A 119413-nucleotide genomic window follows, 5' to 3' on the forward strand; every position below is an offset into this window, starting at 1 on the left:
CTATCTGTCCTTCACCTTGGCAAATAAAGCTCTGTGACAAAAGGAAGTAATACTTCGTTAATTGTTGGAATATGTCTCATTTTATCAGCCCCTTTTTTTTTAGTAAAGGCACAAGACAGCTATGGTGATAGTATTAGGCTAATTAAGAAGAGACTCCCCATCCTCATAAGCTACTGACAATTTAGGAAAAACCAGAAAAGGAAATTTTAAAAGGAGAAAGGAGAAAGACTTTATTAAGAGAATTCAGTGTTTGCATGTTCTGAACTATTTGGGTTTGGCTCCCTTCTGGATTTATCCATTCATGCTTAGATACCACTAAGCTGTTTTTGAAAGCAGCATGCGTGGATTAATGTTCTTAAAATGTTTGTTCTATATATGTAGTATGTCACTGAATAGAACAAGTTCATTCTTGGCATGTTTCTACAGCAAAGTCAGAACAAGGCTATGAAATGCCTTTTAACATGTGCTACTAAGACATCATGAATAAAGTGGGAATAATATGAGATTTCCAGAAACAGTTTATTTATACAGTGCTATAAAATGCATCACTATGGTAAGTAAAACTCTGGCATGGGATGGCATAAAAATAAAACTTCCATTAAGTTAACAGTCTCAGTGCAGTCTTGGATAGATTTTTCTCTGTTCTTATGTACAAAGAATAATCTATCCTGTATAAAAAAACTGGTCCTAAGAATAGTAGTAAGGGATTTTCTAAGGTTTCAGGGATGTGCAAAAATGGACGTGGTAAAGTTCTCCGAAACTCTATTCCAAATCTGAGTTTTGCACATTCTTAGAAGAAACCTCTTCCCTATTAATATAGGTCTTTCCTACTTTCTGATACATGTTGCATAATACTTTTGCAAATTGTTCCCATCTGTCTCAAGGAATTATTAACCTATGTATATAGAATTCTTATAACTTATTACCTGAAGACCAATTTCAAGCTGTACAAAATATTGAAATAAATTGTTAAAATATGAAAATATTAGTTTTGTGTATTGTGTTTTTTTAGCTGAGTACATGAATAGAGCAAGTCCATGATGTTTGGTATATTATGTATTTATTCAATTTTTATCCTGCCATTTTTACTTTAAAAGTAACTCAAGGCAGTGCGTACCTAACAGCAATAGCTGTTAGACTTATATACCGCTTCACAGTGCTTTACAGCCCTCTTTAAGCGGTTTATAGAGTCAGCATATTACCCCCAACAATCTGGATCCTCATTTTACCGATCTCTGAAGGATGGAAGGCTGAGTTTACATTAGTTAAGTTCATCACTGTCTTGCAAAATTTAGCTTAATATTGACCAATCAAAGCAAAGCTTAGGATTAAATTCAAAACCATAATTATTCTAGTGCTGTCCCCCCCCCTTGCTCCCTGACAGTTGTAAATATGAGGAATGGTGGAGTGCCACTTAACTGAATGGTCACTAAGCAAATGGTTGTAAGTTATGGACTATCTGCATCTGTTTTGCTTCAGAGATTAGCTAGACCAGGGGTGTCAAACTGCCGGCCCATGGGCCGGATGTGTCACGCAGAAGCTGCGCCCACCCCAGCTCTGGCAAGGGGAAAAAAGTCACAAAATGTCATGTGACGCAGTGAGTTTGACACCCCCGAGACGCTTGCTAAAGTTGTATAAGCAGATGCATTCATGAATTTTTAGTTATTACTGACACTGATTTCATATGTTGTCCTGCCCACTTATGCTTTTGATCTGTTTCATTAGACCCACAAAATTGGCTACCCTAAAAATTGTTCATGCATGATTTGATAAAGGTATAGGTAATCTTTTCAGTCTGGAAACTACAACATCCTCCTTTGTGCCAACCCTTAGAGGAATGGGAGTTGACACTGCTATCAATGAAATAGGTGGTATTGAAAATTTCAGACTTTTTATGATGAGGTTGGGTTTGTTTTTTGGGGGGAGGGGTATTTTAAAGAATTTTATGATAGCTTTAAGTCTGCATTGCTTAAGGCACTTATTTTGTCTGAAACTCATGGCCATTTTCTGGAGATACAGCCTGTGCTGGGAGGCATGGATTGCCCAATCTGATATCAAATAATATTGTTTCATTAGTGAAAATAAATGACAGTAAATGTAATTCACTTGGGAACTGTTCTGTTTTCAGAATACCTGCAAATATTCCAAATATAATAAAACGTATTTAATGTTACAAAAGTAACATTCTTCTGTTGATGGTACAAGTTAGAAAAATACTTTAAAAAGTAAGCGCAGAATTCTAGTTGGCAGAGTTAGTGGTGGACATATCAGCTTACTGGAATGCCTGCTTACTCTATGCTAAGCTTGTTGGAAAATAAATTTAGCAATGATCTTTCAAAGAAAACTGAATAGGCTATTTCTGAAGCTTTTGAATCAGAGAAAGTAACAATACAAAGATAGAAACTAGCAATTGAACAAGATTTTGGATGGGGAGAAACAGGCTTCGTCTCAATCCTGCCAAGACTGAGTGGCTGTGCATACCGGCATCTCAGGTTAACCAGGTTGTTCCATCATTAATGATGGGGGGGTGAGATGTTACCCCCTGTCGATAGGGCTCGCAACTTGGGCGTCCTCTTGGATTCGCGGCTCAATTTCAAAGACCATATAGGAGCCATGACCAGGGGGGCTTTTGCCCAGCTTCGTCTGGTGCGCCAGTTGCGGCCCTATCTGGACCTAGATGCCCTATGCACAGTCACCCATGCGCTCGTGACCTCCCGGCTAGACTACTGCAACGCTCTACATGGGGCTGCCCTTGAGGACCACGCGGAGGCTTCAACTGGTGCAGAATGCAGCCGCGCGAGTTGTTATGGAAGTTTCCCGATACTCCCGTGTAACACCTCTTCTCCGTGAGCTGCATTGGCTTCTGGTTGCCCTCCGGGTGAGATTCAAGGTGCTGGTAATGACCTATAAAGCTCTAAATGGCTTGGGTCCGGATTATCTAAGGGAACACCTGCTGCCGGCATCAACTTCCCATTGTCCTGTGTGCTCCCACAGGGAGGGCCTTCTCAGGGTGCTGGTGGTTAAGGAGTGCCGGCGGGTGATCCCCAGGGGGAGGGCATTCTCTGTGGGCGCGCCTGCCCTTTGGAATGATTTACCGGTGGAACTTCGGACCGCCCCCGATCTGCGTTCATTTCGCCGGGACCTGAAAACCTGGTTTTTTTATCTATCAGGCCTGGACTGAAGGGGTTTTAGCTTTTAATATTGTTTTAATTGTTGGGCTTAAGTAATTTACGGTAATCTATTTTAATTTATACTATTTTTATATTGTATTTTATGCTGCCCTGTAAACCGCCCTGAGTCCTTCGGGAATAGGGCAGTATAAAAATTTAATTAATTAAATAAATAAATAAAATTGTGATTGTTTGTATGTTGCTAGGAGAATAATTGTTTTTAACATCTCTTTACACTCAAATTGCTTTTTTTCTGTTCTGAATACTGTGAAGAAGTCCTCTTAAATTTCTAACAGCAGGGGACAGCAGTATATCACACTAAAGCCAGCATAAGTCACAAATATAGAACAATATATTGTAAGTACAGTAAGCAAACGCTTTCAGATATGTGGGAAGTGGCATCTTTTAGCAATTTTTAATGGAGAAATAGTTAAAACTAAGCTTATGCCAAATGTACTTGATTATTATCAATTTTGAAATATAATGGCTAAGGTTCTGCACTCTTCCAAAATGATTCAGAAATGCTTCAGACTTTACAGAAAAAAAGCATGGCACCTTTTCGGTTGTATATATGTAGTTTAGGATTAAACTATGGAATCCTTGATGCTCTCTGAACTTAGTTGCTTGCTTTCAGACATTTCATTATCCAACTAGATAATATCAGTGCTAGAAAGGTGGGATTTGCTCTCTGTATACATGCAGGAGCTTACTGTATGCAGTATATATAGTCTCATATAGTATACAGTATATACATAGCTTACAATAGCAGTCAAGTCACAATGAAAACTTAATCTTACAACTCATGGACAGACTCAACCGTAGTTTCAGCTGGGAAACTGAGCATCCTAGACCAAACTCAATCCCCCAAAGCTATGGAATTCTTGGAAACTTGGCATTCAGATAAATAACCTATCAATATGCAGAGATTAAACCATGCTTATACACCATTCAAAACAGACAATAAAAAAGCTAGGAACAAAACAAAAAGACCACAAAAAATTCTCTCCAGCAGCCAGCAATTGGAGGCCAGTTGGGAAGGTAGCAGAAGGTGATAATGTGACCCCGGGAGATTGCAACCATCAAAAATATATGCCGGTTGCCAAGCACTCACATTTTGATTATGTCACTCTAGGGATGCTACAAGAGTTCTAAGTACGAGAATGTCATAAGTTTTTTTTTACTTTTTTTTAAAAAAAAATACAATATCAGACCAAAATAAATGTCATTAAATAAAATATTCCATTAATACTTTAATTAACAAATATAATCTGCTTCCAGAAGGACTTAACCAGTACCTAAAGGTCCTCTGGAAAAATACAGTCTTCACAATCCTCCAGAAGGCAATCACCACCGGAGCCACCCTAGCTTCTAAAGGGAGAGTGTTCCTAAGTAAAGTAGCCATGATTGAAAAATAAGCCTTTTCTGGCTCCCATCTCCCATCATGGGAAATAACTTGGTTTTTGGGGGGAGGATGAATAACAAACAGCTTCTCCCAAAAGAATGTAGCACATTATTTAATGAGAAAGGTCGTAGCACAGTTGTTTCAGTGAGAAAGGCAAAGGGAAGAGAAAGTGAAGGAAAAATGGGGGAACTTTTTAATAAGTGATCCAGTGTTCAGCTATAGAAGTAGGCAGAAACTTAAAGACTCTTGCCACAACAAAGAAAAACTTGGGGACTTACTGCCACAGGAAAGAGGGAAAATATACTAGGTGGAGAATCTATATCATACACGCCATTCAAACACATTTACACTAAGGAGCATTGCACAATTTCCACCTTATTTGGGAATGAAGGATAACCATTCTGAACTGAAGGGAGAAGGGTGCTGGGAGGGAATCAGCTACTCTCTGCAGCTTATGCATAGAGTTCTTGTCCTCGAAGATCAGTGTTGGATCCTTCACCATTTAGAAGGGACAGAAGATTCCTACCTACAGTATAACTGTTTTTTCAGTGCTGTTTGTACTGAGCATCACTACCAAATAAAAATCAAATTTGTTGTGTATCATATCAACAAATTGCATGCCTCCTTCCTAGAAATACCACACTGAGAAAGGATTGTAGAAGATTGAAAGGTAAAATGTATGTTAGGGATTATATATTTCAGTAGGTATATTTAAGTATTCTCCTTTCAAATTTCTGATTAATCTATGCCCACATCTGCCCAATTTCATTTTTTAAATTTGCTTTGACGGTATTTAGAAAATACAGTAATATGAAAATATTAGTATGTAAATGTGGAGGCCACTGAAACTTCACTATTGTAACATTTGGGAAAGATAGTTATCAGTTCTCAGAGTAATTCATTAACACTTAGATACATATCTAGAAATTTATATGCTCTGACTACTGCCTACATTTTGAAAACCAGAGAATGACAGTTACAAATATTGGGGTTCTGATGGTGTAAGAGATTACCAGGCTGAGCCCGAGGGAAGGGTCAAACATATTATCAGTTTTGAGGCCCTTCGCACCCACAAGAGATTTAAGTTCAGCCCGCCTTAAATTCCATTGATTTTTATCACAGTCAATTTGCTTTGACCATTAGTAATTCAGATTCTTGTAAAGAGCTTAAGCCTGCAATAAACCTTTATACAGGTAGTGTTCGACTTACAACCGTTCATTTAGTGAACGTTCAAAATTACAATGGCACTGAAAAAGTGACCTATGACTGTTTTTCACATTTACGACCATTGCAGCATCCCCATGGTCACATGATCAAAATTCAGATGCTTGACAATCGGTTTATATTTATGATGGTTTGTCCTGGGGTCATGTGATCAGCTTTTGTGACCTTCTGACAAACTAAGTCAATGGGGAATTTAGATTCACTTAACAACCGTGTTACTAATTTAGCAAATGCAATGATTCACTTAACAACTGTGGCAAGAAAAGTTGTAAAACAGGGCAAAACTCACTTAACAAATGTTTCACTTAGCAACATAAATTTGGGGCTCAATTGTAACTTGACGACTACCTGTATTCATTTGAACTGCTTGGACTTCCTGATTTCCTGCCCTTGACAGAAGGATTTTAAGAGAGGAAATCTTTTATCTTTCCCCTTTTTCTGAAGGGAGAAAAGGAGGGAAATCATACTGCAAAATTTAATAGGGTGCAAATGGGATGAATGTAATCCATGGGCTGCCCTTTCGCGTTTTCCTGAACTGTAATTTAATATTGTGATCAGAATTTAAATTTAAACAGCCCTAAATAAGCAGTTCTGGACCTTTTTATGATTAATGTAATACATATAATGGAAAACTCCATATTTCCTCAAGTTTCTCTATTTTTGTTTTAAACTTCCTGTTTTAATTGTTTTTGAAACAATTTTCAACTGCTCTTTTCACTAGAAAATTTAAGAGGAACAAAACTGTTGCAGCAAATGTCAGTAATCGTCTTTACATTAAGGTTAATTTAAAATTGTTGTCTCAGATCAGTGTTTTCTCCAGGATATACTTATTTGATTAGAAATCTCATTAACAATAAAAAGTTAGGTAATTGGTGGAAATTAAACCAAAATTTGTGGTAATTAGGCGAATGTGTTAAGGAGAATGTGGCTGGCTGGAATCTGAAGAACAGTATTCTTTGACCCCTCTTTCAAAGAGGCCATCTATGTCAAAATTGAACAGCCCCCTCTCAACAGAGGGGGAGGGATCCGACATCATTATCATCATCTATTCTCTAGCTCCAGTTTGCAACACAGTCAGTTCAACAGTTCCAGGAAGGCTCCACACCCATTTGCACTACTCAGGTGACCCTTAAGACAAAGATAAGCCTCCAGGTAGCTTTAATGACTTGCTAAAAGAATGCAAATGAATAGCTGTCTGCAGGCATATAAAGCTTTCCCTTTCCCACCATCCAGCCAGAACTGAGGAAGCTTTTTGAATGAGAAGCAAAACATCTTAAAAAAAATAAAATCCAGTTGCTTCGTGAAAAAGCATCTTTGGGATAACTTTGATCTGGATGATTGAGAATCTCCATAGACATACTAGTTCTCTTTAAACGTACCACATGAATTTCAAGACTTGCAGTGCTTAGGTGAGTGACATTCAGGAAATTATGTTGCATAATAATCTTGGGCTTCTAATTGCCAAATTTCCAATAGCATGAACTGGTAGGAGTTTAATGAAGTTGGTAGTCAAACACTTTTGAAGGGTAATATCTGGCTGATGTTGACTGAGAAGTATTAGGGTTCACCCAGTGGTTAACAATTAAAAACTTGTAATTGGAAAAACCAGCAGATGCAGCACTTTAAAATATATTTTTGATGGGAAAATATTTAAAAATCTGTTTGTATCATTCTCAATAGAAATTCTAAACTTCACTTGGTCCAAAATGTAGTGGCATACTCAGTTTTGCACACACTGAGGCTTGCCCAGGTTACACCACTTTTGCATGAGTTGCACTGGTTTCCAATATGCTTATGAGTGCAATCAAGGTGCTGTTATAACTTCTGAAGCCTTGCATGCCATAGGGCCAGCTTACTTGTTGGACCACTATCTCTAAGGTTCTCTGCCAATCTCACCCAATCTGACAGAGCAAATTTGTTTGATAACTATGTAATCTTGTGGGACTGAAGAATCACAATGCTTGTTCTATGGAACAGCATAAACATACACACACACCTCTGCAAAATTCTGAAGCCTCCTGATCTTCTGCAAAGCTGTGAAGACCTTGTTTGTCTCCTCCACTATCAGAGGGTGGGCCCAGGATGATAGTTGAGCTTAATATTGATGTGGTTTGTTATATGGTGCCTTGGTTAATGTATAATGATTTTTAAAATTTTGGCTTTCTGTTTGGTTTATAGAGGTTTTATTATATTGGATCATTGTCAGCTGTCCAGAGTTTGTATGCAAGAGAGCTGTGTGGGGAAGCATATTAATTTTTTAAATAAAATAAAATCAATAAAATCAGTGTGACTCAGGAAATAATATTTTGATAAAATTAGTTTTCATAAAAACAATGATTTTTATAGTTCTGGCATTATAAAAAAATTCAATATCTTAATTCATTTCATTTGGTTTTAATTACTATATTATGCTATCCAGTTATTTTGGTGTCTAAATCACAATTTATGGTTTAATATGATTGTGTAGCTAATTGAGCAAATTGTAGCTTAATTCAGCATGCAAATGTAGCCATTGAAAAATAAGGAATGATTTATGGGCTTAGAGAAAGAGACAAACAGATACATATAGCTATTACATTGCTGTATGGCATTATAATTATAAGCAGTTCATTTTGTGCTAAAGTATCACAATCTCCAGAAAATATCATCTAATAGGTTTCTTGGAACTGTAGCAAAATTTTGCCCTCATATTTTACAGAAATTGATTCCGAACCAAATAGAAATAGCAGTGCCTTACGGTCAATTATAAAATGTACTAGATGTTATTTCCCATCAGTTAATTATCACAGATGTATTATTCATATGAGCCTTCTACTAAGACTAGAGTATTCTGGCCTTCTTGAACTTGACTGCCTTTTTTGCGTTCTCCAGAATTTTGTGCTAATCATTCCCAGCCAGCATAGTTATCTCAGCTGGAAGATGACAAGTACCTTAATCCAATTTATCTGACAAGTAATTGATGCATCTGTAGGCTGATATATCTAATGGGAATTGTAGTTGACATACTTGAAGTACATATTTGTAATCTAACATAGCTTTAGTTTGCAGAAAGTGATAGCAATCCTATAGTGCGAAACTAGAAATAGTCAATAACATTACTTCTTAATATTAATTTATTAATCTTTAGGTCGTACCAGGAATCTTCATTGCTGTTGAGATTTCAAAAACCCTGAGCTCTGATGTGACTAGAATCAGTGAAAATTCAAGTAATAGCTTCAAAGTTACCCCTTACAATTTCCTTCCTTTCATTTCCCTTCATCTTAGTTCCTTCTCATTTTCAAGTGACTTGCATACGCACAAACATTTCATGTGCAACTGCTGAGCTTGGGTGGGGGAGGTTGAGTGAAGCAAATTGCAACTTGCTTTGGGATCCATGTGACTGTAGTTTCCGTTAGTTCCTTCCGCAAAATCTATATTAATCTGATCTTAAGTGACTGCAAACAGCTAATTGTATTATCATTATCTTTTTCAGAAATACTGTGAGGTAACAAGACAAGTGTTGGTACAGAATGAACCTCCCAGAGTTGAATACGTTGCTCCAAACGGTGAGTTAATCCTGCATAATTTATCTTAACTTTTCACTTTACACAGGGCTTTCCAATAACAACTAAAAACAATGTGCTACATTATGATACATTCTAAAGTATTGAGGTGGCTGGATGGAGTCACTGAAGCAGTAGGCGTGAGCTTAAATGGACTCCAGAAGATGGTAGAAGACAGGAAGGCCTGGAGGAATGTTGTCCATAGGGTCACGATGAGTCGGACACGACTTCGCAGCTAACAACAACAACAAATCATTTGCAGTCAGAAAAAAATTCCATGATTGTGATAATTTAACACATTTCCCTAGAGTTCCCTAATTCATTCCTAATATCTACCCTACAAATTTTGTATTCTATTTCATGATAAGTTTGCATTTACTAAGAATAATATATGGATCCCTGAATTGTTCTTGAGAATTGAGAAAGTCAGATTTATTCTAAAGTGGGATCTTCACTGAGTAATTTACAAGAATCAAATGTAGAAGAATTAATTGAGGAAGACAAGACACATGGCAGTTAAAGTCTAAAGTAAAAACCTTGGGCCAGTCACCTACTTTCAGCCCAACCTATCTCATGATGTCATTGGGTGGAAAAACAGAAAGAGGAAGCACAACGACATTACATTGAACCCCTAAATGAAGGATGAGAATATATATAATTCAAACAAACAAATACAATGGCCAAGAATAAAAGCATCAAACAGTCAGGATGGGAGTTTACTTAGCAGGCCATTAACAGAAAGGAAAAACCCACCAGCCTAGAAAAACCACATATGGAGGCTGGTTCAGTTGGTAGCATCTTGTGAAGAGGCAGGTGTCACGCTAATAAATTGATGATCTATAATTGATCATGCACTTCGCAGAAGTTATTTTGTGAATGGAAAGGGCTTTTAAGGAGTCTTTTTATGAAAGAACCACCACATGTTCTCAACATTTCAGTGTTCTGTAGCTGAAAAAGATAGGAGATCCTCAGCTTATTGCAAACCAGGCCATCATGTCACGTCCAACAAATCGTGGTTGTGAAAACCTTAATTTAATATCAAGTATGATTGCAGTGAGTTCTTTCACCCCATTTGAATAGTCCCATAAATAACTTGATTCAAATGTTCAATGTGACCTGATTGTTCTCTTATCATTTTCCCTCTTTATGGCTAAAAAAAGAAATAGGGGACTTTTAAGAAATGACAGAGGAAAAATTGTTAATTTCCCCCCGGGCCTCCTCCAGGAAACAAAGCTCTGTCTCTACAGACATATTTCAGTGAAAGGAACAAATTTAATCTTATTATAAATCTCACCTATATTTCGGCTAAAAATGTCATGCAGAGGTAGATTTTTTCAGTTATTACTCTAAGTGTATTCCCCACATTTACTGTCAGCAAAAAGATTTTACAAATCTGTTTCATCAGAAGTGCCAATAACATAAAATAAGCAAGTCCAGATAGTCCTCATCTTACAACAGCAATTGAGCCCAAAATTTCACAGTTGTTAAGTGAGTTTTGCCCCATTTTACAACCTTTTTTGCCACAATTGTTAAGTGAATCACTGCAGTTGTTAAGTTAGTAACACAGCTGTTAAGTGAATCAGGCTTCCCCATTGACATCTCTTGTCAGAAGATATCAAAAGGTGATCACATGATCCTGGGACACTGCAGCCATCATAAATACATGCCAACTGCCAAGCGTCTCAATTTTAATCATGTGACCATGGGGATGCTACAATGGTTGTAAGTGTGAAAAATGGTCATAAGCCACTTTTTTCAGTGCCATTGTAACTTCTAACAGCCACTAAATGAATGGTTGTAAGTTGAGAACTGCCTGTATGTAGACCAGCCATCCAAATATATATAAACTTCAACACCCAGGAACATGAGCAATGGTGACAGTGGCTACAGAGTTGTGGATATTAAAATCCACCCATAAGGACATTGCCTATATTAGGGGAGGCTTATGTAGATCAGTACTGAAAAGGAGAGTCTTTTTCAAACCTCCCTTAATTCTTAAAACCCATAAGAGAGCTAGTCTGATGTAGTGGTTAAGGTGCTGGATTAGAAACCAGGAGACTGCAAATTCTAAGGCACAGAAATTACTGTGGTTGAGTGATTTGGGGCAGCCACTGTGTCTTAGTCCAGACTACCTCACTGGGTTGCTTTTGTGGGGAAAATAGGAGGAGGGAGCATCATGTATGCCACCTTCAGTTCTACAAAAAAGATGGGTTATAAATCAAATAAATGAATATGTCCTCACATTTTATATTAAATATCTTACATGTGTACCCCAAATGTGAATTCAATCCAAAGCAGAATTTTAGGGGTGTCTATGGGAGCTGGCATGTATTTTGCAAAGAAAAAAATATTCACAATGAAAAACTAGGAAATATTTGTAAGGAAACAGGTATGAACATGAATACTCCTTTTGCTTGAATAACAAAATTTGGAAATGATGCTTTCTAGTGGGCAACCTAATTCTATAAATAAGAAAAGACAATCCAAATCTCCTAATTTTATTTTATTATTTTAATTTTTCTCTCTTTGCAGGAGTCCTGTTGAAATGGCATTAATTGCTGTGATTATCTCCATATGCATAGCTTTTCTGGATACAGGATGGGCAACAAAACCCACAACCTATCATAGTATTTGCAAACTGGTGAGTCTTCTGCAAACGTGAAATAACTTTGGGATTTCTTGAAAAAAAAATGGGAAGAGGAGAAATCATTTATTTAAATGGTAGTGGCTGCAGCAGCATATTAGTTCCAAGAGTTTGATTTAAATGCCAACAAGAATCCAAAAATTACCCTAACATCAACTGTTTTATTTATCTTTTCATTTTGTAGATGTTCTTTAAAAGTACAATTAGTTTCTTTATGAATTTGAATTTTATATTTTAGGGTAGGGCACAGAAAGGGGAAAGATGATTTAAGGTAGGGATAGAGAGTCTGTCACGCTCTGGCTGTTGTTTATTTCAACAAAATCTGAAAGGCATCTGATTCCCTATTTCTTTTAGATACATAGATCCATCATTATCTATGGAGATTCTCAGTCATCCCAGTCATGCTTGTCCCAAAGGTGGTTTTTCAAAAGACAACTGGACTTTGTTTGTTTTTCCTTGAAGACATTTCACTCCTCATCCAAGAAGCTTCTCCAGTTCTGACTGAATGGTAGAGAACGGAAGGATTTTTGTAACTGATTTATACAACTGAAGAGGCTTCTTGGATGAGAGGCGAAATGTCTTTGAGGAAAAACGAAGTCCAGTTGCCTTTTGAAAAAACACCTTTGGGAAAGTATTGTATTTTCCTCCACATCCTAGTCCAATATAGAAGCAGCTGCTCCTCCTGCTTTCTTATAATGGAATGTGTTTCCAAAACTATATTTTAATCTGACATTTCTTTAAAAAATGTAATGTATGTGTTCATATTATAATGCAGGGGTAGGTTAATATAACATACTACTTGGGTCCCTGATCCACCCCAGTTTAGCCAACCCTCATAAGTAGAGACTCATCAGTTAATGTGGATGGGGCCAATCAGTCAATGCCCACATTCTTTTTCCTGTTCCTATAACTTACCTATTACTGGTGGGATGGTTACATGTACTTTAAAGAGTCCCAATATGCTCAACTAAGGTTTGGATGGCAAAGGATGAAAATATAATACCACTGTATGCACAAAAGGCGAATCTACGGCTGAATAGTTTCCAGTCACTTTCCCATGATAATTATGCTACTGGAAAATGGAATTAAACAATGTCTGCAAAGTCATTGATTTCTATCTGAGAAGAGTCCCAGGTGGGAAAAGTTTGAAAAAACACCAAAGTAAAATGAATTCTGGTCACATTTATTAGCAGTTTTCCTTGAGTTACTGTGCTATAGACATTGATATGTGAAAAAAATCACAAATCATGATTACTTGCATAAGCATGCAGTGTCAAGATTTTATAGTTAAGGCATAGAAGATACATGCACAACACATGCATACATACAAACACACAAACACACGCGCACTATCATTCTTATCAAATCAGCCATGCTCTATATTGAACATTATCTCCCCAAATCAACATTTGATTTCATTTGCTATAGTAGTATCACACAGAGCATTTTCATATGGTTATTTGATGATTCCTGGGGCTACTTATGATATGTAATAACAAATACATATTTACAACTATTATATTTATCCTCTAAATAAAACCACCACACTTCCTCTTGGACATGCACACATATACAGAGGCACAACTGAAAGCTCATATATACAAGGATTCAGTTCCAGTTGAATCCAGGCAGAAAACACAAAATGTGTAGCACCTCATTATATACAATTATTTGAAGTTACAGTGTTGCCATGCAGCAAAATTTGTTCCATCTTAGTACTTTTCTTATACTTCCTGTTACTTTTCCTCTTGACCACTATCACCTCATCCAGCTCATATATAAACTATATTTGTCCTGAAAGAATCATAGAATTATGGAACTGGAAAAGATCACAAAATTTATCTAGTCCAACAATAGGCAATGTTCTGGAAAATCAATCAAACCATGCCTTGAAGGTGCATGTGGACACACTTTTCTATAGTGGAATCAGTACAAAAATGTCACATGGAACATAATACTAATAAAAATAAGGTTATTCAGATAGTTCTTGTTTAGCAATCATAACTGGGACCAACAACTCAATTGTTAGGTGAAGCAGTCTCTAAGTGAAACTGACTGTGCTTATAATTTTATTTCAGCTTTCCTTTACTTTTCAGACTTGTAAAGATTGTAAATGAGAGGACTGGTTTCAAAGTGATTTTTTCATCACCACTGTAACCAAGAATGATCATTGTAGAAGGCAGACTGACTATAGTAGCAAAAGGCCAGGAAGGCAAATATATATAATATTTTATGAAAGTAACTCAAGATGGGCAAACATAGTTAATACTCCCTTTTCTTTTCCCAACAATAAGTAACTTGTGAGATAGGTTGGGCTAAGACCCATGGCTAAGTCACCCATTTGGTTTTCATATTTAAGGCTGTACTAGAACTCAGTCTCCTGGTTTCCATTCGAGTGCCTTAACCCTAGACCAAACTGGCTCTCTAATATAATAATAATAATATCAATAATAATAATACAGTAATGGCTCCACATTGTTCAACGTTGCTTGGCTTTTAAAATATAGTTTACAGTTTACAATAAGTTATAATATGGCAGGCTTTTTTCAGCATGATTCCCAGATACCCTGCAACTGCCAGATTTCCCAGCCTTTACCTTCAAAATTCTGAAAGTTGTGTTCTCAACATATGTAGATGATACCATGTTCAATAAGATTTTTCCATGGTACTTTATCATAGATATAAAAATGCTTTATTTTTTTTAGAATCTTAAGCTCAGTTTATGCTTAGTTATGTTTGACATACATGATAATTATAGTGAGGTTGCATTATTAGTATTATATTTAATTAATTGAATAAGTCTAACTATTACTATAAGAATCATAAGTCACATTACATAGGTTCATTACATTGTTACTTATAAATAGTAATAAAGGCAGGATAAAAATATAATAAATAATTAAGGATTATTTGCTCTATGTAGGGACTCAACAGATGAAATCAAATTAAATATATTTTCCTCTAAATTTAATTCTACTTAAATATGTTTATGTCATTGTAGTATGATATAATATAACATATCTTTAGTATCTGACCTCAACATTTCCTATATGTTTCTTGCTACAGAAAAAGAGAAGTGCAGATTGCAATGGGAGGAGGCTGAGTTCTGTCCTAGAAGACTTGCCTGCTGGGATAGAGGAACTCTTCCTGGATGCCAATGTTATACAAACTCTTTCAAATGGATCTTTCACACAGTATCATGTCCTACAGAACCTCAGTCTGCATGCAAATGGCTTGGAACTCATTGAACCTGGGGCATTTCTTGGCATTAGGAATCTTAGTCTGCTAACTGTATCAAACAATTTTCTCTCTCTCAGTTATTCTGTAACAGCATCTGCTTTATGGACTTTGACTTATTTGAAGAAACTGGACCTCTCTGGAAACCAGCTTACTGAGCTTATGATGGGTAGACTGATCCAGCATTTGTCTTCTCTAGAATCCTTGTCTTTAGCAAGGAATGCCATCATGAGGTTAGATGATTCTCACTTCAGAAATCTGCCCAATCTGCAATATCTGGATGTACAGCAGAACTATATCTTTGAAATTGAGACGGAGGCATTTGAAAACATGCCAGCTCTGCAACAGCTTAACCTGGCCTACAACAACATACCTTGCATTGTGCAGTTCGATCTGGTCCAACTTCGGGTGTTAAATGTTAGCAACAATCACATTGAATGGTTCTTGTCTGCAGAGAATAATGCTTCTTTTGAACTGGAAACACTAGATCTTTCCTACAACCAGCTTCTGTTCTTCCCACTGCTGCCCAAGTTAAATAAATTGCAAACTCTGCTGCTGACACACAACCAAATGAATTTCTATGACAAATTTTTCAATAATTCAAACAGCTCAGTTCAGTTACTATTCCTAGATGGCAATATCATTAACATCACCAACCAAGAACTTTGGAAAGAAAACAATCATGGCAATCTCTCTTCCTTAACATTTCTGGATATGAGCTGGAATGAGTTCTCTTATTTTCCAGACCACTTTTTTGAGGGGTTAATTTCTCTTCTTTATCTGAACCTCAGTCACAACTGCTTAAAGACGCTGAACATAGAGGACAGAAAAATGCTAAATACTCTCATTGACTTGGATCTCAGCCACAACCTGCTTTCAAAGCTACAGATGAATTTGGATTCTGAAGGCAGCTTAACCAACCTCAGAGAGTTTAATCTTAGCACCAACAATTTACATGGCTTGCCACATCAATTCTTTATCTATGTAACAAAAATCACTACAATTGACATCAGTAAAAACCCAATCCAAATGTGTTATCCATATAGTGCTACGAGCCCTGATTGTGTAGCTTTTACTTATGCTAATTCCTTAAGGAACCTTGTATTGTCTAGCTGTAACCTAAGCATGTTGCCCTGCCATTTTTTTAAGGGGACTTCCCTCACATCTTTAGATCTTTCTAATAATCCTAGGTTGCTTATTAGTGGCTTGGGAACTCTGAAAGATATCACTCCATCCATTCAGATACTCTGTCTTAGGAATACTGGCCTCTCTGCTGCAGGCACAAAGATGGACTTTTCTGCATTTCAGAAACTGATAAATTTGGATCTGTCTGGAAACAGTTTAGCATATTTTCCAGAATCCTTAATAAACCTTAAACTTTATACTCTAGATCTCAGGATGAATTTCTTCCATACCCTACCTCAATACTTCATGGAAAAGCAACTTGGAAAGAGTTTGCGTGTGATCTACCTCAGTGAGAATCCTTATGATTGCTGCAAAATGGGTTGGTGGAATACTCTGCAAAGCCATGAAACCATATGTATTGGAGACATTACTGATGTCACTTGTAATTACTCATCCAGGTTCATCAGTGCAACAGATATACCTGAATCAATTCATCATGATTGTAGGTGGATAACAGCTAACATGGCTTTGTTGTATTTGGTGCTTATTCTTCCTACCTGTTTGACCCTGCTGTTTACTTTTATCATCGTCTTCTTAATTTTCAGGGAAAAAATTCTTCAGTTACTAAAGAGGAGGCATAAGAAACCCAGCCCATACTGAAATTTGGTGGCAGAAAGAAGCAATCTAATCTGAGAGCACCCAATAATGGGTTTAGAAGGTTACATTTGCAGTCACAGATTTAATTCTAACAAGCCATAACTTATAGTAATGATTTGCATGTCTAAATATGACCAAATTTTATATCCAAACATGTAAGTGGCAGACAGCAAAAACTATATGGGTTAAATTAATAATAGGAAGAAAAGTCTTTATGGTTAAAAGAAATGTTTATAAGAGATTCATATTGCGAATAAGCCATGACATTTGAATAAATCCAACTCTACAGCTTCTTGGGCAAATTTGGAACTTTGTCTATAAAATACTCTAATCTTCTTCAGATGTTGTGATCAAGTTTTATTCTTTGGTTGTTTATAAATTTATAAATAAATTTTTGAAAAATTATCGCTATCTTCAGTGTTTTGATTAGACAATTTTTTTCCCCTGAGAACGAGAAGATACTGTCGTTAAATGATTTTCCATCTCAGATTTAATCCCAATTCAAGAAGTAAGTGTACAATCCTATTGTTGAATGATATATTAAGAAGATGTATCTGATAGCATAGCTCCTGAAGACATGTTGATGATACTCAGTTTTCTATCTCCATCCTAGATTGTCTGAATGATGCATGGAGGTTCTGTCTCAGTGCAAGGCGGATGTGGGGTGCCATAGACTTCTGTTATACCCAAGCAAGACTGTGTGGCTCAGGGGTTTTGCATCTCCTGATTACAGGGACCTTCCATTTGTGGTTCTGTGTTGCTCCAGACAGACCCAGTGCACAATCTGTGAATCCTGAATTCACAGCTCTTTATTGAAGAACAGGTGGCAGCTGTGGATAGCAGGGCCTTTGCCTTTAGGGTGTGAGTCAGATGTGCCTATTTTTGGATTGGAGAGCCCTGCTCATGGTCATTCATGCCCTCATGCCCTCAACCTATAACCATAACTGAGCCCAAAATTTCTGTTGCTAAGCTAAACAGTTGTCAAGTGAGTTCTGCCCTCTTTTATGATCTTTCCCACCACAGTTATTAAGTGAATCACTGCAATTGTTAAGTTAGTAACACGGTTGTTAATTGAATCCAGACTGAATTTGCTTGTTAGAAGGTCGCAAAAGATGTTCATGTGACCTCAGGACACTGCAACTGTCATAAATACATGCCAAAGGCCAAGTGTCCAAATTTTAATTATGTAACCATGGGAATGCTACAATGGTCATAAGAGTGAAAAACAATCACAAGTCACTTATTTCAGTGCCATTGTAACTTCAAACAATCACTAAGCGAATGGTTGTAAGTGAATGACTATCTATATGGCAATGTGCTCTAGCTGGAGTTGCCCTTGAAGATCATTTGGAAGCTTCAGCTGATGCAAAAAGTGGCAGTGTAGATAGTTAATGATGTCATTTATTCAGTGTGTGACATCACTACTCAGTGAGATCCATTGGCTCCTAGTGTGATCCCAGGTGCATTTCAAGATACTATTAATCTTCTTTACATCCTTTCACGATTTAGTACCAGGCAACTTGTGGGACTGTCCCATCCCAATTGCTTCTACCCATTCCACCTGGTATGGCACAAGGAGCATGCTTTGGGTGCCTCAGCTAAGGAGTGTCAGCTGGGAGTGTTCAGAAAGAGAACATTTTCTATCCTGGCAAACATGTTTTGGAAAATACTGTAATTCCCTTTGAGATTAGGTTAGCCCCAACCCTGACTTTTACAAAGCTCTGAAACCTTGGTTTTGGGCCTTGATCTAGGACCCTGGGTTTACAACAGAGGCTGTCTCTTGACTTTGTTGGTCATCATTTTGTGATGCTTTGCTGCTATGTGTTGTGCATTTTATCTGTTTTATTGTCAGCTGCCTAGATTCATGTACGTGATTTAGAGGGCTATATAAATCAAATAAATATGACTGCAGCAACTGAACTGTAAAGTAGACAAGAAAAATATAACAGAACTGCTTATTTAATAAGGTTTGTTACAGCTGAAAAATACAATAATCTATTTAGCCAAATGGATTCAGAATTCAGAACTTGAATTCTGACTGACAAAATAGCAATTTTCAAAGAAGTGTAAAGCCTGCCTTAAGAAGATTATCAAATTAAGAACAGATAGGTTTACAGTATACGTACATGTTTTCCGTGAGATTTTTCCTATTGTGCCATAATGGCAGAGTTGGTACTGTGGCAAAGAATTAAACTGCCATTGTTTGAGGAAAGCAAATAAGCAGTTATTCAGTAAATATGGATCTATGTTTCCTTTTTGAGGCCTTCCTGTGGTAGAGGGTTGTTTGCCGGAAAACCACATGCTGAGTAAACCTCAACTCTTATTCTGATGAATACACATCCTGAAGATGCGTAGATGCATCTTAGTTCATCTTTTATTTCTGAAATAGAGAGTCATGCTTCCCATTACTAAGATATAAGTCCTAGTACAAGGAAAGGAGAAAAATTTATGACGTTTTTTTTCTTGACTTTACCCATTTCTTAGTAACTGTGAAATAATGCAACTGAAAAGTAATGATTTTTCTTCAGAAGAATAACCATACTTTGAACTACTTTTTTTTCTTGTAAAACAGATGTGCAAATTTTTTTTACCACATACAAGATCTAGAAAGATTAACTGGCTGTCTTTAGTTTGAGTAAACTTCAGTTCTGCGTATTGAATCTGGCATTGCCTAACAAAAATCAGAAGGATGTCAGGGAAAAAAAGGGAATGAACTTTATCTTTGATCTAATCAAATATACCACTGAAAACCATATAATCTATAAGGCAAGTGATAAGAAATGATTTGTGAAGGGAGCTGCTGAATCATTTAGATGGAACCACTGCAGATAATTATTTGCTTGCCCCTTGCTCTAACTTTATAGCTTATTGTGCTCTTAGTTATCAAGACTAATCTCCGCCTGAGATCTAATGGTTGCAGCTTCTTGGGATTTGGCATGGAGATTATCTAAATGGTTAAAAACACTTTTGGCCCCTTCAACAAGATTCATTGTAGAGAAATGAAATTGTGCATTTGCTGGTATTTGTGGTACGGTTCTGCTTAGAATTAGCCTTGCATTTAATTTAATTTAATTTAATAATATTTCTATACCGCCCTTCTCCCGAAGGACTCAGGGCGGTGAACAGGGCAAGAATAAAAATACAGGATTACAAAAGTTAAAAAATAATTAAATACATGCCCATATACTAAAAATACATCTTAAAACCCCAATAAAATAACAATAACAACCCTCCCCAGTCCCCCATCAGGCCAGGCCAGCTTGTTCAAAAAAGTATGTTTTTAGCTCGCGGCGAAAGGAGCGAAGATCGGGCGCCGTCCGGAGCTCAACCGGTAGCTGATTCCATAGCTCCGGGGTGCCCACAGAGAAGGATCTCCCCCTGGGGGCCACCAATCGACATTCTCTGACCGGTGGCACCCTGAGGAGGCCCTCTCTGTGGGAACGCACAGGGCGGAGGGAAGTTGATGCCGGCAGCAGGTGTTCCCTAAGGTACTCCGGACCCCTGCCATGTAGGGCTTTAAACACCATTACTAGTACCTTGAATCTCATTTAATTCCTCATCTGAATTTCTCATTTTTTGCTTCCTTTTGCTGTACATTATGCATGTATGTTTGTAAGAGGGGTAAAATTTTGGAAACAAGTTATAGTTCTTTATGCTTGTCCACTGGAATGAGCTTTAACTGAGAGGAATGCACGGTAGGATTCACACCTACAGGCACTTTGGAAGGCCTTCAAGTCCTGGTTCTTCTTTTGACTAGAGTGACTGCAGCCTCTGAGTATGTGTTATGCTTTTTGTACCATCTTGTGCACCTTTGTCCTTATTGTTATATTTTTTCACCTGTATTCACACAATTCCTGTGTGAATTGCCCAGAATAGCTGGGAGATGGGTGGTGTTCAGATATAATAAATGAATGTCAAAAGCCAGCACTATGGAGAAGATTATTACATAGCTAATGGTGTGATATGGCAATTGAGGAGTGGGATATTACAGAAATTATAAAGACATTTACCTAATGAGAATATCATAAAATCAAGAGTGGTGTGCAAAGAAGGACAAGTAGTATTACTATTATAATTAGTATTATACTTTTGCTAACCCAGTTAGCTTTTAAAGTCTTAGATTACTATTAATGGAAATTACTTATAGAAGCATGCTATGGTACAATTAATTCAATTAAATATATTCCATGAAATCTGTATAGCCTATTTTCAGCAGTGAGCAGAGGATATTTTACAAGAAACAATAGCTGTATTTAATGGAAGAGAACACAACTTAGATTTCAAATTCTTCATAATGCTGTACAAAAAACATAACGTTCACCACAATCATAATGACTTTGTGCACATTCACATATTTCGTACCCAGACCATTTGTGGTGAAAATGAGAATGAAGGCTTCTTATTGTACAAATGGGATGGGTTAATTTGCATTATCGCATTCAAATGAGTCTTGTGCATTAATGCCTAACACTACTAACACTTTATGTCCCTTACCTTTTGCCACAGATCTTTAGTTTCAAGAACAGACTGTACTGCTACACAACTGTTCAAGTGTGATAACATTCACAAAATTAAACTTTTCCTTTTTGCATTTGGCTAACCTCAAAGGGCTGCTTCCAGTTTCCAGACCTCAACAGTTTTTTTTTTCTTCAGTGGCTTTTGTCTTCACTATTTAATGCTGTAGCTGCTTTTTACCACACTGTTACTTATGTTTCATGTACTGCATTTCTAGAATATCTGAGAATCCATCCAGTACTAAAGAAGAGAAACAAATAATAAATATTGTGGTTGGGCTTACACTCTGCATTACATCATAAATTGATTTGTTTGGATGCTGGCTTATTTTACCCAATCACTGTAGTTTGCAAGTCATGTGCAGAGCATTCATTTGTGGCTTATTCAATCAAACATAATTAAACAAAGTATAACTTTACATGATTGCATATAGACATTTTGAATGTTTCAAAGATAGTCGTGTTATAACATTAAACTTTTAAACACTTAAAAACACAACCAAATTGGCATAATTCCCATTAGGTTTAGCCTGAATAAAGTTGTAGTTTTCTTCAAACAACTTAAACAAATATTTCCAGTAATTTATGTCTTTTAATTACTGCTGTATTCCAAGACTGTTTACAATAAACCATCAGAATCAATGATACATGTACCCAGCACAAATATGATTGATAAAATCATAAATTGAAATACCCATGGTCCAGCAACAGCCTTTACAATGAATTAAAAGCTCTGCAAAAAAGTGCTCTTAACTACTTTAATGAACACTGTCAGAGGGCACCATCCAGAGAGGGTACTGTATGGAGTTATATATTCCTATCATCACCATATTATCTAGTAACTTACTTGGAACCAATGTACGTATAATCTATCCCAGTGTTTTGATAATAATAATAAAAAAGGATAGAGTTAAACCTTGCTTTATTCCAAATGGAGAAAATTCAGTCAAATCTGCAGAAAAAATAAATTTAAGTTAAATTTAAGTTGAAGGTTAAAGCTATGCTTTACAGGAGATCCATTTTGTAAAAGATGCTTGATTATTCAGTTTCTTGCATTAAACAGGGGCTGATCACCTAAATTATATTTTGTAATATCAGGAATTGCTGATATTACTTAGAAAAAATCTTTTGTCAGACCAAGAAAATAATAATAATAATAATAATAATAATAATAATAATAATAATAATAATAATAATAATAATAATAATGTTGGAAGGGACCTTGGAGGTCATCTAGTCCAACCCCCTGCTCAGGCAGGAAACCTTATACCATTTCAGGCAAATGGCTGTCCAGTCTCTTCTTAAAAACCTCCAGTGTTGGAGCATTCACCACCTCTGGAGGCAGGTTGTTCCACTGGTTAATTGTTCTAACTGTCAGGAAGTTTCTCCTTAGTTCTAGGTTGCCTCTCTCCTTGACTAGTTTCCATCCGTTGCTTCTTGTCCTGCTTTCAGGTGCTTTGGAGAATAGCTTGACTCCCTCTTCTTTGTGGCAGCCCCTAAGATATTGGAACACTGCTATCATGTCACCCCTCACTCTTCTCTTCGTTAAACTACACATACCCAATGTCACTAAAATGTATTTATTGCTATTTGTTAGACATCAGAATATACAATTCTTAAATACAGTAATACAACCTATTCCCAAATTACTTTATATCCCAAACTATGTTTTGATAAATAACATAGAAATTCTTTTTAAATGCAAAAATTTGCCCCAGATTTTTAAATGAGAAAATACTGCCCTCTGGAGAACAAATGCTGGAATATTTTTTTAAAAATGTATCTTGAATACATATTGTTACAGACAGGACATTTGCTAAATACCTACATTAATAACCTACAAAGATATATTTATATACATATGGCCAAAATACTTAAGCCCCAATTCTTCTCTTAAAAAGGATCCATTCAGTTATTATAATCCATTTTAAAAAAAAGTTAACATGTAAGATGGCTGAGAATTTTATGGGTCAAATTTTTGGTACTTAAAATTAGTTTCTCCCATATAAGTACAGTATTTTTAATTCCAATATAAATTATTTGTGGACAAAAAGCCACCACAAAATTGGGCATGTATACTGTAGTTTCCTTGTGTCATTATGAGTATCTCTGACCATCTAGCCTCAAGGTATTCACATGACAGAAGGAAGTTGGTGGATGTGCTCACTTCATTTCTGCCAACATAGAGAACTGCTAGGTCAAACAATTAAGAATGTTCTTTCCTTCCAGCTGACATGAGTATAATGTTAGAATGGAAATCACTTCTAAAATACCAAAAGTTGCTATTGAGGTCCAATGATGTTTAATGGGGTCTCCTTCCTATAAGTGAAAGTTCTACCCCAAAAATCATATTATGTCCTGAAATGGGTTGCTCCTTCTTCACTTAAGGTGTGGATGAGGAATTTGAATCTGCCCAAAACCTATTCAATATCGATGTCAGAAATGGAAGTTCAACTCCTGAAAGACTTAATCCCTGAAGCAAAAGTTTAATGGCAAAGGTGGAAGAATTGCGTTTAAGAATGAACTATTTTTTAAAATTGGTTTTAGTTCTTCCTTTATTTAGAAAATTCCTGGATGAGGAAGCCTTTTTAAATCTGCAGTTCTCACAATAGATCTTGCCAAATAAGTTCCACCCCATTGATACAATTCAACGGCTTCTGCAAACATGTCTATGAATATGAATGTTTGCAGGAGATGTGCTTTCATATACAGTTGGTTCTCTAGTGACACATCTTTTGTTTTCAGCAGTTTTGCTTAGTTTCTGGGTTAAGCAAGGTTGCATTTCAGGAATATTGTGTTGGATCATGTACTTTGCCAGTTCACAAGCATAATAGGTGCCATTTTGTGCTCGAGAAATAGACATAATGGTAGCTGCTATTCCAGTGCCTGTCTGCATAAAGTTTATTTAAGTCAACGTTTACTTAATGGATATTTCCCGTACCAATACAAAAACCAGTACAGATTTTCTACTCAAGACATTCATGCTCTATACACACATTTTTGCATATTATTTTAATATGAATATTTCAGAATATTTTTAAATAAGCAAAGAAAACATGTCAATCATTTTGACAGGACACAATGCTACTTTTCATTGATGCTTTAGTCAAATATTGTTACTAAAACAAAGTATATGTAATTTATAAACAGTCCCTAGAAGTCCCTAAGCTTAGTTTTGCATTAAAATTCATCCTCTGTTTCAGTATCCCACTCACAAGCTTCAAGCTCCTTATCTTGTGGAAATTCCACCTCTACATTGTAGATAAAATCTGGGTCCTCTTTTCTTTTTCTGTTCTTTTCAAACAATTCATCCATGGTTCTTTTCCTTTGGGCTAGCTCTTCATCATTCAGTTTATTTAGATCCTCTTCTGGATCAATGGTTTCATTCTGCTCAACTTTTTTCAAACTCTGACTCAAAGTTTGTCCTTGAAGGTGGCATCTCAACAAATTGTGTAACTTTTTTAGCTGCTCCAATGATACCCCTTCTAAATATGTCTTGTGCCGAGGATTATTCTTCAGCTGCTCTGCCGCTCTGCTGCAGTCTGTATGAAAGGTCAAAATAATGATTATACTTTTAAAAATCTCTAAAGTAATTTTGGAAATGTGCATTAGAAAGGCTTTAAAGAAAACAAACTTAAAACATATTTTCTTTTAACCATTTGTGTTTATAACACATGGCCATAGCAGCATACTTTAAGATCTACATTGATACAACATAAATTTGGCAGAATTCTTGAATTATTTCAATGTTTTGTAAATATTCAATGTTTTGTAAAGCAAAGATGTCAAAATTAGTATTACTGATAAAGTGAACATGCCTATGGGAAGTCCTTACAGCAACAGACCTGTGGCTTTGAAAAGATATGACATGGCAAAATCTTTAACAACAAATTCAGACAGTTGTTCCAAGTGGTTCCCAAACTTTTAGAATTAATGGCCTGGATGTATTGAGAACAAGTTAGGTCAATCCCAAAGCTCTACAAATTTAAAAAACTATTTTTTTTTAGAAATAGGATCGTGCTATGTACATTCACAGTGTCTTAATATATCTGTCTCTTATAAATATAGATAATACAATCAAATTTATAAAATGAAGTGAGCAAAGTATGGGAACTCAATGAAACAAATTCCATTCCCAAATAAATGCAGAAAAACGGGCACAGAACACGATATATGTATGAGAAAATACCAGCGATAAAGTTTGAAATTTATTGAAATAGTAACTGTGAAAGGGATCTCGGAGTCCTAGTAGACAATCACTTCAATATGAGCCAGCAGTGTGCTGTAGCTGCCAAAAAAAGCCAACACAGTGCTAGGCTGCATTAACAGAGGGATAGAATCAAGATCAAGTGAAGTACTAATACCACTCTACAATGCTTTGGTAAGGCCACACCTGGAATACTGCATCCAGTTTTGGTCACCACGATGTAAAAAAGATGTCGAGACTCTAGAAAGGGTACAGAGAAGAGCAACAAAGATGATTGGGGGACTGGAGGCTAAAACATATAGGGAACGGTTGCTGGAATTGGGTATGTGTAGTTTAACGAAGAGAAGAGTGAGGGGTAACATGATAGCAGTGTTCCAATATCTCAGGGGCTGCCACAAAGAAGAGGGAGTCAAGCTATTCTCCAAAGCAGCTGAAAGCAGAACAAGAAGCAACGGATGGAAACTAGTCAAGGAGAGAAGCAACCAAGAACTAAGGAGAAACTTCCTGACAGTTAGAACAATTAACCAGTGGAACAACCTGCCTCCAGAGGTGGTGAATGCTCCAACACTGGAGGTTTTTAAGAAGAGACTGAACAGCCATTTGCCTGAAATGGTAGAAGGTTTCCTGCCTGAGCAGGGGGTTGGACTAGATGACCTCCAAGGTCCCTTCCAACATTATTATTATTATTATTATTATTATTATTATTATTATTATTATTATTATTATTATTATTATTATTATTATTATTATTATTATTATTATTATTATTATTATTATTACATTGTACCTGAGAATTTGGTAAAATTCCGGATAGGCATGATGCGCTTGCGCAGATTCTTCTTAAACGGGTCTTCATAGATCAAAACGATAGATGGGGGCTGTAACTGGATGCCACACTTTTTGGCAACATAAGACATCCCAACTTCTGTTGTAATGCTCAGCGAGGAGAGAGCCCAGCCATTTCGTTTTCTTCTGGGAGAGCTATTCTCGAGATGAAGCAGCGCCGCACTTAAAAGGAGCACCGCGCGAGTTTTGGCGGTTTACTGGAGCGTTCCGCGTGGCGTCATCCGTCGGGAAGTTAAAGAGGCCAGGCCCGCAAGCTGAAGGCTTCCCACAGGGGGTCTCGTGGAGCACTGCTCGAAGTGGCAATTTTCCGTCCTATTGTCGGGCTATTAATCAAAACTCCGGCCTGCTCTTCTTCCGTAAAGACGAGGAAGGGCAAGCGCGCGGCCCAGGGGCGCAAGAGAGAGTAGGATAGGATGCCTCGTAGCCAAGAGGAGGAGGAGGAGGAGGAGGAGGAGAGGGCGCTGTCAAGCCAGCCAGCTCCGCGGTGGGCACAGGGTGGTTGCCTGCTCGAAAGAAGGCGCTCTTCAAGGCGGATGGAAGCAGCGCATTCCACTCTTTGACTTGGTTGACTCGCCGATCCGGCCGTAGCTCAGCCCCGCTTCCGCTACGGCCACCCCCGTGGATTGAAATCTCTCGCTCTGCTTTTTTGAAATCGTTTTCGGGATACGGGGCTCCCTGTGAAGATACGCCTAGCCTGGAGCGCCCCCCCCCCGCCGTTCCGCGCCGAGAATCGCCGCTGGGAGGAGCAAATGACCATTTGATCGCGGCAGGAATTCGTTTGCAGGTGCTTGAGGACACGCAGCGTTCTTTTTCTTTTCTTGCGTAGGCCAGTTCCGCGTTCAGCTGTTGTTGGAGCGGAGGCCGGGGGTGTCTTAACTTTGAGACTCGAGACGCGAACCTTTAGGACAGGGGTGTTCAAACTCGGCCCTTTTATGACTTGTGGACTTCAACTCCCAGAATTCCTCAGCCAGCATGCCTGGCTGAGGAATTCTGGGAGTTGAAGTCCACAAGTCATAAAAGGGCCGAGTTTGAAGACCCCTGCTTAAACGAAGTCGCTTCCGGGTACTTGAACGCGGATCGCCGTCCTAGATGGCGTGAAAGAAGGCGCAGGTTTTTAAGCTCCAGAACTCTTCAGACCCAGAAGAGATTCTGTAATGTTCAAAAGCTTGTGTAGCATTAGCAGTTTGTGCCCTTTGGGTTGGTCCTAATAGCCTTTCCCAGCTGTAATTTTTTTTTAAAAAAATAAGATTGATATTACTGTAATTTTTTATTGCATTCAACAGCTGGGTTAACTCGAAAGCAGAATCTGCTAGCCCTTGAAAGGTGCAGCAGTTATCGCCCCATGGACATCGCTCTTCCTTTTCTCTTCCGTCGCTTAGACCAGCGTTTCCCAACCTTAGGAACTTGAAGATGCGTGGACTTCAACTCCCAGAATTCCCCAGCCAGCTATGCTGGCTGGGGAATTCTGGGAGTTGAAGTCCACGCATCTTCAAGTTCCTAAGGTTGGGAAACGCTGGCTTAGCCTTAGACCAATTTTCTCCCCTCATCACTTTAAATGCAGAAGGGCGTAGCTACTGCATCTGGTCCTCGGCATTGGTGTCGGAGAATTGGCCTGTGATGAAAGAAAACTCGCACAGATTTGTGGCGGCATCTGGATTAGTCTCTACAAGCCGCTTTTGCCTTTTTTGATTCTCCGTAGGTTATTAGGGTAGCGGGAGACAAACGTACGTAACTTATCTGTTGTATGTTTTCTCAGTCTGGCGGAAGTGGGACAGACCTAAGGAGGGGTCTTAGCTATAAACGGAAGGGAGAAGTCCTGTAAGAAGTACGCAGGGTTGTACGGTAATGTTGAGGTTGCGTTATTCTTCTGTTGAAAAGGAAAGAGTAGATAAAAGTGCTTTCCCTCGGTTGCCTCTTAACATAGAATAGAGCTGGAAGGGACCTGGGAGGCCTTCTAGTCCAGCCTCCTGCTCAAGCAGAATTATACCACGTCAGACAAGTGTCTGTCTAGCCCAGGGGTAGGCAACCTCGGCTCTTTTAAGACTCATGGACTTCAATTCCCAGAATTCCTGAGTCAGCGATGCTGACTCAGGAATTCTGGGAGTTGAAGTCCATGAGTCATAAAAGAGCCAAGGTTACCTACCCCTGGTCTAGCCTAAGAGGTAGGCAACCTCGGCTCTTTTATGACTCATGGACTTCAACTCCCAGAATTCCTCAGCCAGTCTTTGAAGACCCCCGATCTAAGCCTTGTCCCAGTATTACCCACATTTTAGATTTTCAAATACAGCCAATGTTGATTAGGCACAATATCTTTTATGACAAATCCATTTTATTGATTAAAAATGCCCTTAGCAAAATAGGCTTATTTTCTACAAAGAAACGTTTGATTATTTGTATCAGCATTCTTAAGATATGAGTCGGTTTCCAAATTCAAAAGCACTTTTTATTGCATTTATACAAATGAAGAGTACATGATTGAATTGTGATGTGTATATAACATAAGAAATGATATTATATATACAGTGTGAGATGTCATAAATATATGTATGCTGAGATGCACACAGGCAGCTTATAAGTTTAAAATGCTGTGGTAGACATTTTTGAAACTTTATAAGGCCAGTAGACAGGAAGAGCTACAGAACTTAAGAACTTATCTTACATGGAATTAATTCTTGTCATTTGCATAGTTATGTAACAAAATAAAAAAGAGCCTTGGTGGAGCAGTAGGCTAATGCCTCCTTAAGTAACACCAGCTGCCTGCAATTAGTGCAGGTTCGAGTCCCACCAGGCTCAAGGTTGACTCAGCCTTCCATCCTTCCGAGGTAGGTAAAATGAGGACCCAGATTGTTGGGGGCAATAAGCTGACTTTGTAATAATGCCGCTTGGGGGGAGGGCAAAAGTCCTAATAAGCAGGCATATACATAGAATGAAGGCTATTGCTAAGCACATTGGTTTGTGCTTAAAATTGTAAGCCGCCCTGAGTCTTCGGAGAAGGGCGGGATATAAATGGGATTAAAAAATAATAATAATCTGCACTATGCAAAATATTCTGTACATTTGTTATAATGTGATTTTTTTTTGGTCTTGCAGGTTTATTTTGAAATGTACCAGTAGAAGAAAAATGTGTTCCTTCAACTGGGATATTCTCTCCTTTCTGAAATTTTTTAGTCTATGTATAATGCCTGAATTTTTATGTAAGTTACAATTTGAATAAGAATAGCTACCTCAACAATGGAACCCTCTAAGTACATCTCCAGTTTTCTGGCAGTCTGTTAACAAACCAAGTCTTTTAGAATATTGAAAGGAATGGAGCCAGGCTTATCTTGTTATGGGAGGTATGTGGCAGTGCAGCCAGAAAACTTCTAATTTATATTGGAAATTTGCTGCTGGAAATTTGGGGACAAGGTATTTTTGCATTCTACAATAGGTTGGATTAAAACAGTTTGCAACCATTAAATTAAAGGACTGCTGTCTGACTTCAAGAAAGAAGTCTTTTTATATTTATTACAATATCAATAATTTCATTTCTGTTCTGGATTAAGGACATAAGAATATTGAAATTTTGAAAGTGTTAGAATTCTGTATTATGCTGTTTACAAATGATCACCTATTGTTGAAAACAGTAAAGACTTTTTTGGTTTTAATAGATGCACAGAACACATGTCCTGAAATCTCGCAACAGCTTTTGAAAGATGGCTTTCATAGGTCAGTTATCACAAATTTTGATCGGTGTATTTTAACAGTGTTTCAGTAAGGCCTAAATCCATCACTTTTGCATTTTTCTAATTATATCTGATAGGCATATACACTTTTATTCAGTTTTTTTAGATGGGCCACACAACTTACTTGGCTACTGAAGCAGCTTTAACATGACTAGGAACAGTTTCTTTTAATTAATATTTTAATTCTATGAATTCAATTACATTTTAAACCTGTACACTTTAAATTCTGAGATCTTTCTTTTGTTATGAAAGCATGATTTTGGGTCAAAAAGCATGTGTACTTTGAATAAACAGTTAACTGAGCAACTGAATGATGTTGAAATACTTTTCTGGTATATACGGACATGAGGCGAGATTATTGGTAATATTAATCTTTATTAATGTATATTCAGTTTGCTTAGCCTTCGTCCAATAGATATGTATGGAGCTCAGTCTACATACATCTAGTTATGTAGTAGTTACATTCAAGTAATGCAAAATTAATTGGGCTGCAACTTAATCTCAGCTTTAGGTCCAGGCATTTACATTAATTTCTGTGATGTGAGTTTAGATGATAATAAATGAAAGCTTTGCTTAAGCATTATTATGAAGAAGTGAATTCATTAAATTTCAGTGAGACTTAGTGTAATCTTCTAATTGTTAGTTATTAAATATATGGAACCCATCTAGCCAAAGGTGACTTGAAGCGATTTACATTAAAAACATTAAAACAATATATACAGATTCTTTAGAAAAAAACCTGCTGATTAAATTTACAATTGCAGATTCATAATATTTAAAAGTTCTTTACACAGAGATATATAACTGGTATGTTTGGAAATTGTTTGTATTCTCTACAAGTCTATTAAAATCCTTTTTCTTTGTTTTCTTCTTTGTGTTAGAGATCTCTTGATTAGGGTAGATTTTGGTATAGCTGATGAAGGCCTTGAAAGTTGCAAGCTTGCAATTAAAATACATCTCCCAAGAGGATTATATGTCGATCCCTATGAATTGAAATCTTTACAGCAGCATAATCTCACTAAGGTATGATTTCTGGATGGTATCAAGATTAATTTTGCATTGGATACAGCACAAAACAATTAGCAATAAGTATGTAACATTTCTGGAAGTGTTTAAAGGTAGAACAAAATGCTATTTTTTATGAAGTTTTGGGAAAAAATTAAATACATTTTCAGCACTCAAAATACATTCTTTTTTAATTATAAATATTTTATCAATTTTCTAATTTTACAATCATTAAGTATTTAATAAGTACTTAGGGAGAAACAGAGTTGACCAAAGAACTGAAATCAGAAATGCATACGATTAATATCTGAAATAACTATATCCTGACACTTTAGAGAAAAAGAAATTAAAACGTGGTACAGTACCCATATCTTAATAGTATTAATTCCTGTCTGATATTATTGAAACTGGGATTAAAGCATCTGCATACCTAAAGGCTTCTGGAAGTGAAACTACTTTCAAAGTAATACTTTGTCATTTTGATAATGAGGATTTGGAATTTAAAATCAAAGTCCATGCCAGCTACTATAAGGATTTGCAGTAATTCAACAATTGGCTACAATCTGTATCAATTTTACTGATGTTATTGGTTATAACAAATATTTAGTACAGATAGTCCTTGACTTACAACAGTTTGTTTAGTGACTGTTCGAAATTACAGTGGCACTGAAAAAGTGACTTATGACTGTTTTTCACACTCCTGTAGCAGAATCTCCCATGATCACATGATCAAAATTCAGACACTTGGCAACTGACTCATATTTATGACTGTGCAGTGTTCCTGGGGTCATGTGATTATGTTTTGCAACCTTCTGACAAGCAAAGTCAATGGGAAAGCTAGATTCACTTAACGTACGTTACTAACAACTGCAGTGATTCATTTAACTCTGGTTAAGAAAGGTAAAATGGGGCAAAACTCACTCAACTTAGAAACAGAAATTTTGGGTTCGATTGTGGTTGTAAGTTGAGGACTACTTGTATTAAGGAGAAGGTGAAAGAAAAACACTGATAGTTATATAGGTAATTCTCAGCTTACGATTTGTACAAAGTTTCAAAGGCACTGTAGAAAGTAATTTATGACCATTTTTCACATTTAGGTTCATAGCAGCATCCCTATACTCACTTGATCAGAATTTGGGCACCTGGCAATTGACATATTTATGACTATCCTGGGGTCATGTGATCATCATTCCTAATCTCTTCAGCTGCCTTCCAACAAGCAAAGTCAATGGATGAAGCCAGACTTGCTTAATGACTATGTGATTTACTTAACCATTATGGCAAAAAGGGTCCTAAAATGAGGCAAAATTCAACTGCCTTGCTTAGCAATGGAAATTTTGGGCTCAATAGTGGATCATAATTTGAAGACTACCTGTATAGGAATAATAGGGTTAACTTTGAGACTCTTCAGTGAAATAGTAGCATTCCCTAAATAGGATGATAATATAAATTATATATTAGTATAAATTATGTCATTTTCATTATACATTTGTTCTTTTCCCATAGGCACTGGTGATTACAGATGAAGTAGATTTGGAAGTTCCTGAGTATTTAGCAACTGATTCTTCTGTCCTCATTTACATGAGACCTGATCCTAAGTGCATTACCTGTTTTAAAGCATTATTACCACTGCACTGCCGGTATTACCGTCCCTCAGAAAGTGATGGAAAAATTCTTGTTGTCTTGCAGAGTCCAGAAATAATGATCTATTGCCAAAAATGTACGTGATTATTATTGAAAAAGAATTAAAAAGCGACTGTTGATTCATAAAAACTTGGAGAGGAAATGTTACATACTAAAGGAAGCATTAGGGAGATACCTTCATAAAGTAAAGTAATGCTTACAGTCTAAGAATAACCTGTTCTCTGAGTGCTGCATTTAAAATGTCTTTCTTTTTGTTTCTCTTAGCTTTTTTTCCAGTGAACTGTCTGAAAGAAGCTGAAATAGAAGCTCCATGTTCCCAGAATAATCTAGATGTATGCTATTGGAAGAGCATGAAATATAAAATGGTACAGTCATATTTCTTCTATGCTTTGGTTTTTCTTCAAATATAGACTTCTATAACTATTTTGAAATGTTTATTTTATTCTAGTCCATACATAGTTCAAGCCGATTAAAAAAGTTGCTTATCAATCTAAATTTTGCTAAAACAATTAAATTTTATTCACCCAGTAGGTGTTTCACTAATTGACTAGATAACATCAGTACTAGTAAACACAGTCTTAAATATGAAATGTATTGTTTAAAGTATTAAATGTAATTTTGAGTTCAAAATAAAAAGATAAATATTTCCATCCAATTACATTTATAAATTATTCTATTGCTGTGGAGCAGAATTAATGCTGCAGCAATTCATATTTAGGAATAAAGCTCAGTGGCAACTGTATCTGAATAGTTTTATACAAATTTATGCCATAAAAGAGATTGTTGCAAAGAACTTGAAAATGGAAAGTATGAAAGGATTGTTAGATTAAAATATTTAATTTAAACATGGGTGTTCAGGTACACTTCACAATAAATATGATAAAGTTATGTTATCTGTTTTGAACAAAAAGTATCTTACTGATCTCCTAATTTGCAATTCTTTTTTCTATACCGTAGCTAAGTAAAGAATTGGAACTGCAGGTACCAGTTGGACTCAAACATCACTTTGCCTTGGTTTGTGCAATAACACTTATTACCACAGGACTATGTTCCAGTTTTATCCTTTCAGCTTTATGCAGATACAGGCCCATACATTGCTCAATATGATATTAAGCAAGCTTTTATTATTGAAATCATGGAAAGGCTGTCAAACTATCCAAACTAGAGATAAGAAAAGAGCAAGCTTGATCATATCCCAAAAGCTGGGATTGATGCTTGGTGATAAATAACTTGACCTTTTGGGTCTCTAAACAGCTCATTCATCACTATTGTAATCAAGTTCTCCTGAGGTTCTCCTCTCCTCCACCTTTCCCAACTTTATGGAGAAAGTTTGGCTTCAGTTAATATGACCAAATTATAATTTGAGCTTGGTTATTTGAGTTTGGCTCTTTTGTTCTATTCATTTGTTTCCTTGGCTGTACAGATACTCCCCTTCTTACAACAGTTCGTTTAGTGACCAAACTTATAGTGGCACTGGAAAAACTGACTGTGATCATTTTTCACACTTGCAACCATTGCAGCATCCCCATGGTTTTGTGATCAAAATTCAGATGCTTCACAACTGACTCATATTTGTGAAGGTTGCAGTGTTCCATGTGATCACCTTTTCTGACCTTCTGACAAGCAAAGTCAGTGGGGAAACCAGATTTACTTAACAATAGTGTTACTAACTTAGTAACTGCAGTGATTCACTTAACAACTGTGGCAAGAAAGGTTGTAAAATGGGGTAAAACTCACTTAACAAATGTCTCAGCATCAGAAATTTTGGGCTCAATTGTGGTTGTAATTCAAGCACTACTTGATTTTTAAAGATTTTTCTCCTACATCATATTCAAAGTCTTTTTATCCTGCTTCTTCAAAAGTCCAACTTTTAATTCTATAGTGTCATAGAAAATACTTTCATAGTTTCAATGTCTGTGAATATAGACAGGAATATTTTTCAAGAATTGGAAAAACATGCTAGATATAAACCATTAGCTCTGAAAATGCAATGAAATAGAAAATTGCTGTAATGCTGGAAATATTGAGCAGTTTCAGAGGTTCTTAATTTTTCTGCCCATATCAGTAGAGATATTGCTAGCGTGTGCCATTTGTCAGAATTATAGAAAATATTGAATATTTATAAATTTTTATGCAGAAGAGTGCATGTCTTCAAATGTTCTTGCAAATACTACTTCAGTTTTCAATGCAAATTCATGTAATTTAATTGCTTTTCATATGTATTAGATCTGTCTAAAATGAGTCCCTTCTAAAACATTTTTAGAAAACCTTGTCATGTGGTATTTTTCATCACCGGATAATAAATTGCTTTAAGATTGGATCTTTTGTTTTCTCTACAACAAGCTATGTGATAACTGAGACAGAGCTACAACTACCGCACTACTTCAAGTTCCATGTGAACAATGTTTTGTATTTGCTTGGAGCATTTTTTGTCACTGAATTAACTACTTATAAAATGTTGAGGCATTTAATGAAACATCAGCTGTAAATCTGTTTATATTATCCATGGATCCAAAATCTTTTAGGATTTTATTGGCTGAAATTTACTGGAAATGAATATAACAACCTGCACTTACTGGAAAATGAATCTTCCTCCAATTGTAAATATACAAATAATTCTTCTGTACAACATTTAGGTTGCGTTCATAGGCACTCTGCTATTATATCAATATTATACGTTCTTGTGCTTCTTTAGAATTGGCACGCACAATAATTAGAGAAAGGCATACCGGTATGTACAACCTCAGTTTCATAAGACAATTCATTTTCAGTTTTTTATGTCCTCGTAAATCAGCAGGTTTGGTGATAAAGTCTAAGGAACCATTCTTAAAAAAGAAAAGATTTTAAGGCCATTTTTTCTTATATTTGTTTTATACTGACACAAGAACTGTTTATTATTAATCACTGCAGATGTATTTCTAATAAAACCACATAGTTTTAAAGGAATTGGCTAAACCCATTTGACTCAAAAGAAAAGTTTTGCTTGTGGTGATGTGATTAAGAATGACTAACTTAGCATTAGGCAAACTATCTCCCCACAACTTACCATGTTACTTTGGTAAATGACCACGCACATTTCTTTACCCCATAATATGCTTCCACTCAGAGGCATGGGGGAATAACAAAGATAGTGGTTGTACTCAGAGCCACAGGTCTGCTGGTTATTTCTCTTTTCATTTAATGATTCATTTTTGGGGTTTTATCTGTGCTTTATTCATTTCAGTTTACCTACTAATGGTGATAAGTTAGTATATATTTAGAAATTAATACACTAATATTTATACAGGTAGTCCTTACTACCATTTGTTTAGTGATTGTTCAAAGTTACTACAGTAGTGAAAAGTGACTTATGACTAGTTTTTGCACTTACAACCATTGCAGCATTCACATGGTCACATAATCAGAATTTGGGGGCTTGGCAACTGCCATGTATTTATAATAGCTGCACTGTCTGAGGGGGGGAATCCATGTGATCACCATTTGTAACCTTCCCAGCGCTTTCCAGAAACAGTCAATGGGGGGGGGGAGCCTGATTCACTTAATGACCATATGATTCACTTAACTGCAGTGATTCGCTTAACAACCATGGCAAAAAAGATCATAAAATGGGATAAAACTCAACTGGCTTGCTTAGCAATACTACTACATTTTTAAAAAAATAGCTATTTCCAAATAGTTTTTTAAAATAATATATTTTGGAAAATAATTGGATAATACAGCAATGCCTTTTAGATTACTTAACGTTGTTTTGTAAAATGCTTTTTGTTTTTCACTTTTTGAATTGATATTTTTAAATTTCTGTATTTTTTTACATTTCTTACAACTTGGCTTGTTCTGGAAGTGTAAGCATTATAGAAATAGAAAATACACACCAATAAAAAGCCCACACGAACAACACACACAAATCACTTGTTCTACTTGAGCAGTAATTAAACAATGAAATATTTTTTTATAATTCATAATAAAAGGAAATTCAAAACGACAGGAAATAAAACAACTTAGAAACGAAAACTTGCTACATACAATAGATTTCACACAACCGAACAGAAGAATCTTTGCCTTCTTGGATCACATCATCTCAGGATCTCCTCGACGTCCCCAGTATATTCGTGCAATTTACCCAATATTTTTGCCTTCACGCCAGTACAGCTTTTACAATTACCTTGTGGGGGAATTGCAGTACACCGCAGTCCATCAATGCACAATAATAGCACTGCTAAGTCTCAGCTCTGGGCTGCATCGCGCCTCCCCCCACCCACCCCACCTCGCCTCGCCTTCCTTCTTTCTATCCGTCGCGTCGCGCTCAGAGCCCGAAGCCGCCTGCCCGGCTCCGCCTCTTCCTTTCCCGGGCTGTGACCACGCGCAGCGATTCCGCTTCCTCCCTCGGCCGCCCGGTGGGCCCTCCCCGCCATTATAGGAGGCCGCGCCCTGCCCCAAGCGGTCAGGCCGGTAGCGAGAAGCTGGGCTGCTCTCCGGGGTGGCTGCGGGTTCTTCCTAGAGGAGCGGAGACCTGGCTGGCGCGTAGGAAGAGTAGGGGGATCGCAGCTTCCTCTTCGGGTAGGTGGAACCCAGCCACCCACCCCCGCGCAAAAAAACCCCCACCCCTATGCAATAGTCTGGCCCGGAGGCTGGGCTTCGCGGAGTCTCTCCCTACGGTCGCCCGGGAGGAAGTGGGGTTGTGGGCCCGCTGAAGGGGGAGGGAGGCTGCCGCTACTTTTCCCTGGAGCGCGGGCAGGTGGGTGAGAAAGCGGGTGTGTGTGTGTGTGTGTGTGTCTTTCTGCAAGGAGGTCCGCAGCTCGCCCGCCTTGCGGCTGCTCCCTCCCCGCAGAACTGAAAGGCGCAGGCTGGTGTAGTTTCCCCTACTTCTTGCGCATTTTACCGCAGAGCGTGTAGGGTAGGCGAATGGTTCCTGCTTATAAAAGGAGTTGTCGATCAACTTGCGTGTCTCTTTTCTCATCCTTCAGTCGCGGGAAGCAAGCAGAAAATCTTCGGAGGCTACTCCTCTGGATAAGGGCCTTGGGGCAAAAATGGTCCCGAAAGAGGCCGGTTGGGCGGGTAGGTTCTTTCTTCCCTTGTCCCCCGGAAGCAGGTGGCGCAGAGTAGTTGTAGCTCGCGGGCAAATGAGCGCTATTGTAATCGTCAGGAACACCTAGCGCCGCTTTGTGTCGCTTACCTGCCCTTTTTCGATTTGGGGAATAAATAGGCCTGCCTCGTTATCTCGGGCGGGGGGGGCGATTGCAGCAGGTAAGCGTTTCTGGTGTCTTCCTGCTCTGCTCTTTGTTGTCAGATTTCTGAGGAAGCGAAAGAAACCTTGGTGGTTGGAGGTACCAGGAAGAACATTCCTTTCCTGTGGAACAATTGCAAGAAAGGGATTTTGCATTCTTGCCCTTTTCTTGATTTTCTCATAGATGATCTTTGAAACAAAATATAGAATTAAGCAGACCTTTTGTTTGATTCAGTAGAGTAGTTCTGAGTTTTTAAGAATTGGAAGGCAGCGACCCTCACTCGGTCTTTTTGTTTCCACGCCTGATCTTAGAATGTTTCTGAACATACTTAAAATGGGAGTGTCACAGTTGTACTCTTTTCTTTCAGTTGATTACATTGGGTATGGTGTTTTTAGATCCTGATCACTTAGGGTGTGTTGGAATGAGAAAAGGCTTCATCTACCGTCTTCCTCTTTCTTCGGTTAGCTGACAGGAGATCAAGATGTTGAAATAAATTTAAGGATGATATGTCATCATTTGTTCAAAGAGAGGAGCAAATATTTGCATGTACAATTCCATCCTGACCTCTTAAAATATTTATTTCAAGTTTAGTTGATAATATTTTAATTTAGCTATTTTATTTTTTAACAGTTAAAATTAAAGAATGAATAGTTTACCAAAAATGTGTTTTTAATTGCATACAATTTTACCTAAATTTAAAAATACAATATATGATAGAAGTTTTCTGTCTTTTGTAAGCTAGCTTACTAAGGTAGAATTTTTTTGCATATGAGTAGAACATTTTGATTAACAGATGATAGACCAGAACTCAATCTTTCCTACCCCTGCATTACAGCAATAACCTCTTCTACTACTGCAGCTTTCTGACCTGGAAAGTTCCTGCAGCAAATGTCTAGAAATGGATTCCTATATTGGGCTGGATATATGGTATCCTATGTATCCTGTCTAGTTGTTCCATTCTGATTCCAGAATGCAATGATTTGATCTTGTACAGAGGTGTTTTGTCCAAATGATTGCTTATACATTATATATATATATGTGTGTGTGTGTGTGTGTGTGTGTGTGTGTGTGTGTATGTATATGTATATGTATATGTTTAAATCAATTGGCTAGGGTCATATAATATGCATTTTACTGCATGAGTGAATGATGAGTGGTGTAATAATTAAATAATTGCACTTTTAATGCCTTGTATTCATTGGATTTATGCAGTATATTAAACCATAATGTGGTTTATTTGGTTTTGACTAAGCATGTTATTGAGAATGAGATGGTTAGATAGTGTCACTGATGCAGTGAGCAGACTCCGTGAGACAGGAGGACAGGATGGCCTAGTGGGCCTTAATGCATTATATGGAACAGAAATAATAACAGAATAACACAATTGGAAGAGACATTGGAGGTCTTGTAGTCCATCCCCCTGCTCATCTCTATATCATTTCAGACAAATGACTGCCCAGTCTCTTCTTAAAAACTTCCAGTGTTGGAGCATTCACAACTTCTGGAGGCAAGTTGTCCCACTGATTAATTGTTCTAACTATCAGGAAATTTGTCGTTAGTTCTAGGTTGCTTCTCTCCTTGATTCGTTTCCATCCATTGTTTTTGTCCTGACTTCAGGTACTTTGGAGAATAGCTTGACTCCCTCTTCTTTATAGCAACCCTTGAGATATTGGAACATTGCTATCATGTCACCCCTACTCCTTCTTTTCATTAAACTAGACATAACCAATCCCAGCAACCGTTCCTTATATATTTTAGCTTCCAGTTCCCTAATCATCTTTGTTGCTCTTTTCTGCACTCTTTCTAGAGTCTCAATATCTTTTTTACATTGTGGCAACCAAAACTGGATGCAGTATTCCAAGTGTGGTCTTACCAAGGCTGTGGTATTATTAAAATGGTATTAACACTTCATGTGATCTTGATTCTGTCCCTCTGTTATTGCAGCCTTGGAACTGTGTTGGCTTTTTTGGCAGCTGCCGCACACTGCTGGCTCATATTTAAGTGATTGTCCACTAGGACTCCAAGATCCTTTTCACAGTTACTACTATTGAGCCAGATACCACCTATACTATACCTGTCCATTTGATTTTTCTTACCTAAATGTAGAACCTTACTTTTTTCACCATTGAATTTCATTTTGTTAGATAGCACCCAGCGTTCAAGTATGTCAAGATCCTTCTGTATCTTTTGGAGTGTTGGCTATTCCTGCCAGCTTGGTGTCATCTTCAAATTTGATGAGTTCCCCATCTATCCCTCATCCAAATCATTGATGAAGATGTTGAAGAGTCCTGGGCCTAAAACAGAGCCTTGAGGTACCCTGCTGCATATTTCTCCCCATGTAGATGCAGTTCCATTGAGGACTACAAGTTGAGTGCAGTTGGTCAGCCAGTTATGAATCCATCTGCTGATGATCTGTCTAACCCACATTTTTCTATTTTATCAAGTAGTAGGTTGTGGTCTGCTTTATCAAATGCCTTACTAAAGTCCAGGTAAATTAAATCCACAGCATTCCTCTGGCCCAGTAATTTTGTCACTTTGTCAAAGAATGCAATAAGATTTGCCTGGCGTGATCTGTTTTTGACAAACCTATGTTGGCTTTTGGTTATGACTTGGTTTGTTTCCAAGTGTTCCCCGATTCGTTGCTTGATTATCTTTTCCAGAATCTTCCCAGGTATTGAGGTCAAGCTGATGGGTCTGTAGCTTCCTGGATCTATTTTCCCCCCTTTTTGGAAGATGGGAACTACATCAGCTCTTTTCCAGTTCTCTGGTAGTGCCCCAGTATCTTTGAAATATATATAGTTTGTCTGCCAGCTCCTTCAGAACTCTGGGATGTAATCCATCTGGTCCTAGTGATTTGAACTCATCTAGGGTGGACAGGTGCTCACTTATCATTTTCTTGTCTGTTTTGACTTGTATTCCTAATCTTTTTTTTTTGCAGTACTGTTTTTCATAGCTTGGAATGTTTTTTTCCTTTTGTGTAAAGACGGATGCAAAAAAATGAGTTAAGCAGTTTTGCTTTCTCCCTGTTGCCTTCTTGCCACTTTCTCCCATTAATGGACCAGTTGTTTCCTTGATGCTTTTCTTGTTTTTTTACATGTTGAAAGAAGCTTTTTTGTTACTTTTGACTTTTATCATAAGTCTTAGTTCCCTTTGAGCCTTAGCTTTCCTCACTTCATCTTTGCAGGCTTGGGCTATTTGCTGATATTCTGCCTTAGTTATGTGCCCCTCTTTCCACTTTTTATACTTGTCCTTTTTGTCTTTCAATTTATCAGGGAGTTCTTTATGCAGTCATGCTGATTTCTTTTGAGAGCTGTTATTTTTCTTCTTCATTGGTATTGTTCTAGACTGGGCTTTTCATAATCTCACTTTTCAAAGTTTTCCAACCTTCTTGGTTTTTTTCCTCTTGAGGATTCTCATCCCTGGAATCCTTCCCAAGCTCTCTCTAAGTTTATTGAAATTAGCTCTCTTAATGTCCAAGACACTAGTTTTCTTTGTTCTATTACTTGTGCTTGCATAATGTTTAATTCCAATATTGCACAATCACTCTCCCTCAAGGTTCCTGTAGCTTCAACACCTTCTATCATTTCATCTCTGTTAGTGAGAATTAAGTCCAATATGGCTGATCCCCTAGTTCACTTCTCTACTTTTTGGAAGACAAAGTTGTCTGCTACGTTTGTCAGGGACCTGTTTGATCTTCCACTCCATGCAGAGTTTGTCTTCCAGTTGATGTCAGGGTAGTTAAAAGTCACCTATTACTATTGTGATGTGCTTCCTACATACCTTAGTTAACTGAGTAGCAAAAAATTCATCTATTTCCTCTGTTTGTTTGTTTGGCCTATATTATACGCCTATGGCAATGTCATTCTCTCTCCCCCCCCTTTTTATATTGACCCAAATTCATTCAAGACCATTTTCATCGTTGTGCTCTATTTCTGTAGAGATGTAGTTATTTCTTATATATACTGCAACTCTACTTCCTCTTTTATTTGGTCTGCTTCTTTTAAATAATTTAAATCTCTCTAGCTGTATATTCCACTTGTGGGTTTCATCCCACCAAGTTTCCATAATGGCAACAATATATTATTTACTTGAATTTTTAGTTCACTCTGTTTATTCTTCATACTCTGTGCGTTGGTGTATAACATACCGGTAATTCAAATTGTTTTAATCAATTGTCATAAGTATTTAAAAGTAAAGGAAACCAGAACAGTGAAAAAAAACCCCAACAAAATTACTTCACAGCTATAATTCTTCCAAAGAATAGCTAATAATATTAAGCCTGTCTGGATAATTTATTTGCTTTCAACTACTAGCACACTATACAATAATGTTGAACTGATTAAAATGTAAGATACTTAAGGCTGATTATTAACTAATTAATGATGGATTCCATGTTTGCAAATTTGCCCTTTTGCTAAAATTTATTTGTAACCCTCAAAATTTTGCACTTGTGGAGAGTGGGGAAAAAATTGAGTAACCCAACATGCGTATTTCCCAGCTTTAGTTGAACAAGATGCCTTCCTGTTTCCTCCTTTCTTTTTGTTTCAGAAACACAAAACAAAGTTATATATTGATTAGTTGAGGGATTGTTGGTGCTCTCTGAGCTTGCTTGTTTTCTTGCAAACTGATGATGTTACCTAGTTTGGGTAATGAAACGTCTGTAAGAAAACAAGCAAGCTCAAGAGAGCACCAGGGATCCCCGTGTCAACCCTGAGCTACAAATATTATTCTTTATATTGATTAGCTGATCAAAATTAATCCAGAGCCTTCTAGGAACCTAACAGTATATTTCCCATGGTTCAGTATTTGCTTATTTAGTGCTTGAAGCATTTTTATAGTACATAACTACCATGAATGTTAGGAATTGTGGGGAATTGATGAATCTCTTTGGAACAGAAGACAAAACAGTCTTTCAGATGTAGCTAAACTGTACCCCAGAAGTCTCCATCAGTGATTTGTAGTTCAACAATGTGTGGAGAGCCATGAGTTATCATCCCTGCAGTAGGTCACTTTTTAAGTCCAAAATTGCACCTGGATAGAAAGTCCAAGGTGTAATTACTAACAAACAACCAGTTCTAGTAGAAGCCAAGCCATAATTTTTTGCAGTATTTAGATTTTCCAAATAGCTAGCCTCAGAACTCTAAATAAAGGTGTTGGAGGTAATTGCTTCATCTAAAATAAATTTTTGCTTCTCATTTCTGACTTGTACCTAGAGGGGAAAGACCCAGAGCAGATTTAGCGATTTGCTTACAATACCCTTTGTTGGCTCTGAGTCAGCAGAGGAACATTTATTGGAGTGCCAAATGCCAGGAAGAAAAGTTTGATATACTGCTTCACCCATTAGAACTTGGCATAGGTCTGTAACCTTTAATTACACATAGAACATAATGAGCAAAGTTTGATCAATGGAAAAAACCATTAGGTTTTAATTTCAGCTGGATTATTTACATCATTGTCTTTGATCCAAATAGTTAAGATAATATAGATTTTATGAGTAATATTAGAAACATTTGTAAAGTGGAACTCTCTTGTGGTGGTATTACCTTGCTAAGTGAACAGCTGGGGTTTTTTCGAGCAACTGAGAAAAAAACCCAGTTTGCTTTATATATCTGATGTTTTATAGTATAAGTAGTTCTTTGCCTCACTCATGTTTGAGAGCTTTACCTTGGCACTCTTCCTGGAGAATGTTCTTGATTTTTTGGCAGTAACAATGTATGTGTGAGAGTGTGGAATTACTATCCTTTTCCATTGCTCTGCTAGGTTGTTTTTTGGTTATGTGGAGGCAATGTTTCCTTTTGTTTGAAACACTTGTATAACAAGCCATCAGCTTTATGATAGTGTACCTAGGTTAAGTACTAATTATCTACTGTCTGGAGCCATTACAACTAGCTCATATTTATCTTTGGTCTTCTAAAAATATTGTCTTTTCAAACATGAGCAAGAAAATCCTTGGTTTTAGATTTAGCTGTAATTTTAACAAAATAAAACCCAGTCGCAAGGCACACAATAAGAACAATATTCAGTAAGAAAACTAAGTTAATAAATCATCAGATCATTCATTTCCTACTTGTGAATATTAGTAAAGAATTTACGGTATTGTAGAAAGGCCCTGAAACATTTTTTCCCTGTTTACTACATTAAATGTTGAACTTATTTTAAACTTTGCTTAAAATGAGTGGTAGTGGAGTAGAGATGTCCAGTGCATTGGTTTCAAAACTAAAGAAGGGGCTTTATTTATTTGTATCCCTCTTTTATTATTTTTGCAAATAATTCGAGGTGGTAAATATATCCAACACACCTTGCTCTTCCTATTGTCCCCATGACAAAAAAACCCCTGAGGTGGTTGGGCTGACAGAGTGTGACTGGCCCATGCTCACCCAGCTGGCTTTCATGCCTAAGGTAGAATTATTGTAGAACTCATGGTCTCCAACTTTCTTGATAGAGTGGGTACACAGGCCATATCATTTAGTGCCTCCATTAGTAAACGGCCTTTTCCTAGATTGCATGGTAGCTGTACGGTCCTAGGAAATACTCTCTTGAATTAAGGCAATACTAAGAGAGACTAATTCTAAAGTACCTTGTCTGATCCAGTCTGCTAGTCCTTTTCCTAGGGACTCTAGCCTTCCATGAGAAACCAGGAAAAAAATGCATTTTCTTTAACCAGAAAAATGCATTTTCTTTAAGGAGTTAATCACAGGACTGTTATATGTGCCCACACACCCCTGATGCACTTTGGCTCTAAAGTACAGAGATGTAAGTAAGACGTAAGAACATATCTTACAATGTTTTAAAAGTATTTACTCCTTACATTTCTGTCCTGCTTTTTCACCAGTAGCTGAAGGCTGTGTAGATAGCATTCCCTTCACCAATTTTCTGGGTCAGGAATATTTTGAAATACAGAAGTCTGAAGAGCTTGTATATTTGTTTAATCTATATGCCACCCATCTTGCCAATAAGGCAATTTTGGGCGACATACAAACAGTACGTGTCTGAAGTAATTCCAGTAACAATTAAGCATGGTTATCCTTGTGTTACCGTAGCTATGGTAAAGAAACGATTTATATTGTTCTTTTCATTACTGTCTGGTATCAGGATTGGACAAGTTAGATTGTGCAACTTTACAGTTTCCTCTGCTAAATCAGGAGAAGAAAGCCATTACAGGTAGTCCTTGACTTATGACCATAATTGAGCCCAAAATTTCTGTTGTTAAATGAGTTTTGCCCCATTTTACAACCTTTCTTGCCTCAGCTGTTATGTGAATTACTGCAGTTGATAAGTTAGCAACCCAGTTGTTAAAGTGAATCTGGCTTCCCCATTGACTTTGTCGGAAAGTAGAAAAAGGGTGATCACATGACGCTGGGATACAGCAATGGTCATAAATATGAACCAGTTGCCAAGCATCTGAATTTTGATCACATGATCATGGAGATGCTGTAAAGGTCATAACTGAAAAACAGTCATATATCACTTTTTTAGTGCTGTTGTAACTTTGAACGGTCACTAAATGAACCGTTGCAAGTTGAGGACTACTGTATAGTATATTGGCTAATTAAGTTTATTCATGTCTAATCTCCTCCAAGATGTTCATTTATTTAGAAAATTAATTTGGTTGTTTATCTTAAGTAACTCTGGATATCTATCACATAGTACATTTTAAAATGTACTTTAATAAAAACCAATATAAGAAAATAAAGAATACTGTTAAAAATAACAAAATGCTACCACTAAGATGCCCATAAAGAACTCACAATACCAAACACATACAGTCATGGCCGAAATTGTTGGCACCCCAGAAACTTTTCCAGAAAATCAAGTGTTTCTCACAGAAAAGTATTGCAGGAACACATGTTTTGCTATACACAGGAAAACAGCTGTGGGCAGAAAGAGAATTTCTACAAGTCAGGGTTCAAACAAAATGGGGCAGAACAAGCAGGGTGGGGGAGCATTCTCATCTTGAATTATTCTCCTCAAAGCAAGCAAGCTCCCTGTAACCCAAATTGATTTGTGTACTTCTTCCCTTACTCTGTTTACTATATGCAAATTTGAAGCAATAAATAGTTATTATTCTTTCTGTGAAATGTAAAATTTCTACTGGAGTCTGGAAACAAAAAGTTTACCTGGATTCTCCTCTGGAACGGTAATTTTAGTTCGAATTTCCCTGATGGAAATGCACTGGAGGTTGACAGCTTTGTTGTCCTTACAACAGAATTGTAACTGGTACAAGGAGACACAGTTACAGCTGACTCAGAGAATCACTGTGCTTATTTTAAGATTTTCATAATGTTAATGACTATTGATAATGGCATAATTTAATAATAGAGGGGAAATATGTAATTATGTATCCTTGGCATAATTTACAAGGCTGAATCTAGTCTTAATCTGAAAAGGGCTGCCATCCCCTGAAAAACACGGAGGTTTTACTGCATGTTGATTTCAGATATTGATTTGCCTATAATACTAACCAAATAACAAAATTTAACTTCATAAAAATTTAGTATCTCCACTTTCAGATTGGTATCATCATGTTCAGTAAGAGGGGCAGGAAGAAAAAGGTTGACATATCTCCAGTTGATTGTGTGGGGCCAGAAATAACTTTAAGACAGGTCAGTGCTTGTCTTGACAATCATAAACTTCTAAATTGCTCCTGTCTATGCCCATGCTGTCAATGAACAAGTAACCTGGAAGCTGCAAACATCATTGGAAATCATTTTTAAATCCTTTCATTAGGGCAGGCATGTCAAACTCGTGACGTCACATGACTTTTCCCCCATTGCTGGCAATGGGGTGGGCACAGTTTCAGCATGACGCATCTGGCCCATGGGCCGGCAGTTTAATATGCCTGCATTAGGGAGACTGCAAGCTAGTGAGTGGGGCAGATAATATATCATTACAAACTCTGCCTTGTTCTGTATATTAGATGTCATCATCTCATGCCCTCTAGCCGCACTGGCTAAAAGATTAAAGAAATTAAAGTCCAATAGTATTACCGAATATAATTAGTTGTTTCTTGTCTAAATCATGATAGTAATTAGTTATTGCAATATGAATGATTTAATATCTGTACGTATTAATTTTGGCCTGTTCAATTATCTGAAGAGAGCCTCAACCATTAAGTTTTTTGAATATACCTATATTCAGTGCTTTTTTTGTAAAAGAAAAAGGTGCCGGAACTCACACATGTCATACAACCCGCCTTGCCTACCCTACAAGGTTCCATCCAAAAAAGGTGCCGGAACTCCGTTCTGAGCGTTCTGTGAGAAAAAAAGCCCTGCCTATATTAGATCTGATCTCATAAATTTATCTGATTCCACCTTTACTCTCTTCATTTCAGAGTGTGCTTCTCCAGGCCACTCCATGCGAAGTGAAAGTTGTATCAAGTTGAAATTGCTGAACAATCACTTGAATTGTAAAAACTTCTTAATTTTGTGCTTTTCTTCTTAGAGAATTGTTACTACTTTGTATTTTTTTAAAAATTCTCACCAGCCTTAGTAACAAAGAAACATCTTTTCAGATTGAAACCTAAATGCCTTTTACTGTACGTAGTTCAGACTCTGTATTAACTGACTTTGATCTTGTCCATTTGCAGGTTGATGAGGGATGGGGTTGCTAAATGGACTTAGCCTAAAGTGGCAAATTGTTTTTTTTTTAAATTGAAAGGCCTCCTTTTCAGATATGTTAAAAGCAAGGGTACAGGGGAGGCAAGAACTGTTAGTTTACTTGATTACTTTTCAGCAAGGTGGGCTTTTCAGTTGATATATATAGGACTTTCCTGGAATTGAGCTCTTGCTCCTGATGTAAATATTCTGTAGTATTTGTTTATTTATTTGGAGAACTTTTGTGATACTTCAGTCATTAGTCATTGTATTTCTGATTTTGAAAACATCTAGCTGTCTCTTTGGAATATTTCCGTTAATTGCTGTGTTGTGGAATTATCCATTTTCTATTGGCCAGTAAAAATTTATATTGCCAAGCTGAATTATCTATCATGTTGTTGGGATATGTAATTCAATAGTAATAAATATAAAGTCAGTTCAGTAAAAAAAATAATTAATAAGGGATAATGCACTGAGGAATCTGCTGACAAAGTTTTTGCTATTTAATTTCAGAGTATTGTCTAGCCATTAATTATGTCTGACAACGGAGAGCTCGAAGACAAGCCACCAGCTCCACCTGTTCGGATGAGCAGTACTATCTTCAGTTCAGGAGGAAAAGATCCTTTATCTGCTAATCATAGTTTGAAACCTCTGCCTTCAGTACCAGAAGAGAGAAAGCCTAGAAACAAAATCATCTCCATTTTCTCTAGCACTGAAAAAGGTATAATGTTGCAATTGTTTGATTGTATAATATTATTTCATTGGAGTTTCATTACATCATTGTGCTTCTGGGAGGTATAAATACAACAAATTAACTATTGTAGTGCATTCTGGATCTACATTCATGGAGATTAATGTAGGCGTTCATAATACACCATTTAAGTTTTTAACGGGAAAACAGTCATTTTATGAAGTTTAAAACAGATTTGTATCAGCATAGTAAGTTCATTTACCTTTGCTTTGCTAGCTAATATGGGGTGCATTGGCTCAGTGGCTTAATGACGATGGAAATAGTCTGTACTGCAGCAGTTTGAGTCCTAGCACTATGTGACAGAGTGAACTTCCATTACTTGTCTCAGCTTCTGCCAACCTGTCAGTTCAAAAACATGTTACATGCAAGTAAATAAATAGGTACTACTTCAGTAGGAAAAAAAACAGTGCTTTGAGTGGCAGTACGATAAAACTGATGCTGGACCTGCCCAAATGGGAAATGATACTGGTGGTGGGAAGAGCCCTGGATGCTGCTGCAGAATGTTGTCAAGTCTTATGAGTGTGGAGCTAGTCTGCCTCCTGTGCTGCAGTCTGGATAGCATGCGAGTGTGAACTAAAGGGACTAGCAATCAGCAGCAACCAAACAGCTACTTTGTAATAGTGCTGTAGTTTCCTGGCTAATGTAACAATCTCGTATGCTATCTATCTATCTATCTATCTATCTATCTATCTATCTATCTATCTATCTATCATCTATCTATCATCTATCTATCTATCTATCTATCTATCTATCTATCTATCTATCTATCTATCTATCTATCTATCTATCTATCTATCTGATTTATATACCGCCCTTCTCCCAAAGGACTCAGGGCGGTGTACAGGGCAATTAAAATACAGCATACAAAAGTTAAAATAGATTAAATTAAATTTAGCCCCAAACAAATAAATTAAATTATAAAAATTTAAGACCCCAATCCCTCAGTCCAGGCCGGCAAGCTCAAATAACCAGGTTTTCAGGTCACGGCGAAAAGAGCGAAGGTCGGGAGCCATCTGGAGCTCCACAGGCAGCTGATTCCAGAGGGCAGGCGCACCCACAGAGAATGCTTTCCCCCTGGGGGCCGCCAGCCGGCACTCCCTGACTGACGGCACCCTGAGGAGACCCTCTGTGGGGGCGCACGGGGCGATGGGAAGTAGACACTGGCAGCAGCTAAATAAATAATGCTAACTAATGCCTCCTCAAAATGAAGAGAAGAATTCCCTTTCCGAATATTAAAAAGTAAATAAGGAGAAGTTGCCATTGCCGGTAGTCCTTGAGTTATGATTGTAGTGACACCTGGCCATCACAGTAGCAAGTTGTGATAGTCATTAAGCGAGGTACCCACATGATCACCTTGCTTAATGACCTTAACCTCTGCTTTCCCCAATGCCTTGTGTAAGGGAGGTCCTGGACACCTAGTACAGGCCTGAGCCTCCTGTGAATGTCTGGGTGGGAAGCAAGTCCAATCCTGCAAGCTGCAGTAGATTTGGGTGCACTGAAGCCGACCTGAGGCTCCTCTGAGTAGCAAAGTGGGAAGCAGGCCCAAGGTCTATGTGAACCTGGCAGGGCAGGATTGGTGGGGGAAATAGGTTTGGGGGCTGCTGCAGTCTCCCTGTGAACTCTTATCAGGGTGATGACTGTAGGAGCACTGCAGCAGCCACAACTCTGAAACCAGGTCAAAAGTAGCTTTGGGGAGGAGGTCTGTCATAACTTTGAATCGTCACTAAGTAACTAAGTTGAAGACTACTTGTAATATTGTATTAATGAAATGGTTGATGTCTAATAGGAAAATTGGCTATACTCCAAAAATTAAACTTATTTCTGCTATACGGAAGTGAGCAATTCTGTGTATCTGTTTGTAGCAGCTTAACAATATTAATGACTACATAGGTCCTGTTTCTGCTTTTTCGGTTTTCTTAGAGTGATAATGAACAAGGAATTTGTAGTTTAAAAGTACACAAATTGTCCCCAATTGTTTCCTGGTACATTCTGGTAGAGTGAGTGCATTTCAGATCCCTTTTATTAAACATCATATTGCAGGACTGTGAAATCACGCCTTTTTTGTCACTGTCCCCAGCCTGTGGAACAGCTCAGCTTCTCCAGTTGTTCTTTATAGCCTAGTTTCTAGTCCCCTATCATTGTTCTTGCCTACCTCTTAATCCTTCTTAAGGGTTAAGCCTAACTAGACTCAATACTTATAGAATATGATCAATGCAAAATAAAGTGGAACTATAATTCCATGATTTGGAAACACTTTCTGTTGATGGAGCCTAAAATGTTTTATGTATTCATGCAGGAAATGTATATGACTGCTGATTTCATATAGAAAGTCTAGATGCTGATAACAGTCCACAAAAAATAAATATAATAAAATCTTTGTCAACAGAGCAACAGAAGTGTGTAGAGAATGACGATAATAACCTGGCTAATTTGATAAGAGTCATCAGTAGATCATTTGAAATAGAAATTCTTCAAACTTCATGGCAAATTTGTAAAAAGCCTCATGTTGTTCTCCGAAGGTTATATAATCTTTTGCAAACAGGAATCCTTGAAGCTCTCATATAATTTACTTCATTTGCCAATAAGGATTCCCAAGTCATGTGGCTGGAAGGGTTGAAGTTGCCTTGGTAAGGCGCTTTGTTGATACAGATTGAGTTCTTAATGTATTGGAGGTCTTCTTATGTATGTTATTGATAATATCTGTCCAAAAACAATAAAGGCCAGAAGACTATTCACATGGTGTATTGTTTTCCATTCTGTTTTCTTCCATGTCACTACCCTGGTCATCAAGAGTTTATGGCGTTACACCCCTGGAAAAATAGCCAGTAATTCTTGACCATTTTTGAGATTTAACACACTTCAACATCTTTAATTGTTGGGCATAACCACTTCTGTTTGTAGCCAGTGAGCATCATTGTTTTTAATACCTGAGGCTTTCTTTCATCACTCAGTTCATAAACAGCTTTCAGTAAGTGCTTGCAGAAGTTCTACAAAGACAGAGCCGTTACTTTCCAGGTTTGCTAAATCTGGAGCTACCTATCTATGTCCTTACATGACCAAACCTTTCTATTGCCATCTCTCTCTCCCTCCCTCTCTCTCTCTCTCTCTCTCCCTCCCTCCCTCCCTCCCTCCCTCCCTCCCTCCCTCCCATCAGAATTTCAGGTGACATTGGTTGATTTTTTTTATGCTAGCTTTGTTTTTTGCATTTCTTTCTAATAAAAAATAGACAAAAACAAGGTACTACAAGCACAATTCATTTATATTTGTATATATGTGTTCGTTTATGACTGAGCTGAAATTTGATTTGATGACTGGTTCAAAACTTCCTGACTATTAGGACAGAGGAGCAGTTCTAGATTTAGCAATTTCTATATATAGTGTTACAGGCAGGTTTATTAAAACTTCAAAATAGTTGAACTTCAGAAAGGATGACTCCATTCTGAAACTAAATATGCTTTCTTTTCCTTATAGGGAGTAGGAAAAAGGAAAAAGAGAGACCTGAAATCTCTCCTCCATCAGATTTTGAACATACTATTCATGTTGGCTTTGATGCAGTTACTGGGGAATTCACTGTAAGTATATTAAACTTGTCTATGCAGTGTGCACTGCGATATTGCCAATGTGAAATTAATGCTTAAAATTTCTTACTTTTTTCATATATTTCAGAACTAAAATATTTCAGTAAATATTTTTCCCCTTCCCCAAAGATTAGCCATGTACTTGGTACCTTTATGCAAGTAGAATATTCCAAGGAGATTTATCATTTAGAGCAGGGGTAGGCAACCTTGGCTCTTTTATGACTTGTGGACTTCAACTCCCAGAATTCCTAAGCCAGTATGGCTGGCTCAGGAATTCTGGGAGTTGAAGTCCAGGAGTCATAAAAGAGCCAAGGTTGCCTACCCCTGATTTAGAGGATATGATATACCGTATATACTTGAGTATAAGCCGAATTTTTCAGCCCACTTTTTGGGCTGAAAAATTCCACTTCGGCTTATACTCCAGTCAACAAAAAAAACTTACCGAGGACTTGTGCGCGGCCGAGGCTTTGGTGCTTCCGGGATCGCCCGCACCTCTCCCAAGCCACCGCCGTCCGAGACCTGCCGAAGTTTGGGGAGGTTTGGGGAGGTGCGCGCGCACCTCCCCAAACTCCGCGCCTTGCCTGCCTGCTTCTTTCCGCAGCGGAAAGAAGCAGGCAGGCAGGGCGCGGAGGAACGGAGACTTGCCGACGTTTGGGGAGGTTTGGGCGTCTCCCCAAACCTCGGCAGGTCTCCGTTCCTCCGCGCAGACCTGCCGACGTTTGGGGAGGTTTGGGCGCCTCCCCAAACCTCCCCAAACCTCGGCAGGTCTCCGTTCCTGTTTGGGGAGGTTTGGGCGCCTCCCCAAACGTCCCCAAACCTCGGCAGGTCTCCGTTCCTCCGCGCAGACCTGCCGACCTTTGGGGAGGTTTGGGCGCCTCCCCAAACATCCCCAAACCTCGGCAGGTCTCCGTTCCTGTTTGGGGAGCTTTGGGCGCCTCCCCAAACCTCCCCAAACCTCGGCAGGTCTCCGTTCCTCCGCGCAGACCTGCCGACCTTTGGGGAGGTTTGGGCACCTCCCCAAACCTCCCCAAACCTCGGCAGGTCTCCGTTCCTGTTTGGGGAGCTTTGGGCGCCTCCCCAAACCTCCCCAAACCTCGGCAGGTCTCCGTTCCTCCGCGCAGACCTGCCGACCTTTGGGGAGGTTTGGGCGCCTCCCCAAACGTCCCCAAACCTCGGCAGGTCTCCGTTCCTGTTTGGGGAGGTTTGGGCGCCTCCCCAAACCTCCCCAAACCTCGGCAGGTCTCCGTTCCTCCGCGCAGACCTGCCGACCTTTGGGGAGGTTTGGGCGCCTCCCCAAACGTCCCCAAACCTCGGCAGGTCTCCGTTCCTGTTTGGGGAGGTTTGGGCGCCTCCCCAAACCTCGGCAGGTCTCCGTTCCTGTTTGGGGAGGTTTGGGCGCCTCCCCAAACCTCCCCAAACCTCGGCAGGTCTCCGTTCCTCCGCGCAGACCTGCCGACGTTTGGGGAGGTTTGGGCGCCTCCCCAAACCTCCCCAAACCTCGGCAGGTCTCCGTTCCTGTTTGGGGAGGTTTGGGCGCCTCCCCAAACCTCCCCAAACCTCGGCAGGTCTCCGTTCCTCCGCGCAGACCTGCCGACCTTTGGGGAGGTTTGGGCGCCTCCCCAAACCTCCCCAAACCTCGGCAGGTCTCCGTTCCTGTTTGGGGAGGTTTGGGCGCCTCCCCAAACCTCGGCAGGTCTCCGTTCCTCCGTGCAGACCTGCCGACCTTTGGGGAGGTTTGGGCGCCTCCCCAAACGTCCCCAAACCTCGGCAGGTCTCCGTTCCTGTTTGGGGAGGTTTGGGCGCCTCCCCAAACCTCCCCAAACCTCGGCAGGTCTCCGTTCCTCCGCGCAGACCTGCCGACGTTTGGGGAGGTTTGGGCGCCTCCCCAAACCTCCCCAAACCTCGGCAGGTCTCCGTTCCTGTTTGGGGAGGTTTGGGCGCCTCCCCAAACCTCCCCAAACCTCGGCAGGTCTCCGTTCCTCCGCGCAGACCTGCCGACCTTTGGGGAGGTTTGGGCGCCTCCCCAAACCTCCCCAAACCTCGGCAGGTCTGCGCGGAGGAACGGAGACCTGCCGAGGTTTGGGGAGGTTTGGGGAGGTTTGGGGAGGCGCCCAAACCTCCCCAAACAGGAACGGAGACCTGCCGAGGTTTGGGGACGTTTGGGGAGGCGCCCAAACCTCCCCAAAGGTCGGCAGGTCTGCGCGGAGGAACGGAGACCTGCCGAGGTTTGGGGACGTTTGGGGAGGCGCCCAAACCTCCCCAAACAGGAACGGAGACCTGCCGAGGTTTGGGGACGTTTGGGGAGGCGCCCAAACCTCCCCAAAGGTCGGCAGGTCTGCGCGGAGGAACGGAGACCTGCCGAGGTTTGGGGAGGTTTGGGGAGGCGCCCAAACCTCCCCAAACAGGAACGGAGACCTGCCGAGGTTTGGGGACGTTTGGGGAGGCGCCCAAACCTCCCCAAACAGGAACGGAGACCTGCCGAGGTTTGGGGACGTTTGGGGAGGCGCCCAAACCTCCCCAAAGGTCGGCAGGTCTGCGCGGAGGAACGGAGACCTGCCGAGGTTTGGGGACGTTTGGGGAGGCGCCCAAACCTCCCCAAACAGGAACGGAGACCTGCCGAGGTTTGGGGACGTTTGGGGAGGCGCCCAAACCTCCCCAAAGGTCGGCAGGTCTGCGCGGAGGAACGGAGACCTGCCGAGGTTTGGGGACATTTGGGGAGGCGCCCAAACCTCCCCAAACAGGAACGGAGACCTGCCGAGGTTTGGGGACGTTTGGGGAGGCGCCCAAACCTCCCCAAAGGTCGGCAGGTCTGCGCGGAGGAACGGAGACCTGCCGAGGTTTGGGGAGGCGCCCAAACCTCCCCAAACAGGAACGGAGACCTGCCGAGGTTTGGGGAGGTTTGGGGAGGCGCCCAAACCTCCCCAAACAGGAACGGAGACCTGCCGAGGTTTGGGGACGTTTGGGGAGGCGCCCAAACCTCCCCAAAGGTCGGCAGGTCTGCGCGGAGGAACGGAGACCTGCCGAGGTTTGGGGACGTTTGGGGAGGCGCCCAAACCTCCCCAAACAGGAACGGAGACCTGCCGAGGTTTGGGGACGTTTGGGGAGGCGCCCAAACCTCCCCAAACAGGAACGGAGACCTGCCGAGGTTTGGGGACGTTTGGGGAGGCGCCCAAACCTCCCCAAACAGGAACGGAGACCTGCCGAGGTTTGGGGACGTTTGGGGAGGCGCCCAAACCTCCCCAAACAGGAACGGAGACCTGCCGAGGTTTGGGGACGTTTGGGGAGGCGCCCAAACCTCCCCAAAGGTCGGCAGGTCTGCGCGGAGGAACGGAGACCTGCCGAGGCTTGGGGAGGTTTGGGGAGGCGCCCAAACCTCCCCAAACAGGAACGGAGACCTGCCGAGGTTTGGGGAGGTTTGGGGAGGCGCCCAAACCTCCCCAAACAGGAACGGAGACCTGCCGAGGTTTGGGGACGTTTGGGGAGGCGCCCAAACCTCCCCAAAGGTCGGCAGGTCTGCGCGGAGGAACGGAGACCTGCCGAGGTTTGGGGACGTTTGGGGAGGCGCCCAAACCTCCCCAAACAGGAACGGAGACCTGCCGAGGTTTGGGGACGTTTGGGGAGGCGCCCAAACCTCCCCAAAGGTCGGCAGGTCTGCGCGGAGGAACGGAGACCTGCCGAGGTTTGGGGAGGTTTGGGGAGGCGCCCAAACCTCCCCAAAGGTCGGCAGGAGGAACGGAGACCTGCCGAGGTTTGGGGAGGTTTGGGGAGGCGCCCAAACCTCCCCAAAGGTCGGCAGGAGGAACGGAGACCTGCCGACGAGCCGCGGCTACACAGGGTATTCCTGTGTATTCAGGCTTGCAAAATGGCGGATCGAGCCTCTGCTGGCGGCAGAGGCTTGCAGAACGGCGGATCGGCTTATACTCGAGTCAATAACTTTTTCCAGTTTTTGGGGGTGAAATTGGGGGTCTCGGCTTATACTCGAGTCGGCTTATACTCAAGTATATACGGTAATACATTTTAAAATACATGAATTTGTACTTTTTCTTACCAGGGAATGCCAGAGCAGTGGGCTAGGCTGCTACAGACGTCAAACATCACCAAATTAGAACAGAAAAAAAATCCCCAGGCTGTATTAGATGTTTTGAAATTCTATGATTCTAAAGACACAGCAAAGCAGAAATACTTGAGTTTTTCTGCTACAGGTATGTCGTTGGCCAAACTCATGGGGCACCTTAAACTCATTGTTAAAAGAACTGAGGTATAAATGGGCAAATCTATGTGTAATAGAACTTACTAGCATTTTGGCAATAATTAGGAAGTGAGTGTTTCAGAAAATGAACATGGCATATGTCTGCAATTTTTTTTAATTTAGCTGTATCTTTTGCCAGAACTGTGCAGCTGTTTTGGAGAGATGATTTTAGTAATTGGCATATGAATTATTACCCATTTAAAGAATTGGAAGGGCATTTGAGAAAGAAGAGACCAATTGCTGATGTGAGTTTGTTTTTATTTAAAGTAGGGATCTCTGCCCATCTAAAGACTAAAGTTACTAGCTCCGTGCATGATTTAAGGATGATTTGACTCTATGATTAGATTTGTCATAGAATCTTAGAATTGTAGTGGACCTTACACATCATTATCATGACCAGTTTCCTCCTCAGTGTACATTCCACTAAGCTGGTCCACTGAATATCTCTAGCAAAAGAGAACTCATCACTTCATCCTGCAACTTAGATGGTCAGGAAATGTCTGAACCTTCTTTCTTGGAGTTTTAATTGATTAGTTCTGGTCTGATTCTGATTCTAGGGCAATGGAGAATAATTTACTTCCTTTTTTGTGTAATAGTTCCTCAGTTATTTGAAGACTGCTATCATATCTCTATTCAGCCCTTTATTCTCTAGGCTAAATATACTCAAGTTTGCACATCAACTTTCTCCTTTCCATTAATGAAGGTAGGGCAGCCCAAAATGCACTTCATTAAATATAAACTTGATTTGAAGTATAACTAAGACTTATTTTTTAATTGTGCATAAAATACGAAATACTTTTAATTCCCTTGGAAAGTAAAGGCAATAGTATCATGAAATGGAAATAGTATGAATTCAGTGTTCGATTTCTTCAGACAACAGTTTGCTGGATACTTTATTCTAATAGTGCAGGAGAGAGAATATGAGTTTCATTCTTCATCTTTCAGATGTTTTGCTTCTTTAGAAAATAGTTGGACCAAGTAGGGCTTTTTTTTTTTACTGCAAGCACCTTATGCTGGAATATAACTAAAGGCTAGGACTTGTCTTCTTACTTCAATTAGTTCAGAGCTCTCTTTGGAACAAGGTGTGTATCATCTCATTACATGTTACGAGTGTTATTATTGCGGTAATACTTTAATTTTTTTGTTCACATTAAATAATTTTTTTTCTAGATAAGGATGGATTTCTTTCAGGAGCATTAGCAGTAAGTACATTTACGTTACGTTTCCTTTCATGATTGAAATCCTATTGTACACCAATTTTAATAGGCTTCGGATATTTTGTTTTCCCATGTATTTAGTTCTCAGGGAGAGAATTTCATTCATTCTAGTTCAGTTCGTCAGTAGTGCTTTCAGGATCATGTGATGAGAAACTTGTTTTAAAGTTTCACAGATTAATTCAGCTAAGGCAGAAGAAAAGTGGGATCTCTTCTATAAGCTAATTTTTTTGTAGTAAGTATAAACAGTAATTTACCTGTTGTCTCATGCAAAAGTTCAGTGGAAAAGGGAGAGAGAAAACCTGGGAAAAGGAAAGGTTAGATGTTTTCTTGATAGGTGCAATATCAGTTAGGGGGTGCTTTTACCTTTGCAAAACCAAAAGCCCACCATTATGACTTAAATCCATATGTCACTCATGTTTTGGAGTTCGGTTTCTGTGACAGCTAATATATGTAATACCCCTTTTTTCACAAGTCCTTACTGGATACATTATGCACATTGATTTTTATATATAGATTGCATAGTTTGTGTGTGTGTGTGTGTTTTCTGAGGTTTTCGCGGGTGTTTGTATGTGGATCTTTGGTCATTTGGGTTTTTCCCCGCGTAGAATTGAAGGTGTAGGAGCAACGTTTCGACGGAATCCCATCCGTCATCCTCAGGCTGGTGGCTTCAGCTTCCTTCTGAAGCCACCAGCCTGAGGATGACGGATGGGATTCCGTCGAAATGCAACAATAATACTGTGCCTGCCTGGTTATAAACATTTCATATGGGAATAATGCATGATATTTTGCACTCTAATATATAGGTAGTCCTTGATTTACAACTGTTCATTTATAAACTCTTCAGAGTTACAGCAGGACTGGAAAATGTGACTTATGACCAGTCATTACACTTAAACCATGACAGCATCCCCATTGTCATGTGATCAGAATTCAGGCACTTGGCAAACGGCACATATTTAGGCAGTTGCAGAGTTCCGAGACCAAGTGATCACCATTTGTGATCTTCCCAGCTGGCTTCTGAGAAAGTTAATAGGGGAAGTTGGATTTGCTTAATGAGCTCATGGTTCCTTTAACAATTGCTGTGATTCGCTTAACAACGGTGGCAAAAAGGTCATAAATTTGGACATGACTCATTAACAGCCACTTTGCTTAGCAACTGAAATTGTGGTCATAGGTTGAAGACTACGTGCAGTGTTTTCAACTACATACCCTTTTTATAATGAACCAATATTTAATTAGGCCTCATAAATAAATCATCTATAGCTGAGTTCATTTATTTTCCCCATTTTTTTAAATCTCTATAGCCCAATGCAAAAAGGTCAGAGCCTTCAATAGCAACTGAAGAGGACGAGGAAGATGAAGTGGCTCCTCCAGTTATTGCTCCAAGACCAGATCATACAAAATCGGTGAGAAGTTTTATTTCATTTTCACTACTTAATGCATAGGAGAGCTTTTTGCAGTTTTTCTACAATCTGAGGAAGTATAGTTCAAATCTCTCTTAAACCAAATGGACTTGGTCACTTAGACCAATCTGTTGCTTTTAGCCACAATCCTTTGGTAATGTTATTGTTCACTGTGATATACAGTAGATAAAACTCTTCAGAGAAAGATCCATAATTAGCATTGATTAATGAGGCCTACTTCTTGCATGCAGTTGCCATCTGTTTCTGTTTTAAAACCAGAATTTTATACTTCTGAAAAGTTCCTATCTCTTAGCAGCTTAATTTTCTTCTGGTTTGGTCAGCACTCCCCATCAGAATTAGGTAGAAAAGTGATTTGGTTTTACTTTGATAGTATATATGGCTGCTAAGGGCGAAGCATTACTTGAATAGTTCCCTCCATATTTACAGAGGATGATCGTTTGTAGATCAAAATATGCAAAAGACAGGGAGTCCTCGACGTACAGCCTTTTCTTTAATGATGGTCCAAAGTTACAGCGGCCTTGGAAAAAGTTATTGCTGATCTGTCCTTGAGGTTATGACCATCATATCACCCTTGTGGTAACAGGATTGTAATTCAGGCATTTGACAATTGGCTCACATTTACAATGGTTGCAGTGTCTTGTAGTCAAGTGATTGTGATTTGTGACCTTCCCAGTCAGTTCCCAAGAAGCAAAGTCAATTAGGGAAGCTGAATTTGGATAACAACCATGAGATTCACTTAATGATAGCTGTAAAAATGATTGTAACATCAGGTTCAGTCATGTGATGACTCATTTAATGACCTCATTGCTCAGTGATCACAATTTCAGTCCCAGTTGTGATTGTAAGTCGAGGACTACCTGTAGTAGTGTTACAGTTCACCAGATAATGCAGACCAATCCTTCTTTATTCTGTAAAGGTAAAGACATATTAGAATCAAGCTGAACTCAGGGTCACTGTGGAGAAGTCCATGCAGCTTTCTTGCCAACAGTATAGAAGTGATTTGGTCTTGCTGACGTCTGCGGTGGTTGTCAACTTTGTAGTTTAGCGGTTGCCCTAGTTTTATCTTTCATATAGAATTATGGAGCACATTATGAGATTAAAATATATTTGGATTAATTACATGATACGTTATTGGGAAAAAGTGAAGTTTCCATTTTTATAACCATTACACATCAAACTTTAGTATTAATCGTCAAACTCAAGTAGTTACATAGTTACATACAGTGGTGGCTATTAATATATATGATACTTGAAAAGAAATTAGATGTTAAAATACTATGAGATTACAACCATGATCTTGTTTGTTAAGGTTTATACACGATCAGTAATAGATCCCATCCCAGCACCATCTGGCGATTCAAGTGACAGTTCTAAATTAGCTGATAAACAGAAAAAGAAAAACAAGATGTCAGATGAAGAAATCACAGAAAGATTACGTAAGTAGGAATATGATAGTCATAAAAATAAGATATTGATTATCTCAAAACCATATATGCTGTATAGTCTGTATCAGTCTTGATTGATTCCTACTAACTACATGAATACATCCATGTAATTTTCTGGGTTTTGTTTTTAGCACTGCCTTCTTCTGGTATATTATTTTAGATACCCAGATGGTACTTAGTGTTTTGTTTTTTTTTAGATCAAACGAGAATTTAGGTGCTGCCAGCTATTAAGTTAATCTTTCGTATATGTTTGGATTTGACTTTTTGTAGAAGTACAGAGTGGATTTTCTTGTGCAGACACAGCAGGAATGTTGTGAGAATTGGTGTTAGAATATTGAACTGAAGGACAGCTTTAAAATTCAGTATCTGAAGTCCTAACAAGGCCTATTTGCAGATCATTGGAAGGGACCTTGGGGGTCATCTAGTCCAACCCCCTGCTCAGGCAGGAAACCCTGTACCATTTCAGACAAATGGTATTTGAGCATTCACTGCTTCTGGAGGCAGGTGGTTCCACTGGTTAATTGTTCTGTCAGGAAGTTTCTCCTTAGTTCTAGGTTGCTTCTCTCCTTGATTAGTTTCTATCCGTTGCTTCTTGTCCTACCCTCAGGTGCTTTGGAGAATAGCTTGACTCCCTCTTCTTTGTGGCAGCCCCTGAGATATTGGAATACTGCTATCATGTCACCCCTACTCCTTCTTTTCATTAAACTAGACATACCCAATTCCAGCAACCGTTCCTTATATGTTTTAGCCTCCAGTCCCGTAATCATGTTTGTTGCTCTTCTCTGTACTCTTTCTAGAGCAGGGGTGTCAAACTGCCGGCCTGTGGGGCAGATGCATCATTGGGAAGCCACGCCCACCCCATTGCTGGGAATGGCAAAAAAGCTCCGATATGTTGTGCGACGTCACGTGACATCGCAAGTTTGACATGTCTGTTCTAGAGTCTCAACATCTTTTTACATTGTGGTGACCAAAACTGGATGCAGTATTCCAAGTGTGACCATACCAAGGCATTGTAAAGTGGTATTAATACTTCACATGATCTTGATTCTATCCCTCTGTTAATGCAGCCTAGCACTGTGTTGGCTTTTTTGGCAGCTGCCCCACACTGCTGGTTCATATTTAAGTGATTCTCCACTAGGACTCCAAGACTCCTCTCACAGTTACTACTATTGAGGAAGGTACCACCTATACTATAGCTGTACTTTTGGTTTTTCTTGCCTAAATGTAGAACCTTACTTTTTTCATCATTGAATTTCATTTTGTTAGATAGCACCCAGTGTTCAAGTCTGTCCAGATCCTCCTGTATCTTAAGCCTATCTTCTGGAGGGTTGGCTATTTCTTCTAGCTTGGTATCATCTGCAAATTTGATGAGTTACCCATCTATCCCCTCATCCAAATCATTGATGAAGATGTTAAAGAGCACTGGGCCTAGAGCAGAGCCCTGGGGCACCCCACTACACACTTTTCCTCTATGTAGATGCAGTTCCATTGAGGACCACACACTGAGTACAGCTAGCTACCAATTTATCTGGTGGTGATGCTGTTTAACCCACATTTTTCTATCTTCTCAAGTAGTAGGTTGTGGTCTGCTTTATCAAATGCCTTACTAAATCCAAGTAAATTATATCCACAGCATTCCTCTGGTCCACCAATTTTGTCACTTGGTCAAAGAATACAATAGGATTTCTCTGGCATAATCTGTTTTTGACAAACCCATGTTGGCTTTTAGTAATGACTTTGTTTGCCTCTAGGTGTCTTCCCAGATATTAAGGTCAGGCTGATAGGTCTGTAGTTTCCTGGATCTATTTTTTTCTCTTTTTTGAAGATGGGAACTACATCAGCTCTCTTCCAGTCCTCTGGTAGTTCCCCAGTGCTCCAGGATCTTTGAAAAATGTAGTTCAGTGGTTCTGAGATCACATATGCCAGTTCCTTGAGAACCTTGGGTGTAATCCATCTGGTCCTGGTGATTTGAACTCGTCTAGGCTGGACAGGTGCTCACTTAGCATTTTCTTGCCTATCTTAAGTTGTGTTTCTAATCTGTTTTTTATGGTACTGTTTTTGATAGGTTGGACCTTTTTCCCCCCCTTTGTGTAAAGACAGATGCAAAAAATGAGTTAAATAGTTCTGCTTCCTCCCTGTTGCTTGTCACCTTCTTTCTCCCACTAATGGACGAATCATTTCCTTAACTTTTTTTCTTGTTTTTTACATGTTGAAAGAAGCTTTTTTTGTCATTTTTGACTGGTCGCAAGCCTTAGTTCATTTTGAGCCTTAGCTTTCCTCACTTCATCTTTTCAGGCTCGGGCTATTTGCTGATATTCTGCCTTAGTTATGTGCCCCTCTTTCCACTTTTTATACTTGTCCTTTTTATCTTTCATCAGAGACTTCTTTATGCAGCCATGCTGGTTTCTTTTGAGAGCTGTTATTTTTCTTCTTTGCTGGTATTGTGTTAGACTGGGCTTTTATTATCTCACTTTTCAAAATTTCCCAAGCTTCTTGAGTTGTTTTCCCCTTGAGGATTCTCATCCATGGAATCCTTCCCAAGCTCTCTCTAAGTTTTTTGAAATTAGTTCTCTTAAAGTCCAAAGCCATAGTTTGACTGTGTTCTATTGCTTCTGCTTCCCTAATGTTGAATTCCAATATTGCATGATCAAGGTTCCTGTGACTTCAACACCTTCTATCATTTCATCTTTGTTAGTGAGGATTAGATCCAATATGGCTAATCCCCTAGTTCCCTTCTCTACTTTTTGGGAGACAAAGTTGTCTGCTAGGTTTTTCAGGAATCTGTTTGATCTTCCACTTGTTGCAGAGTTTGTCTCCCAGTTGATGTCAGGGTAATTAAAGTCCCCCATTACTGTTGTGATGTGCTTCTTACATACCTTAGTTAGCTGACTGACAAAAAGTTCATCTATTCCCTCTGTTTGGTTGGGTAGCCTATAGTATTCACCTATGGCGATATCATTTCCCCTCCTTTTATATTGACTCAAATGCATTCAAGACAGTTTTCATCATTGTTGTGCTCTATTTCTGTAGAGATGTAGTTATTTCTTATATAGAGAGCAACTCCACCTCGTCTTTTGTTTGGTCTGTTTCTTTTAAATAATTTAAATCCCTCTAGCTGTGTGTTCCATTTGTGGGTTTCATCCCACCCTGTTTCCATAATGGCAACAATATCATATCTGCCCTCATTTACCTGAATTTCTAGTTCACCCTGTTTACTGTTTATACTCTGTGCATTGGTGTATAGACATTTGAGTCCTTTATGACTAGTTGCTTTAGCAAATAGTATTAAATATATTATGTTGTGTCTGATGACTACTGAAAGGCCCTGAAGAAAGTGATCCTCCCCTGTTGAAAAATCAAACAGTGACAACAATAAACTTCATTTGAGAGAATAGTTATTTCCTTAGCATATACGTTTCTCTGTTAGCTTCATTGTCAATTGTATTGTAGACAAAACCTGTTTCCTGAATGTTGAATATCCTCATAAAAATATCTATAGTTTTGTAAAACAACATGTCTTTGCTTTTGCATATTGAAATAATAGAGAAGAAAGAGCTTTTATCCTTAATCCATCTTTGACAATCTGTTTTCAGAAGTTCATTGTTAGAAATGGCAATTGATAATCTTAATTAGAGTTTCTTGGTACTGGGGAATTTTATTTCCCTTCATTTCCCAGTGACTCCCTCTCCTCCCAAGATAATTTTATTCAGTGAAATTAAGTTTGGGGAAAAAATGATCTGTTTCCTGGGGTTCAGTTGTTCAGTAAATGAGATAAGGCTTGGTTTTCTAATGCTTTACAGAAAAATATGTGAGACTACAGATGACCTGTAGGTTGTCTGCATACATTATAAGGGGTGAATTCAATAACCACTGGATTGAAGAGAGCCGAGTTAGTGCTAATAAAGGAGATTGTCCTGCCTTTGAACTACCTTTGTGTTCTGGAGATAAAGAGCTGAATTGGTACAATTTAGAAATACTGCTTTATATGAAACAGGAATGTTGATAGAAATATCTCCTTCCTCTTTTCATTAAACATAGAAATGTTGAATCCAAACCAATACGAGAGGAAAATAATGACTTCTAATCTAATCACAAGTCAGTATTGTTTGTGTTACTGCTTTGGATCTGATACTGTTTTTTAGTTTACTTATACTGTTACAATTTCTTTTTAGGAACCATTGTAAGTATAGGAGATCCCAAGAAAAAATATACCAGATATGAAAAAATAGGACAGGGGTAAGTATTCATTAATATGCTGTGTATAATTAAATTAATTTTTGTTATCTTAGCATACATACGTGTTGGTTTGAGTGTATGTCAGCATATGAATCAAACCAGATATCCAACAAAATATAAGCCATAATACAATTATTAATGTGCTGTACTATTTACAATTTATGTAATGTTTCCCATTATATAAATTGTAAATAGTACAGCACATTAATAATTGTTTTATGGCTTATATTTTGTTGGATATCTGGAAATTGTGAACAAGAATTCCAAGCAACTTACCATTTTTTTGCTGCTTAACTTCAGAATGAGCTTTTTCTCTCTCCTGTGGAAGAGAATAGAGTGAGGTTATTATAAGCCCAAATATGCAGACCATAAATGTGATTTCATTATTTCTTTCTTTTGTAAAACGATTTCATTATTTCTTTCTTTGGTAAAACGAAAGATTTAGGTTTTTCTATGTTATTTCATGTAACCATTGAACTTACTGTAGGTTAGTTTATGATTTAATCTCACCCCACTTGTGTTTAAATTACAATGATATCCTCCAGGAAATACAAAGGTTTTCCTGCTCATGCACCTGCATGTTAAATACCTGAAATGTTACAACTAATTGCATATTTGGCTTTCTTAGGGCTTCTGGTACCGTTTTCATTGCAATAGATGTTGCGACAGGACAGGAGGTAAGAACAGATTCAAAGCTGATATTCATTTGGATATGCTGTGGAACTCATTGGTGAAAATTTATAAAATACAATGAAATTTAAGAAGATACTAAATATACTACTAAGTTTCTGGCTTATTTAGAATAGATAAAGGAGATCTCCGGTTTTGTTGCAGTAACAGTATTTAGAACTGAATTATATTGCATAAAATTATTAATTCTTAAAGATTATGAGATGGATTTAAGTCATCACAGTTCATAGCTCATGAGAAAAATTTGGTATCTAGCTCTAGCTCCAGCTGCTGGATCTCAGGGTTCTATTAAAATTATTTTCTGTTCTGACATTATAATCTCATTGTAATTTGATTTGCTTATCTAGAATCCAGGTCACAGTTGTTGACTTGAAGATGAGAAGTTGATGTATCTATCGAGAACAAGGACATACCTTTTTCTGTTACTAATTATTTATTTTAGTTGTATATGCCTATAAGGGATGTAACTTTCAGTTTGTTTGGCCTATCCTCACGATGGAACCAAATGGTTATTGTATTTAACTTGGTCTAGATTTTCCCCATTAATTTAACTTAAACTTGTAGAAACCACAGATTGTATACAAATTGCCTCTGTTTGAATATCAGCTTCTGATTTCTTTCTTTACTTTTCAGGTTGCTATAAAACAAATAAACCTACAGAAACAACCCAAAAAGGAGTTGATTATCAATGAAATTTTGGTAATGAAAGAGCTGAAGAACCCAAACATAGTCAATTTTCTAGACAGGTAATATGTACTACAATATGTAGCTGGTGGAAAGTTAAGTTTAAGGCAGTATCAAAACTCAAAGATTTGGCCAGATTTTGTCTGTTCTTGCATTCTTGATATGTTTCTTAAAGAAATTACAAGCATACATAAAAAATAGTACATAACTTTGTAATTCCAAATAAGAAACATATTACTTGGGTAGTTAGTACTATTTTGCAATTATTATACTTAAGCTTTAAAACAAGTCACTCTGGTAAAAGACAACAATTTTTGATAATACCATCAATAATTTTCATTACTTTCTAGAAAAGGCTATTATTGCTACTATTAATACAGTATAATTATTAGTGTCCTACCTTTAGGATCATAGTTCTTCTAAACTTGGTTACAAAGAATGTAACTCATTGCAATAAACAATATAAAAATTTTCCTGGGCTGTTGGTGGTAATGATTAGTGGACAGGGAAAAATTCAACTAGGCAGATTTTTTGGGGTGATTCTTACTTGTCTTCATTTCTCTCTTTTTTCTGTGATAACTTTTGGGTGTAAGAATAACCTAAGAATAATAAAATTGTGGGTATATATGCAAGAGGATTAACAGTAGATATGTGACTGATAATCAGGCAACCACTGAATGACAAAAGGTACTGTGAGGGTTGAAATTTCCAAGACGAAGTTAAAATACCTGAGACCAGACAAGATCATCTTCAAAAGGTGATGTAGTGCCTTCTATGTTCATGGCTAGAAAACAAACATTTAAGAAGTCTGTTATGATGTGAGAGAAAGACCCAAGATACTCACTTTGTGACTGACTGACTGATAAATTATCTGACAAATAGATAATAGAGTTATATGTGTGCTTCTTTATCTCACACTGAATGTCAGAAACTAACAGTAGAAGAGTCATTTTGGAAAGCAGATACAAAAATATCCATATGCTGCTAGACTGTCTCCATATTTTATTATACTAAGGCTTTTATACAAATATTAAAATCCTTCCTTATCTGAAACCATCTGTATATAAAAACTCTTCCTTAGAGATTAAAGGGACTCCTAGCTCCCTAGACATTGCCAAATTCTGTTATGATCAACATGATAAGAGCCAAGATGACCAACTGCCATATTCTTTAAAATAGTGCAACTGGGCTAATCTTTGAATAACACACAGACGCTTCTGTCTTAGAATTTTAGTTCTATGTTTTAGTTTTAAACAAATAACACTCTTAATTCTAGAGATACAATTTATACTGGTAATAGTGGTAATAATATTCTGTTCTATCCTTTTAGCTTATATTTTGTATCTAACTTTCCCCTTTTGTTTTGAACCAGCTCATTGATTGTTTTCTTCTATACTGGTCTTTGACTGAAATTCATTTATTTACTTAATTTGTGTAATTTGTATCCCGCCTTTTATTATTTTTATAATAACTCAAGGCAGCAAATGTACCCAACAAACCTTCCTCCTCCTATTTTCCCCAGAAAAACAACCCGGTGAGATGAGTTGGGCTGAGAGAGAGAGTGACTGGCTGAAGGTCACCCAGCTGGCTTTCATGGCTAAGGCAGGACTTGAATTCAGAGTCTTCTGCTTTTCTAGTCCTTACCTATTAGACCAAACTGGGTGTCTCAAAATGAACTTAGAACTGTACAGTAGAACAGTCAAGGCCAAGACCTTGATAGATAACTTGCTTTTATTGTAGACACAAGAAGCCTTAATAATAAAATAAGCTACTTGGAATATGATAGGTAGATTCTAGCTGTAGACATTTTCAGAATCTTGCTCCTTTTGTCAGTGTTGCACTGCATGATCTATCCTTTTCATACATGGATATGTTGTCATGATGCACTTGTATTTTGAGGGTGTAATCAGGCTTTTGTCATTCTCTTTACCACCTCCCCATTCTCAAGGATGCAGTTGATTCCAGTAATCCTGTCCACTCTGTGTATCAGACCCAGGGTTTATATCTTGCATCTTTTTCTCCATCTTTTGTGATAATGGGTTTTTTGTTGCTTGTTTCCCAGCCCAGGATAGATAAATGACCTGTCTGGTCTAGTGCAGATTCAGCCCTGATAGGCATGGGAAGAGATGGGCAGAGGAAGAAAAGACTGCTACCTAGTTACAAAAAAAGCATCCCAATACCTAATCTCTAGTATGTGTTGCTCCTAGCCTTGCCCCTTAATTTCCCAGTAGTGGGGGGACCATCAGCAGTCTTTTCCCAGTTGCTTATATTAGACAGGATCATTGTGGTTAAACAGAACTAGCATTTTTAACTGTATTCAGAAGCCAATTGGTAGCTAATGCAGGGCTTGCGTAATATATAACTGCAATGCTAATGAATTTTTATTGTATATTTACCTAAGCTCCTTTTCTCAATGTAACTTCAAACATGTTGATTTTCTGTCTTCAGCTACCTGGTTGGAGACGAACTTTTCGTTGTAATGGAGTATCTGGCTGGCGGATCCCTTACAGATGTAGTTACAGAGACTTGTATGGACGAGGCTCAGATTGCTGCTGTCTGCAGAGAGGTGAGTGATTAAGGGAAGAGATTGATTTAATTACCACTTTGGGAAATATCAATTATTATATGATAGATATCGATTGATTTTCTGAATGTAAATACTGAGAAAACATATCCTGGATAAAAAAATAACTTCTGAATCTAGAAACTCGTATCTATGTCAATGGGAGAAATAGTGTGGATTAGTCTCTTGGACACAAATTTGCACTGAAGTTGTTTATCCATGCTGCAGAGAGTTCTGAACTGCCTTTGCCTGTGATACTGGTTGAATATATAGGAAATATTTGACTAAAAATATAAGTAAGAAAGAAAGGCTTGATAAACATTCTTTCCATATTTTCATCTAATTTATTAATAAACATGTTGATGATTAGAAAGCCAGGAACTGAACCATTTGGTAGCACTGTAGTAGCTCAACAACAACAAGATTTTTTAACTAGCTATGTATCTATTTAATTATCTTATCATCTAGTCCATATGTAACTAGCACACATTAACCAGAATGTCATAGGGTACGTTGTCAAATGGTTTGCTGAAAGGAAGTTGTATTATCTCTAGAGCTCTCCCAAAATTTAGTTAGAAAGTTACCTCCTTTAAAAAATGGGGGAAGGTTAATCTGGCAAGATTATTGAGGATAGATTCATACTACTGGTAATTATTGCATTGCTTCCAAGGTGCTTACAGTTTACTCTTTTTATGAACTTCTTGGGAATCCTATGGTTTTAGTAGTATACAATTCATTTGCCCTTGGAGTATTAAACTATTTACATAAAATACATACTCCATGACTGTGTTTCTCAAACTTCATTCTTGCTTCTTCATTCTGCTGGACCGTTGCCTAATGAAATATACTGTTTTGTTGGAGAAGATAGGGTCAAATCAAGAGTTGAATTGCTCTTTTTTTCACCTGTTAACATTTTACCATCTTTATTGAGCAAGTAGTCGTCACATCTTTTCTGTAGTTCTCACTTAACAACAGTAATTGGAACCAGAATTTTGGTTGTTAAACAATGTGGTCATAAAGCGTAATATCACGTGACCACATTGCTTAGCGACGTGGCAGTTCTAGTAGTTCTAGCTGCTATTGATCAGTGAATCCCATGCTGTCTGTCATTAAACACAATGTCATCTGGTTCCCATTTGCAACCTCCTGCCAGATATTCCGTTGACCTGTTAGAAGCTGGCAGTGAAGGTTGCAAATATTGATCACATGATTTTGGGACACTGCAACATTGTGGGACACTGCAACATAGACGTGAATCAGTTAGTGAGTGTCTGGATTCTGATTGCACGATTGCACTGATGCTGCAATTGTCATAAATGCAAGGACCATTTGTAAGTATCACTTGTTCAGTGCTATGCATTGTATAGCATAGCCAAATTCAGTCATTCCAACTTTTTAGTAAGTGTGGATGCTTTTAAGATGTGTAATTTCTCCTTTAGAACAAATTGTGTCTCTCAGTTGGTATAGTCTAGTTATAAATTATTCCACTAAGTCTGTACTAATCCCATTCAACCATTTAATAATTTTATACTTGCATTTTCATAAGAGCCTTGGTGGAGCAGTGGGCTAATGCCTCCTTAAGTAACACCAGCTGCCTGCAATTAGTGCAGGTTCGCATCCCACCAGGCTCAAGGTTGACTCAGCCTTCCATCCTTCCGAGGTAGGTAAAATGAGGACCCAGATTGTTGGGGGCAATTAAGCTGACTTTGTAATAATGCCGCTTGGGGGGTGTATGAAAGCCCTAATAAGCAGGCATATACATAGAATGAAGGCTACTGCTAAGCTTGTAAGCCGCCCTGAGTCTTCGGAGAAGGGCGGGATATAAATGTAATAAAAATAAAAAATAAAAATAAATAAATAAATCTTGAAACGGGAGGAAAGTATTTCACTACAGCAAAGAAGCAAACTGGATGGCAATATTCTGCTTATCAGCTTTCACAATTTTGCAATTCATGTAATAGATTCCATGTGCTGAAAGTGATGCACATGTATGCACTGAGTGCAGTACAAAATTCTTCTGAAATACTAATATCTCTGGGTTTGGAAGCCTTTTTAATGAAAATGATAGTGTGTTAGATTAATGGCTTGGTCTTTTTGCAAAATTAATTGAGATGAATCAGAGCATTTAAATTAATACTGTGCATGAAGAATGGCATAACTGATCTCAGTATATACATAAACAGTAATTTTAGATGAAGAAATGTTTATGGTTGATATAAATGCAATATGTAGAAAAATTCCTAGACAAAAACAGAAAGTACTTCTGTGGTTCACTAAGATTTATTTATTTAAAACGGATACAATTTTAAAAGATATATCAATAAATGGACAAAGAAATTATTAAAGTTATGCAATTTATGTATAACATTAATAAAAGATTGATCATATCAGACAAAGTACACCGAGATTTTTATGGTATGGAAAAGAATAAATCTTTGAGCTTAGTGCCAAAATTTCACTTTTATTGCTATTAGCAATTGCTAAAAAAAAGAAAAAAATAGGAAAAAATAGTACAGACAAGTATTTGGTTTCTGACCCCCTTTTATACTCCAACTAATTTATAGTATTTATGGTTTCTAAAATGTATACGTTATTATATATTTATACAGTATTCTAAATGTATTTCTCTTGTGTGATATACAGTTAGGTCCAGAAATATTGGGACATCGACACAATTCTAACATCTTTGGCTCTATACACCACCACAATGGATTTGGAATGAAACAAACACAATGTGCTTTAACTGCAGACGGTCAGCTTTAACTTGAGGGTATTTACATCCAACTCAGGTGAACGGTGTAGGAATTACAACAGTTGGCATATGTGCCTCCCACTTGGTAAGGGACCAATAGTAATGGGACAATTGGCTTCTCAGCTGTTCCATGGCCAGGTGTGTGATATTCCGTCATTACCCCAATTACAATGTGCAGATAAAAGGCCCAGAGTTCATTTCAAGTGTGCTATTTGCATTTGAAATCTGTTGCTGTCAACTCTCAAGATGAGATCCAAAGAGCTGTCACTATCAGTGAAGCAAGCCATCATTAGGCTGAAGAAACAAAACAAACCCATCAGAGAGATAGCAAGAACATTAGGCGTGGCCAAAACAACTGTTTAGAACATTTTCAAAAAGAAGGAACGCACCAGTGAGCTCAGCAACACCAAAAGACCCGGGAGACCATGGAAAACAACTGTGGTGGATGACCGAAGAATTCTTTCCCTGGTGAAGAAAACACCCTTCACAACAGTTGGCCAGACCAAGAACACTCTCCAGGAGGTAGGTGTATGTGTGTCAAAGTCAACAATCAAGAGAAGACTTCACCAGAGTGAATACAGAGGGTTCACCACAAGATGTAAACCATTGGTGAGCCTCAAAAACAGGAAGGCCAGATTAGAGTTTGCCAAATGACATCTAAAAAAGCCTTCACAGTTCTGGAACAACATGCTATGGACAGATGAGACCAAGATCAACTTGTACCAGAGTGATGGGAAGAGAAGAGTATGGAGAAGGAAAGGAACTGCTCATGATCCTAAGCATACCACCTCATCAGTGAAGCATGGTGGTGGTAGTGTCATGGCGTGGGCATGTATGGCTGCCAATGGAACTGGTTCTCTTGTATTTATTGATGATGTGACTGCTGACAAAAGCAGCAGGATGAAGTCTGACGTGTTTCGGGCAATATTATCTGCTCACATTCAGCCAAATGCTACAGAACTCATTGGACGGCGCTTCACAGTTCAGATGGACAATGACCCAAAGCATACTACAAAAGCAACCAAAGAGTTTATGAAGGGACAGAAGTGGAATGTTATGCAATGGCCAAGTCAATCACCTGACCTGAATCCCATTGAGCATGCATTTCACTTGCTGAAGACAAAACTGAAGGGAAAATGCCCCAAGAACAAGCAGGAACTGAAGATAGTTGCAGTAGAGGCCTGGCAGAGCATCACCAGGGATGAAACCCAGCGTCTGGTGATGTCTATGCGTTCCAGACTTCAGGTTGTGATTGTCTGCAAAGGATTTGCAACCAAGTATTAAAAAGGGAAAGTTTGATTTATGATTATTATTCTGTCCCATTACTATTGGTCCCTTACCAAGTGGGAGGCACATATGCCAACTGTTGTAATTCCTACACCGTTCACCTGAGTTGGATGTAAATACCCTCAAGTTAAAGCTGACAGTCTGCAGTTAAAGCACATTGTGTTTGTTTCATTCCAAATCCATTGTGGTGGTGTATAGAGCCAAAGATGTTAGAATTGTGTCGATGTCCCAATATTTCTGGACCTGACTGTATATCGGGGGTCTAACTCAATTAGCCAAATATAAATTTTGAATTTGTTTAGACAATAAACCTTTCAATTATCTTCATGCAGTGTTTGCAGGCACTGGAATTCCTACATGCCAACCAGGTGATTCACAGAGATATAAAAAGTGACAATGTGCTTTTGGGAATGGATGGTTCAGTTAAGCTGAGTAAGTACATGATAGCTCCAGCATTCACATAATATTAAACTTCGTATCACCATTAAGTTTTCATTTTTAAGCCAGTAGGTGGCAACCTTGATTAGACTAACAAGGACATTATTCAGCCAGCCAATGTCTCTGTGGATATTTCCCTCCCTCACTATTTTAAAATGTCACCCAATGCTTCAAAAACAAGGCAATACAAAGCTGGTCAAGTTTTGTGTTCAGCACGATCATTTTATCAAATACAATATCAATAAGCAAAAGTATTTAAGACCTATCAGTCTTATTTTTATAAAAATAAGAATAAAATATATAATTTTGAAACAAATTTAAATTGAAGAGAGAAGTTTAGACTATATCTGTTATCATGATTATGGGTATTGTGTTTTCAATTATAATTCTGAAAATTTTTAGTATTTTATATTGGTAGTGCTGTGTGAAAGATAAAGTGCAGTACATATTGCAGTTATAAAACTTGCAATTTGTATTATACCTTCTGTTTGCATGCATTTTAAAGATGATTGAAGTATGCAGAGTTTTTCTATGCTTTTTTTTTTATTGAAAAGTTTTAAAATACAATTTTCCTTTGAAAAACCCCCCTTCCCCCTCCCTCCTCCCCTCCCTACCTCCCCCCTATCTCCCCCCTCCCCCTCTCCCTCCTCCCTCCCCTGCCTCCCCCCCCTCTACTTCCCCTCCTCCCCCCCTCCCCCCCCGACTTCCCAGAGCAAAATACAAGGTATATATCTAAAAAGCAATCATAAACAATCATATACTAACAATTATAAACTCTAAAATCCATCACTCTCTAGCTTATATAGAGTAAACCAATCCTTAACAATACTAAATATGTATAAAGAACTAAAATAAAAGAAAACTAGCATCATTCCCATCTATGTTCTTCCACAATTCACTATTACCTAGACATATTCTCACTTACACATCACAAGCACCTATCCCTATTAACCTCTCTAGCAAATAGGCTATAATAGATAGTTCTTACACAAATTAACCCGCATTAACCCACAAAACTTTCTTCCTCTTCCTCTGTAGTAAATTGTCCATTAATTCCAAATTAAAAATTCTGTTACCATACATATCATCCCAAAACTCTTAAAAACACAAGTACCACTTGACTATAAGTATATTGTGGAAGTTCCATAGATTTCTACTGGTCTTATTTTTTTATCTTTTTTGAGCGTTTTAAGGCAGCACGCGTCACCCTCTGTTCTCTAGGATCATCCAAAAGAGTTGCAGCTTGATCTCCTCCTGTACCCTTCTCGTCTATCTGTCCATCTTCATCCTCTTGATGTTCTCCTTCTCCAGATCCCTCTGCAGCTTCCAGAAGTGTTGATGGGGTTGCTTTTAAAACATTGTTGTAAAAATCATGCGCTTGCTTCACAGTACCCAAACAGTACCTTTTGCCATCATACATGAAGCTCAACCCAGCTGGGATCTCCCATCTGAACCTTATATCTCTTTGCTTGAGCTCTTGCACAAGAAATATAAAGTCCTTCCTTCTCTTTAAAGTCTTTGGAGGAATTTCTTTTAGAACCAAAACTTCTTGACCAGCAATCACAACTTTAGTATCATAGGCAGCTTGTATAACTTCATCTCTAATTTCCCTTTTTACAAAATAAACCACCACATCTCTAGGCAACTTTCTCTGCTTAGCAATCCACGAATTCACACGAAACACTTTGTCCATGCCTTGTTTTATTTCAGATGCTGGATGGTTCAATACCCCCTCAAAAGCCTCAGAAACCAGCTGCTTTAAATCTTCTTTAATATTCTCTTTTAGGCCTCTAATTCTAACAGCAAACTGCATCTGGTAAAATTGAGCCAGACTCTGTTCGCTATCCATTTTGTCTTTTAAATCTTCAATTTCCAATACTTTTGCTTCTAATATAGCATTCTTTTGAGTCAAGTCTTCCACTTGATCATCCAGCACCTCCACACATTTAGCTACTTTATGCACTGAGGACAAAATGTCTACCTTCATCTCTCTAAGTTTCTGCTCCATCCTTTCTTCCATTCTCTGCTCCAATTTCTCCAATTTCTCCTCCATCTGTACAAATTTAACACCCATTGACTCCAAAATTAACTGGGTATGTTTTTCAAGATCCTTCGATGTCAATACATCAGGAGAATGCAACGCCTGCAGTAGTGATTGTTGTTGCACCGGAGAATTTCCAGCACTCCGAAAAGTTCTAGGGGGAGGTTTAGCCGCCATCTTTTACTTACAATTGTGACGCACTTTCACTTTAAGTTTTAAGCAAAGTCCATCAAGCTTGAGAGTAAAATAAAATAATCCTCTTCATCTCTTCATCTTTCCCTCTTGTACTGCTCTGCCTGCTCTTTTCCTTTCATAGTCTCTCCTTCAAGCAGGGATGGTCGCAGACGCCTGGCTCTGCTCCATAAAGTCCGGAGCAGAGACGCTAGCCAGCTGGGAGCAGCCCAGGCTACGGGGGAGTTCAATCCTTCAGCCGCCCGAGCTCCAAGCTCAGGCGGCCCCGGAGAACTCGACCCCTACCTGGGGGCTCACCCCCTCCTCTTCTCCCGAGGAGGGGGCTTCAAATTCGCCCGAACAGCTGATCGGCGCTGTTTCGGGCGAAAAATCACACAGCTGAGCCGCGGGCAGCCCGGGACGGCTGTCTCCGGCGCCACGGAGCCACCGGAAGTCCCAGAGTTTTTCTATGCTTTTTATGCTGGCTTTTTTAAAGGGGTTCTTCAGAGACTGTACCATTCCATTTAATTGGGTTAATCAAAATTTGTTTTTCATTGTATTCTACAGCTGATGTATAGATTAAGTCATGATTAAAACAGACGTTTCCCAAACACAAGTGAACAAAAAATAGTAATATATTGTGTTAGAATACAGTTGGAATATTGTGTTGCTTATTAACATCACCACTTTTATACTTTCTGACACTTATGTGATGTTCCTTGTCAGTTTGCACCTGAAACATAATGTTATAAGGTTCTTTTTCTTATGGCTAAATGAATAGCTTGATCAAATCTGCTTGGGAAAAATAATGTACTTTTTTTGGAAAATTCTTTCAAAATTTGCCTATTTCCTGTCTACATGAAGTCACCAAACAGTTTTAATATTGATGTATATTTTTTAAATTTGGGCGCTTAAACATGATGTGCAAAACATTAAGAACATTTTTAAATTTAAATTAATAGTGGTTGCTTGTAATGGGTCAAACATAATATTATAGTAAGTCTGTTGTTCCATCCTAAGAGTTTTCAGGGGTCTTCTCAAAACTCAGTATCCAAAAAAGCAATACAGGTAGTCCTCTGTTTACAACCATTCATTTAGCAACCATTCAAAGTTACAATGCCATTGAAAAAAGTAACTTATCATTGCAGCATCCCCATAGTCACATAATCAAAATCTGGGGGCTTGACAGTCAGCCTGTATTTATGGTGGTTGCAGCATCTCAGGATTATGTGATCACCATTTGTGACATTCCCAGCTGGCTTCCAACAAGCAAAGTCAATAGGGACGCTGGATTCATTTGACCATGTGATTCATTTAACAACTGTAATGATTTGCTTAACAACCGTGCCAAAATTGTAAAATTGGGTGTGATTCACTTAACAACCACTTTGCTTAGCAGTAGGAATTCTGATTCCAATTGTGGTCATAAGTCAAGGACTATCTGAATGAGCATAAAATAGCTTTTTGTTCAGGATAATTGGGGTGCTAAAGATGTCAAATATGACCTCAGTGATATATTTAAGTCATGTTTTTTTTCCCCCTCTGCAGCTGACTTTGGGTTTTGTGCTCAGATAACTCCAGAGCAAAGCAAACGTAGTACAATGGTTGGAACACCATATTGGATGGCTCCTGAAGTGGTCACACGGAAGGCTTACGGCCCTAAAGTGGATATCTGGTCTCTAGGTATTATGGCTATTGAAATGGTTGAAGGTGAACCTCCCTATCTCAATGAAAACCCTTTGAGGGTAAGTACTATAACAAATCTACCCCACAATGCAGCAAAAAGCAAAAAAAAAAAAAAGCTCTATGATCATTTGCTAGTGGAAAGTTTGCATATTAAAACAGTTGCTAGTAGTAAAGCTTAGGGACATTTAGTATTATAGTCACAAATTAAATAAATTTCAGCCATTCTCTGAAAGTGAGTTCTAATTTATAGCACATCCCAGTCGATTACATGAAGTTTGCTAAAATATTTTTTTTTCAAAAACTGAAAAAGGTGCAGAATAGAGGTGTAGAACTGTTTTGTTCTGATGAGGCTCACTATCCTTTTAAGAGCGTTTTGTTGCATGAAAGGAGTGGGTTGGAAAAAAAGGCAGAAAATTAAGTGAGATTACCCATTTTCTTAATTGTTTTCCGTTTCCAGATTAAGTTGGTTGTGGAAATGGGTTGACAATTTTTAGAGAAAGTTGAGTTAGGCTGAGGCATAGAGTTTGCTTGTTATTGTGTCATGCTGTCATAGATTAGTGAAAAAGATAGAGCTATTACCTTACAACCCTGCCCCCCATTACACACAAAGTAGTTGCCGCAGGTAACTCCCAAATAAAAATACATATCACAACATATCATAGGCTCAGACTAATCTGTTTAAAATAGCCAAGAGGAGTGTATTCTGTATCTGTAAAAGAATGTAATGGGTGAATGAAAGAGTTGTGGTATTCCAGGGTACTGGGTAACCTCCAAAATCGGCCCATTAAGAAACCAATAGTGGTGAGAAAAGGAAGCAGTTGAATTCATCCCAAGCCTCAGTTGTACATAAATAGAGTGACATTTATTACTGTAGTATGCATACAGTGTGAGACACAATGTGATCAAAATAAAAAGTAAAAAGCTTTTCGGTGAAATAATGATAAGCAGTGGGATGGGCATCTGTTAGCCATTTTTAAATTTTTCTTTTTTTGCTGTCTCAGCTTTTGATTTATTAATCCTCAAGGTTTTTTTTTTCTTTGTAGGCATTATATTTAATAGCAACCAATGGCACCCCAGAGCTGCAGAGCCCAGAGAAACTGACTCCAATATTCCGTGACTTTTTAAATAGTTGTTTGGAAATGGATGTAGAGAAAAGAGGGTCGGCCAAAGAACTACTACAGGTAAAGGAACTAACGTTTGTAAATTAAGAATGTTAAATATAAATAAAATACATTTCAATAAGGGGAAGATCTGAGAAGTTTCCCACTCTGATTTCTTGGGAGCAGTTGCTGCCTTTTAAAAAAATTCTTGGGTATCTAGATAGAATCCTTCTGTTCCTCTCATATTCATCAATATGTACTCTTCTGGAAAGAGAGGAGCTATACGTTCTTCCACAAGCCATGTAGTAAACCAGTGGAAAACAGATGATTATCCTTACTCTACTCTTGGCACACTGCAGAATCCTCACCATTCTGGCTTAATAAGTTTTGTCAGTGTGTCAGGATGCTCTGTACTTAACACTTGTTTCTTTTCCACTTCAGCTTAAACTGAAATTAAAAGTCTGTCTTTGACATATAGATGCAGGGTTCACTTTGCTAATACAGGAAAATTGTCGTGAAGGAGAGAAAGGAAGACAGCTACATGGCCTTCCTAGATGCTTGTAAAAATACAGTTAAGATTAGTCACTATTGTATATAGAACAGGGGTGTCAAACTGCCGGCCCATGAGCTGGATGCGTTATGCCGAAACCCCACCCACCCCAGCTCCGGCAATGGGGGAAAAAGTCACAATATATCGCGGCACATCACATGACATGGTGAGTTTGACACCCCTGATATAGAAGGATGATATCTGGAGTTACTTCAGTAGAATTCCTTAGGATAGGAAGAATTTGCAGAGGTCTTGGTTTTGTTCAATTCAAGAAAGATATTGTTAGTGCCATTTAACAAAGTTTGAAAATTAAGAGCCACAATTTACTGAACTTAGTAAAGGTAAAGGTTCCCCCGCACATGCGTGCTAGTCGTTTCCGACTCTAGGGGCCGGTGCTCATCTCCGTTTCAAAGCCGAAGAGCCAGCGCTTGTCTGAGGACGTCTCCGTGGTCATGTGGCCGGCATGACTAGACGCCAAAGGCACACGGAGCGCTGTTACCTTCCCACCGTAGTGGTCCCTATTTTTCTACTTGCATTTTTACGTGCTTTCGAACTGCTAGGTTAGCAGAAGCTGGGACGAGTAACAGGCGCTCACTCTGTTACGCGGCACTCGGGATTCGACCCGCCAAACTGCCGACCTTCTGATCGACAAGCTCAGCGTCCTAACCCACTGAGCCACCGTGTCCCTTTACTGAACTTACTTTCACCTTATCTCTAGCATAGAGATAATGTATAAGGTAGTTAGAATCATAATTATTTAAATATTCTGGTAAAGAAATGGTGGAAGAATGTTCTTCCTTCATTGTAAAATCCATCTGTGGAGTTACTTCTGCGACTTTATGTCTTAAGTAGTGAAACTTCCCCAAGGTTGCATGCTTCTTCTTTCTTTTAATGTACTCTTATCATTACCAATTTTCTTGGGCACCTATATGAAAAATATTTTTGTGTATAATTTCATTTTAGGATTGTTTTCAAAGTGTTTGTTTTGAAATGGTATTTTGAAATACCTATCCATTAAAACGTCCTGTTTCTCTTTCCATTAGCATCCTTTCTTGAAACTGGCAAAACCTTTGTCAAGTTTGACACCATTGATTCTAGCTGCCAAAGAAGCCATGAAGAGTAATCGCTAGCATTGCTGTCGTGGTTTTCATCGTTCCTGGTTTTGTTTGTTTGTCTGCTTTGATTTTTGTTTAACTCTTCCTATAATATACAAGTTGTTGCTCTTGTTTAGAGATGTTGAAAATTTGCAGAAGGGAAAAAAACTCACTTCAGCTCTAAGATACAAGAGAAGAAAATTCGTGATAATAGTGAACTTTTCTGCAAATCTTGAAGTTGTAAACTGAATCACTGGCCTTTTTACCACCTCTGCAAACAACTCAAAATTTTTCTATGCCAATGAGTTGTTTTTCAGTGACTTTGTTGTACCAGTTCCCATCTGTGCTCTGATTTGAACGTTTCCAATACTTGAACAATTGATTCAAGCTTTTAGAGAGAGGTATTACTGTAATCTGCTGGTCTTTTTTTCACTTTAGGTTTCCTTTGCTAGGCAGTAATTCAAAGCATTACTTAAGACAGATAGAAATGTGAAAGTTCCTCTTTCTCCTTTTAATATGAGTTAGGTATAACCCTTTTTATGTTAACCATCCAGATACCTGGGGACTGTAATTATTCAGTAACAGTTGTGAAACAAAGAAAAGAAGACAGTAAAAAGAAAGCAGTTCAACATAACCTGATGTAGAAATTTGTGCATGGACTTTGTAAAATAAGGAAAAGATGCTTCTGAATGTTGGAGACTGAATATCTGTTGGGTAAAGGGAAAAGTTTTTTTTTTCCAGTAACGAAACCATCCTTTGAGCTTGGGGAGAAACCCCCACTCCTGTGAATTGTCTTCCATTTGTTCCTTGCTTGTATAGCTGATTGGTTACCTTTTAAAAGGATGTCTTGGAAAATGTGTTGTTTTATAGCAAAGTGCTTTATCCATGTTCTGACTTGGGCTGTGGGCTACATGCTGGTGCCTTCTGATTTTTAAAATTATCCTTCTTTGTATTAAATACATTTTGTATATGTTGTACATTTTCTCTCCAATGCAAATTTGAAATTGTCAGGACTAAGTATGAGAGGTTTCTTTCTTTATATATATACATATATATATATATAAATATAAATATAAATATATTCATACTATTTCTACTAATAAAAGACCCAGAAAATTGCAAAAAAATCCAAGACTTTTATATGATTCTGTTGACTAAAGCCTCAGAACACCGGAAGTGCTATTTTATACAGATAAAAGTGGGAGAGGGAATAATTAAGATTCAAAATTATTGGAATTGCATTGTGAGTGACTAAGAAACTTTCTCTTGGTGAGAGTGAATAGCAAAACTTTACTATTATAATTAAGGAGAAAAACAAGATAGTGCCTCTTACGATAAAATAAACCAATTAGATTAATAAAGTAAGCCAACATCTGGTTAAATGGGCAAGATTTGGAGTCTCTCACATTGCTCAAATTTAAAATCACTGTATTTTTGTGACCTTGATAGAAAATTTCTGAATGATAATGTGCCAAATAATAATTTAAGGCATTATTTAATTTGGTGCTCTAGTTTTCTTGCATTCCTAGATGGTATTTTGGGGAGAGCTTCTTAAAGTCCTAACTAAGAGGCTCTTGTAGCCTTTCTCATGGTCAGTGATGAGCCCTTTTTCTCTTTGTGAACAATATTCATATAAGAAGATCACGATGAAGGTATTGTAAATTGGGTGCTAGCTATACTCCAGGTTTTGATCCACAGTACTACAAAGGGCTCTAATTCCTTTACACCTTGGAACTTTTTTGCTTTCTGACTGATACCAGCAATGCCTTATTAATGCAACTAAAACAATGCCACTTTTGTACATCCATATCTTGTCAGAAGTATTACTCTGAAAATTGTGTAACAAACCAGTCTTATTTATTTTCAGATTATTTTGAACGTGCTTTGGTTTGGTCCAAGAAGGTGTGATGTCCTAATCTGAGTTGTATTTTAAGTCCAGTTCCTTCTTTTAAAAATTGCTTTCAATGTTAATACAGAAGTTCAAATAAGTTTGATCTTATATTGATAAATTTTTAAAACATTAAAAATTCAAGTTAATTTAATCTTTTATTGGGTCTTTGTCTGTTGCTGGCAATGGAATATGTAGAAATGAAGGCTTCTATGGATATGTATGTTTTAGTGTTTTTTATAATAGTATGAAAAGGTAGTTTTGAAAACTTAAAATTCTTAACATTTATTGTCACCTTAACAATGTTTTTCAAATCAAAGTTTCTTACAATTGAATTAACACAGGAATTGAAATAAGTTGTACACTTATTACTTTGTCTCAATGTATCCAAGTACTCCAAATTGTGTCTATTTGATATTCTTAAACTGTGATATACAGCTTATATAATCATCTAATTTTGTGCTCATTGCTCATTAAAAAGGATAGAAATGAATTGAGATTAACGTTCCATTAGATAAAACAACATGTTTTGTTTGTAATTTGTATACTTTGGATTGAAGATATGTTACTTGATTTAGACACAGAAGTAGCAAATCTACATTAACCAGATTTTCAGAAATAAAGTGAATAAATATTGGTTGCTTCATTCAGTCATGAAGTACGTATTTCTGAAACATAATTAGTTTTGGTCAATTTAAAACACTGAGCCAGATTAAAATTTAAAACTGTCCATCTTAAAGCATACGTGATACCTGCAATTTCCTAAATCAAAATACTGTTTTGTGAAGATTGCTGTAGAGAGAGGAGGTTTAAATTGAATAAATTTATGTATCATTAAAAGTGGGACGACAAAAGTTCATGAGTATATGAGTTCATAAACAAAATTCATCACTTCCATCAAATAATTCAGTCAGCTTTTGGATCTTAGACGAGATTGCCAGGTATGTTTGATGGTGTGATACTATAATGAGAAGGAATGTATTTCATTAAAGCAAGCTTATCTGGAATCCCTCCCACTTACTATAAAGTGAAGCATGTTTGGTTTGGGTTGGAGTCATTCATCATTTGATCTTACATTCAGTTAACTTAAGAGGTCATCATATGCATACTCTGGAGCAATCGAGTCAATTAACTTCTGTTAAGTGTTGAAGAATTTGTTTTTGTAGCTGGAATTAATGATTTCTTTCTTTGTTCCATTGTCAGATGGAGATGGAAATAATGCAAGCTTTTGATTTTTTTAATTGTCCTCAAATTTTGTATAATTTAATCCCATTCTGTTATTTAATTTTACCACAATATTAACTACTGTATTGTCTATGTTTAATGATTCTTTCAGGGCTAGAAATAAACATTTTGAAAATGATTGACAGATCTCTTTCTTCTCACCCAGCAGCTTGATTAAATAATAGATCAGTCAGAGAACATTTGTGTTTACTTGTGTATGGCTTTCCTGATTCATTGGAGCAGATTTACAGTGTAATTATCATTTGTCTTCAAAACTTCCATGACAGCAAACTAGCTGAGACATTGTGGTGCTTAAGATTAGGGCTTTTTTTCTGAGCAGTTGTCTGCTTAATTCCTCTAGAACAGGGGTGTCAAACTGCCGGCCTGGGGGCCAGACGCATCAAGAGGAAACCGCCTCCACCCATTGCCGGCAACGGGGGAAATGTTCCGATATGTTGCACGACATCACGTGATGTGGCGAGTTTGACATACTCTAGAAACACAGCTATGAACATGCTAGAAGAGTTAAAAATATGACTGAATTTGATCATAAATTTCAATTAATAACTGACAAAAATAACTGAAAGTTAAGTCAGTATTTTCATATACCAGTGAACTATCACTGCCTATTTTAATTTTTTACATGATTCTGGAACTGATTATGCATTGCCTTTGAAAGAAGTGCCCATGGAACATCTCAGATTTATTACACTTAGTTTTTTTTTGTAATGCAACTATATGTCACAGGTTACATTGTGTTAAAAATCTGGTCAAGGCCAGTATTAATATCATTAATTTTATGCTAATGAGGCTCCATAACTCATTTAGACTGGGAGGCATTTAAAACAATGTTAGATGACACAAAACAAAATGACACTCTATAGGGATCCTGATTGGCTACCGTTACCAGTGCCAAACCAAATTTTTCATCTATATTATGTGAAATTGACATTATTTGTCAAACTGAACATTGACTTCAAGGTTGTAGAATTACAGGTAGTCCTCATCTTACAACTGTTCCTTTAGTGATTGGTTAAAGTTATAATGGTACTGAAAAAAATGACTTATGACCATATATTACACATTTGCTGCAGCATCTCCATGGTCACATGATCAAAATTCAGACGCTTGGCAACTGATTCATGATGGTTGCAATGTCTTGGTGTGATGTGATCACCTTTTGCAACCTGACAAGCAAAGCCAATAGGGAAATCAGATTCACTTAACACGCAAGATTCATAAAATGCGGCAAAACTCAACAAATTTCTCACTTAGATGTTGAAGAGCACGGGGCCCAGAACAGAGCCCTGGGGCACCCCACTACACACTTCCTTCCATGTAGATGCAGTTTCATTGAGGACCACACGCTGAGTACAGCCGGTCAGCCAGTTATGAATCCATTTGGTGGTGATGCTAACTCACATTTTTCTATCTTATCAAGTAGTAGGTTGTGATCTACTTTATCAAAAGCCTTACTGAACTCCAAGTAAATTATATCCACAGTATTCCTCTGGTCCACTAATTTTGTCACTTGGTCAAAGAATGCAATAAGATTTTCTGGCATCTGTTTTTTACAAACCCGTGTTGGCTTTTGGTAATGACTTTGTTTGCCTCTAGGTGCTCACTGTTTCGTTGTTTTGATTATCCTTTCCAGAATCATCCCAGATATTAAGGTCAGGCTGATAGGTCTGTAGTTTCCTGGATCTATTTTTTTCTCTTTTTTGAAGATGGGAACTACATCAGCTCTCTTCCAGTCCTCTGATAGTTCCCCAGTGCTCCAGGATCTTTGAAAGATATAGTTCAGTGGTTCTGAGATCACATTTGCCAGTTCCTTGAGAACCTATCTTAACTTGTGTTTCTAATCTGATTTTTACGATACTGTTTGTGATAAGTTGGACTGTTTTTACCCTTTTTGTAAAGACAGATGCAAAACATGAATTAAATAGTTCTGCTTTCTCCCTGTTGCTTGTCACCTTCTTGCCACTTTCTCCCACTAATGGACCAATCGTTTCCTTAACCTTTTTCTTGTTTTTTACATGTTGAAAGAAGCTTTTTTTGTTATTTTTGACTTGTCGCAAGCCCTAGTTCATTTTGAGCCTTAGCTTTCCTCACTTTGCAGGCTCGGGTTATTTGCTGATATTCTGCCTTAGTTATGTGCCCCTCTTTCACTTTTTATACTTGTCTTTTTGTTTTTAAATTTATCAGAGAGTTCTTTATACAGCTATGCTGGTTTCTTTTGAGAGCTGTTATTTTTCTTCTTCATTGGTATTTGCTAGACTGGGCTTTTATAATCTCACTTTTCAAGTGAGATTTAAAGTGAATGTGGCCATCCCTATAACCCATAATATTTAATTTATATGAAGAAAGATGACAATCTTCAATAATGTTAAGGATATTTTAAGTTCTGAAGCAAGCTGAAGGAATATTGTAGTAGAGAAGCGGTGTCTAGGAAAGGATCTATAAACTGCCTAAAGTCACCTTGGCAAGATGGGTAGCATAGAACTCTTAACAATAAATAAAATCAATCTGAAAATTCCCCTCCATGGCAATGAATATTTTAAAGCCTTATAGGAAAATTGAAGAAAAAAGCTGATTTTGAAAAATTGGTGAAGCATAGTGTGTTTTTAGACTTAAAGTGTTCAAATAACAAGATTATAAGTTTCATATTTTGGATATATGGAAAGATAAAGATCATTCAAGGAAAAACGTGCTTGATAAAATTGAAGGAAAATGCAGAAGGAAAAACTTGCATGATTGGAACATTAAAAACAACCATGCTTACCATTCTGATAATGATTAGTCACTGACTAAAGACTTAACAGCATGCCAGAAACTGGTCGGCGCAAACAAGCAAAGCCCCATCTGTGGGATGCAGACAGTACATGAAACCATGCCCCCTCCGGTCCACGGAAAAACCTCCAAGGAACCAGTCCCTGGTGCCCAAAAGGTTGGGGACCTCTGGTTTAGAGGGCTGCCATGAAGCACCATTGACTTGAAGGCAATTAACAACAACAGTAGGAAAAGCCTTGATCTCTAAACAGTTTATTTATTTATTTAATTAAATTTTTATACCGCCCTTCTCCCGAAGGACTCAGGGCGGTGAACAGGGCATAGTTGAGAGAGAGTAAGCATTTGAATTCAAGAATCTCAACTGTTTTGCCCTTGGGGTCACCTGGTTTCACTGGATTCTGAACCAATTCCAAGGTGTGACTTATTAGTGTTTTTTCTTAGGGGAAAAAGGCTTAGGTGGGGTTTCTGGAGATGGAAAAAGGCTTAAGTGGGGTTTACTGGAAAAGAAAAGACCAAAGGTGAAATTCTGGTTGGAGCAGTTGCAAAGTGATAAGGGAGCAACATTCTATCTGAGCCAGTTTTTTCATGGTGTTAAATATGTTCAGTTCCCCAGACATTTCTGTGATCCTATTAACCTGATACCTATCAAACTATGCCACGTTTGCTTAAATATGCTTTTAAGGGAAGACTAATTAATAGTTTCTCCTCCCCTCTCTTTCATGCAGGGAAGATTTTTTTGAGTTAGAACGTACTACCTCACCAGTGTATTTCTCAGAATGTCTGGACTGAATGTCTCAATCATTTTTTTGGTCTCAGTTGTAATTCTTTGTGAATTTGCTAGGCGATTCTTCAAGAGAATTTTTCCGTCTAAGGTATATTTTTGTCTTGCTGGTGAATTAGCCAGTTCCTTCCAGATATGTGCTTGCTACCTTGAATTGAAGATGCTAAGGGAGATTGGCCCATGGGCTGGTGGCTTTGGCCCAGATGTAAGCCTGACTCTCTTGTTTGTAGTCTTCTTAGCTCATGGTGCCTCTTTTGATGGAACTCCTGCCAACCCTGTAGCCTCACTTCAGGAATTTCTAGCTTTGGATTGTTCTTTTGTAGGCAGTATTGTTAAAATTTTGGCCCAGTTTCTAGGGATGGAAGCAGCTTGTGCTTTTACCAAGAAATATTGGTCCAAGGAATTTACAGACTTCCACATAATCCAGAACTTAATGGCCCAGGATTGCAGCTCATCTCTCAATACCTCTATCTCCCAGGGCATTTTTGTAGAAGCCATGGGTTCCTTTCTTTTCCAGTTAATTATTCTCAAGCTTCACACCTGCCCTCTCATGTACAGAGTTCCTATTGTGGCGCTCAGTATCACTGTGTTGACCTACACAGGTAAGGATTGCTATCCAATCTCCTGAGATTTTTTCCTTCATGTAGAGTGAGAAACTAAAAATACTGTTTTATATAGGCAATGGTTTTACATACCTATGGCATGCAATTAAATATGTTTTACTGCTTACATTTTATTTACAGCAACCTGATTATTATAACTTGTCTTTCCTGCTTCAGAGTGATCAAAATATCTGTAACTGTCTTAAATGAAGGTTGTGAGATTTTGTTTGTATTTGCAATCCTCTTGACTGTTGCTGTGTTGTGCTTTATTTCCTTGTGTATGGCTATTTTTATTAATATTCTATTTTGCAGTTAAAGTTATTTATTTTGATATTCTTTGCTTAATAAATTCTTTAAGCTTTTACCTCACTAGTGTGCTGATTGCTTTCTAATTTACTAATCTGCCCACAGTTTAGTGTGGCAAAACAGATGAAGAGTATTGTTGAATCCTTCTTGCAGTGGCTAAGATGGCAAACCCTTGAATCGAGCAACAGTTCTAGGAATCAGGTATAAAATATTAGTACAGTAATCAGCATCTGAAAACGGTCCGCCTATACAGAGTAAGCGCAGATTTTCCTATAGACTTATATTTTTATGTTTCATTTCAAACCTCCCTTGTCACAGGTGCCTTGAAGTCAAAGTCTAATATGAGCAAATACATTGCAAAAATTTATATCCCCTGCCTGATAATTATGAAGTTGGAAAATTGTATTGCAAATGAAGTTGGTCAGGGACTTCTCAGAGATGACTAAGAAGCCAATGTGGTAGAGCTGCATGCAAACGTCTATAGAAATTAAGCCAAATTCCAGCATAAATTAAATGTTGGTAACAGGAGTACCTGCAGCAAGGCTCTTAAACCTGTGTCTTAAGCCAAGTGTAAGAGATGAGCAGGTTGAGCCTGAAGGTGGGGTCAAACATATCATCAGTATGGAGCTGCTGCACTCCCACCAGATACTGAAGTCTTCTACTACTACTACTACTACTACTACTACTACTACTACTATTACTACTACTACTACTACTACTACACACACACACACACACACACAGAGTGAATTCTGTTGACCCTTATTTATCTTTAGTAGATCAGATTCTTGTGTATAGGTAGCATGTAATAAACATGTAGTGCTTTGAACTCAACTCCTGTTCCTGGATACTTGTACCTGACACCAAGTGGCTCATGACTCCAATATTATAATTTTTGTATTGCATCTGGAAAATAATTGTTGCTGTAAATTTTTGCATGATGTGCAGTATGTTATTTATGTGACTCTGAACAAGGTGGAAATGAGTCTTAATTCTTTAACATATAGGATATCACTGAATTAAGAAAACAAGACAGGCGAGATATTTCTTAGATGAATATTTTATTTCACATAAATTTAAATGATATTTATGTTCAAGATTGGCTGCTTTTCTAAATATAGATTAAAGAGTTGCTTTCCAGCTATCTGAAAATATTTTATTAAACTTTTATTTCAATTTGAATGTATGAAATCAGAAGTATTTGCTTATAATCACCTTCCTGGTAGATATGTGAAATAAGATTGCATTTGTACTAAGGAACTGAGTATTGGGATGCTGCTCTGTTTGTGAGTATCCATTGTATTGTTGACGTCTTGCCAGGTAGTGGTTCAGACTCTGAAATAAAATGGGAATCCCAAATAAGAGCAGAAGTGTTAAATTCTCTCACCTCTAGATCAGTGCTTCTCAACCTCAGCAATTTTAAGATGTGTGGATTGCAACTGCTGGAATGTTTACTGGGGAATTCTGAAAGCTGAGTCCACACATTTTAATGTTGTTGAGATTGAGAAACAATGCTCTAGATTGACACACTGCTCTCAGATGCTGTTCCTTTCCAAAAAATACCCGAAAGAAGGAAAGATTCAGTAGTTTGGGTGGATTCCTCCTATTTTTAACTTTTGTTCCAATTTGAACATATTGAATCTGATTAAGTGGGGCACATGTTCCTGCATACACCAGACAGAAGAACAGATGGATTAAACTGTTTGCTTTTCCTCTGCTACAGCTGCACATGTCACAGGTGCCTTTTTTAACCCTGCCTTGGCCTCCGCTATGACCTTTTCCTGCTCAGGAAACAGTTTACTGGAGTATATGCAAGTTTATTGGCTGGCACCCATCTCAGGTGAGGTTCTAGAAGTTGCGACAGTTCTTGTAACTGAATATTAAGGTTCATTGAAGGAACTGTAACATTCAAGCCAAATACAGGTAATCTTCACTTAATGACATTTGTTCCATGAATAGTCAAACTTACAATGGCTCTGAATGAGTGGTACTTACGATGAGTCTTCACAGTTCTGGCCTTTCCAGCACCCTACACTCATGTGATCACTATTTGCTGTCACTTCATTGCCAGCTTCCAACAAGCAAAGTTAATGGAGAAGTCAGTGAAATTGCGCCCTGCCAGCTACACTGCCCGGCCAAGTAGCCTTCCTTCCAACCCCATGACTACCTGGGGCCATGCTGCATTTTATCCCTTCCTCACCGTGATAGAGCTGCACCTTTCCTCTGTATTCTTGCTTCCCTACATCAAAGCAGCTTGAAGTAAAAGTAGAACAGAACAAGCTGCAACAGCCTTGACCTTGCCCTGCTCCTTCCAGCCTTATGCTCTGCACTGGGCTTCCTGAAAGGCTAGACAGGCTTTCCAGAATGCCAGGGTGTCTCATTCTGTATCTGCAATTGGGCTACTTCTTCTGCTGTTTGGGGGCTAAATCCTCAACCCCACACAGTGTTACTGGCTAGGTGGATTGGCAGAGAATACTCTTAGTTCCTGGGTTCTACACAGCCAAGATAAGCTCCCAATCCCACTCCTTCTCCTCTGGCTCCCTCTGTCTTTTCAGTTGGCTACCAGTTCAGCTCCAGATATGCCTTGGCCAGTACTCAGCAGCATGTCTAAATTGGTTTTTGCCCTTCTGCAGTTCCCCCTCTTCCTCTTGATTGGCAGAATCAAGGCTAACTTGCTACACCATCACAATAGAATGGCAGGGTTGGTGGCAGAGAGGGTTGCAGTGATAGGTGGATGATTTCCTAAATACATTGTGTCTCAGGGAGGGCCCGGCCGGCAAGGTGAGTGATGAGTGGTACAAGAACCTTGGTGGAGCAGTGGGCTAATGCCTCCTTCAGTAACACCAGCTGCCTGCAATTAGTGCAGGTTCGCATCCCACCAGGCTCAAGGTTGACTCAGCCTTCCATCCTTACGAGGTAGGTAAAATGAGGACCCAGATTGTTGGGGGCAATAAGCTGACTTTGTAATAATGCCGCTTGGGGGGGGGTGAAAGCTCTAATAAGTAGGCATATACATAAGCACATTAATTTGTGCTTAGATTGTAAGCCGCCCTGAGTCTTCGGAGAAGGGCGGGATATAAATGGGATTAAAATAAAATAAATAAATAAGTATGCTTAGCAACTGTCTGGGATTTGCTTAATGACCAAGTCCATGTTAGTTCATGAAAACAAATTAGTCACCAACCTAGGAAAGTTTACATAGGTTAACAAAGAAAAGAATAATTTTAATTAACTAGGAAATAGGAAGGGAAAACTTTTAATTAACTAGGGAAAACTAGTTCAGAAGAAAATTCTGGAATAAGATATCATTTTTGTTGTTGTTAGCTGCGAAGTCGTGTCTGACTCATCGCAACCCCATGGACAACGTTCCTCCAGGCCTTCCTGTCCTCTACCATCTTCTGGAGTCCATTTAAGCTCACGCCTACTGCCTCAGTGACTCCATCCAGCCACCTCATTCTCTGTCGTCCCCTTCTTCTATTGCCCTCAATCTTTCCCAGCATTAGGCTCTTCTCCAGTGAGTCCTTCCTTCTCATTAGATGGCCAAAGTATTTGAGTTTTAGCTTCAGGATCTGGCCTTCTAAAGAGCAGTCAGGGTTGATCTCCTCTGGACTGACCGGTTTGATCGCCTTGCAGTCCAAGGGACTTGCAGGAGTCTTCTCCAGCACCATAGTTCAAAGGCCTCAATTCTTTGGTGCTCAGCCTTTTTTATGGTCCAGCTTTCACTGCCATACATTGCAACTGGGAAGACCATAGCCTTGACTATACGCACTTTTGCTGACAGGGTGATGTCTCTGCTTTTTAGTGTGCTGTCTAGATTTGCCATTGCTTTCCTCCCGAGGAGCAAGCGTCTTTTAATTTCTTGGCTACAGTCTCCATCTGCAGTGATCTTGGAGCCCAGGAAAATAAAATCTGTCACTACCTCCATTTCTCGGGAGAAGGGCGGTTTATAAAAACAAATAAATAAATAAATAAATAAATTTCTTCCCCATCTATTTGCCAGTAATTGAGAGGGCCAGATGCCATGATCTTGGTTTTCTTAATGTTAAGTTTTAACCCAAGTTTTGCACTCTCCTTCACCCGCAACAAGAGGCTCTTTAGTTCTTCTTCACTTTCTGCCATTAGAGTGGTATCATCTGCATATCTTAGGTTGTTGATATTTCTTCCGGCAATCTTAATTTCAACTTTTGATTCCTCTAACCCTGCCTTTCTCATGATGTGCTCTGCACACAAGTTAAATAGGCAGGGCGACAGTATACAGCCTTGCCGGACTCCTTTCCCAATTTTGAACCAATCAGTGGTTCCGTGTCCCGTTCTCACTGTTGCTTCTTGGCCCGCATATAGGTTTCTCAAGAGACAAATAAGATGGTTTAGTACGCCCATCTCTTTAAGAACTTGCCACAGTTTGTTATGATCCACACAATCAAAGGCTTAAGATATCATTAAGACAAATTAAAAAATGGTACTGGTAATAGTTGGAATCCAGTCTTGAATTGATGGAAAGTACTGCATTAAACAAGTTAAAGATATGCCTTTAAATTAAACTGTAACCATCCAGAAGTTTAATTCTGATATTCAGTAGCAGTATATTTTGTGAAAAGTGAAACTTAAGCCTCCAGTAGAAATGCATGGGGCAGCCTCAACTATCAACATTAAAAGAAAACGTATTGCGATCCTTGCCAGAATCATGGACACACACATTCACTCACAGATTGATCTATTCTCCCCATCATTTCATTTCTCCATTTCCTGGTCACCATCACATTTTTTTCCCCATTGATATGCAGAAACATGCTAATCAAGTATTAGTATTCTTATTCTGTTTACATAATCATTTTGAATACTGTTGCTTATCTTAATTGCTAAAATGCTGTTAAAGGAAGACTTTCAAAAATACAACTGAAGCAACACATACAGCATTTTTTTTAAAGTGGAAATGGCAGAACAAAAATCCATTTTTCTTCTTTTTTTCCAGTGTGAGAAAAATACTTGAAGCTTTGTCAACCGTGCAGCTTTTTTTAAAAGCAGAATCTGTATTGTGACTGTATGTTTGCATAAAGAAAAAAGATGCATTCCCTGGTTAGAACCTGCTGAATAGTTTTATATTTTTTCCAAGACTGGCTTAAAATACATTGCTGTCTATGAAAAAATGCTCTCCCTCTCACTCCATGTGTAGAAACAAACTGAGCTGGCACCTCAATCATATTTCAACAATGATGCTAGGATAGCATCTTCCATTGTATGAGCAGCAGACTAGGTTAGGTCGTCTTCCAGTTCACCATTCAGCATGTCACTATTCTGTAACTTGTGCCATCTATTGGTCTTGATTCCTACTCACTCTTGCCTCAAAAGAGAAAAAGACATAAATACTTTTGGGACATAAATACTTTTGGGACATAAATCAAATTGATAAAAATTTCCTGTTACTGTTTTTCCCCTGCAGGAATGCTGTTAGCCCTCTTTGTATATCAAGGAAATATTCCACGCTTCTTCCAGACAAACCTGCTTTATAGTCAAAAGAAAAAATACAGAATATTTAAAGGGAAAGTAACATCGAACTTTGCTGTTGAAGAGAAGCAGACAAAAACAGAGAAGAACAGCAGTTCTGGACTGAATAACTGAACAGAGCAAAAAGGATTAACACTGCTGGATGGGAGGCAAAAAACTACTTTTCTGGGTAAATGGCAAACAAGGATTGGAAAGGGCAGGTCACATGATATTATGATGTTCCTCAAACTGGGACCTTCTAGATGTGTCAAATTTCAACTCCCATAATTTCTAGCCAGCATGAAATATGTACTATGACTTTAAATTGTGGGAATTCTAGTCCAGCATGTTAACCAGCAGAAAGTTGATAAAGAGTATATTATTAGATGCACAAAATAGCAACCTTTTATCAATTGTTAAAAAGGTGTGCATTCATTATGCTAATTGGATTTTAAATCTATATGTTCAGGCCATCTTTTGAGGAAAGTGGCTATTCCTAGGTAGCAGGAATGTTCTTCAAACTATGGCATGCTTTTGAACAGATAAATATCTTTATGGTATGGCATGGGATATGGCTTGAAATAAATAGTGAAATTAGAACAAATGTTAAATGTTTGATGTGGAATTGCACTTTCGATTGCCTATGAAAAAGTAAAATGTTACATGAGATAAAATGTTATATGATCCTTCTTTTCGGGCTCTTCCTGAAATTTAGTTAATACAAGCAGCAATCTGGGTTTCTTTAATGCAGTTATCCCTATCTGGTGCTCACAATAATGTGGTTATCATTTCTGATTTCTTATTATGCGCATTTCTGATACGTTTATAATAAGCATACAGAATGCAATTGTGCTATATTTTCCAAGGTCCCCTTTTGGTGATGTATGAAACATCCTTGGTCAAATGTTAATATTGGTTGCAAACAATACAGTGATAAAAGATACCTACTGCTGAGTAATAGGCCTCAACTTGTATTTCCTTCAAAGCACCGTTTCTTTTAAAATAGACCTGTTGATTTCTGCAATCTCATTAATCTAACTATAGGATTCTTGTTGATTACAAAGGGATCAATATATATTGACATTATCAACTACAAATAATGAGAAATTATGTAAAGTGCTGAGCCACAGAAAATTGGGTGACAATGCCCAAAATATTGAACCAGACTTTTATGTGTGTGGAGAAATATCTATTTTTTTCTCCTAAATTTGTAGGTTAAATGTGGGGAACTCAGTTGTTGATTGGTGTGACAATCCAAACCTTGCTTGTGTATTTTTCTTTCCTATCAATACTTAAAGCAAATAATGTGTAATTATAATGAAGAAGGGATTCCATAGGGATCCAGGAATTGTGCTGGCAGCTTAGAGAAACAGGTTGGAGAGACCTTGTTTCTCATCTGGAACAACACATCTAAGGTTTCATGATAATAGAAAAAAAAGAAAAGGAAATTAATGTTAGGCCTGGGTATGTTTTCTACCTGGTCATTTATCCTGGATCAGATCAGGTCTATAGTCTTGATGGTATCATGAATCAGAAATCAGTCCTAACTGGTTCGATCTGTCCTATATTTTTATGGTCTGAATGAGTAAGCAGGCTTGCTGAACTTCAAAGCTTTCTTGACGAACTGCTTCCTGTACAGGAAATGACTATACTGAAGTTCAGGAGTCACCATCTGCCAGCACATCTTCTTGTTGCCTTATTCAGTTCAAGTTGTAGCCAAATATTTTTGCACTGCCAGAGTGCCATACTGCAGTGGGACTAATGCCTGGTCTCTAATCTTCTTTGGAGATACACTATCACCTTCTTGAAGATAGATCTTTGCCAGCTGTCATGGTTCTGACAGATGAAACTCTTTAAAGAACTACGAGGCATTGTTTACCTTAAAGTATCTTTATTTGAACTGCATAGCATCGGCATGTACATAGTTGAAGTCAAAATCTGAATTCCCCTCCCCTTTGCACATAGTATCAAACACAATTCCCTCCTCTGGACCCGGCTATTTTGAACAACTATCGTCCAGTCTCCAACCTTCGCTTTCTTGTGAAGGTTATTGAAAGCGTGGTGGTGCATCAGCTCCCTCTGTTCCTGGAGGAAGCTGATTATCTGGACCCGTATCAATCGGGCTTTACGTGGGTGGCACTGTTCTACAGTGGTTCTCCTCCTACCTCCTGGGCCGCTTGCAATCGGTGTTGATGGGAGGGCAGAGGTCCACCCCGAGGCCTCTTGTTTGTGGAGTCCCTCAGGGGTCGGTCCTCTCTCCCCTCTTGTTCAACATCTATATGAAGCTGCTCGGTGAGCTCATTCGTGGTTTTGGGGTGGGGTATCATCAGTATGCTGATGATACCCAGCTTTTTCTTTCCACCCCAAACCAACCCAGTGATGCCCTCGATGTGATGTCCCATTGCCTGGAGGCGGTCTGGGTTTGGATGGGGAGAAACAGGCTTCGACCCAATCCCGCCAAGACTGAGTGGCTGTACATACCGGCATCTCAGATTAACCAATCTATTCCATCGATAACTATAGGGGGTGAGGTGTTACCCCCTGTAGATAGGGCTCACAACTTGGGCGTCCTCCTGGACTCACGGCTCAGTTTGGAAGATCATATAGGAGCCGTGGCCAGGGGGCTTTTGCCCAGGTTCGCCTGGTGCGCCAGTTGCAGCCCTATCTGGACCAAGATGCCCTACGCACAGTCACTCATGTGCTTGTGACCTCCCGGATAGACTACTGCAATGCTCTCTACATGGGGCTTCCCTTGAGGACCACTCGGAGGCTTCAGCTGGTGCAGAATGCAGCCGCGTGAGTTGTGATGGGGGTCTCCCAATACTCCCATGTAACACCTCTTCTCCACGAGCTGCATTGGCTTCCAGTTGCCCTCCGGGTGAGATTCAAGGTGCTGGTGATGACCTATAAAGCCCTAAATGGCATGGGTCCAGATTATCTTAGGGAGCACCTGCTGCCAGCGTCAACTTCCCATTGTCCTGTGCACTCCCAAAGGGAGGGCCTCCTCAGGTTCCTGCCTGTCAGGGAGTGCCGGCGGGCGATCCTCAGGGGGAGCGTTCTCGGTGGGCACGCCTGCCCTATGGAATCAACTGCCTGTGGAACTCCGGATCGCCCCCGACCTTCGCTCATTTCGCCGGGACTTAAAAACTTGGCTATTTGAGTTAGCCGGCCTAGACTGAGGGGTTTTAAGGTTTTAAATTTTAAACTCTTTGGGGGCTATTAATTTTATTTTATTTTAATCTGTACATTGCACTGTTTTAATTTTGCCCTATAAACCGCCCTGAGTCCCTTGGGAAAAGGGTGGTATATGAATCAAAACAAACAAACAAATAAATTAATTAATTAACAGTCATAAATCACATTCCTCAATTAGTTTGAAATGCAGGCTTTCCCTCCAGTTCTCCAACCCGCCATTTCTTTTCATCTCTTATTTCAAAAGCCCTGAATACACACACTATTATAATATTTGTATGTCTAACTAACTCCCATCACATTCCTCCTCCCTCCAGTATCATCTAATTCTAAGAGTAAAGCAATTTAAAGGAAAAGGCTGCAATTCCATATGTTGTCAAAGCAAGAACATCTGATGTTAGCAGCATTGACACTAGCTGGTTCTCTTGCAATACCTTCACTTCCTGCTTGATACATTCCTTGCCAATATGTAAATATATTTTTTTCCCAAAAAGTCTTGTTGAAATGCATAGAAAGTTCCCAGTCGAGCTTATTCCAGCTCTTTAATTTCTCTACAGAATCTTTTGAAAGCTGAGATATGGTTATATCTCTTTTGTTAAGAGGGAATGAGATGACATCATCCAAGTCCCAGCACCAGATTTCTTTCAATAACATCATGAACTCATTAAAATACTCTGAGATGAGAACTAAATCAAATTCTGCTTCAATGGTTCTCATTAAATATTAGTTGAATATTCTCTATTGAAAAGTTTCCACTGTGACTGTAACCAAAATCAAATGCCATTAGATTCTTGGCATAATGGCTGTCATTGACTGTGGCATTGTAAAACAGGGATGTCTGGCTGAGAAATTTCTCTAATTTCTTCTGGTTTTGGAGAAACGGGACATCCATTTGTAATAAGTAAATGAAGATTCCATGAAGTGAAAGGGATTCCGAAGGATGGTAAAGTACAATGTCCCATCTGGCAGGACTTTGGCAACCTGGGATTGGAAGTAAAGAACATATTCACTCTTAAAGGTAAAGGTAAAGGTTCCCCCGCACATGCGTGCTAGTCGTTTCCAACTCTAGGGGCCAGTGCTCATCTCCGTTTCAAAGCCGAAGAGCCAGTGTTTGTCTGAGGACGTCTCCATGGTCATGTGGCCGGCATGACTAGATGCCAAAGGCGCACGGAATGCTGTTACCTTCCCACCGTAGTGGTCCCTATTTTTCTACTTGCATTTTTACGTGCTTTCGAACTGCTAGGTTGGCAGAAGCTGGGACGAGTAACAGGCGCTCACTCTGTTACGGGGCACTCGGGATTCAACCCGCCAAACTGCCGACCTTCTGATCGACAAGCTCAGCATCCTAACCCACTGAGCCACTGCGTCCCTATTCACTCTTACGTCCCCCCAAAGCACCACGTCTACCAGTTTCATTCTTTTCCTAAAGCTCTCCTGTTTTTAAGATATTTTTGCTTTCTTTCTGTTTTTCCTTTTCTTCCTTGACTCTGAACTCAGAGCAGGGACTTACTTTCTCTACATTCATACAGTGCCATGCATACTGATAGCTTTATATTCAATAATTTAATTTAATTCTAATTAAATTCGGATGAGGAGCACTTTCATGTCAGTACAGGTAGTCCTCGACTTATGACCACAATTGAGCTCAACATTTCTGTTGCTAAGTGAAACATTTATTAAATGGATTTTGCCCCATTTTACAACCTCTCTTGCCACAGTTGTTAAGTGAATCACAGCAGTGATTAAGTTATAACATGACTGTTAAGTGAATCTGACTTCCCCATTGAGTTTGCTTGTCAGAAAGCCACAAAAGTGGATCACATGATTGCAGGACACTGCAATCGTCCTAAATATGAGTCAGTTGCCAAGCATATTAATTTTGACCACATGACCATGGGGATGCTGCAATGGTCCTAGGTGTGAAAAAGTGTCATAAGTCACTTTTCCGGTGCCGTTGTAACTTCAAACATTCACTGTGAACTGTTGTAAGTCAAGGACTACCTGAAAATGTTTTAAGTAAGTAAATAAAAACTGAGCTAAAATACGGCCGTTCCTAATGCTCATTGTTTAGTGTCAGCTGTCTTGGTATATGTTTTGAATGGGAAGTGATAAAAAGCATAAACATAAAATAGTGCCAAGCAGAAAAGAACAAAAGGGACAGCCTGCAGTTTTTAATTTCTCCCTGTGTCCCAGGAAGAATCTGTTGATTTGAAGGTTTATCTCAAAAGCCCCCTTGACGCTTAATTATTGTATTTGGTGCCAACGGAAACAAGTTTATTGCAGGTTAAGGAGATATGGTTGAGAAAGGCGTCAGAGATTCTGATACTGAGGAGGTTAGAGATTATGACCTAGTTTGAATGCTCAAAGGACTTGTATTATATTACCCATTTGATTAAGAAGAATTATAACTGACTGTTCTGAAATGTGATTACAATCCTTTCTGCCTGTTCCACATGCCAGTCTTGCCCAATTTCTTCCACTGTCATAGATCTAAATCATAAATTAAATAGTAATTCTGCATTGGTAAATGCCTACCATGAGGCCCATAGAGTATAGAAACTGCAGATAAGGTCAAACATGCAGGACTGTACTAAAGTATCATATCATTGGGTGCCTGGATGTATTTATTTCTGCAAATGAAATTTACAAATGAATATATATATATAGATGGAACAGAATGTGAATAGGAAGTATTAGATATGTTTGCCACCTTGAGCTGACCAATATATATATATAAAAGGTGAGATAAAAATTTAATAATGACATCAATAATAATAATAATTCTAGGAAAATATATAGAATAAATTCAGACTACCGAATTTAATACTTTTATCACTATTATGGACATACTGTAAATCACAATGCTTGCTTTTGAAATTGGCAATAGATTGTCTTAGATCAGAATTGCCTTGTCAGCCATACTGGGAGTTTAGGTCCACACATCTTAAAGTTACCAAGTTTGGGAAGCCCTGCCTTAGATATGTAACTTGCTATAACCACCAGCAACAAATTACCCTTGTTACCACTATGTCTTCCTATTTTCTGCTTTTTTCCTCTTCTCTATATGAGGCTTGTATATATGTACAGTTGGGTTAATGTTTAGCTTTATGTGCATCACTCAGCAATTAAAAAGGAGTTTAAAATCCCCAGGACTTTAACTATGAAGAAATATTTATTTTCTTCACATCTCTAAAAATAGGCTATCAGGTTATTTGAAAAGAGATAACTTAATCAAGCCAATAAGATGTGCATTTGTTTTTGTTTTTGCAAAGGTGGCTACTACTACCTATGGCTACTACAGATTATGAGTACTTTATTGTATTGGTGTTCTGTCTAAAGAACAACTTCATATTTGCTGACAGCTTCCCCATTGAGTTTCCTTGTGGGAAGCTGGCAGGAAGCATTGGGAATCTTATTTCCTTCCCTTAAAATTTATGATGGCTTTCTCATTTACTTTGCTTGTGGGAAAATCACAAGGACAAAGTCAGTGGTGAAGCCAGCAAGAAGCTGCAAGCCCAAGGCCAGCAGTCAGGTAAGTAGATGCTACTGGATGGGGAAGGGACTAAGGGATTGTGAGACTGGCTGGGAAATTGTCATGAAGACTGCAAATGAAAATCACATGACCACAGCAGTAACCAATAGCACTGAAGCAGTCACAACTTTTCCAAATTTCATTCTCTCAGAAGTCATGGGTCTTGGACCCATTCTGAACATTAGCCCATTTGAGTACATTGGTTCAAAACCTGTTGCACTGTTTCATTCATTAAAGGTGATGACAATGAGAGAAGTTTATAGATAGATTTTATACTATTTGTATATTGTTTCATAGTACGATCCCACTGAAGAGCTATTCTGGTAATAAAAACAAATATTACAAATCCACCCCCTGCAACTTGCTAGATGACAGCAAAGATAAAAAGACAAATCTATCTGATGTTATATAATGGTCATCTAACCAGTGGTTTTTTTTAAACCTTGGAAACTTTAAGATATGTGGATTTTATCTCTGGACTTCCCAGCCAACATGCTGATTGGGGAATTATGGGAGTTGAAGTCCACATATTTTAAAGTTCCCAAGGCTGAAAAACAATAATCTAGGATGCATAGATTGCACTCCATATATAACGTGCCTACAAATATAAATATAGATGGGGGGGGGAAGAGAGATTCATTCAGTGAACTCTTCTCTGTCTCTTCAGTTAATATCTGATTGAATGCCTCATTTTAAGAAAAGAGGCAAACAACAGCATTCTTAATTCCTCCATACAGAGTCTATTAATGATTCATTTAGAATTTGACTAGTTAGAAAATCTCCCAACTATAAGAGACATTTCAAAAAAGAATTTGTTACATAGTGCCATCTACTGGGCTCAACAACAAAACATTTTCAGTATTTCCCTACTGAATTTCCTTTTTGTTTTGCTTCTTTCTTAGAAAATGAGACTGAGACCAAAATACTCAGGGGAAAAAATATCACTTGGGTTCACACCATACCTTTCTAGTTTGAAATGGTTGGGGTAATTTGTGGTTACACATCTTATTCTATGTGAACCAGGTTTATCCACAAAGTTCAAAATAGGATAGGATAGGATAGGATAGGATAGGATAGGATAGGATAGGATAGGATAGGATAGGATTGGATTGGAAGGGACCTTGGAGGCCTTCTACTCCAGCCCCCTGCTCAAGCAGAAGAACCTATACCATCTTGGACTGTCCAGTCTCTTCTTAAAAACCTCCAGTGATGGTGCACCCACGATTTCTGAAGGCAAGCTGTTCCACTGGTTAATTGTCCTCACTGTTAGGAAGTTTCTTCTTAATTCCAGGTTGCTTCTCTCTTTGATCAGTTTCCAACCATTGTTTCTTATTCTGCCCTCTGGTGCTTTGGAGAATAGTTTGACGCCCTCTTCTTTGTGGCAGCCTCTCAAATATTGGAATACTGCTATCATGTCACCCCTATTTCTTCTTTTCTTTAGACTAGCCAAACCCAACGCTTGCAGCCGTTCTTCATATGTTTTAGTCTCCAGGCCTTTGGTCATCTTAGTTGCTCTTCTCTGAACTTTTTCCAAGGTCTCAAGATCTTTTTTGTAGTATGGTGACCAAAATTGGTTGCAGTATTCCAGGTGTGGTCTCACTAGGGTTTTATAAAGCGGTACTAATACTTCATGTGAACTTGATTCTATGCGTCTTTTTATAAAACCAGGTTTGTATTAGCTTTTTTGGCTGCTGCTGCACACTGCTGGCTCCTAGTCAAGTGATTGTCCACTAGGACTCCAAGGTCCTTTTCACAGTTACTGTTTTTGAGCCAGGTCTCATCTAATCTGTACTTATATCTTTGATTTTCCCAGCCTAAATGTAAAACTTTGCTTTTCTTCACATTAAAGCTCGTTTTGTTGGATAGGGCCCATTGTTCAAGTTTGTCAAGATATTTTTAAATTCTGAGGTTGTTTTCTGGGATGTTGGTTATTCCTGCTAGTTTAGTGTCATCTGCAAATTTGATATGTTCCCCTTCTATTCACTCATCTAAGTCATTAATGAAGATATTGAACAGTACTGGGCCTAAGACAGACCCTTGTGGAACCCCACTGCTTACTTCTCTCCATGTGGATGTAGTACCATTGAGGACTACTCATTGAGTATGGTTTGACAGCCAATTACAAATCCATCTGGTGGTGAAATTGTCTATTCCACCTTTTTCTAGCTTACCAAGCAGTAGATTGTTGGTCTACTTTGTCAAATGCCTTAATGAAATCTAAGTATACTATGTCCACAGCGTTTTGCTGGTCTACTAATTTGGTCATTTTATCAAAGAATGAAATAAGATTGGTTTGGCATGATATGTTTTTAATAAACCCATGTTGGCTACCAGTTATAACTTCGTTTGCTTCTAGTTGTTCGCAGATCTGCTTTTTGATTATCTTTTCCAGGATCTTCCCAGGTATTGATGTTAGATTGATTAGTCTGTAGTTTCTGGGTCTGTTTCCCCCCCCCTTTCTTGGAGATGGGAACCATATCAGCCTTTTTCCAATCCTGAGGTATTTTCCTGGTGCTCCAGGATTTTTGAAAGATATGGTGCAATGGTTCTGAAATAACATGCAATGGTTCTGACATAACAAATGCCAGCTCCTTCAGAACTCTGGGATGTAATCTGTTGGGTCCTGGTGATTTATATTCATTAAGGTCGGATAGGTGTTCCCTTACCATTTTCTTGTTCATTTTGATTTTTGTTTCTAGTTTGTTTTTTGCAGTAGGTTTTTTTTGTATGTTGGTTTATAATTTCTTTTTGTGTGAAGACTGATGCAAATAATGTCTTAACAATAACAATAACAACAACAACAACAACAACAACAACAACAACAATAATAATAATAATAATAATAATAATAATAATAAAGTTGGGAGGGACCTTAGAGGTCATCTAGTCCTGAGTTATAAGTTAAGCAACTCTGCTTTCTCCCTATTAATTGTTACTTCCTTGCCACCTTCTCTTTTTAGTGGACCTACAGTTTCCTTAGGGACGTGGTGGCTCAGTGGGTTAGGACGCTGAGCTTGTCGATCAGAAGGTCGGCAGTTTGGTGGGTCAAATACCGAGTGCTGTGTAACAGAGTGAGCACCTGTTACTCGTCCCAGCTTCTGCCAACCTAGCAGTTCGAAAGCACGTAAAAATGCAAGTAGAAAAATAGGGACCACTACAGTGGGAAGGTAACAGTGTTCTGTGCGCCTTTGGCGTCTAGTCATGCTGGCCACATGACCACGGAGACGTCCTCACAAACGCTGGCTCTTCGGCTTTGAAATGGAGATGAGCACCGGCCCCTAGAGTTGGAAACGACTAGCACGCATGTGTGGGGGAACCTTTACCTTTACAGTTTCCTTGACTTTTTTCTTGTTATTAATATGTTGAAAGAAACTTTTTTTATTATCCTTGATTTCTGATGCAAGTCTTTGTTCATTCTGAGCCTTTGCTTTCCTAACTTCTTCTTTGACTTAGTTATGTGTCCCTCTTTCCATTTTTTGTACTTGTCCTTTTTGTCTTTCAGTTTGTCTGAGAGATCTTTGTGCAGCCATGCTGGTTTCTTCTTGACGTTCTTGTTTTTCTTTTTCAGTGGTATTGTGCTGGACTGGGATTTTATGATAGCATTTTTCAGAGTTTCCCACGCTTCTTGGGTTGTTTTTCCCTTTAGGATTTTCATCTATGGGATCTTTCCTAGGTTCTCTCTAAGTTTTTTTAAAATCAGCCCTTTTGAAGTTTAAGACACTGGTTGAATTATTTTCTATTGCTTGATTTTGCATTATATTGAATTCCAGTATGACGTGGTCACTTTTCCCCAAGGTTCCGGCAACTTCAACTCCCTCTATTACTTCTTATGTTAGTAAGAATTAGGTCCAGTATAACTTTACTTCTAGTTCCCTCCTCTATCTTTTGGATGACAAAGTTGTCAGCTAGTTTGGTTAGGAATCTGTTTGATCTCCTGCTTACTGTAGAGTTTGTCTCCCAGCTTATATCTGGGTAGTTGAAGTCTCCCATTACTACTGTGGTATGCTTTCTACATACATTTGTTAACTGGTTGGCAGAGTCCATCTATTTCTTCTGATTGGTTGGGGGGCCTGCAGTATACCTCTATGGCAGGAGTCAGCAACCTTGAACAAACAAAGAACCATTTGGACCTGTTTCCCAGAGGAAAAAAAACCCACTGGGAGCTGCAAAAGGGGGGGGGGACTTGATTGATGAGTTTAATTTAAAAAAAAATAGACGCTGCTGTGCATGAGTTTTCTCTCTCCCTCCCTCCCTCTCTTTCTCTCCCTCCCTCTCTCTCTCCCCCTCTCTCTCCCTCTCTCCGATCTTCTGCTCACCTGGCAAGCTGGCTTCATGCTGTTCTGGACAAGCTGACACACATTCTTATTGGGCTGGCTCTCCTGCCCTGCTTTTTGCTGCTTCCTGTGGACGCAGCAAAGGCAGGAGCTTCGCCCAATAAGCTTGTCAGTGTCAGAATCCATTTATATCACATTTCATAAATGTATGGGTAGAATATTGTGTTTATTCTGGGGATTCTGCCATCTCTCCGAGGGGGGGGAGAGGATGGTTACTCGGATTGCAGTAGAAAGAGGGGTTTGCAAATTTCTACCGCCAATTCATCCCTGCATTTGGCCAAATAGCCATGCCCTTGACAAACTTGTTGAAAATGAAAGGGGGGGTCCCCTGTGAAATCCAGCCAGCCTGTAAAGTGGACAATGGAGAGTCAAGCAGCATTTGAGAGGCTAAAGAGACTTTTTTCTGCTGAACCTGTCCTAAAACACCCAGATCCTGACAAACCTTTTATAATACAGGCAGATGTGAGCGATGTAGTGGTAGGAGCTGTACTATTACAAGAAAATGATGGGGGGGACATTGCAACCATGCGCATACACATCCAGAAAGCTCACAGAAACAGAACAATGTTGGCCAATATGGGAAAAAGAGGCATTCTCGTTGAGGTGGGCATTACTAACATGGTGCCAATTTTTAGAAGGAAATAAAATACCTTTCCAGGTCTGGACAGACCACAAGAATTTGGAAGCACTAAAAACACCCAGGAAGCTCACTCCTAAGCAAGACTGCTGGTCCCAACATTTTCACTGATTCAATTTCACTCTCAAACACTTACTGGGGGGAAAGAACTTCCTGGCAGATGCATTATCCTGCATGCCCCAATATAACAGCACAAGAGTTACTGACTTTAAACCACTTGTGCTGGAACAACAACTGGCAGCACCAGTCACCACCAGGGCACAAGGAAAAATGAAGCCGAAGGCAGATAGCCAAACTGGAATAGAATTCAGGAAGTCTTTGGAAAGTGATGAATGGTTCCAGAAAAATAGATATGTGTGCACAATTAAAGATGGACTGCCATGGGTGGGGGAGAAGCTATATTTACCTACCACACAGAGAATCAACTTCATGCAACTGTGCCAGGATACAAAATCAGCAGGACACTTTGGTTTTGTAAAAACCTTACACTTAACTAAAAGGCAATTGTGGCCATCCATGAAAAAGGACATAGAAAGCTATGTGGGTAGCTGTCAAATTTGCACCATGGCCAAAAGACTGCAAGGGAAACCGCCAGGTCTGTTACAACCGGTGGCGAACCCCTCAGCCCCATGGAAAGAAATAGCTATGGATTTTATCGTAGAACTGCCAGAAAGTAATGGAAACACCATAGTCTGGACTGTCACAGATCTGTTCTCTAAGCAAGTATATTTCATACCTTGCCAAAAAATCCTGACTGCAAAAGCATTAGCAAAACTTTTTGTACAGCATATTTACAAATTGCATGGGGTACCACAATGCATCATATCTGATAGAGGGATGCAATTTACGTCAGCATTTTGGAAAGAATTTTTATCCCTCTTAGGAACCACCCAAGGACTGTCATCTAGTCACCACCCTCAGATGGACGGGGCTTCTGAACGACTTAACGCTGTACTTGAACAATATCTAAGATGCTTTATTAATTTTCAGCAGACTGACTGGACGGACCTACTGCCTTTCACAGAAGTAGCATATAATAATGCAGTCCACTCAAGCACAGGTTACACCCCTTTTCAAGTAGCTACAGGCCAGAGTTTCAACCCAATACCAGAACTAACCCCAAAAGAACCAGTCATTCCTGAACTGAAGGAATGGATTGCTCAACTAAAAAATACCTGGCCAATCGTTAGGAAAGCATTGGAAGATGCCAGAAAAGCATACGAGACACAGGCAGACAAAAAAAGAACTGATCCCACACCATTCAGGGTAGGAGAGATGGTATATTTATCCACAAAATACCTGAAATCACTCCAACCCTGTAAAAAACTAGGACCAAAGTATATTGGACCTTTTCCAATTAAAAGAATCATAAACCCAGTAACAGTTGAATTAGAACTACCCAAAAATCTTAGACAAATACACCCAACCTTCCACTGCAGTCTATTAAAGAGAGAACAACAATCACCACTACGAGAAAAAATTCCCACCACCACCACCACCCATCATGGTGGAAGGAGAACAACATTTTGAAGTGAAAGAAATCTTAGATTCCAGAAAACACCATGGAACAATACAATATTTAGTGGCATGGAAACACCTCCCCTCCTCAGAAAATGAGTGGGTTAACAAACTCCATGTTAAAGCACCAAAGTTGCTTAAGAGGTTTCATACAGAATATCCGAACAAACCGGGCTAACATTTATATGTTTCTTTTTCCCGCAGATGGACCCATCTTTTTTCTGAAAGGAGAGCCGATTGGACAAACTTGCATCTAAGAGTTCTTATTTCCTAAGATGTGGGTTGAGGTGGGTCCTGACAGTCAGCTTCTCAGAGATCAGCATGAGGCCACTCTCTTTTTTACACACACACACACACACAGAGAGAGAGAGAGAGAGAGAGAGAGAGAGAGAGAGAGAGAGAGAGATAAGGGAAGCACAAGTGCCTCTCTCTGTCTCTCTCTCTCTCTCTGCAAATGGGAGCCGCAGGAGAAGGCTGAAAGAGCCGCATGCAGCTCCAGAGCCACAGGTTGCCAACCCGTACCTCATGGCAATGTCACTTTTTTTCCCTTTTATATTAACGCACATACATTCTGGAGGGATTTTATCTTTGATCATGTGCATTTCTGTAGATATGCAGTATTCTCTTACATATAGTACCACTCCCCCTTCTCTTTTTGTAGTTCTGTTTCTTCTGAACAATTTGTATCCATCCATCAGTCCATTCCAGTCATGGATTTCATCCCACCAGGTTTCTGTAATGCCAACTATGTCATATCCACCCTCGTGTACTATTCCTACTAGTTCATCCTGTTTGTTCCCAAGCTTTGAGCATTAGTATATAAACATTTAAGACTTTTATGCCTGTCCATGGGTGTGTTTCCTGGATCTCCTGATTGTTATTTGATTTTTTCTTTTTTCTCATCACTCCCTACCTCTTTGTTTGATTTGTTTTCTTGGGATTTGTGATTGGTTTTGTGTTCTAGAGATTCTAAAGATTGGTCAATTTTAGTTTCAAGCTCTTCAAATGAGTTGGGCCAGTCTTTTTCTGAGTACATTTTTCCTGTTTTAGTAGGTGCAGCCTATCCCTTGCCAAGAGGTCACAGAATAAACTAGTTTTTCCAAAGGAAAGTTCTAGCAAATGGCCCATCCAAACAAACGAACCAGTAAGACACTTAGGGTGCCAAGTTAGAAGGCCAGGTTTTGTGAAAAAAGCAAAACAAACAAAAGTTTCTGCACAGATTTGGTAGCAGTAGTGAAGAAATCACCTCAGAGAGTTATTTGCACCTTGTGCAAATGGCAGTGCAGTGGCATCCTCACCATTAGTTGGATTTTCCTTCAATTGCATATTATTTAAAGATGATTTCATGAGATTAAAATAACTATTCAGTAAGGCTATCTGGTCCAATGATTCATCACTCTGAACTTGCCCAAGCATGACCTTGCTATGATGTGTAGGTGATATTGCTCATAAACAATGTGAGTTATGAGTTGCTGTCACAGTGATGATTCTCAAACTCTGTCAGTGCTCTTCTATATATTTACACAACAGAAGACAAAAGGAAAGACAAGGAAAAACTTGGCCACACCCATGTGCAAGAATGGCATTTAAAAAAGGGGGGGGGAGATTGCAAGGATTAGGGTATACACAAGGTATTTGCTAGTCATGCCATATGGAAGGGAATGACATGGACAAAGCACATTAGAAAATAAATAAGATGTAGACAGCCAGTTGCAAAGCTAATAATTGTTGCAAAACCACCACATTCCAAAAGATTGTGCTAGAAACCCCTATCAGGAATGGCTGGGGTTTTTTCTGGATAGATTCAGGAAAATCTATTTAACATTAAACTTAGCACATTTCCTCATTGGTAATTCACACTAGAACCTGGCACTTCTTGTAGTAATAGAGAGTTGTTGCCACAGTGATATCTGTCCATGCTCCTCTGTACACTACAGAAGGGGCAAAGACTGAGAAAATAAATATTGGGTAGAGTTTGCAACATATCCAATGTCATTGGACCACAAAGTAAAATTAGGGCTGCCAGATCATTTTATGATGAGCTTGCAAGTGGCCTTTCCACAATCCCTGTAAATCTCTGGATGAATTTCCTTTGTTTCTAGCAAAATTCAGAAGTTCAGGTTGGTACTGAAAGGTGGTGACAAAATATCATTTTGCAATATTTTTTTTAAAGTATTGAGTTTATTCTGAGGTCGTGGTGTAGTTTTTAGTTTTTACTGTGGTTTTTACCCAGTTTTTGGTTTTGACTGTAATCACTTTTGGCATTCCGCTTCAGGTACATATCTGTTATATCTTCTGATGAAATTTGGCAGATTTTAGACAGGTCATCTAAACCTGTCTATCTATTTAGGTCAACTAAATTAATGCAATTCTGTAATTTTAAAGAGTTATAATTTAACTGCGAATGGAATGGAAGGGTAGGGTAAAGTAGGGCAGGGTAAGATAATGAAAAGAATGGAATGGAATGGAATGGAGTGGAGTGGAATGGAATAGAATAGAATAGAATAGAATAGAATAGAATAGAATAGAATAGAATAGAATAGAATAGAATAGAATAGAATAGAATAGAATAGAATAGAAAATAGAAAATAGAATAGAATAGAATAGAATAGAATAGAATAGAATAGAATAGAATAGAATAGAATAGAATAGAATAGAATAGAATAGAATAGAATAATTTCCATGCCTCCAGTGGTCTGAGATTTGGTAGTAATCATTTTCTGAGAAATGTCTACAGTTATAAATGCTGTCCATTTATAACAAGAAGTTACAGGCAATTGTTTTCCAAAAAACTTCAGCCTAAACACTGAAGCTTCAGATTATCATTATTTGGACCTGGCTCCAAGTTAAATAAAATGATATTTTATTTAAGATTCAAGATTCAAAACATATCTTGTGGTCAGTACATGCCTCTACTTCAGAAATATGACAAAATATAAAATCCTGAAGTGATTAACAAGAAGTTACATTCAATAAAGTGCCCTATCTTGAATGCAGAACCAAGAATCAATCACCTAACTGATATATCTCTGACTTGAAGAAAATTCCATAGATCAATTAAATGGCAAAACATTCTCCTTTCTGCTTCCAGTTCTAGTGCATGGCCTTGAAGACTGAGAAAAACAGTAGTAAGATCACTTATTACTTGAATCTGAGTGGTGTTTTACTTATGTTGCTAAAATATTGTGTCTCTCAATTCCTTACCTTCAGTAGATTTTTTTAAAATATAAATTTTGAAGGGATGAAATAAGGGTCTGAATCTCTCTAGACAAGATGGAATAATTTCCTGTGGCAGCTTGTGAGCACTTATTGATCCAAACACAAACTTGTTTGTTATGCCAAAGTTCTAAGGTCATCAGAATCCTGAGGGATACAGTTTTCACTCCTGTGTCTGACTGCAGTCACCAGCTTGATTTTAATGGTGACCTTTTAGTGACAGCTTTTGCATGTTGATGATTCACTAAGGAAGAGTATCCAACAAAGATCTCTGGTAGATCTTTACTTGTGAGGAACAGCAAATCTAGAGAGAGAACAGATTGTAAATTTGAAGTGGGAAGTGGGACATAATGAGGCAATGAAAAATAGCTTTCCTTCTGAAAATTCAGAAAGATTTAGATTCATGTGATGCTGTATTATCTTAAAGCTATTAAGGCAATTGTCATTTGTAAGTAATAAACAAGAAAAATAGATAATAAGAAAAAGCAAACTTTTCTTATAACCATAGATAAGTTTGCAATCATATTTACTATAGAGGAAGCCAAAAGTTTCTGTTTCTTTTGTGTTCTTTCTCACTGCATTTTTCTTTTTTTATTCTCTCTTTCTTCTCTCCATTTTATATTAGTTTGTGTTAGTTTTTATGTTCTCTTCAATACTTTTAATAAAACTAAGTAATAAGTAGTAAGCTATCTTTAAAAAATGATAGCATATTCTTAAAAGATGTTCTTTTGCTGTTTGATTATGGAATCCACAAACAGCTTGAGTAAGTCGGAGCTTTAGTTTTCATAAATCAGCCCTTCAGAAACAAATATGCTAGAGTTCAAAGTGCATGCAGTGGAAAGAGTCATAATTCACAGAAAAAGTAGTGAAGATGAGATTTGAACCAATAGAAAGGAATAAGGACAAGATAGTAGAGAAGAGCTTAGAGATGTTTCTGCACGATGCTTTGGTTCAAATTTTTATTTAGGTTTGATAAAATGTATCCAAGAAACAGAAGCTCAGGAGACCATTAGGAAGAAACTTTGGAAAAATACAGAGATACTTATGCAATGTCTCTGCTAATTAACATAAAGATTAATTCCTGCTTTTTCACCAGATTAAGTTAAATTAATTTGCAGCCAGCACATAAAATGCCTGCTTGTCAAATTCTCTTTCTGTCGGTGAGCTAGAATTTAAATTGATCTAATTAATGAGAAGAACTGCCAATCTTGACGAAGATATTGTCTACGTTCCCCTTGCTGTTCTGTTCCTAGTAAGCAGTGCTTTTTTTGTAAAAGAAAAAGGTGCCGGAACTCACACACGTCATACAACCCGCCTTGCCTACCCTACAAGGTTCTATCCAAAACAGGTGCCGGAACTCCGTTCTGAGCATTCTATGAGAAAAAAAGCCCTGCTAGTAAGAAATCTTAAGTTAAATCTGAAACCAACCAAATAGTTGAGAACCTCCCTAACAACAAAATGATCTGCCTCTTTGGTAGATAGTTACAATTAGCAGTGTTCACAGCAAACCACAATGATGCCAAAACAACAATACATGTGGAGTATTGTCATTTGAGAAATGCCACTATTAATGCTAGTGTACATACATGGTGGCATTTGCATGATGATATCACCCAGGTTTCATCATTGCCACTGCCACCCCCACCACCATCACCTTCCCCTACTGCCTCTGCAGACATCCAGGAGCATAAACTCAGAACCAATGAGCCTCTCCTATTCTCAATTCTATAATCCACTGGGTTAGTTCACTGAAGACAAAACAAGATATAACATGATCACAACAATTTCCATGCCCCTTCCCAAAACACAACTGGGTGAGGCTGCAGTTAAGAGTGGAAAAGTCATGATGGAGGAGGGGAGAGGACTGCTTGATCCTTTTCCTGCCTATTCCACAGCAGGTGAGGCAGTCAAACTGTCAGGCCCTAAATTACTGAAGGTTTTAAGTTTAAAGCTGGGATCTTAAATTGCGCCATGCAGACAACTGGTAGTCAGTGTCAGCCTTTCAATTCTGACATTATATAATCTCTTCACCTTGCTTTCATTAGCTGCCTGGCTGCAGCATTTTATATCAATTGAAATTTCAAAAAATCTCCACATGAAATACACTGCAATAAAAGTCAAGACAGGTTGTAATCATAGACAACTGTCACTAAGTATGTCCTCTTAAGAAGAGTTGCTGTTGGTACACTAGCTATAATTGTGCAAACATCCTCCACATAGCAGCCAGCTTCTTAAATTCAATGGCAGCAGAAAGAGCACTCCCCATTTGCAAATTGGCTTTTGTGCCTCAAGAACAGGCTTCACCTCACTGAAGAGTCCAGCTTTCTTTTTACCAATAATACCTCTGTCTTGTCTGGATTTGATTTCAGCTTGTTCTTCCCCATGCAGTTCATGACTGAGTTTAGGCAACATTCAAGGCTACTTGTTCTTGGCAGTAATAGAGTTGAGGTTGTTAAGTGAATAATGGTTGTTATATGAATCCAGCTTGCCCCATTGACTTTGCTTGTTGGACGTCAGCTGGGAAGGTGGCAAATGGTGATCACATGACCGTAGGATGTTGCAATTGTCCTAAATATATGTAGTTGCAAAATGCCTGAAGACAAAAATGTCCTTTTAAAGTAACATTATTTCCATTGTTGATAATGTATGAATGTGATATGATGCTGCTATAATAGAATATATTCCATAGGAGACTTAAATAGTATTAGGTCACATTCGTACAAAGGCTTAACTGCAGTTAGGATACATGTAAGTCAACTATTTAGAAAGATCATCAGGTTCAATTCTTACTGAGAAGTCCATTGAATTCACTGGGACTTACATTTGAGTAGATTTGCTGAAGAATGTCCTGTAAGTTGGAGCTTTTGGCACAACCTACTTAAATAATCTGTTCAAGGTTGTGTGAAGATCAGATGTTTGCTCAGCCAGAAGCCCTCTGTTTGCACGTAGGGTAACAGATTAGTTTTGTACCTTTGCTCTGCATATGTTAGCAATCTGTAGGCTGAATCAGCTAATCCTGGGGAATCTTTGTTTATGCATAAGAAACATGGAAAATTTTTGTAATGTTTTATACCTGAAATCCAGGCCTCTTATAGAGAATAACAGTTTTATCTACATATATTTATTGTCAGAAATTTAGTATATGAATCATTAAAATACCATCTACAGCCTTATGCTTTTTATTGTACAATTGCGGACATGCATGATACAACTGTTCTTCTCTTTCTAGTCGGAAAAAATAGACATTGTGCCTTAATAGGAAAAAACAGATGCATGATGAAAATTGCATTTCTACACAACAACAACAACAACTTTATTGATTAGCCCTTGGACCATATCAAAGTACAAAGTTCCAGCAACAAACTGTCACCAAAACTTGATAAAAGCAATCCAAAATGGAATTTGATAAAATACAATTTAAAATGGAATTAAAATACAATTTAAGTTGAAATAGTAATAAAATACAAATTTAAGATATAGATAAAATATGATAACATTATATTTCGGAGTCGCCCTTACAATCTACCCCAATCAGTCCCACATATGCAGATCTTAACCGGATCATTTTGTTTAAATACTGTGCTACGTTGAATGTTATTTTCAAGTTCTGGCCGGACATAAGGTAAGTTATTTCGATATGGGGATCCCAATGGGTCATTCGTTTGGTATATAGACCAAGACACCTGTCTCTCACCCTCTTATACAGACAACAGTCAAATAGGATGTGAGCCAGGTCCTCTACACAATTTCTACACCTTTTTTGACCGATTTTCCAGGGTTGTCTTGAACAAAATCCTAGTCTTTTAGATACACTAAAAATTGAAGGGTTTTTTTTCCAATTACAAAGGTAAACCTTGTAGAGTAGGCAAGGTGGGTTGTATGACATGTGTGAGTTCCAGCACTTTTTTTTTTTACAAAAAAAGCACTGACTATGTCACCTTAAAAATATGATTTTGTGGACTACAGGTAATCATCAATTGCCAGAGAGATAAATACTATATACAAATATAGCTTCTGCCCTGGTGCTAAGAATGTAGTTATCTAGGTAAATGTTTCTCAACCTTAGCAACTTTAAGATCTGTGGCTATGGAATTCTAAGAGTTGAAGACCATACATCTTGAGGTTGCCAAGGTTGAGAAACATTAATTTAGGTGAAAGTTCTATTTTCAAAATGGCTTTCTCTCATGAGATAATTTTCAGATGTTTTCAGCCCTAGATAATAAACCAGACCCAGAATCACGTTCTATGTAAAACATCTTTTATTAGAATGGCTATGGTAACAAAAGCTTACAAGACTGAATGTGCTTTTCTACCTCTTTTTTAATCTTCTTGGGAACTGGAGTGAGGAAAGGGTCCTTGTCTTAGATATTTTCATAATTTTCTCTTTTTACATGATCTTAAACCATTAGACTTTGTGATGATTAAGCTTATTAATTTAAGATGTGAGACAATAAAAAATTAATACTATATTCAAAACAAGACTGCTGTTTAGAAGGCCAGATTCTGAAGCTAAAACTTAAATACTTTGGCCATCTAATGAGAAGGAAGGACTCACTGGAGAAGAGCCTAATGCTGGGAAAGATTGAGGGCAAGAGAAGAAGGGGACGACAGAGAATGAGGTGGCTGGATGGAGTTACTGAAGCAGTAGGCGTGAGCTTAAATGGACTCCAGAAGATGGTAGAGGACAGGAAGGCCTGGAGGAATGTTGTCCATAGGGTCGCGATGGGTCGGACACGACTTCGCAGCTAACAACAACAACAACAACAACAACAACAACATATTTTCACATATGGTGGACCTGTAAAAAAGTCAAAGCTTTTTGGATTAAAATTTGGTGGAATATGCAAAAGATATTTAAGAAAAAAATAAGGTTTTCTCCGCAGTTGTTTTTGTTGGGTATTATTACAGACTTTACTGTTATAGATACTAAATTGATGTTGAATTTAATTACGGCAACAAGACTTTTAGTAGCGCAATATTGGAAGAAGGAGGAACTGCCAACTATAGAAGAGTGGACTTTGAAAGTTTCTAATCTTGCGGAAATGGCAAAGATTTCAGCATATTTGAAAGAACAATCGCAACAGAGATATACTGTATTGTGGAATGGAGAAGATGGATTGAATATATTCAGAATAAATATGGGACTAAAAAGTTTCATTTAGCATTTGAATAAGTAATGGTTTTATATGACGTATTATTAGTTATTTGTTATTTGTTAGTAATATAGTTATGACTATGGAGAGTTAAAGTGCGATAGAATTTAATGTTTTATTTTTGTTGTTAGAATATTTTAGCTTACGTTTGTGAGCTTATACCCTGTATTCAGCTCTGGGAAGTCGGGGTAGGGAAGGGGAGGGGAGGGTTGGGGAGGGGAGGGGGGAGGGAGTCTTTTCTATTTAAAAAAATGTACTGTAAAACTTTTCAATAAAAAAAACAAGAGATGAGGTCTGTACAAAAATACATTTTATTTAAATATATAATTAAATATAGTACAGGATCTTGTAAAATTATATTCAGGCCTCATTTTTTTCCTCATATAACAATGGATACTTGGGAAAAGATTTGGGTTAGAAACGTAAAATTTACACAGGCCCAAAATTTAAGAGAGAATTTTTATAAAATGTTTTATAGGTGGCACTTAGACCCTAAAAAACTAGCAAGTATGTATCCGAACTGCCAGCCCAAGAAGGGCACGGGTCCAATAAACATGTGGTGGAGCTCAACCTCCCCATAATCCTGTCCACTTCCTCAGGGGTCACAGAATCAAACTCCTCCCAGATAACATTGACAGGACCGCCCGCGTCCTGATTGTCAGACTCTGCCCAGCTGGAGTCCAAACCGGTCCAAATCCGAGCGATTTTATCCAACAGATGTTGACCAAACTCCTCGGCACGACCCTGCAAGGGATCCTCCCTCACCTCCTGATTAAGGAGGGAGCGAGTCACCCTAAACAGGGCGGCCGGGCGATTATCTGCGGACGCGATGAGGGCAGAGAAGTAATTACACCTCGCCGCCCTCATCGCTGCGAGATAAGACCTAATATAGGTTCTTAGTCGCAACCGGTCGGATTCAGATCGGCTGGACCTCCAACAGCTCTCTAGGCCCCGTTTCCGACGCTTCATCTCCCGGAACTCCGCGGAGAACCATGGAGCTCGTTGGGATCTGTACCGGGTCAGGGGCCGCAAGGGTACAACTCGGTCAAGTGCCTCAGTGGCTGCCCTTTCCCAGGCTTCCACTAAGGCATCCGCCGAGTTGTGAGCAACGGAGGCAGGTGGGGATCCCAGCGCTGCCTGGAACCCATCAGGGTCCATTAAGCGTCTGGGGCGGTACCATCTGGTTGGTTCCGCATCCCCACGGTTTCTTCTTTTAAAATATTATATGGCTTTAATTGCCATACATTCCTTTCTAACCTTAAAATTTCTTTATATGTGGTCTCATCATGTTTAAATCCAACATTTATATTTTCTATTGCATGTTTAGGTATTGCCCAAATTGGTATCTTATAATTTAACTTATATCTTATAACTTATATTTAACACCAGCTGCCTGCAATTAGTGCAGGTTCGCATCCCACCAGGCTCAAGGTTGACTCAGCCTTCCATCCTTCCGAGGTAGGTAAAATGAGGACCCAGATTGTTGGGGGCAATTAAGCTGACTTTGTAATAATGCCGCTTGGGGTGTGTGTGAAAGCCCTAATAAGCAGGCATATACATAGAATGAAGGCTACTGCTAAGCTTGTAAGCCGCCCTGAGTCTTCGGAGAAGGGCGGGATATAAATGGAATTAAAATAAATAAATAAAAAATAAATAAATCTATATTTTTTCCATATTCGCAACAGAGCATACCTTAATATATGTATCTTAAACACATTATCCACCTTCTTATCATACAATAAATATGCATGCCAACCAAATAACAAATCATAACCCTCAAGATTTAATAATCTCCCTTGTGTTAAATTGAACCAATCACTTATTGATGATAAAGCAGCAGCCTCATAATATAATTTAAGATTGGGCATTTTAAGACCACCTCTTTCACGTGTATCTTGCATTATCTTAAATTTAACTCGTGGCTTTTTCCCTGCCCAAACAAATTTATTAATACCTTTCTGCCACTCCTCCAAATTTAAATCCTTTTTAAGTATAGGTATCATTTGAAACAAAAATAAAAATTTTGGCAAGACATTCATTTTTACTGCTGCAATTCTTCCCAATAAGGATAGTTGGAACTGGAGTGAGGAAAGGGTCCTTGTCTTAGATATTTTCATAATTTTCTCTTTTTACATGATCTTAAACCATGTTTAACTCTTCGTTGTCCTGATTATCTTCCTCCATCAAGATTGTCCTTTCTACTCCCTACAGATCTGTTGGGATTGCAGTTCCCAGAATTCTCAGCCATTATGCCCAAGCATCACTTTCGGTTGAAATTCCAGGAGTTGAATTTCCAGTTCCTGTTATATATACTTTTATATTTTGAGAGCACTAGGGTGTAAAGGCCTGGTCTGCACCGCTACTAAATAAAATGAGGTTTGGTGACAGCTGCCAATACACAACAGAATTTTACAATTCATATACAATATTTTTGTTGAATTATCAAAGGCCTTGAAACAGTGCTTTGTTTCCTTCTAAAATTTGCTTTGAACTACAATTTTTCTTATGACAAAAGGAAAAAAGTGTTAAATGCCGCTTGGGGGGGGGGGCGAAAGCCCTAATAAGCAGGCATATTCAAGGTGCTGGTTATCACCTATAAAGCCCTACATGGCCTGGGTCCGGGATATCTGAGGGAACACCTGCTGCCGGCATCAAACGCCCTTCGCCCAGTGCGCTCCCACAGGGAGGGTCTGCTCAGGGTCCCGCCGGTAAGAGACTGCCGGCGGGTGACACCCAGGGATAGCGCCTTCTCGGTGGGAGCGCCTGCCCTCTGGAACCAGCTGCCAGTGAAGCTGAGAACTGCCCCCGACCTTCGATCATTCCGCCGGGGCCTGAAGACCTGGCTCTTCGAGCTCTCGGGCCCAGACTGAGGAGGAATTTTTAATTTGGGGTTCTTTTTAACTGACTGCAGGGTTAATTTAATATTTTTTAATTTGGTTCTTAATTTTTGTATTTTGGATTTTTAATTCCCTGTAAACCGCCCTGAGTCCTCAGGGAATAGGGCGGTATATAAATATAACTAAATAAATAAATAAATAAATTGCTAAGCACATTGATTTATTTATTTATTTTTATTATATTTTTATACCGCCCTTCTCCCGAAGGACTCAGGGCGGTGTACAGGGCAATAAATATAAAAACAGAATACAAAAGTTAAAAAACAATTAAATATAATGCCCAATTTAAAACAATAATTAAAAACATATTAAAACCCCAACCCTAACCCATCAAACCAGGTCAGATTGCTCAAATAAATACGTTTTTAGATCGCGCCGGAAGGAGCGAAGGTCGGGGGCCATCCGGAGCTCAACCGGCAAGCGGTTCCACAGGTCTGGCACGGCCACAGAGAACGCCCTTCCCCTGGGGGCCACCAATCGGCATTCTTTGATCGGAGGCACCCTGAGGAGGCCCTCTCTGTGGGAGCGCACTGGACGGAGTTAAGTTGACGCCGGCCGCAGGTGTTGCCATAGGTAATCCGGACAAATGCCATGTAGGGCTTTGTAAGTCATTTGTGCTTAGATTGTAAGCTGCCCTGAGTCTTAGGAGAAGGGCGGGATATAAATGGGATTAAAAAATATATATGAGGAAAAAAATGAGGCCTGAATATAATTTTACAAGATCCTGTACTATATTTAATTATATATTTAAATAAAATGTATTTTTGTACAGACCTCATCTCTTGTTTTGAATTCACCGAAACAGCAACAACATGGTCAAGTTCCAATCCATGGTTCCTGGATTTTATATGCATTCTTTGATTTAGTCCATTTATATTTAGATACATTGTTTCAAAAATTGTTGCCTTGTGATGCATTTATCCCAATTGAAGATTACAAACAACCAAATGGTTAGTTACAAGAGTGTTGGTAGTATATAAATATACAATTGAGATCAAGAGTCTTTCTTTTAGGATTGATGGACAAACAGTTGGAATAAAGTCATGGAACTTTGTTTTTGTATATGATAACTGCAGTGAGATTATTGTATGCACAAAGATGAAAAGATCTGGTAATATTCAAATATCCACAATGAAGGAATGGTTGGTGAAGAAGGAAGTATGTGTATGTATATGTGTAAATGTGTATGTATATGTGTATATGTGTGTGTAGACACACACACACACGTATACGTGTACATATACATAATGGTGGTGGTTGTGGAAAAATAGGAGGAAGGAATATTAGGTATGTTTGCCACTTTGAGATATTTATACAAATAATAAAAATGGATAAAAAAATCTTTAAAATATTAAACCTATAGAAGAGCTTTAAAATGAAGAAATTGTACATGTGAAGGGGAACAAGCTGCTTAACCATTTATTTTCTTGTAACAGTCTTTTTTCCAAATTGTATCCCTAAAGTGGCTCTTTCCACGCAAAAAACTTCTGTAATTCCACAATACCAAATTTTCCTTTAGGATTCTTTGGAATGAGGTTAGACATAAGACAACGGTAAGGAGTGGCCAGTGCAGGCATGCGGTTGATATGTAGGCATGAAAACATGAATTTCATTTTCATTGTCAACATCCTTTCCTAAACAGTTTTCTTTATTTAAAAAAAACAGTCTGATGTTTTCTCATAAAGATTTGTAAAAAAGTGAAACTGTAGCTTAAAATTTTCCAACTCACCAGAATGCCTGAAAATTTTGATTCATCCACTCTGGACATCACCAACTCTAGTCTCTGGGAAGCAGAATTCTCTGGGAGGCAGAATTTTAACTCTGCCCTGACTTTTATTCTTAATACTATGTAAATATTTTAATTTTTCTCTCTCAACTGTATCTCTGTTTTTTCTTTTAGTGGAATGTTAGACAAAGCTTCAGATCCCCTGGCATGGAGAAACTTCAAAGCTGGAGAATACTGGCAACTTATCAAAGGTTGTATAATAAACAGTCAATGTTGCTTTGCAAAACTTACATATTTATTTTTTATGTCTACCCCTAGAAAGGAGAAGATAAAAAAGAATAAACAAAGAATCATGATTTGTTGAATCATTTCTTTGGAAGTTGAGAAAAAACAGAGGTTTATTAAATTTTGCTGACAGAT

At 38.5% G+C, this 119413-nt stretch overlaps 5 protein-coding genes across 10 annotated transcripts; 4 read left to right on the forward strand and 1 right to left on the reverse strand.

Moving 5' to 3' along the window:
- The first annotated feature begins 9192 nt into the window (after positions 1–9192).
- Positions 9193–17390, forward strand: NRROS (negative regulator of reactive oxygen species). Its single transcript, XM_083363546.1, has 3 exons — positions 9193–9341; positions 11871–11979; positions 15049–17390. Exons 2-3 carry the CDS (start codon positions 11884–11886, stop codon positions 17002–17004), a joined length of 2052 nt encoding a protein of 683 aa, XP_083219672.1. The 5' UTR covers positions 9193–9341; positions 11871–11883; the 3' UTR covers positions 17005–17390.
- Positions 17391–23115: 5725 nt separating this feature from the next.
- On the reverse strand, positions 23116–26727 carry CEP19 (centrosomal protein 19). Its single transcript, XM_083363190.1, has 2 exons — positions 26510–26727; positions 23116–25057 (listed from the first exon to the last, which is right to left on the reverse strand). The coding sequence occupies exons 1-2, from the start codon at positions 26637–26639 to the stop codon at positions 24696–24698; spliced, it is 492 nt and encodes a 163-aa protein (XP_083219316.1). The 5' UTR covers positions 26640–26727; the 3' UTR covers positions 23116–24695.
- Positions 26728–27176: 449 nt separating this feature from the next.
- PIGX (phosphatidylinositol glycan anchor biosynthesis class X) lies at positions 27177–35257 on the forward strand. 4 transcript variants are annotated; one of them, XM_083363183.1, is made up of 7 exons: positions 27177–27352; positions 29659–29762; positions 30216–30273; positions 31172–31313; positions 32802–33015; positions 33204–33304; positions 33897–35257. In XM_083363183.1, exons 2-7 carry the CDS (start codon positions 29690–29692, stop codon positions 34044–34046), a joined length of 738 nt encoding a protein of 245 aa, XP_083219309.1. In that variant the 5' UTR covers positions 27177–27352; positions 29659–29689; the 3' UTR covers positions 34047–35257. The 4 variants fall into 4 exon arrangements, with proteins under 4 accessions (XP_083219309.1, XP_083219310.1, XP_083219308.1 ...); XM_083363184.1 differs by lacking the exon at positions 27177–27352 and adding an exon at positions 28237–28292; XM_083363182.1 differs by lacking the exon at positions 27177–27352 and adding an exon at positions 28383–28421.
- Positions 35258–37285: 2028 nt separating this feature from the next.
- Positions 37286–82964, forward strand: PAK2 (p21 (RAC1) activated kinase 2). Of its 3 annotated transcripts, none has more exons than XM_083364580.1 (15): positions 37286–37496; positions 48271–48478; positions 51980–52080; positions 56138–56288; positions 57506–57537; positions 58857–58958; positions 60286–60412; positions 64594–64657; positions 65286–65334; positions 65981–66093; positions 68480–68597; positions 72966–73065; positions 76832–77028; positions 78013–78150; positions 79663–82964. In XM_083364580.1, exons 2-15 carry the CDS (start codon positions 48292–48294, stop codon positions 79747–79749), a joined length of 1566 nt encoding a protein of 521 aa, XP_083220706.1. In that variant the 5' UTR covers positions 37286–37496; positions 48271–48291; the 3' UTR covers positions 79750–82964. The 3 variants fall into 3 exon arrangements, with proteins under 3 accessions (XP_083220706.1, XP_083220707.1, XP_083220708.1); XM_083364581.1 differs by lacking the exon at positions 37286–37496 and adding an exon at positions 37821–37994; XM_083364582.1 differs by lacking the exon at positions 37286–37496 and adding an exon at positions 46674–46767.
- Positions 82965–86028: 3064 nt separating this feature from the next.
- Positions 86029–93727, forward strand: LOC310641332 (aquaporin-12-like). Its single transcript, XM_083364301.1, has 3 exons — positions 86029–86998; positions 89028–89144; positions 92745–93727. The coding sequence occupies exons 1-3, from the start codon at positions 86392–86394 to the stop codon at positions 92921–92923; spliced, it is 903 nt and encodes a 300-aa protein (XP_083220427.1). The 5' UTR covers positions 86029–86391; the 3' UTR covers positions 92924–93727.
- Positions 93728–119413: the final 25686 nt, after the last annotated feature.

Source organism: Vipera ursinii, assembly GCF_947247035.1.
Source record: "Vipera ursinii genome assembly, chromosome: 5".
In the NCBI taxonomy this organism is placed as follows: Eukaryota; Metazoa; Chordata; class Lepidosauria; order Squamata; family Viperidae; genus Vipera; species Vipera ursinii.

Coding starts and splice junctions, on each gene's coding strand:
- PIGX (XM_083363182.1), top strand. Junction 29,763..30,215: donor TATAATGCCTGAATTTTTAT/GTAAGTTACAAT, acceptor TGGTTTTAATAG/ATGCACAGAACACATGTCCT. Junction 33,305..33,896: donor AGAGCATGAAATATAAAATG/GTACAGTCATAT, acceptor TCTATACCGTAG/CTAAGTAAAGAATTGGAACT.
- PAK2 (XM_083364580.1), top strand. CDS start 48,292: ATGTCTGACAACGGAGAGCTCGAAGACAAGCCACCAGCTCCACCTGTT. Junction 56,289..57,505: donor CTTGAGTTTTTCTGCTACAG/GTATGTCGTTGG, acceptor TTTTTTTTCTAG/ATAAGGATGGATTTCTTTCA. Junction 66,094..68,479: donor ATAGTCAATTTTCTAGACAG/GTAATATGTACT, acceptor TTCTGTCTTCAG/CTACCTGGTTGGAGACGAAC.
- LOC310641332 (XM_083364301.1), top strand. CDS start 86,392: ATGTCTGGACTGAATGTCTCAATCATTTTTTTGGTCTCAGTTGTAATT. Junction 86,999..89,027: donor CACTGTGTTGACCTACACAG/GTAAGGATTGCT, acceptor CCTCTGCTACAG/CTGCACATGTCACAGGTGCC. Junction 89,145..92,744: donor TTGGCTGGCACCCATCTCAG/GTGAGGTTCTAG, acceptor TTTCCCCTGCAG/GAATGCTGTTAGCCCTCTTT.
- NRROS (XM_083363546.1), top strand. CDS start 11,884: ATGGCATTAATTGCTGTGATTATCTCCATATGCATAGCTTTTCTGGAT. Junction 11,980..15,048: donor ATCATAGTATTTGCAAACTG/GTGAGTCTTCTG, acceptor TTCTTGCTACAG/AAAAAGAGAAGTGCAGATTG.
- CEP19 (XM_083363190.1), bottom strand. CDS start 26,639: ATGTCTTATGTTGCCAAAAAGTGTGGCATCCAGTTACAGCCCCCATCT. Junction 25,058..26,509: donor GAATTTTACCAAATTCTCAG/GTACAATGTAAT, acceptor CCTTTCATACAG/ACTGCAGCAGAGCGGCAGAG.